The sequence below is a fragment of the Myotis yumanensis genome, unplaced genomic scaffold, assembly GCF_028538775.1.
Source record: "Myotis yumanensis isolate MYYU_CA2020_CCGP unplaced genomic scaffold, mMyoYum1.0.hap1 SCAF_1, whole genome shotgun sequence".
NCBI lineage: Eukaryota > Metazoa > Chordata > Mammalia > Chiroptera > Vespertilionidae > Myotis > Myotis yumanensis.
The window spans coordinates 211,676,682-211,820,860 of NW_027223752.1; the positions used below are offsets into that span (position 1 = coordinate 211,676,682).

At 37.9% G+C, this 144,179-nt stretch overlaps 1 protein-coding gene across 2 annotated transcripts; it reads left to right on the forward strand.

Moving 5' to 3' along the window:
* Window positions 1-2,556: 2,556 nt before the first annotated feature.
* Window positions 2,557-119,079, forward strand: GABRA2 (gamma-aminobutyric acid type A receptor subunit alpha2). 2 transcript variants are annotated; one of them, XM_070397149.1, is made up of 11 exons: window positions 2,557-2,698; window positions 3,723-3,800; window positions 6,390-6,505; window positions 51,559-51,626; window positions 65,784-66,004; window positions 67,933-68,015; window positions 72,902-73,045; window positions 74,065-74,217; window positions 101,958-102,160; window positions 107,868-108,047; window positions 112,006-119,079. In XM_070397149.1, exons 2-11 carry the CDS (start codon window positions 3,730-3,732, stop codon window positions 112,300-112,302), a joined length of 1,536 nt encoding a protein of 511 aa, XP_070253250.1. In that variant the 5' UTR covers window positions 2,557-2,698; window positions 3,723-3,729; the 3' UTR covers window positions 112,303-119,079. The 2 variants fall into 2 exon arrangements, with proteins under 2 accessions (XP_070253250.1, XP_070253258.1); XM_070397157.1 differs by lacking the exon at window positions 107,868-108,047 and having other exon boundaries at window positions 2,561-2,698.
* Window positions 119,080-144,179: the final 25,100 nt, after the last annotated feature.

Genomic DNA, 144,179 nt, shown 5'->3' on the forward strand with positions numbered 1-144,179 from the left:
AATCTGCCTGGACTAGTGACACAGTAAAGTATCAGCATGGACGCAGACATAAGGACTAGTAGATGTCCAACTGCCTGCAATCCGCTTTTCTGATTTCCATTCCCTTTAAGTCACAGCTATCCGGCATCAATAACGCTACAAAGTATTTTGTGAGAAAAAACAAGGTCACGGTGTTGTAATGCACTGTTTTGTGAGTCACTCTTAAATAAGGGCATATCCAAATGTATAGACTGTTTAAACATACAGGTCCAAAAAAAATAAAGCCAAAGGTAACAATAATTGAAAACAGCTTGTGAAGTTACATGTAAGTAGATTGTATGGCAACGGAACCGCGTATTTAATAAGGGTGCCAATTGGATAAGGCTAATTCTTTGGGTATAATTCATTCCAACAGATAAAAATTTTGAGATAAAGCAATTAAACTAAAATCCATAAATTGGCATTAGAATCCAGGGCAAAACTGTAGTGGTAAGTATGAGACTAATCTATGATGATATTGACAAAAATTGTGACATTCAGGAAAGATAAATTTTGTTGGCGCATAGCAATTAAAGTTGGGAAGGAACCATGCACTGCTTAACTTCCATTATCAAAATATAAACAACTTGGCAGTAACCTAAATGGCGAAGTGATAAAGATTTTAAGGAAGATTGACTCACAGAAATGGAAAACAGGAAATACAGTAGCAAGTGAAGTGCTCACACCCAGTAGAAGAAGCTGAGATCCCCTAGCAACTAGGGCCTAGTTGCAAGGTTTTAAATGGCATGCTTTTTATCTTTGTGAATTTCAATTAGACTCTACAATGGGCAAGCCAGGAAGGAAATATTAACCATGGAGGAAAAAGGTGGTGTTCCATTCTTCACAGAGCATGCACAGAGGAGAGTAAATGTCTGTTTAGGTTGTAGCGTATTAAATACGTATTTAGAAAGTGGTAATTAATAGGTTAAAAAAGAACAGCTTGAAATATTTACAATGTAAAGGTCTTACCCTCCTCACATAATCTTCAAAGGAAAGCTGAAATGTATGTGGAATAGCAGTGTCTGCTGTTATGAAAACTGTACCATCTAGGAAAAACATCAGAATTTTTGGTTCAAAACTAACGAAATTGAACAGTTTGATACATATCAACTTCGAATGTAATATGACAGAAACATGTCAGTATACTTATCTTTTTCTCTTTCCTTTGAAAGTGTCCAGCGTTTGTAACTACTTCTCGAAGAGATCAACAACCACTCTGCTTTGCCTCAGTAGGATGTGCATAACATTCTGTCTTAATGTGCCCTACAAAAAGGAAAAAGGAAAATTTCAGTCTCTCTCTCTCTCTCTCTCTCTCTCTCTCTCTCTCTCTCTCTCTTTCTCTCGTTCACATTGCACGTTTGGATTTTATCGCCTCAGATTATTTAGAGGAAAAAAGAGACAGAACAAACACAGGATACTGAAAGTGTACCATGGGGGCTGGAATTACAACAGGTCCCCTTTTTCCGGGGAAAAAAAAAAAAAGCCCAGAGGGGAGAACCTCGCATTCTGCTCTGTTCTGTTCCCACCCTGAGAAAAAGAATCAAAGAGCTGCAGAAGTAGTAGAAACACTGCTCCTCTAATTTTACTCGGGGTCCGGGCTGGGGGTGGCGGATGTAAACTTTTCAGAGCTGTGGATTGATTTGCTCACCAGGTCGGGAGGATGCCTGTGAAAAGAGATTGGGGAAGATAACTGCTGAGAGTGAACGGGAGGTTTCCCAAGGTGTATACTCTGCAAATGGACTTTCCTGACCAGCTTGAGGGAAGTCTCCAACCCTCAGAGCTTTGCGGTGAAAGCTCTGGCAGGAGTGTGAAGGAATGAACGATGCATCTCGAGGGCTCAGGGAAATCAGAGAAACTTCCTGCTGTCTGATTCCACGAATGTGCCTTGAACTTGGTCCTGCGTGGAAGCGCTGATGACTAAGTACAGGCGTGATGAGTCCCCTCGCCCTCCAGCGGGAGCGGTACCTCTTTCCCTCTCCTCCGCAGCCACGTCGCCCCAGAGCCAAATGTTGGGGGGCTGGCCACAGGGCGCGGCTGCGGGGACCTAGGGACCCACAGACATTGCATTAGCGACGCCTCACCCATACCCCCCGGCAGCACCCAGGAACCTCCTCGGGGAGCCCGGTGGGCCGCCGCGGGGAGCGGTCTGTGGTGGCCGTGGGCACCGCTCCGCCCGCGCGGTGTGGACGCCCGCGAGCTGCGCTCCAGGCGCCCCAAGGCTCCCGCCACCGCGGGGGGCTGTGCCGCTGCAGGTGCCGGGGGAACGGTTCCCCGGGATCGGGGCGAGGGTGGGGGTCCTCTCTTGCCCTGGATCTCGGGTAGCCCTCCTCCCGGGCCTGGCTCCTCCTCCTCCTCCAGGCTGGGGCTCGCGCCCGCCGCTGCCAGCGCGCACCGCGCCGCCTCCGCTCGCGGCCCCCCCTCGCCCCGCCCGCTCCTGCCAACGCTCCCCCTTCCTCCTCTCCCTCCTCCTCCGCCCATCAGCGCCACTACGGACGCCTTCGCCGTCTACTCCGGCGCCGCCGCCGCTGCTCCCCGCGCTCCTCGGGCTCCCACCAGCCCTCCGCTCCAGCTCGCTGGGCTGCTGCAGCCGGTCTCTCGCGCTCTCTTCTCTCTCAAGTTTCCTATCTGCTCAAGATCGGAGCCAAGGGAGGAAAAGCCCCAGGTCTGCTCGCGGTTGCAGGTAAGGTCGCACGCGTTGGTCCCAGCAGGGACCCTCTCCCTGTGCCCCTGCCTCCCGTGCATGCCCCAGCTCCCGCACTCTCTCCGGCGCCCCGGGAACCGCGGAGGTTCGGGTCGCCCGCTCCCCCCGAGCCCATCCGAGAAAGAATTCCGGAACCCATCACGAGAAGCGTGTTGGCAAGTGCAATGCGGTCCGAGACCCCCGCGCGGCTGCACGGGCGCCGGCTCTTTGACAGTCTTCAACTTTGCACGCCGCGCCGTGGAGCCTGCCAGCCCGGCTGGCTCCGGGCGCCCGGCGCTCCTGCCCTCGTGGTGGTCCCGGGCGCCCCGAGCAGCTGGCAGACGCCGCGTTTCTCAGCGGCGGAGCCTGACCCGGCTGCCTCCCAGACATGGTCTTCGGCAACTGTGGATGGGCAGGGAGGGCGATGATGGTATTTTATTTTAGAGGGAGCGAAGAAGTGAAGGTGCGAGGACTGCAGCTCACTGTAATGGAAGGAATAACAATCGGAAAAGTGGGCTGGCTGCCCCCCGCCCCCCGGCCACCCCCTCCCTGGCTTTTCTCGCCTGGATCGCGGGGGTGGCCTTGGTTAAGGGGATGGTGGCTTGAAGTGCCCATCTCTCTCCTCTCCCGCCCCCCTTTCATTCTCCCCTCCAACCCATACTCTTCTCTAGCTCCTATGTCAATTCAGGGTCCCGTGTGTTATTATTTGAATGTCTCTATGTGGGCACAAAACAGTGTTTGCTGAGGATGGGCAAAGTGTGATTACTTGATCATCTGCCAGTCAAAAAAAAAAAAATAGATAAATAAATAAAGAAAGAAAGAAAAAGGAAAGAAGTAAGAAGAAAACTCACAAAATACAACCCTCGCTCACCCCATCATCATACCATACACTCACTCTTCTGGAATAGCCTCCATAGCTTTAAATGCAATTACCGACGGAAATGGCAGTCTTTTGGGGCTATTTGGATGGTGGGGCTGAATTTAATTTTTAGTGTATTTTGGTTTCCTTTCATGGCTTCACCAGAGCTGCAATGAAGATGAAATTGAACATCGACAGCATGCAGTTACTGCTTTTTGTCTTCTTGATGTGGGACCCAATCAGGTGAGACATTTATCGTATTTGACTCTTTAATTCAGGGTAAAGGTGTGTTTCTTGAATGGCATCAGGGTAGGGGTGGCTTTTGAGAAGCTGGAGTATCTCGAAGTATTATTTCTAATGAAGAACGATTGTACCGAGAAACTGAACTATGCAGTGGCAGTGATGATAAAAAGTTCACTGCTTCATGCTTTTCGCTATAAATGCAAAAGTGAACAGAAACATTGTCTTTAAAAAAAATCACTGAAGGAAACAATACCCTTTGAATGGCATGTTCTTGCAAGGAATTGAAGAGATTAAGTTATATGCATATCATAACACCAAAATTCACCGAGGGAGTCAACAGTTTTCCTTCAAGCCACACAAACTGCACAGACTAAAATGATTTGAGTGTTAACTTAATTTTTCTCCTTTCTTTCCCTCTTTCTTTCTCCCTTTCTTTCTTTCTTTCTTTTTTTCTTTCTTTCTTTCTTTCTTCCTTCCTTTCTTCCTTTCTTCCTTTCTTCCTTTCTGCTTATCTCTCTTTTTTGTAATGGTCTTGGCTCTTTCAGTCAACACAGAAAACCTAAATGATATGTGAGCCTTAAGCCTCTAGGTGGAGGTAGTATACAACTTCACAATCACAAACAATAAGATAAAAGCTTATTAATCAACTTTTTACATTATTCATTTGGATATCTTTTGTTCTTAAAATGGTTACTACCATAAAGAGTACTGATTTTAAACATGCAACTTTTTTTTGGCCTATGTTCTACAAACATGAAATAATTTTTATTGCTTTCAGTAACTTCATCATAGCTGTAGTCTTTTCTGATTGTTTATCACCAATGGGCATCTTTTATTTATTGACTTTGGTATGCTTTTAAGATAACAGGGGACTTAAAGTATAAGAGTCATAAAAATGTTCAAGTAACCATTCCTTTTTTAAAAACAAAACAAAACAAAACAACACCCTTATTATATCTCCATTTCCCTTAAAAATTTTCATTTTCCTCTCCAAATAGTTGTCCAAGTATGAAAATATTTTCTAGAATTGAGAAAAATCTCTTTACAAAGCCTTATTTTAATTGGAGAATATCTCATTAACACCTTAATACTGACTTTAGAAAGAAACTGTAACATGTGATTAAAAAAACACTTTTGACTGAAAATTTCTATGTGGAACTTTGTGACTGCTCTCTCAGTGATTGGTTTTAAAATTAGCTTAAGGCAATATAGAAGCTTGAGGCTGGAAGGTATGAACTAATTTGCTTGCATAATTTAAATATGTTTATCTTCAATTGGTGTTTTAATATTTTTCTGCTTTCAAGACAATATTTTAAGTTGGTTACCAATTTCTGATGTATTGTGACTATTTTTAGCTACTAGCTGTATAATCATTTAAATGCAAATGGACTCTGTCAATGATACTTTACACAATACACCTGGCTCAGCATGCAGATTACATAGAATCTTATTTTAAAGGAGCTAACAAAGGAGGTCAATTAATAATCTTTGAAAATCTTCAGCTTAACCGTATTTCTCTCTATTGTTTTTCTGTTCTCTATTTAACCAGTAATGCTCATGCCAGTATTTTATTCTATTATATAAAAGATTCTCTCTATTTATTTATTTATTTATTTATTTATTTTTGACCAATAATTTAAATCTCTGATTCATTCTGGGAAAAACAGCAGTGCAAAGGGACATTCTGTTTTATATATCCTTTGCTTCTGCACCAATTTGCTGGATGTCACAAAACCAGGCCTCTGGCTTTCTGATAGACAAATAATGGAGAAAAATCACTGTTTTTAACTCTCTTTCCTGTGATATTTCGAGACCATTTGTTCTTTCCACAAATTTACCACACGCAGGCTTACAAAAGTAGCTGGGCATTTGAATCTCTGGGGGACCCCTGTCGCTCTCCTCCAAGTCCAGGCAGCAGGGGCTCCTCTAAGGCTCTCTGCTGCTCGGATTGTGCTGTGATCCTTTCAGAGCCCACCTCCACCTCCTGGCTGCACAGGAGCCTGGAACCCAGCCAGCAGAGTTCCCCTGATGTCTATATTGCACTTGGCCATTGGGTGGAGGTATACCCAAAGTAAGGAAATCATCTTGCTTTAAAAGAGAAAAAGACATAAAAGGAAAAAGGAAGACATTCATGAGGAAGATAGAGATATTTAGGGCCTTGAAGGAAGCAGTGTTTTTCTCAATTAATATTCGCATCACTGAAGAATGATTTCAGGGGATCCTTGGATTATTGTAGTTGGAATAACATTATTAATAGTGTCTGCATGTGATAATCTACCATCATAACGTATTCTAGGGAATGGATTTTAGGCGGGGGGAAAGGGATGACACACACACAATGCTGAGTAGTAGATATCTGGAAGAATTTCGACATCAAACTTTCTGATCATCTGGTATTTAGCATTCATTTCCATAGCATGTTTACCTTCCCCATAGACATACTGGCATTTATAGAAGTGAAAAGAAGAGGAAAATGGGTTGCACTAATAGGGAGCCTTGCAATTCAAATCAAGAAAGAAGAGCATGTTGGTATTTGTGGAACACATATATGTATTTATTATATATCAGTTTGTAAAATTATCTGTCTAGGTTGGTGCTGGCTAACATCCAAGAAGATGGGCCAGAAAACAACATCACCATTTTTACAAGAATTCTAGACAGACTCCTGGATGGTTATGATAATCGGCTTAGACCGGGACTCGGAGGTAAAAAGATTTTTACTTTCTTTTGAAACTCTCATGAAATAATGCCTTTAGCAGTTAGGGTCAGTATGTGTATTTTGATACATTTTATGTATAAATGCATTTCACATATTAAAAAAGATAGTTAATAGAAAATAAGTCCTGACCTTTGGCATGAATAGCTTTGAAATTAGTTCATTTACAATAGCTAAGTTTTGTAAACTTAAGTGTATGCTAAAGGGTAACATTATTGGGAAGAAATGCTTGTAACATCTTTGGTTTCCCTCACCACATTCTACAGATGCCTGTTTTAATATCAGTACAGATATGCAAAAATGAGCTGCATAAATAATAGTGTCTGAGTTGTATTTCAACACATACTCTTTTTAGGATTCTGTGATGATATTTCTTATGCAGCATGTGGCATTTCTAAAACGCAGCACAGGTTTGACATTCTTGAAACTTTCAAAGACATTTTCCATATATGTGAGCTGTAGGCCTACATTTATTGGGCTGTGGCACAGTTTGACTTGAAATGTAAACATTCCTTTTTCACCTCAGAAAAACAATCTATTTTTATTCATGAAGGTAAAGAAAATTAGGCTTGGCTAATATGTTAAATTTTAATTATCTTTTAGCATAGCTGGATGATACTAAGGAGATTAGGTGAGAGTAGGGATTCTGAGTCAAAATATTGTTACTCATCCCTTCTAACGTGAGATATTTGCTTTTTTTATTTGAATCCTGAGAAGCACCTTGCATTTTAAGAGAGAAGTGTCATAACCAAAAATATGACACATTGTATCTCCCAGAAATAATTCAGTTGACTAATCTACACTTAGTTTTCCAAAAGGAATAAAAAATGGAAAGGAACAGAATATTTCCTTAGTAATTAATATGTCTAATGCTCATGAATATAAGGTACTACTGTCCATGTTAGCATACATGACCATGTGCTATTGCCAAACATATACAATAGAAATATGCCTAGCATAAGGCTTTCACAATTCATGATAGACATTTGAAAGGTAGATTGCACTAAGGCAGATATTTTTCCTAAGCCATAGATTTTATTATTTTTAAGTAAATGATGTGCTATCAAAAATATTTGAGCTAGACCTTGGCTTTTGTCTCTGAGGCTCTAGGAGAAAGAATTACACTGTGGTTGTATGGTGGGTAGTAGAAACGACTTGTTGCAGGACATGGGTGTTGCCATTTATCTCTTTATATTTATTTTGTAATATTCTTTATGTTCATTTTTACTGCCATTGTCAGGACTCAAATATAGATCCCTGTCACCATATTATTTGGGTTAATACAATAGATTAAATGGATCTCCTTGCCTAGTGTTTTTGTTCCCTAAATTTTATCTGCTATTATACATATTGTAATATTATTTGTATTCTTTTATTCTTATAGTGCTTTTATATGTCACTCTATTCTCTTGATTAGATATCTTCCTTGGCTCCCCATTGCCTTCAGTCAATGGCCATGAGGAGTAGTGGAAAGAATATGGGCCTTGGAGGCCGATAGATCTAGATTGAAGTTTTTGCTCCACCCACACCCAAAGCTAAGCTGTGGCCAGATAGTCTCTGCTTCCTTTTATTTAAAGTAGCCATGCTGTATCTCCCTTTTTACTTCACAGGTCTGATGATAGGATCACATAAACAAAAAATATACATAAAGCTGGTGCCACACACTAGCAGCTCAACAAGATCTATTCCATCTCTCCTCCCTTAGATATCTAAGTTGCCAAACAAGGTTTTCTACCATCTACTTCTCTGGTCTCATTTTTTGTTTCCCCTCTCATGTCTTCTGCACTTCAAATGCATCAATTCATTTTCCCTTGATAATTCAGTCGAGTCTTCTCCCATGGCCTTTGGTCATATTATCTGCCTCTCACTGAAATTATTTTTCCTCATCCTCTCTGATGATCTAAACTTTACCTTTCCTATAAGTACCATCTCAACACTAGTCCTCTTTAGTAAAGATTTTTCATAACTAAATTGAAGTACCCAGATTCAATTTTCTCTCTCTTGAAATTCTTTAGCAGTTGTTGGCTCTATATCTCATTTGGTACTTATTATGTGCTATCTTGGATTATTTATTACCTCTTTATGTGTCTCTTGTTACTTTAACAAGATTGCAAGCTCATTGAGGCAAGATATGGTATCATAAATCCTGTGTGCCTCAGCAACTAAATATTGATTTGCATATTGTGGCCGTAAAATAAATGTTGATGGCTTGATTAACTTTTCTGTGACCAGTTAATCATCTGTAAAATGGAGCTACTCATATCTGGCTGACCATGTTGAAGTGATATGTTGAGCATCATGCTGCAGAATTACTGTAGTGTTGCTTAGTGAAGAGAACTTAACTTTAGACTGCGGAGATTCAGGAAAAATCCTGGTTCTGGTACTGAACAGTCCTATGACCTTTGAACACTGAGCCTCTCTGGTTCACATTTGTCCTGTATAGAAAGAGATTACTGATAGTAATATTCTTAGAGTTTTGATGAATGACATATGCAAAGAATTTAGCACAGTAACTAGTATATAGTAGAGAGTTAATAAATAGTAACTAAAAAAATTTGAAAAACTTTCCAAATGTACTGTTGTAAATTTAAATTATTATTATGGTTACTTCTGCATCCAAAATTCTTAGCCTGAATGTTTATATGTCATTCCAGATAGAAAGTTCAGGGAAATTACTGTGTCATTATGTCTCAGAAATTAATAAGGGAAAAATGGGCTTGATCCTATTTTAATATATCAAGCTGAGCATCTCTATTGATGAATAATTTGGGTAATTAATCTCAATTATTATTTTCTTTCCTTTGTGAGTTTCATGTAAATGAATACACAAGAAAGAGCAATCAGTTTTGGACCAGGAGTTAGAAAAATTATTCTTTTCACCTGGCTGTGTCACTTACTAGATCTTATCTCGACAAGATACTTAGACATTCTGAGCGCTGGTATTTTCTGTGGGAATGTGGAAATAATTGTATTTTATTCTGAGAGAAGGAAGGGAAATTGGGATTCATATATGTAACAAAGGTTATGCAATATATTGAGTGATAAAATTTTAAGATATTTAATGATTAATAATAGGTCTTCTTTAAAAATTAAGTCAGATCCTGCCACTCAACTGCTCAAAACCCTGCAATGGTTTCCACTTCATTCATAATTAAGCCGGGATTTCTTGTGCTGGCCTCCAAGGGCCTGCAGGATCTGCCTCTCTGTTCTCCTTCTGACCTCACCTCACCCAGCTCTCCTTGCGGCTGCTGCTGCAGTCACACTGGCTTCCTTTCTGCTCTTGAGCGCACCAGGACACTCCTGGGAGCCTTTTCCCTGGATCTCCATTGATCTCACCTTCTCAATGAGACCTATCCTGACCAACCACATAAATACAAGATAATTTCTATCTTTGTTAATTTATGTCAATTGCTTATATTTGTCTATTTTGCTAGAATATAGGCTATTTGAGGTCAGGGATTTTGGTCCATCTGTTGTTTGGTTCACAAGCATCGGTAAGCACTCCATTGAACATATCTTAAATAAATATTAATTGTATTTATTTATTTAATTTTATTTTAATATGCTACCGGGAAAAGAATCAACTATAGGACTTATTCTTTTTTTTTTTTTGAACTTATTCTTAAAATAAATGGAGCGATTGTCATTTAATTACCACATTAGACTTTCACTCTTAATATCAGCATATTTAAGGCCAAATTCTTGGTGAATTGGAATCTTTGTTACACCTATTACTCAGACTCATGATTTAATGTTAGATGTAATTCTGCCATGAACAAGCTGTGATTTGGGATGATTCATTTATCTGAACTGTGACTTAATTTTCTCATCTGTAAAATGGAAGAAGTTCTTACTCTGTTTATATCTCACAGGAATATTGTGGGGCTCAAGTAGTAAATTAAAATTCTTAAGAAAGCATAATGTGACATACACTTGATAAGTATTATATTGTTAGGAATAGCAGAGTTCTTTAAGGAGAATATCATCTATCCTTTAAAATCATGACCAGAAAATACTGCTATGTCTTGTGCATTTTTTGGTTCACTTCCTTGTGAGCCTGGAAACTTGAGATGGGGTTGCCTTTACATCTTATCTACCAAGACCACACATTCAGATTAGTTAGAATGAATAACTGAATCAATGTTTTTCCTTTTGTCTTCATTTTAGTCATTTGAACTAACAATTCATCGTATGGCTCATCTATTTTTATATTCCATAAAAGGCTTTCCCATTGTTAGCTGAATGAAAGGAGGAACATTTGTTTTTTGGATGAATTTTATGGGGTCATTGGAAAAATGAATGTGTAGACAGGCCTTGTATATTTTGACAGCTAACATCCACAATGCTAAAACAGTGACAACTATTAGAAATGACAAGGCTTGCTATCTAAATTATAGATTCAGTCTGGAAAATCTGGATTGAGTACCATGCTTAATTGCATTTCAAAAGCTGTTTTGAGAAACCGTTTTCTCCCCTCACCCCACTCTCTCATTTTATACTCTGAAACCTTGAAGAATCTTTCAGCTGAAAACCATGAAAAACATGCTGTACAATCATAGACTTAGTGGCTGAGGGTGAATTTTCAACTTCACTCTTGAATACTTATCCTCAGGCTATAGGGAGATGTGTGATAACATGTTCTATGCATTTTACTACTCTCAAATTTATAAAAATAAACTATAGGCTATTCAGTGGCAAAAATAATATAGAAAAATCTGATCTCTTCCAGAACCTAAAAGGAGTCTGACCTCAAAATAACACCTTATTACTCTATAAATAATGGTTAAGATCAATGCTTCTGGATACCAACATCTTTGGATTTCAATTCTGTTGCCACAATATATTAACTACAAGAATTTTAGCATGTTACTCAACCTCTCGTTGCTTTTGCTTCTTTATTTGTACAATGAGAGTAAATTATGTGACATTGGTTTTCTTGGATTTAATTTTTTTTAACATTTTTATTGATTTCAGAGAGGAAGGGACAGGGAGAGAGAGATAGAAACATCAATGATTTGAGAGAATCATTGATTGGCTGCCTCCTGCACACCCCCAATTGGGGATCAAGCCCGTAACCCAGCATATGCCCTTGACCGGAACCAAACCCGGGACCCTTCATTCCACAGGCTGACACTTTATCCACTGAGCCAAATTGGCTAGGGCTGGATTTAATTTTTTAAAATCTAAATCCTTCAGACAGTTTCTGACATGCAGACTAAAACCTCAACACATATTGATATTATCGCTGTTATTGTTGGTCCCATTCCATTACTCCTTCTATGAATGCAATAGAGGGCATCACCCAATCTTTCACTTAATTTATAATAGCTGTGACAACTAAAAAATGATAAAATTGTAGCTCATCTAACCCACTTTTAAAGAAAGATGTTTGTCTTTCTTATACAATTAGTTGCATTGGGCAGACACACCTTTGTATATGTATGGAATCTCTATAAACAAAACCTATCACAAAAGAGGTATGACATATTTAGTGCTTTTTATAATTATCATGACATGTAACAATTTGGCATCATCAAGTCATGATAATGAATTTCCCTATAGGAGCAAAGTTATATTTACAGGAAAAAAGCTCATGATAAGACATCAGTGGTGATTTTAGAGACGTAAAACTGGAAGAAGTGTATCAACCAACCTAACCTGGGATGTGCCAGGTACTTTAACGCCAAAAGCTTTGGGACTTGCAACTCGAGGGTGTATGCCTGATGCTTGCCAGCATCATATGAGGTGAGGGGTGGTGGAGGCATCTGGAGGGGTCTGCAATCTCTCTAATTAAGGAGGGAGAAGGGGAAAAGTGGGCTGCAGGATGAGCACAAAGGAGGAGATGGAACTGTCAAGAAGTTCTAATCTCAGATGGAGGGAACGTAAAGTCCAGGTATTGGGGACTCAGTTTCTTTGAAAAGCTGTGAGATTTGGGGTTCACCTCATTCAGCAGCTGTGATTGGGGCTGATGCTCTCCAAGCGGCATGAGAAAGCTAGATTCTGGTCTATCTTCCATCTGACTTAGATTTCTGGGATTCCTAGAAGTGTTCATGGGATGATAATTTTCAGAATAAGCCTCGGCATCAGAAAATTTCAGAGACTTTTTTCACTCTCTACCACCAGATCTTCTCTACTCTCTTGAGTTTGCCTAAAGGTCATGGGAATGCCGCATTTGATTATTTCATGAGTAAGAAAATGGAAATGAGTTAGGGTGATTTCACACAAGGGTGTAAATAGCTTTCAGGAAATGTGTGAGTGACTAATATCAAGTCATTTGTCATTTCCTATTTATTTAAAGTTACTTTGTGGAAAGCATGAAACATGGAAAGCAGAAAGGTACTCACTGCCTGAAGTGGGATTCTACTGGGGAGGCTGAAACTCTGGGCATGCCTTCCAAAGTCAGTTCCTTCAATGTTGTCTCCTGGGCTTCGGCTCTCCCTCTGGCACTGAAATCATATGGGCTTCATCACAGTGCATGTTAGGTTTTACACACACACACACACACACACACACACATACACACACAACATGGGAAGTTATGCACATATATTTGGATCCTTTCTAATATTTCAAGGCAAGACTAAGGAACATGTTAGTGTTTCTGCACACCCTCACTACCGCTGTGTGTTGCTTGCCCACTCCTCATCAGAGAATCTTACGAAGACAGACTTCTTCTGAAATGTTTAGAGTGAGCTAATTTTGCAGAACATTTTCTCAGTTTGTTGTTTTAACTAGATATGTAGCTTGCAATTATTTCACAGGAAAGGCAAAATGAGTACATGGAAGCAATAATATGCCTTAGATTGCATGGTGGAATTTATATTCCCAAATAGCGTCTCTCCAGCAAAATCCAAGTAACCTCATCGAAGTATGTGACCCAGAGAATATCACCTATGTTTTAATTATCTAACACTAAAGCTTTGTTTTTCCCTTAAAACATTTTTGGTTAATAGTAGTTTGTTCTCTCAACCATTGCCTCTAGAAAGGTGTTGCCTTCAGCCATAATTTTGAGAGATTGTTGTTTTTTCTTTTTCAGGCACAAAATGCCTCACCCACTGTATCGTTGCCCTCTAGCATTTAAACTCAAGTGCAACCAAAGTGTTTCTGTTTTTCCTCCTCTTTAAACATACAGTGGATGAACTGGACCATACACATGACTGATCCATTTGTGTTAGTAGTATTTTTTTGTTGCTATAGCTCAATCATATTGTAGAAATCTATGTTACTAGTGGCGATGGCCAAGTAAACAGCTTGGCCAGTCAGTAATTCATTACTCTTCAATGTATCAACATAGAAGGAGTCAAATGAAATTATTCTAGCTTGCTGTTCCCTAACACATGTCTATTGAAGACTTCCTATGTTCCAGACATTTGTAAGATATGACAATGTAAATGTGTAGTGATGGTCTCCAGGGGATGACCTTCCTTGGAGGACTGATAAGTTAGATCCACTATAATTGTTAATATAACTTGAAACACTAGAACACATTGTCCCATTATAAGAACATACTATTGAAGTTTAGAAAAGTAAGAAATCACTTTTACTTGTGCCATATATAGTTCTGTTCCTATATGCAGAGTTCATTTATTCAACTGGTTTTTACTAAGGGCCAAGGATTTGCTGGGTCCTACTTTAAATACGATGATGAACAAGAACCAATCATTGCGGAAATTTATACCACATCAGATTTTGGCTCTTTCTACCTTTTGAGTGTCCTTGACATTAGTTTCTTTTTTTTTCCCTTCTTAATTAAGAATACTGTATAATAATGCTATATTTCTTTTATTGAACTATAAGTTTTATCTCAGAAAGGTGGGAGTGATTTCTGGTATATTTACTGCCAGGCTGAGAGTCATGCTATCTAGGGAACTAAATAGCAATCAGAGAGCATGTCTGCTGTAGGGGTGATGAGAGTGTTTGAGTTGTGTGGCATTCCCAGATGTAAGAAAGTAAGTGTTAATCCCAATGGAAACTTCTGGATACTACTCAGTTCTCTTTTTAAGGACAACTTATTTTCTGCCCTTCTTTATTTGTTTTCAGCTGCAGATGAGTTAAATAATAACTAGATATGTCTTATGCAATAAAAAAATAAATGACATGAGGTGTAATATAATAAGTATTTGGATTTTTAATATTCCTGATAAAACAGAATTCTAAAAACTTATTTTTAACTTGATATACTCCCATTCCTTGAGGTACATATTTTATCATTTAAGAGTAAGGAATGAAGAGAATAAAATTAATGTTTAAATTCAAAAAGATTTCATGTAGAAGCTCATCAAATTAGGGAAATCAATTTATCATAAGACATTGGTCCCTTAGAATTCCCCATTGGGTTTTCTAATTTTAAGTAACTTACCATAGGTAGTAGTTTTCAAATCTTTGTAAGTTTTTATTATGTTTTCAAAAAATTTAAAAAACTAATATGTAGGAAAGGGTGAGTCCATATTTACCTTAATTTGACATAAGTTAAGTAATGTAAATTTTTATCTTTTTACATTTCTACTTGATTTTTAATATTTAAAACATATTAAAATTGATTTCAGATAAAATTTAAAAATATAGTATTCTGTTATGAGAACATCCTTTTAATAAACATCTTTAATAACATTCAGGGTGTTAGCTCCCTGTTAGGGGAACAAATGCAAAATGTAGCACAAAGATTGTTCCAGTCATGTGTATGGGGCCATTCTATCTGTATCAGAAGATATTATCAGTTAGCATATTATGATTTTGATTTAAAGCATAATAAAAAGGTAAGGTTTTTCTTCTTCTGATTTAGTATTCACAGAAAAATATATATCCAAATTAAGATACTGCTCTTTTCAACTATTTGATAGAGATGGTTAGTAAAGTCTACTAGATTTTAGAAATATTTCAGAAATATGATCTAATGAGTGGTACAATGAATTTCTCCTATGAGTAGAGGAGTAGAGATATGTCCTGAGGTTAAGAAGGTTGAAGAAAGAATAAGAACTATAAATGTCTCCTAATAGCATTCCCAAGTCCATTATCTATAGTATGTTTTATAGTGGTATCTAAAGTATTTTAGTCAGTATTGGGGAAGCCTTTGGCTTTCATTAAGAAGGTGAAAGGACAGGTGCTTTTAGAATGGTGTGTATTAAAAGCTTTCCAGGGCAAAGAGATCTCCAGGCCTGAATTGGAGGAGTGGTCAGAGGAAGGGAACAAATGTCATGGGAGACATTTAGAAAGAGATGAAAGGTTTTACTTGACTCCTAGGTACTCACAAGAAGGTTTTAGATTTGAAGCAAAAGATGCTGAATTACTGTTCAGATATTTGGCTTGGGGAATCCAAAATTTTTCAATTATATGAATTTTTTAAAAGCTCTTACAATAGAATTAAGCAAATCTGCCATAGTCAGAAAATTGTGGTAAATGGAACTAATTAATTTTTGTTACCATGATTGCATGGAGCAGTTCTCCAATTTCTTAAGATAGAAAATAGTGAACTAAAATGCCAGGCAGATTTACAAGGAAGATTAAGATTTGGATACCAAGAGGGAAGAAGTCTTAATTAAAACAAAATGGAATTGCGAGGCTGGTGTTCAGGTCAGGTAGAGGGGAATATAGGAGGGTAGATTTAATTAGTTATCTAGGGCATGTGAGAGAATAATCATTGAAGCAAAAAATGTGAGGCTGATGACTGTGCTTTGTAGAATAGCAAAAGAATGGGCCCAACAGATACTAGAGGAGTTGGAGCTTTAGGATCTTAAGAGAGGAAATGGGGTAGCTTAGGTGGTGAAATGTTATAAAAGGTGAATGTAGAGCCATTTTAAAGGATGTTGTATTAGAACTTTACAGTAAATTCCTAGATCACTGAAAATTAAAACTGAATATTCATTTAGCATTGTAAGTAGCTTTTGCCTTAATAACCATGACAGTTATAAGATCAAAGATAACTAACAGGAAATAGTAAATAGAACCATAGTGTTTATAGTAAAGTATGTCACCATTTAAAAGAGATTAAATGACAAACATGACTTGTTATTCTTAAAACGTATAAACCAGAATGACAGTGTCAGAAGTCTTAAAATCAGAGTATCAGGAAGATGAAGTAGTAAGAATACTGCTGTAGAAGAATCCATTTCAACTTACATTCTTTCAAGCTTCTCAGATAATCTGAAGGGCTCTTGAAGGTGTTTTTGGCTGCCACCAAACTGGTCTTATGACTCATAGCTTTAGCAAGGAGGGTCATGTAGGCTTCCTTTTTTTTCTAATATTTTTAAAAATTGATTTCAGAGAGGATGGTAGAGGGAGAGAGAGAGATAGAAACACCAATGAGAGAGAATGCGTGTCCCCCACTGCGGATCGAGCTGGCAACCCAGGCATGTTCCCTGACCAGGAATCGAACCATGACCTCCTGGTCCATAGGTCAATGCTCAACCATTGAGCCACGCTGGCTGGACAAGAGTCATGTAGGCTTTCCCATGGGACCCAGTCATTAACTCAGGATGGAGATATTTACATTTTGATGCAGTTCTGCTTATTACACGGATGCTGCCAGCCTTTGTCACTCTCCTTTAGCTGCTGCTACACCCAATCTGCTCTTTGTCATTTTTGGTGACATCTTCTCAAACAGGCATGTCACACTCAGACATCTGACTGCCACCAGTCGCGGGGGGCAGCTGCAGTTCCCGCCACTGTCCCTGCTGCCTCAGAACGGCTGGGAGGTTAAGCAGAATCTATCAGCAGATGAGGAAAGTGGGCAGGTGCATGTTTAAGTGAATAGGTATGAGAGTTAGTCAGGAGGAAAGCACATGTCTCTTCAGCAGAGCCTTTCCCTCTAGGGAACCGTTTTGTGACCTGTCATTTTCGTAATTTCCCCCACCACTCAGAGAGGGCGGTGTGACACTTGGCATATTCCTATCCGAAGACATTAGAAGAAGGCACAAGAATCCCACTGACGGTTTATAGTGCACAGGGAAGCCACTGGGAAACAAAGGAAGCCTTGCTCTTTAACATTGGGATAGAATAATAAATATAAGTGATAGGAGAATATCATTGTAGCCTTTATCAGTTAAGGATGTGTTTGAAAGAAACAGAAAAAAGTATCCATCTACAGTGATTTCAGTGAGAAATCAATTTTTCTCACAAACAAGAAGTCTAGAGGTAGGTGCTGTTAGTACTAGCTGAATTCTTAAAAGACAGCATCAAGAACTCAGACTCTTTATTTTTCTATGCTTTTTTCCCGAGTGTCCAATTCTGGCTGCTGCAGCTCTAGGTATCATCTCCATGACCCAGCCTGGAGTAAAAGGAAGAGAAGGCACCAGCTCCATTAGTTCATTTCATCAGAAAAATATACCTTCCCAGAACTTGCAGCTGGTTTTCACCTCTATCTCATAGCTATTTCCTGCCAGGAGAGCATCTGAGAAAATAAGTGTTTTTTTCCTGGGCGTGGGCACATTTCTGCCCTCAACAAAATTAGAGATTTCTTACAAGGAAGATTGCTTGGATATTCAGTCAGTTACTTGCAAGCAATACCTACCAGGTCTACTAATGCTAATAAAAAAGTTACTTAACTTCTCTGTGCCTTAATTTCCTGCTTTGAAGAACGAAAAATATCAGTGACAATGATAAGATGATACATCTAGTGTACTTAAAAGTTGAATTGCATATGAATTACCAAGGTGGTGATTGTTAAAATGCAGATTTTGATTTGGTTTGTCCCTTTGGACCTTAAGAGTCCGCATGTCTAATAGGCCCCCAGATGCTGCTGATGCTGCTAGTCCTTGGGCCATACTGATAGCAAGGCAGTACTCAGCTACGGCTGCCAAGTTGTACAAGCCCATGGTGCATTATAGAGAATGGAATGGAATGAAGAGAAGGGACCCTGGAAGTGCTCTGTTTGATGTCATAGATCTAGCTCCTCTTGAAACTCACTCCCCTTCTCCTGATTCTGTGTCCCTTTACCATTCTTCATCTGTTTCATTCTTTGGTTCCTGTGTATCTTCTCTCTTCTTATTGTGCTTCCTAAGATTCTGTAGTTTTAACTCATTGCTTTTCACTTTAAGGATTTCCCTAGCAAATGAATAGAAAATAAGGTTCTTACTCATCCCTTAACCTCAAACATTAACCCATATGTGCATGATCTCTCATCCTGATGCTGTTTTCTGATGCAAAGTTGCTCCTTATTGCCCAGATGGACACGCTTATATGACCACCCATCACTTTCAGGATCAGCTCCGGAGAATTTAATGTAGTGGATATAGGCTCTGGCCTCTGTTCACTTTTCTGACCTCATCTTTCACTATATATCACTATCTTGCACAAAGGGGACTGAATTCACTGACCTTCTTTCAGTGTTTATCTTTTAATGCATCTGGCTTTTGCTAGCCTGTGGGCCTTTAGGCAGGCTATTGCTTCTGTTGGGAACACATTTTTCTTTCTTCTGGTTCTAGCTTAGATGTTTTTACTTTCTAGCGGCCTTATATGACTAACATATGCACCCCCCCCCCCCACACACACACACACCACATTTCTATGGAACAAATCACCCGTTACTACATTTGGCATCAAATCATTGTGCTCTTTTGTAACTCTGTGTTCCACTGATTGGACTCTAAGATCTCTAAAGGCAGACATTTATTACTCCTTGTGTGTTGCTCTAGCCTAGGAATGTTTAATGCTTCTAGGAGGTAGATAGTAATCATGATATTTGTTGAACAGATGAATAGACAAATGATAAACTCTGTTTTTTTTCCATACATGAAATTTCTCAAACTTCTAGAAAGTAAATTTTGCCACCTAAAACTGCTTTTCATCCTGTGGTTCCCTTGCATGGTTAGTGGCATCCCTATTTGTCAAGTTGCAAGAGCTGAAAATCCATCTGAGAATAACTTTCCAAATTATCTTTACTCCTTTCTCGTCTCCTGATTCTAGTTGTGCTATGCTCTTGTACACAGACATCTAACTGATTGGCCAGATTGTTTTTAAATAAATAATTAACTTTAAAAATTTAGAAATGAGGATTTCTGTCTTCTAATAATGGCAGATCTGGTGACCCCAGGCTGAAATTCCTGATAGAAATAGAACATGAAATTAAATTGATGACAGCATTTGAAACTAAGCAACAGTTTTCCTATTAAAGGGGTGTGCCCTCTACATTTAGCTAGAAATCTCATTTAGTCCATGTCAAGTTATCTATCTGGCCATTAAATAATAGCAAAGACCTCCATACCCCTTAAAAAAACCCATAAAACACTTGAGTACATAAATTTCACTCTATCCTACTTTCTATGTGACCAGATTTTTATTTTTTAATTACATTTGAGTAGGTAATTCTTTTCCTCAACATTCTTCAATGACTTTCATTTTTCCAGAACACAATCTCCAGTATGTGTAACAATGTCCTGAAACCAGGATAAGGGGAACCAAACCTTTATGCTCCTTTTGGGCAGGACAGATAAAGGGATGAATTGAGTTGACATTATAGAGACTGAAGAACTGGAAAGTGTGCCTTCCTTGTGTGAAGGGAGCTGGGTTTTACCTGATGATTGGCATGTAAGTGTTTGAGATTAGAGTTGCCAGATATTCCAATAATTTTTCAAAAGTCATTGGACGTATTGATTTTTATGGGAAGTTTCTTAATTTTTAAAGGCTAAATAATCCTAACCCAAATGAAAACAAACAAAATCATGTGCTTCTCAAACAAGACACACTTGAGCCTTATTACTTTGCTGCCTCTGGCCCTAAACCAATATTTCTCATGAAAGCCATGAAAGAATCATTTGCATAACTTGTTAAATATAAGTTTAACAAATCCTCAAGTATTCCATCAGTTTGGATTTGGGTTTAGGAATCTACATTTCATCAAATATTCTTGATTTTGATTCTGGTTGTTCAAACACTGGACTAAATCATCTGTCTCCAATTTTCTGGATTGAAATGATGATGCTCTCATTTCCTTCATTCTCTCATAATGCTTTACTTGTATCCATTTAATTCAACATGAAAACTAAAATGTATAATAAGATCAGTCTGTTACCAAGTGAACCTCACTAGCAATTTCCTGGATAACCTCAAAAAGGGCTTTTGCATCACTGTTCTGAGCTGGGTTTCATTTTTATAGTGTTGGAGACCTACATTTGTTTACCAGGTATATTAACCTGAGTGAACTGGCTTATGTGGCAGTAACAGCTCTTGGCTTACAGCAATCAAGTTTATTGCTCTCTCATTTATCCGATTCATGACCCAACACTGTCCACTGAGGTTGAATGTGTGGGGTTTGGGCTCTTCTATACATCGTCTTCACGTAAGGTCTCAGGCTGATGGACATCCACTGTCTAAAACATTGCTGGTGACTGTGGCAGGGAAAAGAGGAGGCCATCTTACCACTTGAAGCTTTTTCCCAGATGTGACCTAACATCATTTCTGCTCACACTCTGTTGCTCAAAGGAAGCCATATAAACATGCTTAGCTTCAAGGGGCAGGCAAGTCAACTCTACCGTTTACTCAGAACTAGAAGGACTGGAGATATCTGGCAACTTAATGGTCACTGTACTTAGCAAACAGCACCTGTTTCTCAGGGTGTAACTTAACTTCAATAATGACAGATAATATACTAGAATGTTGGTTGACCTGGGTCAAATCTGGTTTCAAGATATATATAATTCAGCAACAATGTTTTGTGTTTAACATACATAGCGTGTTTCATGAAGTTAATTGTTATGCTATTTTGACACAACTGATTTGATGTACCTTTAAAAGCTGCTTTCCCAGTTCCCAGGAATAAAGAGCTTTGGCATGTGGGCTGGGAAGCCATAGCCCGAACTGCAGATATTTAAGAGGAGGTAGTCTTTGAAGTGTTATTCTGAAATCTCTGACCTCTGTGACAGTAATTGGCGGGGAGAGGGAAATTAAATGGCTGAGGCTCAGAACCATGTCTCTCTAGTTTGTTACTGAGTCCTCGGGGCCTGGCACAGTACCTAGAATTCACTATTTATCAATTGATTATGTATGTGAATCCAACAATCATACACTTAGAAATACATAGACACATCTGTACTTTGCATGCCTACTTATTTGGGGCGCTCAGTTTAAGCATTTAACAATCAGTTTTATCTTTCAATTTTAGTGACTTGTACTTCTGGCCTTCCTTACAATGAGTCATCCCTCTCAGAAACTGTGTTGATTGATATATGGCTTCAGCTGTCATGCTGAGCCTTAAAATCAGTACCACATAAAATTGGAACCATTAGGATGAGTTTGTAATTCATATAGTGAAATGGACTAATTCAGTAGCCCTCGCTGTTACTGAACTGGGGACTCTGTGAGTCATGGTTGTTGAACAAAAGAATGTTGTCTGTAGGGTGTACGCCACTGCATTTAATGTCAAAATGAAAGCTTTACATGCACATGATAGAAACCAGTACAAAAAAACTACAAAAATATATTGTAAAAGCCTGAGTAGCATAAGACTAAAGTGTTTTTCAATGTTGAGATAATGCAGAACTATTATTAGTTTTATATGGACCCTAAATTTTTCAGTTGTCTTTCAGAGATTATCTAATTGAATATTATAACAAATTATAATAGTCATAATGAATTAACAATAATATCTAACATGGTTTGAGTGCCAGGTATTACACTAAGCATGCTACCTATGATTTAATATTTATTAAAGTAGGTAATTCAATGATCCTCACTTTACTAGTAAGAAAATAAGAGCCTGAGACCAATGATTTGCCCATTGTTTTGTGATAGAGTGGGCATTCCAAGTGATGCATCTTTCTCCAGGGGTTTTGTCTGGTCAATCAGGAATTAAGGACCCCCCAATCCAACAAAAGTGGTGAATAGTAATGAGAATATCTCTACTCTAGGAGTTAGGAAGTTACTGTCTATTATAATTGTGTAATCATTAGTCTTTGGATAAGTACCTCTGGAAGGTAAAGAATGGGTTGCAACCCCACTCTTTCATTTGCTTAGGGGTTCTTATTGTCACATTTCTTGATCAGCCGTGACTATGACAAATATCCTAGCTTTGGATCTGGGTTTAGATTTGAAGGGACAGAAAGGACATTGATTAAAGCCAGAATCTTTGACTCTCACACTGCTGGATGTACCCTTACTTGATATAAATCAGAGTTTTTGATCTTATTATGCTCAAAAACAGCTAATGAGAAGGATACAAGAAGACCATGTGGTTTAGGTAGATAATTCCAATATTGCTTGGTAAATAATAAATTGATACTTAGATTATTTGTAGAATTAATAATGCTGATGCATTCAGTCATATAAATTGTAGCTTTGATTGGCTTATTATAAGTCACATTGAAAGAATATGACACATGGAAGAGGGATGTCTATAAAAGCCAAAGCAATGAAGGCATATTAAATCAAGAACCCTTCTCTAAAATGCACTGGGTGAAAACTTCTTTATTTTCCTTGGTCTCCTTTTGACCCATGTTAATCTTATGAGGCAGTACTGTGTATTTGGAAAAAGATAAGGTTTTATAATCCAACAAACCTATGTTTGTATTCTGGGTCTAGCATGTTCTGATTACGTGTTTTTTGTATACATTAGTTATCTTCTCCAATCCTCATTCTTCATAAGTGAAACAGGTCTAAAAAGAACTAACATTCATATGAATGCTAACAAGGTTAAATTAAATTATGTGTATAATGTTCCCATCAAAGCTCCTGGCATGTGGTAGGTGCTCATTAATGGTGAACTTTCTTTCTTTGTTTTCTTTTTTTTTTTTTTAATGGTGAACTTCCCACTTTCCCTTTGATACTTGCTAATATGGCCTAATGTGGAATTTTATTATAATTTAGGAAATAATGAGTTAAAATGAAAGATTCTTTAAAAATGGGGCATAACTAGTTATTTATTTTCCAAGAGAATCCGTGGAATTGGATGAACTTTAACTGCTTACCCTAGGGCTACTTGAGATTATACTTCTCATTTTGGGGAAGCCCTTCTAAGTGGGAGGATCAAACTCCAGAAGTTCATCAAGATCTGTGAATTGCTTGCTATTTCTTGTCACACAATGAATTAAATGAAAGAGAATTGCTGGCTTACAAGATTATATCTATGGAAGTGCAGAACAAAACAAGAGAATAAGGTGTTTCTGAGAAAACATAAACAGGCAAGTAAATGATAGTTTAGCTCAGTGGTTCCCAAACTTATTTAGCCTACCGCCCCCTTTCCAGAAAAAATATTACTCAGCCCCTGGAAATTAATTTTTTTAAAAAATTTTAATAGCAGTTACTCGTCGCCCCCAAATGCACCTGTGGCCATCACTGCCCCCCTGGATCGCTGCAGCGCCCACCGGGGGGTGGTAGCGCCCACTTTGGGAATCACTGGTTTAGCTTCTGGCTTTTCTTTAGAAATTCAAACTTCCCTAGATATGTTGTATCTCCTGTGTTTAAATACAGTTAAACATTAATGGTCTAATAACATGAGGGGCTTTATTAGGTTTCTCATCATAATTAATTTTTTCTTCAAACCTTAGTAAAGGGAGCTTTATAAAGTGATTGAAAATGTTGTACAATAGACTATTAAAACAGTTAGAACAACTACCGTGGTAGGTAGAATACTGAGATGCCTCTGACAATTCCTGCCATGTTCCACAGGTCCTGTGAATTTATCAGTGCCATGGTAAGATTTTGTTACATGACACTGTGCCTTTAAGAAAGAGAGGTCATCCAGGCTGGGCTGACTTAATCATATGTGATCTTTAACTCTGGTTGTTGAGGTCAGAAATGAAGTCCTGGAGATTTGACACAGAAAAGGATTTTGACATGAAGGAGAGCCTGCATGGCTGGAGGGGGCCATGTGGGAGAGACTGTGGACATCAGACATGAGCCTTGAGAGGCGGCAAGGAAAAGGGGGACCTGAGTTTTGCAAGGAACTCTGCAAGCCACTGAATTCAGCCAACAACCTGAATGAGGCTGGAAGCTGATTCTTCCCCAGAACCTCCAGAAATGAACACAGCCCAGTGACTCCTTGATTTCAGCCTCAGATTCTGAGCAGAGAACCCAGCCAGGGCACGCTGGGCTTCTGACCAACAGAACTACGCGTTAAGAAGTGGGTATTGTTTCTAGCTGCTAAGTTTATAATAATTTGTTACGCAATATAAAACTAGCACAATTCCTATTGCTGGTAAAACATATACCTGTTTTCTAGGGTTTAACCTGTGCCAGGCACAGTATACTTTACAGAGACCATTTCATTTATTTCTTTTAAAAGCACTGTAACGAATGGACATTATGAAGCCCATCTGTGAACAAATGGCAGCACATGCAATTTGAGTAATTTGCACAGCATCACAGAATTATTAGTGTAAAACTCAGATGCAAACTTAGATTTCTCTGATTCCAAGTTATGGGATCTTACAAACCCTTAATTGTATAGGAATGGACATTATGTTGAGGTGATAATATGCCATTTGTAGGATAAGATATGACAGGAAGTGACATGTGAGCTACAAGATATCTTATTTATGAGCCTTTAGCAAGATATAAAGAAATTTCAATTTATTTTTATATGACAAGATTACCAGCTAGGGGTAATAGTTTATATGCATTATATGTGAATTTATTTTCCTTTAAAGTTTTTATGGAAGAGTTTAAATGTATTCAACAATTTTTTACTTATCAGTTATGGCTCCAAATTGTCATTAATCTGAATTAAATTATATATTCAACTATGACTGACTTTTAAAGTGCATTACTGATGCATTTATAATGTTTAATTTTATTTTTATCACCTTTGCCTACATTGAATAAATGGCTTTTAAAACCATTACAAGATTGTTAATGTTCTTGTATTTTTATTAAATACTTTAAAAATAAGTCTCAGAATATTAACTTTGTAGCTGAAAGTCTAAATTATTACACATTAGAAATGCTAGATGATAAAGTTTATTTTTTTCTTTAAGCCTTTTCTTACTAAATTAGTTATAAGTTATTACATAGTCTCAAATAGGCCATTATCTTGTCATATTTTTTAGTTAGTAATCGAGTGTTTCTGAATTTTTTTCTCTCTAATGACCTCTTTCTTCTTCAATTCATGTATTTCTTGCTCCCATTTTCATTCTTGATAGTGGTCTCATTCTTCTATTCCCCAGGATTCAGATGACTTCCTGTGTGCATGTTTTCAAAGTATTTTCTCGGCTTTAATACCTCCTGCCTATTCTACTTCTGCAGTTGTAAATATCTCCTGGTTCTATCCATTGATGCCCACCTATTAGCTGTTTCCACTAATTCTTAACACTTCTTCTGGCACTTATGTCCTTGTGGGACTATGGAAATAATTTATTCTTTCATTCCCACATTCACTCACTGTCCATCCCTTCTCATCTATCTTGTTAGGTTAGATGAGATGAGAGAAGAAGAAAAATCAAGGATGGCTTTGAGGTTTTTGACTTTGGTAAATGGGTGGAAACTGCTGACATTTACCTAAATAGAAAAGACTCGTATTATTGTTACTTTTGTAAATGCCTTAGCTTCCTGAGTAGGTTAAGAATTTCTTGACTCTAGGAATTATCTTCTTGATTGTCTTTTCCCCACAACACTTAGCACAACATCCTGCAGTGAGTATCACTGAATAAATGTTTAATAACTGAATAAACCAGTTTATCTTGATCATCATTTGTCCTTTTGCCAACCATTGCTTTATTGAATATAAGTCTGCTAAGACTTGAACTTCTCTCTTATTAATAAGGACCAGCAACCATATAGCATATGCTTACAACCAGTGATTAAAAGTTTAGAGATAATCCCAAACCTTTTACTCAGTAGGTTTTTATGGTTCTGTTATCATGACTTCACCTAGATATTTTTAGAGTGAGTTCAATTACCAAATTGTTCTTTCCTTATTATATGGAATGTTATTTAATTTCTACCATGCAATTTTTTTTTTTAGAACAAAGTTTGTTTTTCAAGCTTTGGGGAATTTTGTCTTTATTATTTTTAGATTTCCTGAACAAATCACATTCCCAAAGAGCCAGAATGCATTTTACCTCGTTCCATTGCTCCCAGAACTAGTAGGACCGCTTTAGTTGTTTTTTTTTTTCTCTCCACCTCCCCCTCTTTTCAGGGATGTGAGTGGAGCTTCCCCTTCTCTTATAGTTCTCTTATGCTCTCGTTTCATTGTAACGGAAAAATAAATGTCACTATATGAGTACTCCCAGGTTGAAAATAATTATTTTGAAAAAAATGGAGATCTGAAAAATGGAGAGCTCACCAAAAGTTGTTCAAATATTAGTTGCTTTATTAAGAAAATAGAAGCAGGCATTTGTAGATAGGTTATTTTAGCAACACATTACCGAGAAAAGAAAGATAGGACACTTGTCAATCATCTTATATTTGACTGGTTTAGAAAGATTGACAGTGCCCTTTTCCTGGGTCACACAGAGTTAACTATAATGAATATCATGAGTATCTGCAACTGAAGGTGGGCTGTGCAGTGTCCGAGAATGCTAGGCCCATAGGGTTTTGCTTCAGAATAGCTCCTTAAAATCCAGTGAGTGATATTTATTAGATTTGACAACATAAATGGACAGTTTTTAGTAAATGTCTGCAGATCATGTCTGTAGTTTGATAGACTTTGGGTCAGGAGGAAAATGTTTTGGTTAATGATCTACTAATTATTTTTAAGACCTCATGCACATTATGATGTTTAAGGTCACCCAGTTTTGATTTCCCATTTCAAAATGAAGATAAAATTGCAGATCCCAGTGTTTGATTAAAGTGCAGATGTGTTTTGGTGATTGAAAGAATAGATGGAGAAATGAGCTGTGTTTGATAGTTACCCATTACCTGTGAAAACAATTAATAATTTCTTATGTATAGAAGGGGTCCTGACTGGGGGTGGTGACCAAACCATGCAGTGTACAGATGATGTGTTGTGGAACTGTGTACCTGAAACCTGTAGAATTTTGTTAACCAGTGTCACCCCAATAAATTCAATAAAAAAAGAAAAAGAAAGAACATCAATGTGCCTGAGATAAATGGATCCATCACAGATGGTTAGACAGGAATTCAATAGGACAGATTCTAACAAGTGACCAAGCTAGTACATCGGATCCTCATAGCTGGTGTTGCATGTAGATAAAATAAATCTGATAGAAGAATGTGCAGAGAGTTTGGTCTGAGATGAAATCTAGATGAGTTGCATTGTAAACATTGGCTATGTGTGGACCTGGAGTGTGCTAGTGTAACCATTTCTATACTAGTACCAAACCAGCAAACATGTGAGCCTGGAATCCTTAACTAGCCAATAACTATAGTGATGATTAAAATACTCTTTTTATTTTTTTATTGATTTTGGAGAGGAAGGGAGAGGGAGAGAGAGATAAAAACATCAATGATAAGAATCATTAATCAGCTGCCTCCTGCGTGCCACCCACTGGAGATCAAGCCCACAACTCTGGCAAGTGCTCTGACCAGGAATCGAACTGTGACCTCCTGTTTCATAGTTTGATGCTCAACCACTGAGCCATACTGGTTGGGTGTAAATTATTCTGAAAGAATTGTCAAATCTGTTTAGCAACATCCTTATTTGCTTCCTAGCTGTCTTCAACTGTTACAAAGTAGATTATGAGAAAATACATTTTTAAATGTTACCTATCTTCATCTAATTAAAAGGACTATATGCAGAGCATGTTTTACCTAAATGTTGCAAAACCAAGCATACATACATATTGAAAGCTCTGTACTTTCAAAGTCAAAGACTAATTCCTCCTGAAACAGCATAACATATTAAATAACATTATCCCCTAAGGAGCTGAGTGTAGGGTTTGATAGTGGAGTTGAGAAATCAGAAGCTATAAAATATTTCACCAGAGAATCATCCTTGCATCATGGGACATCCTAAAGCTCAGAGACAATCACACAGAAAGAAGAACTGCTTTAATAGCAGGAATCACTCAGTTAGAGTTGCTATTGCTTCTCTAAATGAAGCCAAGATCATTATCATCATCAGTTATTGAGAGCTTACTGTGCTCCAGGCACCATTTTAACTGCACCTCATATACTAACCCATTTACTCCTCATGCTGATCTTATGTTGTAGAACTATTTCAATTTTACAGAATGAATGGTCCCCGAAGGCAGCCATTTTGGTCTGTTTCTTCATGGTGTGTTCTCAGACCCTAGAACAGTGCCTGGCACATAGTATGTGCTCATTAATAGTAGTTCAATGCACAGTTGAGGAAACTTGAGGCTCTAAGAGGTTAAATAACTTGCCTAATGTTATGCAGATAGTAAGTGACAGAATTCAGATTCAAACTGAGATCTTTAAACTCTGCACATCCCAATCAAGTGCGAACTCACCATTTTGGGTGAAAAGCATGCATAATTATTTCTTTTTAGCTGCTGAGCATCTATGAAGCCAGTAATAAAACTCCTTTATTCCTCTCTTAAATCCCTCCTCAAAACTAGACATAGAAAGTTCACATGTGGAGATCAGAATATCCGTTTCATTACTGACAAGGCTAGGTGAGATAATGTGGCTTCGATGTGTGCTTATCATCAGGCTCCAGAATTCTCCACCCCAGTGTGTATTTGGGCTTGCAGATGGACACACATACCCTTGGTTACTCTTTATGTGTGTAGAACCCCAATAGTGTAGCCAGAAAGAGACACTCTCAGGTTTGTCTCTAGGTGCCAGGCCCATGCTCCATTGTGTGATCACAGGGAGCAAGAAGAGAAGACACAGCTCTGCTGGGGACAGGCAGGCCCTGCACCAAAGAGCAGCAGAGCTGAGCATGTTCAGTTCCTTCTCCCAGTTTTGTCACATAAGTTACTTCTTTATCAGGGAGGTATGAATAGGTAAAGAATGGGCTGGAAGTGTTTCAGTGCTGTTCCCTCCAGAGAGGGAAATCTGCATGACAATGTGAGGGCTTGGAATCAGGGCTCCTCCAACTTTATATCACACCTCCACAGGGAGGAACAAGCAATTATGTCTTGTTCCTTTTCCCTTCCTAGGAAAATAGAAGATGCTCAGTCTGAAACCCGTTTGTTCCTCATTGTCCTGTGACAACCTCTGCAGACCCAGGGTTCATGTGAATCTCAGAAGTGATTTTGATATGCAGACTCTTGGTTCCTCACAGGCATACTTATTCTAATACTGCTGCCAGAGACCCTGTAATTGCTTGATAAACATCAGCGAGAGGAGCTGTTAGATCCTATAAATTCCCAAAGCTGAAAAAGAGTGGTGCTTTCTGCTCAGTGAGTCTCCTGATAATTGCAGAGACGTTTTCTGCCTGGACACGGGTGTGAAGAGGCTGCAGCAAACAGGTTCTTGAATGGGAAATGTCAAGAAAGTCAGAAATCGAGAAGCAGATTGGCTTTGGCAAACCTGTAATGAGGGACTGGACAGGAGGACAAAATCAGAAGTCTTGGGCAAAGAGATTACAAGCAGGGCCAGAGAAAGCTGATTTTGATTTCCAGAAAACTCCAGCATTATTAAAGTTTTCTGAGGAGCACAGTAGAGCAGTGGCTGGAAAAAAAATCGATTCCAGGAGTGTAAAGGGTGACTTTGGGAGGAAGTGGTATTCTTTCATGAGGATTGCTGTGGGTGGGAGCACTGAGCACCATGATCCAAACAGCGGTTTACAGGGATAGGAAATTGGCACCTTATGCGAAGAGAGAGATGTCACATTTCAGCAGGTTCAATGGAGATGGAGATGAGTGCTCATGACTCTTGAAATAGGCAGTGCATCGGTGCCATTATGAAAATAATGGAAAGAAATGTAAACAAAACTTCTGTAAACCACATTTAGTTCTAAATGGTCAAATAAGCTGATGGAGCATGCATTTAGAGCCTTAAAAGGTTTTACTATTGAGCTGTCATCCTAATTGGCCTAGTCATATTTTAAAGTAATGCAGAAAATCATAAATAAATGAAAACAAGGCATAAAATGCACAGCGTATTAGACTGTAATGTATTTTCTTGCAGTCGTACTCTGGGAGTGCTGTGCCTGGCATAGACCTGATTATTTGAGGGTTCTTATGCCCCGGGGGGAATCTTTGGCAATGGGAGAATCAGGAGTCCTACATGTAAAATGAGCTACTCTGCAGGAATTGCTTAAGTAAATGCTTTGTGCATTTAAAAACTCTTCCTTTGTTTTCTTTAATTTAATCATAATTTTGTTTTAAAAAGAAATTTGAGAATACATTTAAGAGAAGTTATTTGCAGTGAAGGGACCTACTGAGGGTGAAATTGGGCATAGCCTGACCCCAAAGGATATATTATCTCTTCACTGTGCTTACAAAGGAAGGGACAACTGCTGTTTAAGGCACCATTTGGAAAGACAATCTGTTGGAGTACTTTTAAAACATGATAGATGTTTAATCCTAAAAAAATATTGTTTAGTGCATTGGAATGCCAGGAGTATATTGACTGCTTTATACATTCTTCCACATTTAGACCTCAAGAAGTGAACAATTGCAGTTACAAGGATTATGTAGGTTAAGAAGATAGTGGCAAAAATAGCGAGAAATTGGCATTGAAGCATTTAATATAAATTGCCAGTGCTGATATGACTCACCGGACAAACGAGAAAGTGAAGTGTTGGTGTGGGTGGGTGGAGGGTGTCTTGGAAGAGAGTAGACAGAGATATTTTTATCACAATGTACATGTTAAGAGTCTATTCAGTTCAAGGCTGCCTGTAAGGTATCTATAAAGTGAGTTAGTGTGTATAATTATATCCAGGCCTCTCTTCATCCTAAAGAATTTTGGAATCTAAGTTCTAACATAGATGGGGCAAAGTGGATGACAAATTTACATTTGAAATAAGATAATAGGCACACAGGGATACACTGGCCCCATGAGTGAGGGAAGTTAAAAGGTTCCCATGCTTCTTCAAGGTAGGACGGAGTGATGTCATTCGTGTGACCATAGCTGAATCCAAAATGAACCACTGAGAGCAGCTGAGGATCAGTTGGTGGGTTGGTTTACATTAAGTCCAAACTAGTAGCTTGAATGTGTGTTGTGTTTTTTTTTTTTAATCACTTAGCTGAATTTAAAGTGCTGAAGTAACCAAATGGTTTGGGTCTTACATTAATCAAAGATTCAAGAACAGATGTTGAACATTAGAGAAATTTAGGAGTAATTCCCAGGAGATAATTGAGAACAGAATATGATGAGATAAATTAAAAGGATAACAAATTAAAATTCACCCATGTTCCCTGTGGTGTGTTTTTTTTCTTTTTCTACAGAAATCATGAGCCAATTTCTTGTTTTAAAAATGTTTCTAAATTATGTATATCTTGAGACTTGCATTTTGCTTCCCAGTCCACAAAGGTTAAATTCTTTCCTACACACTGTAGACTTTATGATTATGCAGAGCTGTGTAGTGAAACTTGCTAGAAGTCATTACTTTCAACATGTTGGGGTGGCTAACATCTCAAGTCTTAGAGTCAGACATGAGTTTCAATCTTGGCTCTGCCACTCATCTGCTGTGTAACCTTGGGCAATGAACAAACCTTTCAAAATTTCAGTTTCTGCATTTGCCAAAAGAAGGGGTGATACCTAGCTCACAGGGTTTGAAAAGTTTATATATGCAGAAAACTTAGCAAAGCACTGGCATATATTTTATGTATTCAGCAAAAGAGCTATTTTTTATTCATTCTTTCATAAGTTCACTCGTTTATTTCATAAGTATTTACTGAATGGCAAGTATGTGTCTGCAGTTGTTCTAATCCATTGGAATATATCAGTGAACAAAAGAGATATCTGCCCCTAAGTTTACATCTGAGTGATTGAAGGAGAAATAAACACAGTAAATAAGTATATTATATGGTATGGCTGTGAGTGACGAATACTGTGGGAAAAATGAAAATAAGTAAAAGTAGAGAAGGGAAACAAGTAGTGGGGAAACTGGGAGTATGATGAGTATTTTCCAGTTAAGATCGATTCATCAATATTGAGAAGTTGACATTTCCATGATTATTTAAAGAAGGTTGAAGGACTTACTTACATGGATGGCTAAGAAAAGAGCATCTAAGTTGGGGAAGGGTGCAGCCAATTCAAAGGCTCTAAGGTGAGGGTGTGCCCAGAAAAAGGAGACCAAGACCATACAAGGATAAATTAGTAGGGATGAAGTTATTTAATGGCCACAATAGCCCACATCACTTAGGGCAGGGGTGGGAAAGCCCTGGCATGCGAGCCAAACATTGCATGGCTGTAACTTTTGTTGGCATGCGAAATCCGCTCTTATAATCTTCCATTTACAATTTTTTTCTTAATATCGACTTTTTTATTTTTCAGATAAATTCAGTGTAGGTGCATCTTAGATAAATAAGTAACTTTACATAACAAGTTATCTTAAAGACCATAGACCTGGATTGACGATAGAGGGGAAGAGCAATTTCTATGCCTCTGCCTTAACTCTCCCTGCCTTCCTAGATCCGACCAGTGTTTTGGTTTCATCCACATACGCTTGTGAATCTTTGTTCTCAGTGATGAATTTTGTTAAGTCTCGTAATAGGAGTAGCCTGACGGATGAAAGTAGTAGCTCGTGCATATCTCTGAAGGTCACAAAATATAAAACTGATGTAATATCTCTGTCATCAGTGATGCAGCAGCAAAAGTCCTACTGATAATATCAAATGGAGTCATAAAGTTTTCTGTCAGACTATCAGTGTACATGTATACATTAAGAAATAAATGTATTTTTCATCATCATATACTGTGTTTTTGTCGCTCGAATGAATTTTATTATTTCTTCAAGGTTCTTCACATACGTACACCTTAAGAGATATCAAGTAGGCGTAACATGTTCTCAAAAAATTAGGGTTGGCACGCAGAAGAATTTTGAGTCAGAGATTTTGCTGGTTTTGGCATGCACTCACAAAAAGGTTGCCCACCCCTGACTTAGGGTATTATTGGCCACCCTGTGAGGTCTAGCTTTTATTCTGCCTGAAATGGGGAATTGTTTTAGAGTTCTGAGCAGAGGCATGGCATGATTCCATTTCCTTTCCCTATATAATAAAAGGGTAATATGCAAATTGACCCTAATTGCAGAACTACTGGAAATGACTGGTCACTATGACATGCTGACATGCACTGACCGCCAGAGGGAAGACGCTTATCACAGGAGCTGCCCCCTGGTGGTCAGTGTGCTCCCACAGGGGGAGCTCCACTCAGCTATAAGCCAGGCTGATGGCTGCAAGCCCAGTGGCAGTGGCGGGAGCCTCTCCTGCCTCCTCGGCAGCAATAAAGATGTCCGACTGGAGGTTTAAACCCGCTATCCCCCCTACTCCCCCAGCCTAAGTCGTCAGTTGGATATCCCCCGAGGGCTCCTGGACTGTCAGAAGGATGTCTGATCACCAGCTTAGGCCTGATCCCCTGGGAGTGGGCCTAAGCCAGCAGGTGGACATCCCCTGAGGGGTCACAGACTGTGAGAGGGCACAGGCTGGGCTGAGGGAACCCCCAAGTGCACGGATTTTCATGCACCAGGCCTCTAGTTTTATGATACTAGTCTTTTGTACTGTGATGATAGTAGACTCTCCAAGGGTAAAGATGGCACCTGGAAGACCAGTTATCCATGTGAGAGCTGGTGACAGCTTGGACCAAGGTGGTAGAGGTAGAGATATTTACAGGTGGCAGGATTTGGAGTATCTTTTGATGAAAGAGCCAACAGATTTCCTGTTGGAATGGATGAGAGTGTGAAAGAGGAAAGTCAAGGATAATTACAAGGTTTTGGCCTAAGAATGAGTAAGGATTATAATAAATGTAATGCTTATTATTATTATTTTACAATTTGTAGCTTCCTGTTTTGTGCTCTCAAAATAGAACTCACTTGTACTTCTTTGCATCCTCCACAGCAGAGAGAAAATGATAGGGTTGGAATAAATTATTATTGAATCTTTGAGGGTACAGGAATAACTCTACTGCTCAGAGAAAACAGCAAGGCATTAAAAGATAATATGGCCTTTCAGAGAAAAAAAAATATTGCTTTGCTGCTTAATCTAAGTCCAGCCCTTCTATTTATCCATCATCAAATGATCCAGGCACTTTGCTACAGCCTTTCTCTAAAATCAATGTGGATGCCTACAGCCTTCTTGATTGCAGAAAATGGTCTCCTTGTTAAAAGCCTTAGTAGTGATCTGGCTTCATTGTTCTCAGGCCACATAGAGACAAGTACTGTGCAGTCAATAAAAATGGCAATGGATGAAATTATCTGACTAAATTAGTCCTGAAAAGTCGGTCTAAAATTTCCCCTCCATGGACAAATGGGGATCAGTTCTTCTTTTTATGTGGTGAGATATCCTTAGGCAACTACGGAGAACGGCCACAGTACTTTCTGGAAATTATGTGATTCGTTTCTGTATTGGATTTGTATTCTTGTGGACATTTACAGATGGCATACGTAAAACCTTTCACACTGAGAGGAGAAACAAGTGTTATTTCTGGGAGGACCAAAGGAAAAATCAATTATGAAGCTCACTCATTATGTCTATTTTGCTTTTTTTTTTCATTATAATTTGTGAGTCACAAATATAAGCAAAATGTCAAGCCCCAACAGCTGTAAATAGAGTGCAGAAGTGTTGTGTTGGTTCCAAACAGAAGAGCCACAGATAAAGAGTATCAGGGCACAAATGAAATCCCTTGACTTAGCTATCACTGTCCCTGTGGCTATAAACTGGATGTGTTTTTATAACATGGGGTGCAGTGTCTCATTTATCAGTGATTCTATGCCCTTACAGGAAAAGGCTAAGAGTCCCATGAAAAACATGAGTGAGTGAAGACAAACATGAGTGAATGTCTTTGATCTGTTAGCGGAGGTTGAACCACAGCTGCCTTTTAAAAATGCCCGGAGAGCTAAAACTGTGCAGCAGTTTAAAAGACTACCAGCAATGTCAGGAACAAGTAAGGATGGACAAGTGGGGATCATCCTATATAATAAAAGCATAGTATGCAATTATTCTCTCCACCGGGAGTTTGTCTGGGAGTTTGACCAGGGGGCAGGGCCAGCCGGGGGAAGGGAGGGAGGCCCCGGCTGGCAGCCGGCAGCTGGCAGTCGGCAGCCACTAGCAACCCTACCAGTGCACGAATTTCGTGCAATGGGCCTCTAGTTTTCTTATAAAACCCCAAATGTATCAACTTACAGGTTTATATAACAATACATTTAGAGGAAGCACTGCTGGAAATGGAATTTAGGACAGGGGAGAGTAATCAACTGTTCATAAAAGTATATCAAAACAAAGAAGGAAAGATGGTAAAACTTAAATGCAAATCAAAAAGGAAGAAAACAACCTGAATATTTATATTAGAATATGTTCTGTAAGAGATATGATCGGAGCTGAGAAATTTAAGGTATACCATATACTAATAAGTAGCAAATCCAATTTTGTATTTCAAGTATGGTGGATAATCACTTTCCTTAAAAGGTCAGTTTTTCATGTGTAAGCCTTGAATGTTATTACTTACACATAAATTTTAAAATGTTCTGACTTTAAAATTGTGGTTGTAAAATAATTTTTTTTATCTTATTCTTTAGTAGAAAAATGTCTAAAATAAAAATTATTGTTCTGAAAAATATAAAGATATAATTAGGTTCAGAGACATATTTAGAACAAAGTTAAAAAATGCTGTTTGAGAAGTTGCATAGATTTAAAATGGACATTTCCTGACAAGATCTAAGTGTAGCTTCCAAAACAATTTGAAGGCCACCAGAGAAGTCTTCCATCATTTAAATCTCATAATTATCATTTTTTCATTCTTTTCTTTCATTCCTGTGTAGAATGAAACATTTCTTGTAGTTTCTTCTACCACCAGTTTTTGAATTAACATTGAGGTCCTAGCCTGATGCTGAAATCTACTTTCTTAGAATTTTCTTCTAAGTAATAATCTAGATCTTCTAAAATTTCTTCAAAAGGCCTATCATAAGTATTTTTATTCATTAAAGTTAATAGCTATAATTTGTTTTTAGGTTACAAACATGAGGCCTGGATTAAATTGAGTTAAAGTGATAGAAGGGAAAGGTCCTGAGGGTAGATAAAAAAAATAAATAAAAAGAAGCCATATTACAGATAGAAGGATGGCTTAGTCAGCCTTTCTCTGACTCCCCAGCTTTGAATTCCGTGCACCTCTCTCCTTACCATCACCCACCATTTACCTCCTCACACCACACCTTAGCATTTTCATTATTTTTACCATTTAAGCACATTGCACAGGCAATAATATATTTACTTCTTTTTTTTCTCTCTCTGAGAAATGATGGTGACTTATTACATGTTCTTCATCATTTATCTAAGTGTATTACTTAGTGTAACACCCTCTCAACATGTTTTTGTTTTGAAGGAGGAAAAAAGAAAGAAAATTTATTCATTCATTTTCAGTATCATCCTACATGTAGCCCTCTTCTGAAGTTCCAGATTTGTTAGAATAATATGTCTTTTGATTTAAATATAGGGCAGTGCAACAACAAAATTTTATATTGGTATGTATATATCCACACAGAGATATATATATATACTATATATATATATCTCTGTGTGTATACACACATACATATATACATATATAACATATAAAACATGTATTTATATAGTCTAACATATTTACTAAATATTGTGTGTATATGTATGTATGTATATATGTGTGTCACATTCACAAATGTAAATGTTTTATCCTAAAGTTGAAACAGCCTTATATTTTGCAAAACTAACAATGATTATTAAACTGAAATGTAAGTTTCTTTAGTATTACTCCATATTAGTATAGCTCCCCAAATATATGACTTGAGGTTGGCACATGACAGGCATGTAATCAATCTATATGGTTGGATTATACTGGCACTACTCAAGATACCAACCAGTCTTTGTGTTTTGAATGCATTTTATTATTGACATAGTTACGAGCATGGGGTTTTAAGTAAAAAATAATATTTCAGTGTGGCTATGTGTTTTATTAGCTGTTTAATTTGGATGAGGAGTACAATGAATATAATTATGCAGTTTATAGAGTGATCATGAAAATAAGTTTGGATCATATATGAACATTTAATCTAGATTATAAGCTTAATAGGTGATAAGTTCCTTGTAGTATCACAGAATGGGAATTCAGCAGATAGGCTAAGTACTTAAAGGTTGCAACATACATTTCTAAAATTTCCTAATTGCATGTTAGGTGCAGAGTAATCATAACATTTTCCAATGCGCATTCCCTCAGGAAACACCACCCGGTGATAGGTGATAAAGTTAATTACTTTAGGAGAGTTCTTTTTTCCTTTTATGTTACTTTCAGCTAAATTTATTTTTAGGAAGAAAGTGATACTATCATCACATTAGAATATCAATAAGATCCCTGTGAGAAGAGTTTCTTTTTGAGACTGTTCCAGGAGATTCGGGGAGAGATAGCAAAGTCTGTAATATTGCCAGCAAGGCTCTCCATGCCTTTAATCATGGAATGTTGTAGATGAAAAATGCCGGATTGTTGAATGTGAGAACTAAACTCTACTTGAAATAAAATCAGATGATCTTACGTTTTTAGCATCAAAATTTAAAATTTTGCTTTAAATTTTTTCCATATATGATTGTTATTCATTAATTTATCATCATCATCATAATTTGCCTAATTTAGTTCAGATTAGTCATAGATGTCAAGATAAATACTTTGATTTTTTTCATATTTAATTGTGACAGGATTGGTGTGACCTTACCCTTGTTCAGAGTCTGATACCCATTTAGAGTTGAACGAAAAGGAGCTCAAAATGAGTTCCCAACTTAAAAGCCACATTTCTAAAGAAAATATAAACTACATCATAGACAATGATTGATAAAATTATTTTTAGGATATGGCTTTGTATCATTTTATGATTATCTATGATATTCTACGTTACTCATATAGAGCAAATTGCTAGGAGCTGTCTGTTGTATGGTGAATACAGTGGGGGACACACAACCACTTAATAACTTCTCATGCATTGAAAGTTACATAGTGTTGATTATTTCATTTGAAGAAGTAAAACTTTCTGAAACCACCAGGAAGACTAATTAAATACCCCAGAGAAGAAGTGTTATTTGAGATTGTTTTTTAAGAGTGAGGCTTAAACTAGAGGAAAGGGCAACGACAAAGAAAGAAAGGGTGAAGGAGAATGGCATGGGGTTTAGTATGGGTAAGATACACAACATAGAATGGCACCAGGAAGGAAACACACAGATGATTATGAAGGGTCTTATATGCCATGCTATGAACTATGCACTTAATCTATAGGCAAAGGGGCAGCAGTGAGAACAATTTTGACCAGAGAAGAGACATCACACAATTTATAAGGAAGGAACACTTTAGCAGTATTAAGGAGGGAAGATAGGAGTTGGCGAAACTAGAAGCAGGAAGACTAAAAGAAGCTGTTCTGGAGGCTATTGCCAGCGAGGATAGGGTGGAAAGGTGTGCGAGCCATGTCCCGCGTGGTTCAGGGTTTGGGATCTGGAGAAGGGCCGAACGCAAATGACAGAGATGAGACAAGAAATAATAATTTGGAAAAATTAAGGCCCCGGTGGAAAGTCCAACGCAAGGGGAAGGATTCACCCTGGTGCCCAGGCCTTGCCAACCTTTTATTCAATTTTGGATACACATATTGCCCTTAGGCAGGCAATTCCAGTAACAGACGGACTATCTTAAAGGTCAGTAAATATTAGTAAAGATTTACTCTGAGACTATTTGGTCAGGAAATTGCTTAAGCTACCATTGTTTCGACTAAAGAATCGGTGCATAGCTCCGGCCCTTGTTAAGGCTCAAGGTTCACCAGTGTTCCAGGCTCCTTGTTTACACTTCTGTGAGAGTGAAGACAATGGGTAGCTTCCAACAGAAAGGAATATTAAAAAATGTAGGAAACAGAATCCAGTGAAAAATCAAAATGTAGAAATGAGTAAGAGGTTCAGATTGAGTGTAAAATCTTGACAAGTGACAAGATGTTGGTGCCTTTCACCAAGACTAGATATAGAGAAGGCAAGACAAGAAATGTTGAATGATTAAAAGCCATGGCCTATATGAGAGCTTTTGAAATTGTTCGGGTTGTATTTTAAAAGTTAATACTTTATTACATTTAAATAATTTTCTTCTAAAAAATAGTAATAACTAACAAAAATTATTTTGTAAAGTCAACAGAAATATTGTCGACAGCAGTATTCTGTGATGATGGTGAAAGGTCATAAAAGAAAATGTCAGTTAATGTGTTTAACTTATATACCATTTTTTAATATAGAAAATGAGTACAGTAAGATTTTTTCCATCCCTTGATATCCGTAATATATATGAACTAGAGGCCCGGTGCACAAAAATTTGTGCACTCGGGGGGCGGGGAGAGGGGGTCTCTCAGCCTGGCCTGTGCCCTCTCGCAGTCTGGGACAGCTCGGGAGATAATGACCTGCTGGCTTAGGCCTGCTCCCAGGTGGCAGAGGGCAGGCCCATTCCCTAGGTGCAGCCCCTGGTCGAGCTCAGAGCAGGGCTGATTGGGGAGTTGGGGCGCCGCCCCCTGTCATGCACAGAGCAGGGCGGATCGGGAGGTTGCGATGCCACCCCTAGTCACACTCAGGGTAGAGCCAATTGGGAGGTTGGGGCACCGCCCCCTGTCACTCACAGAGCAGGGCCAATCAGGGGGTTGGGGCGCTGCCCCCTATCATGCACAGAACAGGACCCATCAGGGGAGTTGGGGCTCCGTACCCTGTCACACACAGAGCAGGGCCGATCAGGGGGTTGAGGAGCTCCCCCCTGTCACGCACAGAGCAGGTCTCATCAAGGGGTTGGGGAGCTCCTCCCTGTCACACACAGAGCAGGGCCCATCAGGGGGCTGGGGAGCTCCCCCCTGTCACACACAGAGCAGGGCAGATCAGGGGGTTGGGGCGCCGCCACTGTGATACTCAGGGCAGGGCCGATGGGGGGGGGGTTGGGGCGCTGCACTCTGTCACACACAGAGCCACAGGGTGATCAGGGGGTTGGGGAGCTCCCCTCTGTCACGAACAGAGCAGGACGGATAGGGAGGTTGTGGACCCGCCCCCTGTCACACACAGAGCCGCAGGGCGATCAGAGGGTTTGGTCGCTGCCCCCTGTCACGCTGATCCTGGTGCTGGGAGGCATATTACCCTTTTACTATATAGGATAGAAGCCTGGTGCACGGGTGAGGGCCAGCTGGTTTGCCCTGAAGGGTGTCCTGGATCAGGGTGGGGGTCCCCACTGGGGTGCCTGGCCAGCCTGGGTGAGGGGCTGAGGGCCGTTTTCAGGCTGGCGGGTGACTGAAGCTCCCAACCTGTCCTTTTTTCCTTTTTTTTTTTTTATTCTGGGCCAGCTTTAGCTCTGAGGCTTGGCTCCAGCTATGAGGCCTCCACTGCTGAAAGCAGGTTTCTGGCCTTTGTTTACCTTCTGTATTTGAAACAATGTTGTGGTCCGGCTGGCTGAAGCCTGGCTGACTAAAGCAGGTTTCTGGGGTTTTGTTTAGCTTCTATATTTGTTACAGTGTTGCTTAGAGTGCAGCTGAGAAGCCGGCAAGGCAGGTGGGGAAGCTTGGCTTCCTCCGTCACTGAAGCAAGCAAGCCTCCCTGTTCGTATCAGCTGCCTGGCTGCCGGCCGCCATCTTGGTTGGCAGTTAATTTGCATATCTCACTGATTAGCCAATGGGAAGGGTAGGAGCCATATGGCTAATTACCATGTTTCTCTTTTATTAGATAGGATTACATATGAATTATATTTTAGTGCATTAAGAATCCTTAGTTTATATTGATCTATAACATAATTTTAAACTTAAAAGATAAAAGTTCATTTTTATTATATATTGGGTATAAGAATCTTTTCTTATTAATATGTATTTTGGGAACAAAATGTAAATTTATATCAGCATAGTTTTTAATTTTAAATTTTTATAACCTGCTAAGCTAGCTTGAAAAACAGCATAGGATTTCTAGTTGGTGGCTAGTATGCTCCAAGTTACCAACTAACCCAGAGATATTAGATCTATAATAGCTTGTGCCCATACTGAACTATGGACTCAGTGTTCCGACATCCCATGCACTCTAGATGCCATCTTTAACAACTTGAAATGGGGTTGGGTCACTAGAATCTCCTCACAAGAGAATATCATTTGTATTAGTGGAAGTGGTCTCTTTGAGAACATCTTTACTCTTTCCCTTGTCAGAGTCCCAGACTGAACATGAAGCAATTACTTGATGAAACATTAACTTGAGGGACATCAGTTGATTCTGGTACCGTTGGGGTCATTCTCTCCCTTGTCTGTCAGTCTGGGAATGTCTCGGGATTGTACTTAGTAAGCCCTTAGTAGCTATTTGTTAATTGAGCCAATGGTCCCACTAAATGGATGGGACTCAATGTGCACTCAGTCTTCTCTTCCCTTTCCCCACTGATTTCCTTTACTAGTACTTTGGGGAGAAGGTGTGTCCTCAGCTTCCTCATCAGAATAAACTGGGTCTTTAGGTATTGAAGGAACACATTCCAAAGAGAGAGAGAAGGCAGTACAGATCTTCTATTGCTGATGGTTCTAGAGGCCAGAATAGTCTCAAAGCCTGTTGGGAATAGATAGATCTTGAAGTGATTTCAAAGTCAAATTCATTTGTAACCAATAACAGTTACTGTCATGATGGGAGTGTTTAGTTTCTCCTTTAAGAGTTTTTTTGTATCCTGTTCAAAGCATGCAGGCATCTTAATTCTTGTTCAGGATCCTCAAATGGGATATATTATGAATATCAATGCATTTATATTAGTAGGAAAAAAAAACATAGTAAACAAGGAAAACTATAAGAATAAACAGGATATATAAAAAATGCAAAAATTTAAAAAAATCAAAGACCAAAATTTAAAACTATAATGAAAAATGATTGTAACAAAACATAGTGCATAATGGTTTTATTATTTTTCTGAACTCTTCCTGTATAATGGACAATTTATTGACCATCCAAATGCAGAACAAATGGAGTGTTGTTCAAGTCTTTCCTTTTTATCAAATATGTATTGAAGGGTTTACGGGAAGGAAGATACTAGGTGAGGTGCTGCAATTTCTTTGTGGTAGAATAGTGGCAAACATGTTATCAAATTCAAAGTTTTCAACTCTTAATAGGGAACACAAAGCTCCATATACACAAAAGTCACTTAATAAGTATCAATTGACTTGTATGAAATTGGCTGATGACCAGTGGCGCATGTAGGTGTATGGGAATTAACCCAGGAAGCAAAATGTCGACTGTTATTGCTGAGAGAGTAAAGCCAAGCATAGCAATGACTACCTTTTAAGAAAAATATGTGTATGGCATTGTATTTATGATACACGGTGAGCAAAATTATTAGTATCCTGATCTCCTTGAAGGGATTTCATTACTCTTAGTATGGTACATTTATATTCTTGTTAATATTCTTATTAATATTTAAATTACAGCGGTGAGGATAGTATAGTTTATTGCTATGTGGTTAGCTCTAGTGGATACATGTATTTAACTATGATAATTTTTCCTTCTTAAAGTGAATGATGCTGATAGTTGGTGTTTGGTTCCCCTCAGAAGGAGACTCTATGATATGGATTATTTGGGATTACCAGGAAGCACTAGCAAAAGGGGTGGGAAAGTGACACAGGGAAGGGATGGGAGGCAGAGCAGTGTATACTAATGAGCAGGTTACTGCCGAGGACAACTGAGGCTTAATCCCACTGAAGATCTCTCAGAAATGGTTCCTTAGAGTTGTCTCCACTGAGGGGGAGAGAAACCTGAGTTAAAATACCTTCAACTACCATAGGTTATTGGTAGATGATTTTTTTTTTCTATGAGCATAAACTTCTCTGCACTTCTGGTCCACCCTGCACAGCCAGGGAAAACCCTCAGGCAGAGAATCTCTAAGGGAAATATTACAGAAATTCTGTAAGGGACCTCATTTGTATTATATTTGTATGACTATTATTTTTATGTTTTTATTGATTTCAGAGAGAGGAAGGGAGAGGAAGAAAGAGATAGAACCACCAATGATGAAAGAGAATCATTGACCAGCTGCCTCTTGCATGCCCCCTACTGGGGATCTAGCCCACAACCTGGGCATGTGCCCTGACCGGGAATTGAACAGTGACCTCCTGGTTCATGGGTCAATGCTCAACCACTGAGCTACACTGGCTATATGACAATCATTAAATTACTTAGATGGCCATAACCGGTTTGGCTCAGTGGATAGAGCATCGGCCTGCGGACTGAAAGGTCCCAGGTTCGATTCCGGTCAAGGGCATGTACCTTGGTTGCAGGCACATCCCCAGTGGGGGGTGTGCAGGAGGCAGCTGGTCGATGTTTCTCTCTCATCGATGTTTCTGACTCTCTATCCCTCTTCCTTTCTCTCTGTAAAAAATCAATAAAATATATTTTAAAAAATTACTTAGATGAAATGGACAAATTCCTAGGATAATGAAAAATACTAAAACTAACTCAAAAAGAAATAGCAAACCTAAATAGACATATAAGGAAAGAGACTGAATTAGTAACAAAACAACTTCCCACAAAGCAAATTCCAGTTCCATATGGCTTCACTGATGAATTTTGTCTAACATTTAAAAGAAAATTAACACCAATCCTTCACAAAATATCCTAAAAATAGAAGAAGAGAGAACATGCCTCAGCTCATTCTATTTGTCCAGTATCACTCTGATACTAAACAAGACAAAGATAGTGCAAGAAAACTGTAGACCAATATCCCTTATGGATACAGACACACAAATGCTCAACAAAATGCTAACAAATCAAATCCAGCAACATAAAAAAATTACACACCAAAACCAAGTGAGATTTATCTTAGTATGCAAAGTTGCTTTAACACATGAAAATAAATTGATGTAAAGTGTCACATTAATAGAATAAAGGGCAAATGCTTTATGATTTTCTGCATACATGCAAAAAAAAGTATTTGACAAAATCCAACACCCATTTATGACTAAAAAAAAAAACCCTCTATAAAGTAGGCAAAGAAGGGACTCAATTTATATGAAATATCTAGAATAGGCAAATACATAGGAATATAACTGAATTAGTAGTTGCTAGAGCCTGGAGGGAGGGAGGACAGGGAATAACTGCTAATGGATTCAAGGTTTCTTTCTGATTATAATTTTTTTCCTGAAGTTAGAGAGTAGTGATGTTGCACCATTCTATACCAAAAACACTGAATTGACACTTATAAATTATGTATTTTATATAATGTGAATTATACCTCATGACAGCTTTTATAACAAAATAAAATAAGAGTCTATAAGGGTGAATCAGGGGAAGTAGTATTTTTATAGAGAGATAAGGTTAACTTTAAGAGTAGTAGTAACAGTTTAAAAGGAGATGAGAAGTGATAGGATTATAGATATTTTTGAGACTCAACCAGACTTACTGTTTAAAAGAAAAATGTTGTGGGTGAAACCAAGATTTGTGGCCAAGGGTTGGAATAACAACAAAAATTATAGGGAAGTCTGGAAGTACAGTTGATTTTGAAAAGAAAAATAAATTTTGTTTAGATCATGATGAGTTTGAGAAAATTACTAGATAGTCAAGTGGAGATGTCAACTAGATAGTTGGATATAGGAGTCTAGATTTTAGAAGAAAGCTCTGGACTGTAAATAAAAATTAAAGAGTCTGTGACTACATGAAAGGAACCATCGAGTACTAAATATAGAGAACCCCCCCCCCCAATGAATGTTGGTACATTCCAATATTAATAGGTTGGAGGCATAGCAATAAAGGATTCAGAAAAGTGGGATTAAAATAAAATCAAGAAATTGTGGTGTTTCAGAGACCAAGTGGAAAAAGGTGTTTCCAGGAGAATTAATATTTTCTTGTTATATTCTTTCATAGCATATATAACTCCTGCAATTGTATACTTATTTGCTGTTTGCCTGATATCTCTCTTTATTAGGCTCTGGAAAGCTGCATTATAACAGAGCCATGTCTACTTTAAGTGACTCTGTGAGAAAGAATGACGATTCACCTATTCAACAAAAATTTATTAAAAATATACATTATGTCTGGGATTGTTCAGTGTGCATAGAGCTTAACTGCTAGTGGGAGGATATTGACTAGGATTATAGAAATTTCTGTGACCATGAAAATGTTCAACTGTGCTATCCAATATGGTAGCCAAAGTCATATGTGGAGAAAATGTGGTTAGTGTGACTGAGAAACTAAATCTTTAATTTTATTTGATTTCAATTAATTAAAATTTAAATAGCAATATGTGGCTTGTGTGTCTATTATATTGGTAGCTATAGACAGCAAATAGTAAACATAATAAGTGAATGAACATATTAGAGTTAGGGGGAGGCATGGAATGGCTGCGAATCTCAGTAGGATGGTAAGGTGGACCTCACGGAAGAGATAACAGAAAGCCCACTGCTATGTTCAATTGTGTTGACATCTTTGTCCGCTCATGAAGAACCACTGAAAACAAGCATTAGTGCCCAATTTCAAATGTATGTCAATCATTCACAAAATGTTGCACAGAAAGACATGAATTAATTCCTGCTAAATGTTAGAAATTTTTGCTTGAAGGTTTGATTGCTAGTGTATTACATTACCCAGTATAGTTCAACTCTTTATGACTTCATCCAAATATTTTTTGACAAGCATTTACAGAAAATGTTTTCTGCTTGTTTTTTTTTTTTTTTTTATGTATTCACCATCCATTTACTTTCCAGTCTTCTTTCATTTGTTTTCTGCAATTGCTCATTTCTAGGATGTAAATATACTCTTAATAGTGAAACAATAGGGCCTATTTCAGCATATTCTAAAAATACCACTTTAGGGAAAAAAAATCTATTCCTTTGATTTCTATGCTTTCCTGTTCTCAATGTTATTTTTTTCTTTTGTTTTAATTATTGCAACATCTTTCAAACTGAATATATTTTCTTTGATCTCCCCTGATTCAATTTGCTCACTATTATAAATGTGACATAACATTTCTAGTACAACAGCTCTGGACATAACATTCTCTATATCCTAGTTCTTTGGTGAATGCTATGGAGAGAGAGAGAGAGAGAGAAAGAGAGAGAGAGAGAGAGAGGCAGCATTCTCATTGCAGGTCTTTTTCAGTACAACCTCCGTCTTTCTTTACAGCCAAATACCCTACACTTCTGCACACGTTCACCATGTTCATAAGCCAAACTTAACTATTTGAAAAGACTTTTGCAAAAGATTTTTTAAAGTAAGTTTGATGTTATTACCTAGTAAAGAGTAATCTCCAAGACTTAATTTAAACCTTTCTTGAAATTATTTATGGGTTCACTTTGGATATGCTTCAGGGCCATTTACTTTTTTTGAAGTATTTCAAACATTCAGAAAAGCACAGAGAATAATATGATTGATTCTGTGATCAGCTTTATCTAATCTTAAAACGTTGACAAAATTAATGTCAATTTTAAAAGGAAGATATTAGAAATATATTAGAATCTCCTTGGTACCTCTCAGCAGATTGTTCCTCTTCCCCTCTCCCCAACTCGCTGTCACCCTGAATTGGATGATTGCTCTATGGGTCACACATTCTACTATGTTTATCACACGCATTCCTTATTTATCCCTAAGTACCTATTATTAAACTCATGGTACTTGGCCTGTGAAAAACTCTCTAGATGATCTTCTTATTTTTTCCTATAATGCACTTGATATTTCTAAAGCCAAACATTTAGCTGATAAACAATTATTTTTGAGGTAACGCATGGTGGATGTTTCCATTAAAATCCTCTTACTGTTCAGCAGTTAAATTTTAGTTCCCACCGACAGTGCTTCCTTTGAATACAGTTCCCCCTTTCCCTTGACTTTGTTTCTTCACTGGGAACCTATTTCCCAGGCTTTCAACCTCCCTCTGTCAATGGGCAGTTAGTCTCTGCCTTTACAAATGACAGTGCCCTTTCTTATGAGAGTGACAGCTCTTCAGGGCCATTTTTTTAAAAACTATATATTTTTATTGTTTTTTTACAGAGAGGAAGGGAGAGGGATAGAGAGTTACAAACATCGATGAGAGAGAAACATCGATCAGCTGCCTCCTGCACACTCCCCACTGGGGATGCGCCCGCAACCAAGGTACATGCCCTTGACTGGAATCAAACCTGGGACCCTTCAGTCTGCAGGCTGACGCTCTATCCACTGAGCCAAACCAGTCAGGGCTTCAGGGCCATTTTGTATGTTGGTGAAATATTTTGGGGAGAGTTATATGTTCTCTATGAACTATAATTAGAAACAACTTGTTTATTCACATATAAAGCACCTGATATGTAGCAGGTGTGCTAGCACTGGTGACATAACAGAACAGAAAAGCCTCAGTCTCTGTCTCTAGCAAATTTAAATTCTAGTTGGGAAGACAGACAAAACACAAACAAAACAAAAAAAATATTGGCATAAAAATAAGGGCAAGTTCTAAAATACCCTGTGAAAACAACAAAGTGTCAGAGAGAGAAAAATGAAAGAAGAGAACTTCCATTATACAGGAAAAGTAGCAAAGCCCTGCTCTGAGCGAACATTTAAATTGAGACCCAAAGGCAGAGTAGCAGTTAATGAAAATGAAAGAGAAGTAAAAGCCAACGTGAAAGCCCTGAGGCAGGACAGTGCTTGTTGTGTCCACTAAAGTGATCAGGATTTGAGAGGGTCGCTCATGGTACCTAAAATGCGGAGACTAGGGTGGCTCCAGAGTATCAGTGGTATTTGTTTATGTGTGACATACATCTATCACATGGACCAGAGTATTGTAACAGGCATTAATAATGCAACCCAACCCTGTCCTACATGCACATGGGTAAACAGAATAAAACCAGAAGATACTGTGGACTTTGACAGAATCCAAAAATTACCTCTACCCTCTTCATATAATCTCACCCCACTTCCCTGGCCTCCCCTTTGCTTCCCTTCCTTTCTCTTATGGAAAGCTCAATCATCATCCAAGATTGCACTTCCAATGCAGAACCCTGGGAAGTTGGGTTAGATGTATCAGATATGTGTAGTCATCACACTAGAATATCCCACTAATGCCTATTGATTATTTACAGTTCTGGGCATCCATCTCTATGGAAATCCTCAAAGTCTTATCACCAAGAATCTTTTTTTCCAATCTCGGGTACCTATTGGGTATTTGTGGTCAGTGTGTGCTTAGCTGATTTTTTCCCCTGAACTTTCATAGCTGAAGAATATTCCTTCCAATGCATACATTCTTTAGCTATATTTATGAAGTCAGTAAACCATGAAATCATTTCTTTAAGGTAACTTTGCATACTTACCTTCTTCCTCTTTAGATTTTGTGCTTCTTAGAGCTTTCATGGTAAAATCTTATTTTTCACTCTTACTATTAGCTGGCACTTCTCTGCAGCCATTAGGTACTGATAATACTCTCCCTCACTCTTTGCTTTCCATTTGGCATGTAGTGGATATTTTTCATATCCTTAAGCATAAACATATTCACACATTTTTGCCATCTCTCTTTTTCAAGTTTACTCTTCCAGACAATTGCAAGGAAGACAATTGCATTTGCTTCTATTTGGGCGAAGACTACCTTAACATTTTAATTTCTCTCCTCTGGAGTATTTTAAATCAATATCTATAATTACTAAAATTTTATTCTATTGTTTATTGAATAAATGTGATAGTATTATTGATTTTGTGCAAATAAAGGGAAGGGGAAACAAACTTGGGTCTCATTTCCTTCCTTCCTCCCTCCCTCTCTCGCTCCCTCCTTTCTTTCCTTCGACATATATAATTTAGGTCCAGCACAGGCCCAGTCCAAGATGAAAATACAGAGCCTTTAGTCAGAAAATGATTAAGAAATTTAAAAATAGCCAGATGGTGTTGCTCAGTAGGTTGGGTATCCTCAGGTTGCAGGCTCAATCCCAATAGGGGTCATGCCAGAGGCAGCCAATCTCTGTCTCTCTCTCCCTACCTCTCTCTCTAAAAATTCCATTTAAACAAGCATATTAAAAAATAAATTTAAAAATAGTAATTTAGAACATTAAACTGAGCATGGGGCTTTTCTGAGCACAGGGTCCTGTGCAGTCGCACAAGTTGCATATCCATGAAGCTAACCCTGTGCAGGTCTTTGGAGCAGATGGCAGCTGAGAATTAACTTTATAAATATACTAGAGGTCCGGTGCACAAAATTGGTGCATGGGGTGGGGGGGGGAGGGGTAGGGGTCCCTCAGCCCAGTCTTCACCCTCTCCAATCTGGGACCCCTCGAGGGATGTCCGACTGCCTATTTAAACAGGCAGTCGGACATCCCTCTCACAATTCAGGACTGCTGGCTCCCAACAGCTCGCCTGCCTGCCTGCCTGATTGCCCCTAACTGCTTCTGCCTGCCTGCCTGCCTGATTGCCCCTAACTGCTTCTGCCTGCCTTCCTGCCTGCCTGATTTCCCCTAACTGCTTCTGCCTGCCAGCCTGATCACCCCCTAACCACCCCCCTGTCAGCATGATCAATGCCTAACTGCTCCCCTGCCGGCCCGATTGCCCCTAACTGCCCTCCTCTGCCGGCCTGGTCCCTCCTAACTGCCCTCCCCTGCTGACCTGATCGCCCACAACAGCCCTCCCCTGCTGGTCATCTTGTGGTAGCCATCTTTGACCACATGGGGGTGGCCATCTTGTGTGTTGGAGTGATGGTTAATTTGCATATCACCTCTTTATTGTATAGGATTTAGGTTTCAAATCAGTTTTATAATAAAATTTCATAAATACAGTTTTTATAATAGAATAGTATATAAATATAATAAAGTTGAATGACTATATTTATTTGGAACACTGTAACTATGTCTTTAGCACAGAGTATTGTGGTGAATACAAATATGTAGTTAATGAGAACACACTTTTATTTCAAATTTACTGTGGACTGTGTATAAGGCTTTGGTTTACCCTGAAGGCTCAAGAGCCTGATTGCTTGGATTCTAAGTGGGTCATTGGGCATAATCTCTTACTTTTCTGTACATAAGTGTACACACACATTGGGATAAGAGAACATTGATCTCATAGGTTTATTATGTTGATTAGTATGTGTAAAGCCTTTTGAAGAAGTCTACTCTGCTTTTTCATATTCTTTTTATTTCTTTGGTCTTGCCATAGTGGATTCAATATCCCAGACTTCATTTCCTCTCTCTTTCATGATTATAAATGCATGTCCCATATAATATTAAAATATTTCACAGTGTTGTTTGTCTAGAATGAAAAATTTGATAGTTACTAGATAAGACATTCATTTCATGATGATATAAATTTTTATTTTATTTTTATCCCCTGAGTGTATGATGGTAGAAATTAATGATGCATTTTTTATAAGAACATTTAAAGTGTTTTTCTCTTAAACACTCCCGCCCCCCCTCACCATTTGCCTTACTTAAAATCACCTGGCTAACAGAGCAATCCAGTTAATTGTGTTACAGTCAATAAGGGACATAACTATAGACTTTAATTCAATTAAGATGAATTAAATAAGATGAATGCTAAATAAGTCTTGGCAATTTCGCCATTCTTAAATACATTTAAAAGCAAGCTTGTTTGGAAGTAATCCAGGGTGATCAATGTATGTTATTTGCTTTTATGTTTATATCACTGAATAATAACTTTTATATTAATATGGATTATATTTATTTGTAATGATTAGCCATCTGTTTTTTGCTTTATTCAGAAGATTCATTAATTTACAACCTAAAAACTAAATCTCTACCATTATTAAGTACCATCTGAAATATTTAGTTTAAGAATCAAATATAGGACTATATCACAGAGTAATCATGCTAAATATATTTTATTTTCAGTACCTATGGAAAATTTATTGAAAACTAGCTCAATTATGATAGATTGTAAGAAACTATTAATTTTGAGAAATATGCATACAAAAGAATGCTCTAGTGTCAGTTGTAGTTTCCAAGTAAGAAGATCTTAATACTTCTAGGAATTTTGCATTTAGGGTTGCTAGAACGTATGAAATAAATGAGCAACCTAGATACTTTTGTTGGTTCTGAAAGTTGAAAAGAAAGAGCGATATTCCTAAATATCACAGTTTTCTAACCATGCCATGAACTTGGCCACTTCTGTCTCCCGTGCCTCTCATTACATAACATCGATATTCAATCTCTTTTTCTCCTATCAGACAGTATTACTGAAGTCTTCACCAACATCTACGTGACCAGTTTTGGCCCTGTCTCAGATACAGATATGGTGAGTTTTTCATTAAATACTGCTTTTACTTAATATATGCAAAGTTGGGAGGAATAATTTTTTTAGAAGAAAGGAGTATTTTTAGTTTTATAGGATTATGTGATTGACTCATTCCTATTTGTTCTAGCCAAATACATGAGAGTTAAGGATGCTAATCCTTTTGTATCTGTGGTGCACCATTGTAGCTTGGGGTTTTGATTAGTTCTTTTTAATATATATATTTTAAAAATAAATACATATATATATATATATATATATATATGTATATAACCACTGAAAAGACAAGAGTTAATAGTATTGGTGAGGATGTGGAGAAAATGGAACCCTTGTGCACTGTTTGTGGGCATGTAACATGGTACAACCACTGTGGAAAACACTATGGAGGTTCCTCAAAAATTTAAAAATAGAATCCATAGGGTCCAGCAATCCCACTTCTGAGTATCCATCCCAAGGAAATGAAAGCAGGGTCACAAAGAGGTATCTGCCCTCCCATGTTCATGATCGGCTAATTCACAATAACCAAGGTATAGAAACATGGTATATATACACAGAGGGATGTTATTTAGCCATGAGAAATAACAAAATCCTGCCATTTGCTACAAGATGGATTGATCTTGAGGGCATTATGCTAAGTGAATTAACAGAGAAAGACAAATTCCATGTGTATTACTTTTATGTCAAATGAAAAAATTAAGCTTATAGGAAGAGTAAAAATATGGTTGTCAGGGTCTGGGGGTGGGGATAGGGAGAGGTGGGTGTAAGAGTGCAAACTTTCGGCGATAAGATAAAAAAGGTCTGAGGGTCTAATGTAAACCATGGTGACTATACTTAATAACACTGTATTGTATAATTCAAATTTCTAAAAGAGTAGAACTTAAACAGATGTCACACACACAAAAGATAAATAGTTGAGCTAGATGGGAGGGAATTCTTTCACAATGTATAGGTACATTAAATTGCTACAATCCACACTTTAAATATCTTACAATTTTATTTGTCATTCGACCTCAATGAAGCTGTAATAAAACATTGAAATGAGAAAAATAAAATAGAATAAAGGTTAATGTTTATATGCAAATAAATAAATAAATAAAAATAAAAAGCTGGTAGCTAATGTTAGGCATGTAGTCATTAGCAACAACAAAAAATTTAAACTCCTTCATTTTTGAATTGAAATCAAAATTTGGTCGCTTTTAAAAAATATATAATTTATTGATTTCAGAGAGGGAGAGATATATAGAAACATCAATGATGACAGAGAATCATTGACTAGCTGCCTCCTGCATACCCCACACTGGGATCAAGCCCACAACACGGGCATGTGCCCTGACCGGGGATCGAACAGTGGCTTCTTGGTTCATAGGTCAATGCTCAACCACTGAGCCACGCCAGCCAGGCAAAATTTGGTCTCTTCAGCGAACTTCACCTAAGAACTTTAAAAAATTTTAGCACACTCATGATTTGATTTCTTATTTTGGAGGCCCCTACCACACTTTATATTAAACATTAAAATTGACTTACATTCCAAACTATATATAATTGAGTTGAGTGGAATTATTGTTGGCAACATTTAAAAAAATCACTTTGATTTTTTAATTTAATTTTTCTGTTTTGGAATGTATTTGTATTTGTGTGTGTGTGTATGTGTGCACAGGCACCTATATATTGAGATATTTTCCCAAATGAAATAAATATTTTACATCTCAGAGGCTGTTGAAAGCTTTGTGGGCCCTCAACAATTTTCTAATGTTACATTTCTCTGAATATCCCAGCCTAACACAGTCCTTTAGAATTCTCTTTGGTCATGTCCAAATTTCTACTCTATTTCTATCTTTATTCACCTGCTTACTCAGTCTTACCAGTAGTTTGCTTGGAGGAAGTCTGATTAATTGCAAGGCCACCAAGTGAGCACCTATCATCAGCATCCAGTCAGAGGAAAGAATCCACAACAGTCATTTGCACAGGGAAAATCCAATATAATTCATTATGAACTGGTAGAAGTGGTTAAATAATCAAACAGGGTAAAAGAAAACCAGTCAAGGTAGAATTAGCAAACGCAGAAGGCAACGTCTGCTTCTAGGAGTGAAGCATCATGAACAAGGAAGACAGTGAGGACTTGGCAGAGCGCCTTGCCACTGAAGGCTGAGTCAGAGCTCAGTGAAGAATAAGCTGGTGCTCCGGGAGCCTGCCGCTGTTGCTGGTGAAGAAACCTGTGAGGGTCTTTGCGGAAGCTGGTGTGTAAGAATCTCCTGCCTGGTGGCTGAAAACTCCTCGCACACCAACCTTTCGAAGCAACGCAAAGAATGACGAGGCATCTGCATCCCCAAGAGAAGCACAGAGAGAGTCCTCTTCTTTTGCTAGGACATCAAAAGATTCCTCCCATACCTTTTGTTGACAAAGCCTAACACTGTGCCAGCTGGCAAAGGACCAGTGTTTACAGAGTCCTTCTGCAGTATCACCGAGAAAGGGGAAAGAGGGTGGATTTGGAGCTGAGAGGCAATACACTGATAATTGGTATACACAATAATGTGTGGAATGGGGAGGATTTTGAATGAGAGCCAAGAGATGGTTTGATCACACAACAGGTACTGTTTGTTATTTGTCCAAATCTAGAGAAGCATGATGAAGATGGGGAATATGAAACCTGAATTATCTATATACAAATGTAACACAGACATATACAAATATACATAATTAGTGATATTGCACATCTACCAGTGAAGACAGCACTCCCTTTAAAAACATGTATGTATTTTGTGAAAAGAAATAACTTGATCTTTTTGATGATCAAACGGAGTGATTCTCAACCTTGATATTATTTTTTGCTGGAAAGCAAGATAATGAGGGAAAGTTTGAATTTATATTAAATTTATATTCCAATCAAGAAACCACGCTTGGCTGTGACACTTTAAATAGAAAGAAAGTTATTGTAATGGTAAGGGAAAATATAACCCATATCATTATCAGCCATATATAAAAATGGCTTGCAGAAGCAATTAGGCAATGGAAGAACAGTAAAGGATAAATTTAATTTTACTTTTATCAGCTTAGCAGATACACTCATTTCTATGCAATGCACACCTGAAGCAAGACCTAAACCCCCAAGTCTTCCTGTTCAGGTCAGTGATGCAGATACGCTGTGACATTAGCTTGAGAGGAAAAAGCAGCATAGCAGAAAGTACTAAAAACCAAGAGCACAAACACACACACGCACACGTAAACTGTATCTCAGAATCATTAACCAGTGTAATTGTCCAGAGAAAGGTGAAGTTCTAAATTATAATTAGTTTCTAATCACAGTGTCTGCAATTAAGTTTAATTTTTTTATTTCAGCATTTAAACAATTCGTGAGTAAGAAGGTAATTAAACTTTGGAATGCACTAGCAGTTGACAGTTGACAAAGTTTTTAGTAGGCATGTGCATTTTAGAAATTTATAACTCACTCATTGATAATTTTTCTCATTGGTTTCTATCTAGAAGGCTTTTCCCATATTAGTAAACACTTTTACTGTGTGTGCATATTTTTAAGGCATAATGGTATTGCCATCAATTACTGCACCAAGAATTAGGCTAAGAACCTCAGCTCAAGTCGTTATCTCTTGCAGTGCTAAGTATTAAGGTTAGAACTTGAACAATGGGGACTTTGAAGTCATCTCAACTTGACTGATTCAGAGTTTACCATCAGGCCATTAAGAAGTAGCCAGGCAGGGTAAGCGGTGACCTTGGCTTCTAGACCTTACTTTTTATGTTATCAAAACAGTGTTTAGTATCACTTAGATCCTCCAGAAGCTATTGGGATATTATGTTGTTTGGTAATTAACATCATAGGAAGGTTTTAGAGAGTTGTTATATGTCAATATTTGGTCAAAACTTGATACTGGACTTAGATGCAAACCTTTATCAGAAGTTGTCATTTGTAAATGACCGCTGCAAATATGGCAAATATTACATATCAAAAGTAAAGACATGATGTATACTCACTTTAAAGTTGGCACGTATAAGTTGATTATTGTAAGGTTATTGATATTGTGGAAGGATAAGATTTAGACTTGGGGAACATGCATTCCTTCAGCCAATATTTTTCAACACCCTCCTATAGTTTTTAAAAATATTCCTCAAAATGCATTGAGCACCTGCCCCGTGGTGGTCAGTGTGCATCATAGCAACCGGTCGTTCCGTTGTTAAGTTGATTTGCATATTAGCCTTTTATTAGATAGGATTAGATGCAACAATGTGCAATGATCAGTATATTTTTCACTTGCAGCCCTTAGTCAAGATAGGATATGATTTGTTCGGTAATGGGATGAACCCATAGGTGTTGCCCACAGTAAAACCTCACCTAGGGAATGCGGTAACAATTTCACAAAAGACACCAAGTAAAGGTAGTCTGACTAGTTTGACTCCGTCCTTTTCATCTTGCAGGAGGGAGAGTGTGAGGACTAAGGACATCCAGTCATAGCTCTCTTGTCTTCTTCAGAAAATAGCACTCCCTACCCCCCCCTCCCCCTCAATTCTTTTGTATAAACTAAATAACAAACAGCTATGATTTCTGAACCTGAGTGATTAAAAAAACAAAGAAAACATTGCAGAGGTTGCATGTTTTTCCCCAGGTTGCCAGGGTGGAATCTGTCTTCTTGGGAGAGCCACGCTGAACTTGCATATCTTGATTAAAAATAATATATTATCCATTGGTGTCAGTCCCATACATTTTCCAGGAGACATCATTCCAGGTAGATATTTGGAAGACACAGAAGGTATCAGATCCCAGGATGAGGATTTTCCCAAGGGTTTCCCACAACACCCGGAGAATGTGCTTTTCATGCGAATGCGGGAGGGTATTGAAAAAGTAGAGAGATGACAACAGTGTTATATATTGTAGTAAAGTCAAGAAAAGGATTCGAGTGTGTCATTAGATAAAGAACAAGGAGATATTTGCTGATTGTGGCAACAGCAACCAGATTGCAGTGGGCTGAGCGCGTGGGAGGTGAGGAAGTGGGTAAAGAGTGGTGGAGACATTTTTACGCAGCGTGGTTGAGGCGAGAAGGCGAGACAGAGGGCAGTGGCTGGAAGGCTTTTATTTTTGAAGATTGCATTGAACTTCTCACTGTTCTCCGAGCATGCCATTATCCTTAACAGCTCTCTGGCTTTGCACATGTTTTCCCCTGTTTTTGTTGTGCTTCGCTCTTCTGTTGCCAACTGGAGATCTTTCATTTACTCAAGGCCAAGCTCACATTCCATCTTCTCTGATGTTTCTCTAGGCTACTCCAAGGAGAGTCAGCCCTTCTGGTCCTTGTGCTCCACCACATGGCGTTCACACATTTCTTATGACTTTTCACGCTGGATACTAAAAACCTTCACATATCTTTCCTTTTCCTGCACGCTGAGCAACGAGAAGGCATGAGTTGTGTTTGTTCATTTCAACAAGATTTACTAAGTACATACTCTGTGTCTGTCACAGTGCCGAGAGCTGAAATACGTAGGTATAAGCAGTGCTGCCCTCAAGTTGTTCGCAGTGTGTGTGTGTGGGGGGGGGGGGGGGGGGGGGGCGGTTGCGGGACTAAGAAAAATTATCATTTTAAAACAGTGTGATCATGTTTTTTATTGCAGTGTTTATGAATTAATATGGTAGTAGAGGGGATGTGTGCTGAGGATATCTACACCTGAGAAGGCTTCTAGAAAAAGGAAAGAGCTAAGGAGGACAAAGAGGGATTGGTTGGCCAGCTATATAATGAGAAAAATGTTTTAGCAAAAATTAGAAGTGTTAGTTGAGTTTAGTGAAATGTAAAAGGTCAGTATAATAGAAGCCTAGAATACTATTAGGGATATGAAAGGAGATGAGACTAGAACATAACTCTGAGTCAGATCAAAAAGGGACTTAGAGCCAATTGCTTCCCCAAAGCCAAAGTATTCCTAAATAAAACTAAAACATAGTAGATCTCTGTTACCAGAGGACTTACTATGGCATGGCTTTTTTTGATATATGTCAAGATTCTCTAAAATATTGCTTTATATACAATAAATTCCCGCTGTGATTAGCTTACTATGGTTATTCAAACAGACACATGCCAACGTTCTCACCTGTGAATTTAAGAATTAGGGTATTGCATACTGATGACCCTTTGCTGTAAGATACCTGAGAGTTTTTCTTCTATCTGTCTCTGATGATGCCTTTCTCCTTATGTACCCTTTGTGCTGTTGTTCCCAGAATCCTTGTTGCAATATTTAATTTCCAATGAGTCCTCTCTTTCTTAATTCATAGACTAATTATTGTTTATTTCCTATGCATGCAAGAAGGTGGTTATGACCCTTGTTCTCAAAGTGAAGTAAATGTGGCCAAATGTAGGGGTCGATAGGGAAGAGATACTGCAGCAGAGGTCAATGAGTTTGGGTTCTAAGATTGAGCATGAGGCCTTAGAGGCCCTGCAATCTCAGTATTGCTGCAGGAGAGAGTACGATGGGAGAGGATTGCTGAACACCAGGCTGGAGAGGTAAGGGAGAGGAGGCTACATTTTCATTTGTCATATGAGGAACACACTCTTGTCTGTGTCCACGTGTGTGGTGATTGTGGTGGGAGGCGGGGCAGGTGGTGGTGGAGGAGCATATAGAGGGATACATGGTGATGCCAAAATCAATCAATCAATCAATCAATAAAATGAATAATAAAGAAAAAGAAACACACTGATTGGAATTTACTCAGAGGAGACTATCTTTTATTAGCCAAAAGGGTATAAAGAAATAAACGTTGGTACTTTAAAATACACTCAGTAGATCAAAGTAAATGGGAAATTACTCCAAGAACAGCCCTGCCATTTGGACATAATTCATCAAAACAGGCTACAAGCATTGACTTATAATTAATGTACCCAGGCACTAAAAATATGATGCCTTCACTAAGTCAATGTGTCCTTGAAATCATGTTTATGCAATAAACTATGCAACAGAGAGTGATTTTCTTGTTTGCAGTATTGGACTGGAAATTGTATCCCTCTCTTGATTTTGCCCCTAACAAGGTTGGAAACAGGAAAGCCACGGAATTTATCTATAACCCCATCTTTTAAAAGGTTACATTTCTGGTAAATTATTTTTGAAATATGGAACTATGTGAATTCTTTCATTTCATTTTTATCCAATAATTAGTCTCACTTCTCCAGTACATTGGCCATAGGTTAGCTGCATGCTGATATGTACTTGTGATTTTTTTGGTGTTTCCTAAATTTGCTTCTTTGTGTATTCCTAAAAGATTTTGTTTCTACTCTTGTTATTACTGATTTCTTTTAGAATCTCAGTTCATGGGTCCAACTCTTAAATTTGTATGAAGAGGATGCATTGTTCTGTATTTCTCTAACAATATTCTATAACATACAAATCAAACTATTACTCTAAAAGTGTACTAGTATACTCATGGTGAAATCTAAGTTTCGTTTAAGGAATTTTTCTATTCCTTTCAAATACTGAGAATGCGCATTTTATATGAATTTAAGGCAATCACATGTAAATAATTTGTTTGGAAATCCTGTTATTCTTAGTAGATATCCATTAAATATTATTTAGTTGTCTACTTACTCTGCCTTTTAAATATAAAAAGAAAATCCACAAAAACTAGTGGATAAACTGCACTTATTTATGTATTTCTACATCTGTATTACATATTAAAATATAAAATAAGCACCAAAGCAGAAATTGGAACAATATAAAGTTAAATCACTTATTGTTCAGGAATGACTGTTATATTTATTAATAAAATATACTTATTTTTGCTACCATTTAAGATTACTGTTCATGATAATATTTTAGCAATTAATATGTTTAAATGTGCTTTATTATAATATAGCAATCAAAAGGTCTGACTCTAATTCATATTTTAATGTTTGTTTTGATGACTGTTGTAGATGAAAAAGGTATATAAATTCAAATTGAGAAGTGCATTATTGGCGATTGGTTACTAAACCATCACACTAATTTTAAAAATACAACCACCAATTTTAGATATTTGTCTTCATGTTCTGAATGTTTAGTTTTCAAACAACTCATTATTTGCAATGGCCTTATGCTATCATTAACGAGTATTTCAAGGTACTTAAAATAAAGGTCATCATTAAAGCAGTGAGTCTAAACCCATATTTTAAAAGCTTTAGTATTCTTATAAATTTGCTTTTGCAGATTTTATTTTAGAGCCGATTTAGCTCATCATGTTTAATGTGGATAATGAAGAGCTCATAGAACAGATATCCTGTTTCTTGTTGTCCACTTGTGCTTATGCAATTATTAGTGTGTTTTTCAACCCATGGTGTAGTTTAGTAATAATCTCTTGAAGCCATTTGTCTATTTTCATTAGAGGGGGTTTAATCAGAACTAGATGTGATCACTTGCAAATTTAATTATGTATAAATCACAGTCCACTGAGAGCAAATGGATGAGGCATCACTGACAGGGCCCTGTTGGAGGCTCCTTTTCTTCCCATAAGATGTATTACATGCATGACCTTCATTGACTTGCGGACATGGTGAGAGTGCAGGTATCATTCCAGCTATTGTTGACCAGCAAAGCTTTCTTTACTCTCTATGTTTAGATAAGAATTCTATGCAGAAGTAAAGATTGTAGCATTTTCTTCCTATATCTAAATGGATGTGCACACCCTACTTTGTAAACCATTGCTTTGATAATCACGCTTCAGCTCACAGGTTTTCTTTTCATGTAGGTACAATACAGTTGGTTACAGTTATTTTTACTAAGTTATAACCAACCTGCCTCCCTTGTATTAAATCACTGAGTCTTTCATTGGAGTCACATGAGGAAGTGAAGTTTTAGATGCTCTCAAACTCTTTATTCATTCACAAAAATATTTTATTTTTCTCTCACAAAGGGCTGGGGTGATAGGTTGCAATGATTGGCAATGATGGTCCCTATTCCCTTCTTTGTATATCTGCTCTAATTCTGCTTCCTTTTGTAATGCCCTTCCACTAAGCATAGGATGACCTATTATAATACTTGTCACTCACCTCAACCACGTGACTTGTTTTGGCCAGTGGCTTGTTAAAAGACATTAAACACAAGCAATGAGTTGAAATGAGCCTGGTTGGTTCTTTTGTACTGTGCCATTGTCACGAGAAAGATAAGCTCTAGGTAGCCCAGTGGTCCCCGAAGGAGGACAGGACACCTGGAGCAGACCTGAGTTGCCCCAGTGTCCCTACAAGGATGTGAGTCCAGATCAGCCAGTGGCCAGCTCATCCTCAGATGCAGGAGTAAGAACATCTGAGATCATCTGAGCCAGGTGAGGTCCACTGATCCCTAGTCTCATACTTCTGAGCTAATAATAACTGATTGCTATTTTAAGCTCCTGCATTTTAGGTGGTTTTTTGCTTGGAAGTAGCTAAAGAATGATATTAGGTAATCTCTAGATATTACAAGTGAAACATTGATTTCCCGTAATGGCATTTACAAATTCAGGATTGGGTGAGAGTACTTTTTCCCCATTATACCCTCTGTCCACTCCTCAATCCATTGTATTCTAGCTTTTGAACTCTTTCTACAAAGCTTTCAAGATATTTCAGCATTATTTGACACTATTGATCTTTATATGCTTCTTAATTTTTTTTTTCTCTCCTTCTTTTCCTTGTGTGTGTGTGTGTGTGTTTATGGTTCCTCCTCAATTTTCTAGAGTTTGTTTCTGGTTTATTTTCATTAGTTAATCATAAAACATGCATATAAATTATTCCTTGTATCTTCACTATTTTAATTGTCCCTGATAAAAATTATATAATGTGAACATATGTTCAATATATTAGTAATCACATTAAGTGTAAATAGACAGAATTACCATTAAAGAATGGAGATGGTCAGATTCAACAAGAAATCTCAAGATACTAAAAAAACTCTGGAATGAATTGGTATCTTCAGAGCATAGTCCCTTATTACAAATGCAATACAATTAAACATCATTGATAAAAATATAAGTAAGTAAAGCAATACGTTTGAAAATATAAAAACACACTTTACAATATCTCCTACATAAAGAAAATAAAAAATCAAAATCATAATAAAAATTGATTGAACTATAATTAAAATATTATTAATTATAATTATGATATAGTGATAGTAATCATGACTTTGGAACCAATGCAGAGATAAACAAATGATAGGGGGGAAAAACAGATTCATACCTATATTGACACTAGATACATGAGATCTGTGGGGAAAGATGGATGGCTTAATAGAAAATTGTTTTTCCCATTAGAATAAAAAGGTTGGATTTTTATTTCATATGATGCAGAATAGTTCCAGGACCTAAATATTAAAAGCAGAACTTTTACATTTTTATAAGAAACATACAGGGATTTAAGTACTTGGCAAAAGTAGGTTTATAGTTATGAATACTTACAACACAGTTTATTCTTGTATTGTTATTCTATTAATTATTTGTGTTATTATTATTCTTGTTATTATTTTGTATTCTTATGATTCATCTTTTAAGTAATGATGGCAGGCAATTTAACCGACTTTTGCCCACTGCTGTAATTATGATATATTGTATAGCTTATGATCTTGATTAGTATTCTTATTGAGTCTGTGTTTAAAAAAAAATACTCCTATCTAAAAAATATAAAGAATTTCTGTAACTCAATAAGAAAAAGGCAACCTTAAGAAAACTGAGTAAATGAAATGAACAGAAAATCCATAAGAGAAAACTAGAGTATTTAATAAACATAAAAATTTGTTAAATTTCACTAGTTAACAGGGAAATCCAAATGGTAGCACTATGAAGCATTTCACACCAAGCATCATGGCTAAAATGAAGTATTCTCTTTACCCCAAGTTGTAAAGAATCAAGAAAGTTTATACATTGCTAGTGGGTATATACACGTATACACTTCTTAGGATTTAAATTTGACTATATCTTGTTATTTTGAAGATGCACATGCAATACATCCCAGTAACCCAACTTATAATTTACTCTAGAGCAGTAGTGGGCATACTCTGGCCCATGGGCCAAATCCTGTCAGCTGCCTATTCTTGCGAACAAAGATGTGTGGGAACATACCACTCTCACCCATTTACGTGTTCCCTGTGGGGACTTTCACACAAGAGCAGAATGGAATAGTTGTGAAACTGACCATATGGCTGCAAAGCCTAAAACGGTTACTCTCTGTGCCATTATTGAAAAAGTTTGCTGACCTCTGCTCTAGACTAACTGTTACACTTTTGTACTAAAATCATGGTGTAACAATTTTTATAGCAGTATCGCTTATAATAGTGACAAGCTAGAAATCGAAAAATATTTAAGAGCAAGGAGTAAAATGAATATTGTGAAATATTCTTACAATAGAATATTGTGAAATTTCCTATGTAGCAGTGAAAATGAAAGTATGATGAGATGTATTGGCATGAATAAATCTCAACTATGTAATTGAAAAAAGCGAGTGTCAGAAAAATATACACAGTATGGTCCCATTTCTGTAAACGTTAAAAATGTGACACATGATACATAGATGTGCATGGTAAATGGGTAAGTACATGTATGGGTGCGATACACCCTAAATTCAAGAAAATGATTTTCTTAGAGACTAAGGCAGTGTGATTGAGATGAAATAAACAGGAGAGGGAAGGCTTCAATAACATCTGGGATGACATTTCTGCTGCTGATGGTTAAAAGGTATTTGTAATATTCTTTATACTCTCTTGTATGTCGGAAGACAAAGTAAAATAATATACAAATGAAAGCCATGGCCCCTTTCTTGACAATTTGCATTCCAGTTGGGAAGCAGAGGAACAAATGTATAATCTTGCCATAATGAAATGCTTTATGAGTAATAAAGATAGCTAGAGACCTGTCCATGTATTTCCAGGCATTCAAGGGACCGGGAGTGTGGTTGTGAGTAAAGCTCTTGGTTTGGGAAGATAAGAAATTTGCTCTATTTGAGGAGTGGTAAAGTGTGAGGATCATTAGAATTATCTAGAGAACAGCATGAATGTGCCTGGTGAAAGTGGGAGAAAAAGGCTCAGAGCAAACTGGATATGTTGACATGCTTCAACTTCGTTCACTGTGAATGCTCAGAAACAAATGGTGTTGCCCGGCTGGCGAGTCTCAGTGGTTGAGCATCGATCTGTGAACCAGGAGGTCAAGGTTTGATTCCCAGTCAGGGCACATGCCTGGGGATGACCGGGTTATGGGCTGGATCCCCAGAGGCAGCCTATCAATGATTATCTTTCATCATTGATGTTTTTATCTCTCCCTTTCCTTTCCTCTCTGAAATCAATAAAAATATAACAACAAAACAGGAACAAAAATGATGTTCTTGAATTTTTTTAAAAAAAGATCGCCTAAAATTTACTGTTTGGAAAACTTATGTGTTTCTTATGTGGTATGTCTGTAGGAGATGATTGCTATAGTCGTGAGTTCTAAAACCGATAAAACATACCATCATTTTACAGAAGTGGAAAAATGGAATTGGAAATTTTATAAGAAGATGTTAAATACATTATTTACCTGGAAAAATAAATGTCATAGGGATTCACATTCAGTTTAACTTTAGGGAACCACAGTTGGAAAGAAACACCTGTGTAAAAACTTATCATACCCAAGGACTCATTTCTTAATCTAGTTTTTTGTTGTTATTAATTGAATTTCATCTAACGGAATTAAACCTTTAACACAATGACTAAATCATGGAGAGTGAGGGTGGTTCGATTATGAATTTTCCTCCTAAGAATTAGGAGCACAGCCCAGAGCCACTTTCATGACCTATTCATATGCCATTACCCATGGCTCATACTTATTATCTCCATCCAGTCCATTGTTGAGGGATTGCTGGGAATCATTTCCTTTCATTTGCTTGATCAAGATGTGCACAAATGATTTGATATTTTCATAAGTATTTGACCTTTTTAATCTGTCCTTTTTAAACTATGTTTTTATTGAGTCTCCTATACACACCCCAATGGGGGACTGAACCTGCAACCAGGGTATGTGCCCTGACCGGGAATCATACTTATGACCTTTCATTGCACAGCAACCAACTGAGCCACACTGGCCGTGGCTAATCTGCCTTTTTTTACACACACAGTCGTACTTGAGTGAAATTGCCAATTGCTGAAGCATTTATTTTCTTCTATGTGATAACTGTGACATTGTGGTCAAAGGACAGTTATTGAATTTCCAATCTCAAATGTGTAATTGAAAATTTTAATTATTTATCATGTGAGTATTCGCAAAAACATACATTACGTTGGTAATAATGACAGAAATGTGAACATCCAATAGATTGTCAGTATTAATCACAATTGTGAATTGTGTATCTCATCTAAAATGTGTACATTATATTATGCTGAGAAAGACAGAGATAGAAAGTGAAAGGCAAGAAGGGAAGAAGGAAGAGGGAGAGAGGCAGTGAGAGAGAGAGAGAGAGAGAGAGATTCAGCTAAAAAAAATGCTGGAGAATGATAATAAAGGAATGGATCACAAACTGATCTGTATGAATAATTAATATTACATTTCAACCTGAAGGAGTTTAATTGTAAATTATTTGTATTTACATACAAATATGTAACTTACCAAATGCAATAACTAATAACTTTCAAAGTCTTTTTATTACAACTGATTTCATAAAATAAACTTTGTTAAAATCGTTATCCCCTAATGCATTCTTGCTAACAATATGATATCTCACCATTTATTTTAGTATTTTATAAAATAAGATATTCTACCGGTTCTTTGGCAACAGAGATGATGACTCACACAGATCTGACAGTGCGTTTAATACTTGTTTCTTTTTTTTTTTTTTTTTTTTTTTTTGTTATGGAGAAGGCTCCCTGCTATTTCTTCCTTAAGATAAATGACAAAGCAATCCACCCAGACCCTGCCCCAAGCTTGCCCCCTCTCCAAGTAGTTCTAAATTACAGGGTGAAGTAAAGCAGTTTGAACTGAGACCTTGTTCAACTGAAAAGACTAGATGAAGTATATTTATTTATTATCTCCATAATAAAATGTAGTTAATTGTGTAAGTACAAATACTTTGTCCCAGAAAGGAATTATCTTTCTGATTCAAAATTTACTTCTATCAATGTATCTTTCTCTCTTTTGAAACTATATTATTGGTTGGAGTTTTGTAGTCCTTGTATCTACATTTATTGTTTCCCTAAGAATGTTATTTTATATTTCAGGAGTATACAATAGATGTATTCTTCCGACAAAAGTGGAAAGATGAAAGGTTAAAATTTAAAGGTCCTATGAATATCCTTCGACTTAACAATTTAATGGCTAGCAAAATCTGGACTCCAGACACCTTCTTTCACAATGGGAAAAAATCAGTAGCTCATAACATGACAATGCCCAATAAACTTCTTAGAATCCAGGACGATGGGACACTGCTGTACACAATGAGGTATGTTTGTAGGTTTTCTATGATGCCTTTAAATACTGAGTAATTCATGTATTAAAAAACTGGCTAACCTGGTTATCAAGGTCAACATTAGTACAAGTCGAACATTGTCATAACAGATTATTGTAGTAGTTATAATATACTTTGTAATTGCATGCACATTAAAAAATAAACATGGAATGATAGTTATGAGTTCGATTCTCATTTTAGTGTTTAAAATTTTAAGAATTGCCTTTACTATTAAGGATTAATTTTTGGCTCTTTATCTTTCACACTTCATTTTAATGAAGTACAGTTTAATAGCATGACTTCAATTTTTCTTTATACCAGCATGTAATTTTATTTTTAATATCTTATTAGATAGCCCATCAAAAAAGTTAAGTGATTTTTAAGCAAGCTTTTACTTCATTTAATATTTTGTTTCTCCTTATGAAGTTATTTTAAAGAAAACATATTTTTAACATCAGTTTTTATTTACCAAAGCTTTGAAGTAAATTGGATACCTTAAACATATGTCTTAGATGGAACCATATGAAATTGCCATTTTGTAAATCAATACGTGTCATGTAACATCAATTTCACTGATTCAACCTTTAAAAAATTAGCTAAAGAAATATACAGGTGTTGACACTATTATTCCATTTTAACTATTCCCATGAATTCATCTTTTAAAATGTTGGTATTATGTAAAAAAGAAAGTCATCACAAATCTAATAAAATGATGTATATTCTAAAATTAAATGTTTAATAAAGTCTCTGAAGCATGGATGACTTTCATCAGCATTACCCATAGACAGATGTGTCTTACAGGCATTTGGTGTATTTATTATTTCATATGAAATGTTAAGTGGTAGATTTCAATTGTGAAAAATTATTTGAGAAGGGGCATTCATTCAGTCCTAATCTTTAAAGAAAAAGCTTTCGGGCTCATTACAAAATGACCATTGCCTAAATGAAAATGTTTTCTGTTATTTCCGCCTTTTTCTCTAAAGTCTTGAAAAACAGAGGTAGTACTCCTGAGATTTTTACACACTTTGATCATTCCTATGGATCAAACAATAATTGGAAATCTGGGGTTTAAACAAAATATAGAAAGAGAACACACATAGTTTTGGAAATATTGCCTGGTGTTATTCTTAAATACTCTCTTAGAAGTATTTAATCTATAATTAAATTGTTGATCACATTTATTTTGCTCATTATAAGAGATTTTTCTGTATGTTTGATTTAGTTAATGTTTTATCTGCTTTACCTTTGTGTGCCATGGAGTACTGAATAACTTTATTATAAATATGCTGATTACTCTTTATTGTGATGAAGATACAGAAAAAAATTATATATAACATTCATAATTTAGCCAACAGTCTAGTCTCAACAAGCTATTTTTAGGAGATACATCTATATGTGCATCTGTATCTATTTCTATATTTATATTCATGAGTCTAAATATAATACTGATTCAAAGTTTATGTAATCTTGAGGGAAGTTCCTGTGAGCCAATATTAAATTCTTATATCAATTTTGTTATATGGTTGTTGATGAGATGATGGGGAAGAAAATTACATTGTTTTCATTATAGATATTTTTTCAGTTTTTCTCTAATATTTCAAATAGGAATGGTGAGGCTAATGGGAAAATAGCCCTTCAAAATGCATATATAACTTCTTTACTTTTTAACAAATCACAGACTAAAAAATGGTTAAGTATATTTGTAAGTAAATATTGTTACTTGAGCTCAGATTTTGTATTTGGCTAATGTCTTCTGCCAGATCATCTAAATGTGATAGAACAGAATCAGGTTTCAATGTTAATTAACCAAAGATGCTATAATGAAAGTCCTACCTCATCATTAATTTTGTTGACAACAGTAAGGAGTGATTTATCCTGACTTGCCAACTTATTTAAACAAAGAGTGGGATTTTGACTTTTAGGCTTACAGTTCAAGCTGAATGTCCAATGCATTTGGAGGATTTTCCAATGGATGCTCATTCATGCCCTCTGAAATTTGGCAGCTGTAAGTATGGGATTGGAGTTACATTTTTTGGGTAAAAAATAGCAAGGATGGTCAGCAACACTGCTTAATGTTATAGTTTCTTCTCATATTATGCAATGCTTAATACTTGCCAGGTAGGATGCAGAATTAAAAGGCATGCTGATTTCCATCACAGAATTGGCTAACCCTATTGTACTCCCAAATATCATTATATTTGAATCATGGTGTTTCATTATCATTTACATTATTGCTAATAAAAAATTATATGTTTGCCTAAGTGTGTAAGCTAGGTTAGGGGCTCCTTGGAGATCAGGACTATGTCATTTACCTTATTTGCCAAATATTAGCACATAAAAAATGCAGCATCATTATAAAATGCTCCTGCACAGTAAAAGAAACCATCAACAAAATGAAAAGGGAGCCTACTGCATGAGAGAACATATTTGCCAATGATACATCTGATAAGGGGTTCATTTCCAAAATGTATAAGGAACTCATACAACTTAACAAAAGGAAGACAAACAATCCAATAAAGAATGGGCAAAGGACCTAAATAGACACTTGTCCAAAATGGACATAAAGAAGGCCAAGAGACATATGAAAAAATGCTCAAAGTCCCTGTAAATGCAAACTGAATGTTTCATTTTTGTCAACTAAGAATGAATTCTAAGGGATAGATTCTATTGTTTATTAAAGTAGTTAACAGCCTGTTGCAAATGGCAGGCACAGATGTTGGATCTATGCAATTATCTTTCTGCTTTCTAACTAATGGAAAGTGTGTTTTTTTTCTTATTTTCTTAAAATAAATTTGAAGGAGATGCTGTCACTGGATTGCTACATGCAGGCTCCTTCTGTGTACATAGAATATTTCAGAAATGGCTCTGTGCATTTGACCTTCTTTAGGTCACTGAGGTGATAGCTTGTATGTCAAGCAGAAGCATTTGCTCTCCCGGAATAATTGAAAAGAGGGAAGGTCAAGTCATCTCCCTAGGCCCACGAGGCATTCAAGGCAGGTTCAAGATCAATTCATGGACACTACTAAAGAACCTCTCTCTGTGTGAATGTGTCCCATTGCATGACCTTTTCAGAAATTTTGCTCTTTCTGGCACCCCTATCTTTGCCCATCCAGGTTAGCTTTTGACTTTTCCTCCTCGTGAATAGAAATGCAGTTCTCTAACATGATTAAAAATATTTCTGACTGAGCAGTTGCCTTCTCCCCACAGACTGTACCAAGAAAAGGGAAGAATGATGGCATGTATGAATGACAAAGCTTCTAATTATTTTGATGACCATAGTTTTGTGGAATAAGTTCAATTTTGTTTTTTTTCTGTCCATTCCTACAAAAAGTGTCAGCTCTCAATTTTCTTTGAGAATCTCTTCTTTGTTTAACTACAAAGCCTTCCTTTATTGTCATGGAAACCACCACTTCAATCCTGGCATTTTTCCCAAAATTATTTAAGATAGTCAATCATGTTACACAACGTAAATATGATGTTGAAAAAACTCAGCAGATGCGGTGGAGGAAAACTCATTTGCATTGCATAAGTGGCATTAAAGAGAACATTTTCAAAAGCCTTGATACCAAAGAAAGGGTTTAGTCACGATGCAGTAATTCTGGAAGAAGGAAAGGCATTTTCAGTGGACAAGTAAGAGCTAGTAAGACACCAAATATAACTGAGGTGATGTTACCATTCTGACTATGACATAAATACACCTGAAATTATTTTAAGTGAAAATAACAAACTCTTAGCAGTGTTTCTACAGAGTAGTGGACGAGTGCGTGCTTGAGAATATGGTTGTCTGTATCTAGAAGCGATATGGGCAAAACATAGAGTTTGTTGTTAGGCATTCTCTGTTTAATTGTTCCTAGGTAGTTTTCTTCATGTTTATTTTTGACACAGTAAATAGTCTTTTATTTATCCTTGCCAATGGTAGGCACTTGATGCATAAATGTTAAAGGAATGAACACCAGAATGTGGACATAGACACACAGGCCAACCCGAACCGTAAGATGTTGGCACAACAAATATGGCAGAAACAAGTCATGCCCTTTGCCTGTCTTGTTCCAAAGCCCCTTTGTTTTCCCCCAAAATGATGGGCTTTCTGGAACGTGATCATTGTTCTGAAGTAAAAGAAGCATCTTTTCTATAAGTTTGTACTTTTGAATTCAGTTTTTCTCCCTATTGCCTCATATTGTTATAGATGCCCTCCCTGAATGGGCATCTCAGTGTATTCTGTGCATTAGCCCCAAATAAATGGAAAGTTGTCTTTTTGCACAAAAATTAACTAAAGACTATCTTGGGATTTTGTTGGTTACCAACTACTAAGAATTAGTATGCATGTGATGTTAGATATACAGTAGCACTAAAAATGAGTTATTTAACAGAATTAAATAAAATTATTTAAAGAAAATTTAGGGAAGGAATTTATAATGAAATTTGTAATATAAATTGTCTTTATCTCTTTTTCTAGTTTCCTGAGAAACGTTGCTATGGCCTCCTGGTTTAGATGTTTGTTAGTGTACCAGAGAGTGCCTCTATTCCTCACTGCACAACTTTCTGCTATGTCTTCTGTCTCCAGACTAAAATTAAAAACAACAACAAAAAAAACACCCACATAGTCCTATACCACTAATTAAATAGAAGACATGGGAAGGATCAGTCATTTTCTTTAACAGATTCTTGTGTTCCTATCCAGATTTTTATATTTAATAATAAATAACAATCAAAACATTATGAGCATATTCATTAATCTGGCAAGAATGAATTGAAAACTTTTGTGTGTGTCAGGCATGGTACCAAGTGCTGAAAGTATAAATGTGAATCAGATAGAGTCCCTGCCCACCTATGTCTCACTAGGGTTTCATTTCCTCTTATTTATATTTAAGAGTAGCATCAGACTCAAAAGCAAAGTTGCAATTACTTTAAAAAAAGTTTATAATTTATTAAGACTCACAACTATTTGAGTATTGTAAGGCTTTCTAATATAAAGTAGTACAAGTGATGTGTCTTTGAATAATTAAATTATGTGACATTTGAATTTTATTGAAAACAGGGCCATGATATATATATTCATGAGAGAACAAAACAAGCTACTTGATAATTTGCAAATGAACTGCTAGTTATCCACATTACTGATGTTACTTATCTAATCTTAGCAGTCATCAGTGGTGAAATATTTAAAATTTAAAAAAAATTGAACCTTAAAATAAGTAGAATTTATTCATATGTAAACTCTATAAATATATCTCTACTATTAAATATACTTATACATAAAGATATATATAGATATATAAAATCCTATTTTAAAAATTACGTAATATGATTTATTGTGAATGTAGATGAATACATGTACAATGAAATCAGTGTTTAACAGATATTAACATTTAGTAGCGACATTCAGAAAACTATTAAAAGACCACACAGAGATAGATTCAAACTTATATTCTTTTTACTGTTACTGAAGTTTAATTGCGAATGGATTTATGATCCCAAACTTTGGATCAATGTGAGGACCACCACATCCTGGATAGTTAGAGACAGAGATGTTGGCAGAGACAGCTGGTCCTTTCTCTCCCTTCATTGAGGATGTGAGCAGGGTGGTGAGTTTTGCTCAGGTCTAGAAGCAATTGAAACAACTGGTCCTTTCTCTCTGTTAATTGAGAATGTGACCATGGCACTGAGTTTTGCTCAAATACCAGAGGTGACTAATATTTCAAAACATTCTCATGAGCAAAAGTGCATAGAATTTCTTCACAAGGTCAGTAGAGGAGCAAGAGTTATCTGTTTATTCAATTGTGGAGAGACTGCCTGCATAGAGAGCTCAGCTGCTCCCCCACCAGGACATACAGGAGCAAAGGAAATGCCAGGGTCATAGGACAGCTAAGGTAAAGCATGCTGCCTGCCCTCCGGTTCTAGAGTCATCTCACTTGTGCTAAATTCTTTCTTGACCAAATAAAACAGGAAATTATACCTGGTCTGTATGTCTTTAGTCTTTTCTTACCAATACATAACTTACCTGGAAGGCAATGAAAGTAGAGTCCAGTGAGATCTGGGTGTATAAATTAATTTTAAAATGAAAATGTTGCCCTAAACGGTTTGGCTCAGTGGATAGAGCATCAGCCTACGGACTGAAGAGTCCCAGGTTCAATTCCAGTCAAGGACATGTACTTTGGTTCCGGGCACATCCCCAGTAGGGGTTGTGCAGGAGGCAGCTGATCAATGTTTCTCTCTCATCAATGTTTCTAACTCTCTATCCCTCTCCCTTCCTCTCTGTAAAAAAAAAAATCAATAAAATAAAATAATAAAATGAAAATGTTTTAAAAAGCATTTACAACTTGAGGAAATTATATCATTCTCATTTATTTTACATGTTTTGCAATAATCAGTCCTCATCTTTCTAATGAAATGCATTGTATCATGTATGATAGCTGTCATTTAATTTTTAATGAAATTAATTTATGTCTAGAAAGCAATATTATTTTGGATTATGATTGTCATTTCATGAGTGAGTGTTATTTCTAAACTAATTACCTGAGCCATGACATTCATAATCTGTTTACCACAGTGACTTCTACCACCTTGAGAATATGGGAGATGTTTTTATTATCTCAAGGCCCACTGATTTTTGCAGACTCTAAAGATAAATGTGGTCTTTACCTCTCAAAGTGGTTGCAAAGAAAATTGTCTCATGATCTTGTTTGTCTCTCTTTATTTGCTTCACATCCTTCATATTGAAGCTGTAAATTTCAAAGGCACGTTTTACCCTAAAAAATATGATCTGAAAATATCAACAATGATTTATTTTAGTCAACAATTATTCTATGAAGTATACAACTTTTGATGTTGCACTTTACTGATGGTTCTTACTAAAATGATAAAACAGATCTTTTTTCTGATCTCCTACAGATGCATATACAACCTCAGAGGTCACTTATATTTGGACTTACAATGCATCTGATTCAGTTCAAGTTGCTCCTGATGGCTCCAGGTTAAATCAGTATGACCTGTTGGGCCAATCAATTGGGAAGGAGACAATTAAATCCAGTACAGGTTAGTAAAATGAGTCTAAAGAAAAGTTACTGTAGTTAAGAAAATTAATGGGTTAAAGTAATTGGAAATGACCCAGTCTGATTAAAACCTTTTGTTCTTGAGGTCCAAGAGCTAGCATTATAGATTGTGCATGGGTTTTTTGGGTTTTTTTTTTAGAAATTCAGAATCTCAGGTTTGACCCCTTATAAATTTAGGATCTCTACTTTAACAAGATTCCAAGGAGATTCCCTAGGTGTGCATTAAAGTTTGAGAAACACTAGTCTAAAATATATTTCATATTAAAGAAGTATGTATCTTCTCAGTCAAGTCAATTTTACCTTCAAATAGCGTTACCGCTCCCTTAGTGTTCCAATTCCTTTCCCTTTATTTTAGATATTTCAACTCTTGATTACAGATCACTACTGTTGGCCTATGTGAGAAAGCTGATGTGCTTTCTAAAGGCCACTCTCCTCTAGGAAAAGGCAGCTGTGTGGCTTAATAAGCTTACATCCAGCAGATGTCAAGCCAGGGAGCAGGAAGGAAGGCAGTGAGGATGGGATAGAACTGACTGTAGAGAGCAGAGATACAACATTGAGAAAATCAGAATTGGTGACAGGGTCAGCAGTGGGAAATCTGGGCCAGATGATCGATCAGCCTTGGAGATGTGGCTAGTGATCCATCTTTTAAAAAACCAGAGAGACCTGAAGTTGAGGTTGGTACCAGTGGGGATGAGGGGCCTGAGAGCATTTATTAATCCTGTACTCCTTTGGTCAATAAGTATGACCTAGAGAGAGAAAAAAAAATGCCATACCATAGACATGCCGAGCAAGTTTCTTGGTAATATTAAAATCCTCTTTTAAATACTCTTGCTGAGCTAAGGAGGCATTTAAAAATTATAAACTTCTCATGTCATATATGTGATAAAGGCTTTTTTTTCAAATCAGAGACTGTTCTTTCTCTAATCTGTTCCATTTCCATTTCCAAAATGTGTGAACTATTGCCTATTCCAGTTCCTTAAACTTCTTACCTTATTTTTCTAGGTGAATATACCGTAATGACAGCTCATTTCCACTTGAAAAGAAAAATTGGGTATTTTGTGATTCAGACATATCTGCCTTGCATCATGACTGTCATTCTCTCCCAAGTGTCATTCTGGCTTAACAGAGAATCTGTGCCTGCAAGGACAGTATTTGGTGAGTGAATAACTACATGCTTCGCTGTACAGCACATTATATTTCATTGCGTACTTTCAAAAGCATTCTCTCTCTTGGTACTCACACCAATAGTTTGTAGTGTGTGGGGAAGGGGGTATTTGCTTCATGTTACAGATGAGGAAACTGAGGCTCAGAAGGTAAATTACAGAGTCCTTGGTGCTCATCTATAATAATAAAACCATAATATGCTAATTAGACCAAACATCTTTCCGTATGTCCTTCCAGACGACCTACTGGACAAAGCCAGGGCTGGGAGGGAAGCCTGGGTCCTGGGTGCCAGGGGGACGCTGGTGCTGGCAACCGGAGGAAGGAAGGCCTACTCTTGCACGAATTTTGTGCATTGGGCCTCTAGTAAGGAATATGAATAGTACTCAAATCTTCTGGAAGTACATTCAATCTACTTTCTGTTGAATCATTTTGCTTCTCAACATTTGTCTCTATGTTAGTATAAAGAGAATATTGTTAGAAGTTTTAACTTAGAGAAGAACAGTACCACATTTATAGACTTTCTATGTTTATTTTTTTGTTTGTTTTTAGATAAACAAAGATGATCTTAGGACTTTAAGTTAGAGAGTGAAAGAGAGAAAGAGACTCATCTCATATACTACTTTAGTGTGTTTACTTGCATATTTAATATTCTTTAAAAACTTTTTATGTATGTTTATATTTAGTCCACACCATATTTCCAAAAAGATGTGAGATACCTTAAAATGTATAAACAAGAGATTGTAAATACAGCTTTACATGATGCAAAGAAAACTAAAGGCCAAAAAGTAAAGTAAAAGCAGAGATAGGTTATGTTGCCTGAAAGACTAGGCATAATTAACCAATATTACAGATGAGCAAACTGTGTTGAGGAGAGCTTAAATGACCTTCCCAAGTAAGGTTATGCTGGGACCCAGATCTAAATTTCCTAACTTTTAGCCTAGCACTCCCTTCTGATGCACTAGATGCCAGGGCAGGAGAGATGCAGAGAAAGCAGGATGGTTCATTGTAAGCTTTTTTGTCTTGAGGTTCAATTTCTTCTGCTGCTTGCTGGCTCCCCAGCGCTCCTGCCAGAGCTGATGCCATCATCCACTGCCCCACCTCATCCCCACTGAGTCTCATTAAGACTCTCTTCTTAAATAGCATAGTCATTCTATGCTTTCATCACGAAAATCACCCAATTGGGTTTTTAGGTCCATCAGGGACTAATTCCTGGCCAACTAAGGACCAGCTGAGGCAAATCATGGACCGAAGAACATAATTTTAGGGAATGATGTTCTGGCCTCAATAAAATAAAGATCCTTCTAATAACAGGCCTTTCTCTACCCAGAGTGGGCTGGGTGTGTGAGGGGAGGCATGGGTGGGTAGCAGGCTGCCATCTCTGCAGCAATTCCCATACGGGTTTTTTGTTGTTTTTTTTTTTAATACATTTTTATTGATTTCAGAGAGGAAGGGAGAGGGAGATAGAAACATCAATGATGAGAGAAAATCATTGATTGGCTGCCTCCTGCAAACCCCAAACTGGGCATCAAGCCGATACCTGACCAGGAATAGAACTATAATCTCCTGGTTCATAGGTAGACGTTCAACCACTGTGCCAACACCCCTCTTCTCCCCCTCCCGTCCTCGGTCCCATACAGGTTTGGTGCCCACTTGTCAGGGACAGGCTGGCCAGGGGTCTCCTTGGCCTCTACTGGTTGGATCAGATGTCTATGATCTGCTTCCAACACCTCCAGATTTTAGGGAAACTTTTGTATTGGTGTTTTCTCACAGACTTTACTATGCATAAATATAACATAAGTAAATGCAAATTAGCTTAAAAACCAATTAGGTAAATTTACACAATGGATCACAACTCGGAGGTACAAAAGAAAGAAATCCCACCACCTACAACAGCATGGATGGGTCTGGAGAGCACCACGCCAAGAGCAATAAGCCAGCAAGAGAGAGACAAGACCCCCAGGACCCCACTCATGCATGAGATCTAATGAACAAAACAAACAATAAACTCATTAAGGCTCTTTCCATTCCAGACCATAAAGTATTTCCCCCCTTATTATTAGACTTATCGTGGAAATCGCCATGCACTAGTAGATGCCTGTGGCAGTCAGGCCCCTGTGGCTGCCTCTCCAATAATTCCCAGCTGAGTCGTTGCTTCTGGTGATAATAGCTCCTCTAGAGACAGTGCTGGGCGGGGTTGCTGCCATTCATGATAGAGGCTACCTCTCCCCACAGAAGCTGCCTGTCAAATAGTGTCTTCCTCTTGTGATGCTGGCTGCCTCGTATGATAGTGGCTGCCTCTCTCGTTGGTGCCTCTGATGATAGCTCATTGGTAGAGCCTTTGGCTGCAGATCAAGAGAGCTCCGGTTCAAATGTAATTTTCTTCATTTAAACCAAGCAGGAAAATTTGGTGACTGCTCTTCGGATATATGAGCTAGGCTGAGCACATTTTGTGATAGGATAAATTACTTTTCTGTATTTGGATCACTCAGTCATTTACAAAAGTTTCACCGAGGATCTGCTGTGCCAGATACTGCACCAGGCCCTAGAGTGAAGGGCAAGTAAATAAGCTGAAAAGATGATGGCATGGCAAGGTGAAGAAGGCACTATAAAAGAGGCATGTGCAAATTGTTACAGAAAACAGCAGCATAGATCTAGGAGAATTGAGTCAGTAGCTGAGATAACATTTGAGCTAAATCTTGAAGGAAGAGTAGGAGATTCCCAGACAGATGAGCTGGGGCAAGAATCCTAAGCCAGAAATGATAGATTGTGTAATGACATGACATCAAGGAGTGAAAGAACATAGTGTGTTTGGTGACCGTGAGTTGTTTCAGTGTCCATGGAGATACATACAGATAGAAGTGTATAAGAAAGTGTGTAAGTCATGTCAATACAAGTTATCTTTATCTTGTAGGCTATAGGAAACCACCATAGATAGTGTTTTGAGAAGATAGACATGTGTAAAACTCTTAGAATAATCTTGGTATTTAATATATTCTATATACTTGTTAGCTATTCTTATTATAAATGCAAAAAATCAGTTTGATTCTCAACAATGAATAATTCAAAAGGAAATTAAGAAAATAACCCCATTTACAATAGCATCCAAAATAATAAAATACCTAGGAATAAATTTAAGCAAGTAGCTGAAAGACCTGTTCACTTAAAACTATAAAACTTTGCTGAAAGAAATTAAAGAAGACCTAGTTAAAGGTAAGATATCCCATGGTTTTGGATTTGTAGACAATACTGTTAAGATGAGAATAGTCCTCAAAGTGATATAAAATTCAATACAATAACTATCAAAAGTCAAAAATGACTTTTTTTACACAAAGGGCAAAAGGTGATCCTCAAATTCATATCCAACTGCAAGGGGGCTCTAAATAACCAAAACAAAATGACTTTTAATTTTTATTTTTTATTGTTGACACTATTTCAGATGCCTCTATTCCTCCTCCTCCCCTGACAATATTAATAAATTAAAACAAAGTTGGTGGACTTTCCAGTTTCAAAACTTAGTATGAATCTACCTTAATCAACTGTGTGATAGTGGCATAGTCATGGGCATATAGATCAATGGGATAAAACCAAGAGTCCAGTAACAATCTCAAATATATATGGCAAATTGATTTTCAACAAGGGTGCTATGAACATTCTATGGAGATGTAGAGGTCTCTTAATCAAATATTGCTGGGACAGTTGGAAGGCCATCATATGCAAAAGAATGAAGTTGGAACCCTACCCCACTCCAGATTCAACAATACACTCCAATGGATACAAAACCTTCATGTGACATCTAAAACTATAAAACTATTAGAAGAAAACATAGGATAAATCTTTATGACTTTGAATCCAACGATGATTTCTTAGATTTGACACAAGAAGCACGAGTAACAAAGAAACATTTAATTAAATTAAAAATTTTGTACCTCAAAGAACTTTATCAACAATGTGAAGAGACAACTTACATATGGTTGAAAATGTTTTTCAAATCATGTATCTGACAAGGATTTTATATCCTGAATAAATAAAGAACTCTTACAACAACAACAACAAAAAGACCAAAAACTAGATTTCAAAAATAGACAAAGAATTTGAATGGACTTTTTACAAATGAAAGTATATGAATGGCAAACCAGCACAATAATTAAAAACAGAGAAGAAAAGAATAGGACAGAATTGATATTCCAAAAAGACCCAAATTTATATGTAAATGCATAACAAGCCAGACAAAATGAAATAATAAGGTACTGGTTTGGTCAATGTGAGGAAAATAAAATAAAATTCCATTGAGGTAAATAGAGATTTTGTAGCATGAAGCACATAGATGAATATGCTAAAAGGAGCAAGTAGAGGACTCTACCTGTCTGTAGAGGAGAGGTAAATAGAAGAATAAGTATTTAACTTTGAATCAGCAGAATGTGTTAGCATCAAGGCTGCTAGGTTTATCTATGACAAATGTGCAAATTTTTATATAAATTATTTATAGTATAAGTTTAAGGGTCAAAAAGTCACATTTTCATGCAAATTTAGGCTGTTAGATGGTAAAATTATCCTTAGTATTTTCTCTGCAAGTTATTCTGTGTAAGCTTGTAATAAACATAATTCCATGTGATGTATGTGTGTATGTGTGTGTGTTCAAATAAAAGATAAACACAAATTTTATTTTCTGTTTAGAATGGGACTTGAAAGATGCTTGACTGAGCTCCGCTTTTTCTACAACCATATTCCATTCTTTATTGTTTTCTTTCTCCTTTTGAGTTTGAATATCATCATCTGACTGATAGATAGCTGTTACCTAAGCAACATTTCTATTTTCTCCAAGATTCTCTCTCTAATTTCCCAGTCATGTTTACAAGCTCATGAGAGATCACTGAATCACCTGCCCTCCTCTTGCCTCCAAGGCTTTCTGTGATGAGTAACCCACCCCAGGAAAAAAACTATTACCGTTAAGAAATTAATATGCTCTGGGAGACAGATGTCAAATTTCTCAACCTTTGAGGTCTGGCTTCATGCTGTGAATAGAATAAGAAAGCAGAGCAAACAAGACAGTAAGCCGAGGAGCTGAAATTAGAATGTGTGCCCCTTGATATTAGAGATTTTCCTCCATTGTGTTGGGTTTTATCTTTTCCTTTTTTGTATATTGCATTCATTTTATGGTTGTAGATCCAGCTTGATATATTTCAAAAGTATTTCTTCAAAAGGGCTGCCCATGTATCTTGCGATGATGAAAGCCTACTTTGACTTTTGAGTGTTCACGCTCAATTCGTTCAGCATTAACAAATACTTATTGAATGGCTATTTTTATCAGCACTGTTCTAGCTGCTTGGGATACATCCTCAAGCAAAAACCAAAAGCCACTTCCTTCATTATAACGTAGCTCGGTGGTTCTCAACCTTCTGGCCCTTTAAATACAGTTCCTCATGTTGTGACCCCCAACCGTAAAATTATTTCCGTTGCTACTTCATAACTGTAATTTTGCTACTGTTATGAATCATAATGTAAATATCTGATATGCAGGATGGTCTTAGGCGACCCCTGTGAAAGGGTGGTTCGACCCCCAAAGGGGTTGCGCCCCACAGGTTGAGAACCGCTGATCGTAGCTGCTCTCTGTTGCCAGTAACATAAGAAAGCACTTGGGAAACTTTTAACTTAATATTTCAGGTTTTGTGCTTTCAAGGCTCCTGTGAATGAGCAGAAAGTTGACAATGAACAAACCTCCCTTCATATTTGCATAAACATATCGATTCTTTTGTGAAATTGTGGCTGCTGTGTCTTTCAGTTGTGTAACATCCTTCAGAACTTCATATAAATAAGTAATAACCATAAAGAACTTACCAATGACATGTTAAGCCAAACACTTTTCAAATTTACAGAAAAGTTAACACGTGAATAAGAGACTGTCAGCTTACATTTGAACATATGAATATAGTATGTGAATAAATTTATATATGATAAATATTTCCTGTTATTTTTGTATTAATATTATGGGACAGAGATGGAACAGAGATGTTTTTCTATTAAAAACTAAAATAAAATAACCAACATCTCTTAGGGTATAGCTTTGGTAGGCGAGTACAGGGAGGTCAAATGCTTTATATTGCCTACTAAGTTCCTGGCTGTGAAAGGGCCTAGATGCCAGTCTTATATAAATTTTGAAATAATCAAAACTCCAAAAGGGATATTTTTGGATTATTTATTTTTCTTGTTAGTTCCATGATTAAATATGACTGTTTATACCATGGATTCCAAAATATAGTGGCTTGAATATATAAGGGTTTTTTTTTTTTTTTTTTCATGTAAAAGAAGTCCACAAGTAGATAGTCCAAGACAGGTATGGCAACACCTTGGGCATGGGACACTCACTCTCTTTCTTTCTCCTTTGATAGCCTTAGCATGGAGTTTTGTTTCATGGGCCAAAAAGACTGCTGGTTTCCAACGGTCACTTTCATACCCGCAAAACAGGAAGGGATAAGCAAAAGGGCAAAAGACCTCTTCCAGCTCTCTGTTCAATGCAAAAGAGCTTTCCCAGAAGTCCCTCCCCCCAATAATTTCTATTTATATAGCATCAGCTGAACTTGATGTCATAACCAGAAATTCTGAGAAATTGCCATCCTGAATAAATTCAGTGTTCTAATATTATGGATTGACTAAATAATGGATTGCAAGCTAGTGGTTTCTATTACAATAAGAAAATGACTTGTTTGCTATAAGGTCTTTAATGATTAAAAGCACATATGTCGGAACCAGAGTATTTGGCTTTACTACTATCAAATTATGTGATTTCTGACAAGTTTCTTAACCTCTCTGCACCATAGTTTCACCCCTCACTAGAATTATGACTATGGTATCTACTTTGTGAGGTGGTTTAAGAAATAAACACATACATGCATTCATACGCAAATGGAAAACTAAAAATATTCTGGCACATAGTTAATGCTGTGTAATTATTGGCTATTATTATTAGTGTTTATTACCTAATACTCAATTCTCTCTTTCATATCAAGAAATATGTAAAGGATGGTTAGATCTCTTTTAGTTTGAATAGCAGTAATCACTTTTCAGGAGCAATGAAGGCTATAAACTATAGGGAAGACATCACTGGGTAGAAATCTAGCTTCTTTGACATCGTATCATCGGTGTTTGGTTTGTTTGAGGGAATTTTAGAATCTTTGACATTTCTTTAAAAGTAAATTATATCATTGTGTGTTCAGTTTTTGTCAAGACTTCTTTAATTATCATGAAACGAAACCCAAGTCAAACTGGCTTCTGCCTCTGTGAACTTCATTCTTAATTAATTATATAGATATTCACAAGAAACACTGTCTTAAATGTGCATCCCATATTAAAGTTTCACAATTGAGGTTTATTGGTTGGTCAAGAGTCATTTCTCACCCCTGATACCATCCTCATAGCCAGGTAGACACTTTTTAGCAAGTCTTGGGTTACAGGCGCACTCTGAGTCAGTAGGTATTGTCACATGCATTCTGAAAGTGGAGGATGAGTAGTTCCTGAAGGAAAGGAGAATTGAAGACTTATTAAATGAGAGTAACTTCTCAGACATCCTCACCCTCTGATCTTGTATATCATTTATATTTCACTTAACTCTGTGATAACCTTGACTTCTACTTCATTGTGAAAATTGAAGCAACTAGAAAGAACTTCTCTAGAATCCCACAACCTCATCTTCCCAAGCTTCTATACCCACAAATTCTGCTTAACTGTGTTTCTATGTAATGCTGACACATTCGCTAGTGCATTAGAACATATATCTTCTCACCTGCTGAAAGACATTATTCCAGCAATCCCCCCCTCTAATGTCATTAGTGTCTGTGACCCTTACTTAATCATTCCTAACAGAAATACAAATATGGCATTATTCACCAAATTTTCAAGTCAAATTCCCTGACTCTACTAATTCCTTGGCTTCCACTTAGTTTCTTCACTCTCTTTTAAGCAGGTTTACTTGAAAGAGTTTACTGAACCCAATTTTCCCCCTCCTATGATCTTTTAAAACCATTCTAATCGGGCTTCTATTTCCCTGACTCCACCAAAACTGTTCCTGTTGAGATTCTCTGCATTGCTAAGTCTAATTGCCAATTCTCAGATCAATTTACTTGGCCTATCAGCAGCCTTTGATAGAGCACTCCCCTTCCACTAACTGAAAATTTCTTGGAAATTATATTATTTGGTTCCCATGAAAGCCACACACTTTTGATTTTTCTCTCCCTTCTCATGCTTACTCAGTCTCCTTTGTAGGTTCCTACTCTTTCCCAGACTATTTAAATGCCAGAGGGCACCAAGGCTCAATATGTGACCATTCTCTTCTCTGTACTCTCTACTTTGTTGATTTCATCATTTATCATAGTTCACTACAATTTTCATCTGCTAATTACCAAATTTATAGTTTCTGTCCAGAGCTCTTCCTTAAACTACATACACATACATCTAACTGTCCTTCCTTACATCTCCACTTGGAATCCAATAGGCATTCAAATTCAATATGCACAAACCGAACTTTAATATTCTTCTCAAAATCTAGTCCACTTATAACCTTGCTTGTACCCGAGACTGAGCCCTATCATCTCTTCATGATTACTGCATGTCTTAGTCTGTGTGGGCTGCCATAACAAAACACCACAAACTCTATGGCTTAAATAACATACTTTCCCCCCCTCCCCTCACAGTTCTGGAGGCAAATAATCCATAGTCAAATAAACCAATCCATCAGGGTCCATTTCCAATGAGAGCTCTCTTCGGTTTGCAGATGCTTTCCTTCTCATCATGTCCTCACACGGCCTTTCCTGGGTGTGTGTGCACCCTCAGTGGTGTGTATTATTACAAGGACACTAATCCTATTTAATCCTATTGAATCAGGGCCCCAACGTTAGAGCTGGATTAACTTTAATTATTTCCTTAGGGCCCCCATCTCCAAATACAACCATACTGGGTGTTAGGGCCTCAACGTGTCAATTTTGGAGGGACACAAACATTCAGTGCATAGCACTGCACTAGACTCTAAACGGTGTCTTGCTTCCATCCTTGTGCTAGTTTGTTTTCAACATGGTAGCCATAGTTGTCCTTTCGAAATGTAAGTCAGCTAATATCACAGGCATACAGCATACTCCAAACCCATTGGCTCACCAATATACCCAGAGTCAAGGCAAAGTTTCTTCAGAAGTCAGTATGTTCTATGCCATATGATCTCCCTTCCTCTCCAAGCTCAACTTCTGCCACCTTTCCTATCCCTCACCCTCCCCCTGACATCCACACTGACCTCCTCCTTATTTCACGAACATGCAAGGCATTCACCTACCAGCTTTATCTGTTTCCTCTGGTTGGACTTCTCTTTCCCCAGGAATCTGTGTGGATCATTCCGTTACTCCCTTAGGGCTCTCGATTGTCATTGTTTCAAAGGGGCCTACCTGACTATCTAACTTAAAATGCAAACTGCTACCCAGTCCCACCTCTTCTGCTCCCCCCGGTCCTACTCTGTTTTTTTCTTCATTGTCTATATGATCGTCTAATATTTTATAGGAAAATATACTTTTGTTTAATTTGTCTTCCTCATTAGAATTTAAATTTCAAAAAGGCAATTATATTTACCTTTCTTTTAAAATGAGGGACAATGAATCTAAAGACCAATTATTAGATCAATTTACTTGACCTAATACTGAGACAATAAGTAAAGAGAAAATGATTTTATATAGACAGATTCATACATGGATAGATAGATAGATAAATAGATAGATAGATAGATTAGATAGATAAATAATAGAAAGAAATGATAAACACATACATTTGTGAGTTCAACTAGATTTAGGTTAGCAAATCTAAAACTATACAGACTAAACATGTAGACAAGTTAATTTCCTCTCTTAATTGCGATATCAGAGTGCTATTTTCTTTTTTTTTTTTTTTTAATTTTTTTATTTTTTTTTTATTTTTCGCTTAAAGTATTACAAAGGGTATTACATAAGTGTCCTTTTTCCCCCCCCGCCCTTGACAAACCCCTACCCTCCCTTACCCCCCAGTGTCTTATGTCCATTAGTTATGCTTATATGCATGCATACAAGTCCTTCGGTTGATCTCTTACTCCCCTCCCTCCTGCCCCCCAACTCTCTCTGGCCTTCCCACTGCAGTTTGACAATCAGTTTGAGGCAGCTCTGCCTCTGTATCTATTATTGTTCAAAAGTTTGTAATGGTCTTTATTATCCATGAATGAGTGAGATCATGTGGTATTTTTCCTTCATTGACTGGCTTGTTTCACTTAGCATAATGCTCTCCAGTTCCATCCATGATGTTGCAAATGGTAGGAGTTCCTTCTTTTTAACAGCAGCATAGTATTCCATCGTGTAGATGTACCACCGTTTTCTAATCCATTCATCTACTGATGGGCACTTAGGCTGTTTCCAGATCTTAGCTATGGTGAATTGTGCTGCTATGAACATCTGGGTGCATATATCCTTTCTGATTGGTGTTTCTGGTTTCTTGGGATATATTCCTAGAAGTGGGATCACAGGGTCAAATGGGAGTTCCATTTCCAATTTTTTGAGGAACCTCCATACTGCCTTCCATAGTGGCTGCACCAGTCTGCATTCCCACCAGCAGTGCACAAGTGTTCCTTTTTCTCCACATCCTCTCCAGCACTTGTCATTTGTTGATGATGGCCATTCTGACAGGTGTGAGATGGTACCTCATTGTTGTTTTGATTTGCATCTCTCGGATGATTAGTGACTTTGAGCATGTTTTCATATGTCTCTTGGCTTTCTGAATGTCCTCTTTTGAAAGGTGTCTATTTAGATCCTTTGCCCATTTTTTGATTGGATTGTTTATCTTCTTTTTGTTAAGTTGTATGAGTTCCCTATAAATTTTGGAGATTAAGCCCTTATCAGATATGACGTTGGCAAATATGTTTTCCCACGAGGTGGGTTTTCTTGTTGTTTTGTTGATGGTTTCTTTTGCTGTGCAGAAGCTTTTTATTTTGATGTAGTCCCATTTGTTCATTTTCTCTTTAGTTTCAACTGCCCTAGAAGCTGTATCAGTGAAGAAATTGTTTTGGCATATGTCTGAGATTTTGTTGCCTTTGTATTCTTCTAGAATTTTTATGGTTTCCTGTCGTACATTTAAGTCCTTTATCCATTTTGAGTTTATTCTTGTGTATGGTGTAAGTTGGTGGTCTAGTTTCATTTTCTTGCATATGTCTGTCCAATTTTCCCAACACCATTTATTGAAGAGACTATCTTGGCTCCATTGTATGTTCATGCCTCCTTTGTCAAAAATTAATTGAGCATATTGGTTCGGGCTGATTTCTGGACTCTCTATTCTATTCCACTGGTCTATATGTCTGTTCTTGTGCCAGTACCAGGCAGTTTTGAGAACAGTGGCTTTGTAATACAGCTTGATATCTGGCATTGAGATCCCACCTACTTTGTTCTTTCTCAGGATCGTTGCAGCTATTCGGGGTCTTTTTTTATTCCAGATGAATTTTTGGAGAGTTCGTTCTAGATCTTTGAAGAAGGCCATTGGTATTTTAATGGGAAGTGCGTTGAATGTATAGATTGCTTTGGGTAGTATGGACATTTTAATGATGTTGATTCTACCAATCCAAGAACATGGTATGTTCTTCCATCTGTTTATGTCTTCCTCTATCTCTTCTTTCAACGTCCTGTAGTTTTCTGAGTAGAGGTCTTTAACCTCTTTAGTTAAGTTTATTCCTAGGTATCTTAATTTTTTTGGTGCGATGGTAAATGGGATTGTTTTTCTGATCTCCCTTTCTGAAAGTTCACTATTGGTGTATAGAAATGCCTCAGATTTCTTGGGGTTAATTTTGTATCCTGCTACATTGCCAAATTCATGTATTAAGTCTAGTAGCTTTTTGATGGAGTCTCTAGGGTTTTGTATGTATAATATCATGTCATCTGCAAATAAGGACAGTTTTACTTCCTCTTTTCCAATTTGGATGCCTTTTATTTCTTCTTCTTGCCTAATTGCAATGGCTAATACTTCCAGTACTATGTTGAACAGGAGTGGCGAGAGTGGGCATCCCTGTCTTGTTCCTGTTCTTAGGGGAAATGGTGTTAGTTTTTGTCCATTGAGTATGATGTTGGCTGTGGGCCTGTCATATATGGCTTTTATTATGTTGAGGTATGATCCTTCTATTCCCACCTTTCTGAGAGTTTTTATCAAAAATGGGTGTTGGATTTTGTCGAATGCTTTTTCTGCATCAATTGATATGACCATGTGGTTTTTTTCTTTCAATTTGTTTATGTGATGTATCACATTTATTGATTTACGGATGTTGTACCATCCTTGCATCTCTGGGATAAATCCTACTTGGTCATGGTGTATGATCCTTCTGATGTACTGCTGGATCCGATTTGCTAAGATTTTGTTGAGGATTTTGGCATCTATGTTCATGAGGGATATTGGCCTGTAATTCTCTTTCATTGTGATGTCTTTACCTGGTTTTGGTATTAGGGTGATGCTGGCTTCATAGAATGAGCTTGGAAGCGTTCCTTCCTCTTGAATTTTTTGTAGTAGTCTGAGGAGGGTAGGTTTTAGTTCTTCCTTGAATGTTTGGTAGAACTCCCCTGTGAAGCCGTCTGGCCCTGGGCTTTTGTTTGCTGGAAGCTTTCTGATGACTGCTTCAATTTCTTCCATAGTTATTGGCCTATTGAGGTTTTTAGATTCTTCCTGATTGAGTTTTGGAATGTTGTATTTTTCTAGGAATTTGTCCATTTCCTCCAGGTTGTCTAGTTTGTTGGAGTAGAGTTGCCCGTAGTATTGTTTAACAATCATTTGTATTTCTGTGGGGTCTGTTGTTATTTCGCCTCTATCATTTCTGATTTGGTTTATTTGGGACCTCTCTCTTTGCTTCTTGGTGAGCCTGGCTAGGGGTTTGTCAATCTTGTTTATCCTTTCAAAGAACCAGCTCTTGGTTTCATTGATTTTCTGTATTGTTTTTTTGGTCTCTATGTCATTGATTTCTGCTCTAATCTTTATTATCTCCTTCCTTCTGCTCACTCTGGGGTTTTCTTGTTGCTCTCTTTCTAATTCTTTGAGTTGTAGAGTTAGATGATTGACTACCATTTTTTCTTGTTTTTTGAGATAGGCCTGTAGAGCTATAAACTTCCCTCTCAGGACTGCTTTCATTGTGTCCCATAGGTTTTGGATTGTTGTGTTTTCATTGTCATTAGTGCCCAGGATGTTTTTAACTTCTTCTTTGATCTCATTGGTAACCCAATCAATATTTAATAACATGCTATTCAGCTTCCAAGTGTTTGAGTATTTTGGGTTGTTTTTATTGTAGTTTATTTCTAACATTATACCGTCGTGGTCTGCGAAGAAGCTTTTTATGATTTCAATCTTCTTGAATTTGTGGAGACTTTGCTTGTGACCCAATATGTGGTCTATTTTTCAATATGTCCCATGAGCACCTGAGAGGAATGTATATTCCGCAGCTGTGGGGTGAAGTGTTCTGAAGATGTCAATTAAGTCCATCTGATCTAGTGAGTCATTTAGGATTGCTGTTTCTTTGCTGAGTTTTTGTCTAGCGGATTTATCCAGTGATGTCAGTGGTGTATTAAAGTCCCCTACTATGATTGTATTGTTGTCGATCTCTCCCCTGATATCTTCCAGAAGTTTTCTTATGTATGTGGGTGCTCCTGCATTGGGTGCATATATGTTTACCAGGGTTATATCTTCTTGTTGTATTGATCCCTTTAGTATTATGAAGTGGCCTTCCTTATCTCTGGTTATGGCCTTCACTTTGAGATGTATTTTGTCAGATATAAGTATTGCTACCCCAGCTTTCTTTTCCTTTCCATTTGCGTGAAAGATATTTTTCCATCCCTTCACTTTCAGTCTGTGTGAGTCCCTTCTCATGAGGTGGGTCTCTTGTAGACAGCAGATGTATGGGTCATGTTTTTTTATCCATTCAGCCACTCGATGTCTTTTGGTTGGAGCATTTAGTCCATTTACATTTAAAGTTATTATTGAAAGGTACTTGTTTGTAGCCATTTCTTTTTGTGTGTGTGTGTGTGGCTGTTTTCTTTCTGAGCTTGATATTTCTTCTTTTTACACCAGTCCCTTTAGCATTTCTTGCATGGCTGGCTTGGTGGTGATAAACTCCCTTAGCCCTTTTTTGTCTGTGAAGCTTTTTATTTCCCCTTCAATTTTGAATGATAGCCTTGCTGGATAGAGTATTCTTGGATTCAGTCCTTTGCTTTGCATCACTTTGTAGATTTCCGTCCATTCTTTTCTGGCCTGATGTGTTTCTGTTGAGAAATCATTTGATAATCTAATGGGAGATCCCTTGTATGTTACTTTCCATCTCTCTCTTGCAGCCTGTAAGATTCTCTCTTTATCCTGAACATTTGCCATGGTAATTATGATGTGTCTTGGTGTGGGTCTTTTCAGGTTCACCTTGTTTGGGACTCTCTGGGCTTGTGTGACTTTTTTCTTCCCCACCTCAGGGAAGTTTTCTGATATTATTTCTTCGAATAGGTTTTCTAATCCATGTTCATCTTTCTGTTGTTCTGGCACCCCTATTATTCGTATGTTGTTTCGTTTCATGTTGTCCCAAAGCTCCCTTAGGCTCTCCTCCTGTCTTTTAATTTTTTTCTCCATTTGCCGTACAGTTTGAGTGTGTTTTGCTTCCTTGTCTTCTAATTCACTAATTCGGTCCTCCGCTTCTCCCAGTCTACTGTTGATACTTTCAATGGAGTTTTTTATTGAAGCTATGTCACTCTTCATTTCTTCTTGGGACTTACTTAAGTTGTTGATTTTTTCATCTGTTTCTTCTAGCTTCTTGCATAAGTAGTTGAGTTTTTCATCTGTTTCTTCTTGCTTCTTGAACATCTGGTGCATGTACTCTAGGAACCTTATTCTGAATTCTTTTTCCGTCATGTTGCATATCTCTGTCTCACTTAGCTGCTTTTCTGGCGAGTCCTCCTTTTCTTTCCTTTGGGGGTTTCTTTGCCTACCCATGTTTGATCTTGCTGACATATGTAGATGTTGAGATGTTCAGTGGCTGCTCCCTGGGTGGCAGGGGCTCCTTGGGTTGTGGTTGCTGCTCAGACGGTTGCGGTAGCAGCTGCTTTCCAGTTGGCAGCAGCTCCTCTGGTGGGTGTTGTTCACAGCTGTGTTGGCTCTTCTGGCTGGTGGGGGGAGGCTTCACGTACAGCTGCTGTTCCACAGACAGAGGGTGTGGTGATCAGGAGGCTGTGGTGATCAGGAGGCTGCGGTGATCAGGGGGCTGCTGTTGCTTGGATCTGCTGCGTTGATTTAAAGGCACAAAATACAACAGAGCAAGGCACCACGTACCAGGCACTGAACACAAGTATATTCACAATATTAATAACCCCAAATAAAGGTGACCACCCGAATTAAGAGAATTAGGGGATAAGGGAGAAAGAAGAGAAGAAGATAAAAGAGAGAACAGAAAAGAAAAATAAGAAAAAAACAAACAAAAAAGGAGTGCAAAAATAGAATTGGGAAAAAAGAGGGGGGGGAAAAAGAGAGCGAAAAAAGAGAATGAAGTAGAAGCGGGGAAGAGACTATTGGTATGAGGAGCAAACTCCAATAGAACTGCCACTAATCTCAACAAATTCCAGCAACAGATCCCTGGAGATGAATGCAAACTACAAACCACCAATAATATCCAGAGGGGTAAGGGAAAACAGAAGCACAAAAATAACCGGGGTGGGGTGGGGGAGGGAAGGGAAAAACCAGCAGAAAAAAAAAAAAAGAAAAAGAAAAAGAAAAAGAAAAACAACCTCACAACCAGTCCTAAAAAAGAAGAAAAAACACAAAACAAAACAAACAAACAAATAAAAAAAAAAAAAAAGCCCAATATTCAACAATCAAGAAAACAATAGAAAGATAAGAGAGAAAAAAATGTTTGGAAAGTGAAGAAGGATAAAGAATAGGTGTATAAGGATTTAGAGCAGTAGATTGGAAATAGGATATATAAGTAGGGTGGAATTAGACAGGGGGTAAAAAGAGGGAATTGGGAAAGTCTGGAGCAGGAATAGGGTAAGAGAAACAGGACACCAAAAGGGGAAAAGTAAGGAAGAGGGTTTTAGCAAAGAGGTGAAATTGAGATAGGGAAAATTAATGCTAAAGGAACGATGAAAATAGAATGGAGAACACTAATCCCAAAAGAAAATAAAGAGAAAATGGCACTTTAAAAAATGGTAAAATGGTAGCAGTAATAATACTGGTTAAAAATAAAAATGTGGTAATTGAAAGGGTAAAATCAGGTGATGGAAAAAGAAGAAAAAGAGAAAAAAAATTGGTTTCTTAGTAAAAAGGTGAAAAAATTAAAAAGAAAAAGAAAAAGAAAAAATTTGCAGTAGTGATGGTCTTTCGGTTCTTCTACTCTTCAGCCTGGTTCGCCTTAGTCCTGCCAGGTATTTAGGAGAGTGTTGAATTTGCCTGCATTACACTGTTCCTCCGTGTTGTAAATCACAGTCCTGATTTTAAAGCAGGCCGTATTTGTGATCCAGTCTGCCTTAATTTGTATTCCCCTAAGAGTCAGTTTGTGGCTCAGCCTCTGGGTGGCAGTGTTTTTGGGTTGGCCTCTGAGGCTATACAGCTTCTCTATCCTTTTTTAATCCTTACCCTGCTCTGTGTTGTTGGTGGGACTGAAAATCCCTCTATAGGCCAGACCCTGGTAACTCCCAGGGACTAATCAGCTTGTTTTAATCCTTTATCTCATACAGGGTGGAATCTGGGTGTGGCTGTGCTCCTTGCCTGGGGGGCTGGGGGGAGGAATTCCACCCTCTGGAGGAATGGCTGCCCCAGTCCTGGGCCCAGGGGGGTCTCAGCACTCAATTCGCTGCCACCTCCTCTGGCTCCCCCTCTTTCCTCAGCCTCTCCCCAGATTCCCCTCGTCTGCACCTTCACCCTCTCTTCAGCACAGGTGAGTGTCTGTATCCGAACTGTCCTATGAGCAGGGTTCAGTGAAAACAAAGAAACAGACAAACGCCGGCCGGCCGCGGAAACGCTCCTCTCTTACCGGTCTGGGAAATGCTCCTCTCTTACCAGCACTGCATGGTCTGGGAAACGCTCCTCTCTTATGGGCACTGTATGGTCTGATCAGTTCCTCAGGATGCCCCCTTTAGTCTCAGTTCTCCGCAATCACAAAATCCAAATCTCAAATCTCCTGGCGCCAGCAAACCCGCGGAACTCCTTACCCTGGTCAGGGTCTGTGTCTGTCCCAAGAGACGCGGCTGTCTGCCATGCGGTCTCCCTCCGACCCTCTGGGCTCAGGTCTGGCAAACTTTCCTGCCCAGATCCCTGGTTTTTAACCTTTCCAGGGGAGGTCTGCCCTTCCCGGCTGCAAACCGTCTCACCAGCTGAGTAAATTTGCCAATTCGGGGTGGGTGTTATTAGTTTCAGCTGCTTACTCCGTTTGCTCCGGGACAAGACCTGGGACGCGTCTGCCTATATCGCCGCCATCTTGCTTCAAAGATCCAGAGTGCTATTTTCAAAAGAAAGTTTAATAGATATTAGACAAAAAATAAGCAAAAATTATCCATTGCAATAGGTTAGCCAACTTTGAAGTTTAGAGGGAACATAATGCAGAGGGCTAAAGTGGTATTGACACCAGCTATAAATTCAGGGGGTTCCCAGAACTATCCTCAAGGTTGATAACATACTATAAGGACCACAGAACACACGGAAATCTGTTACAGGCACAGTTATAGTTTATTTCAAAGAAAAGAAAGAGATTAAAATCAGCCAAGGGAAGCAGCATATAGAGTGCATTCCAGGCAAAGATCCAAATGCAGAGCTTCCATTGTCTTCTCCCTATGGAGGCAGGGTCAGCATTACTTTCCTGGCATTGCTGCATGACAACACATACAGAATATGCCCACCAGGAAAGCTCATCTGCACCTTGCTGTCCAAAGTTTGTCTTGGGCTCTGTCGTTTTGGCACTGTTGACTCGTCTTATAGATGACCTCAGCCCCTCAGGGGGTCAAGCTGATATGTCATGATCTAAAAACTCCACACTAAATCCAGTTGCTGCTACCTAGCTGTCCCAAAACCCCCAGGCCAACACAATTGTAATATAATTAATGTGTATAAAGTGATGAATTCATATACATTGGGAAAGGATTCCCACCATAGAGTTGATTAGCACACCCATCACCTCACATATTTACCTTGTTTTCTTCTTTTTCATGAAAACGCTTAAGTTCTGTTCTCTTCGAAAATGTCAATTACACAGTATTATCAACTATAGTCACCATGTTATATATAGGTCTTCAGATATTACTCATCTTATAATTGAAAGTTTGTACCCTTTTCCCAGCCTCTTCCTGTTTCTCCCATCCCATTGTACTCTCTGTTTTTATAAACTTTCCAATTATACCTCAACAAAGCTGAAATAATTGAGAGAATCAGAAAGTAACCTGAGCGCAGGTTTAGCCTGCCCCGGCTGAAGAGTTGGGGCAGCCTTAGAAGGAGACACACATGGTTTTAACTGGAAAGTAGAGAGAAGGTGGCAGTGGGAGCAGGATGCCTGGCTGGTACCAGGATATGAAACCAATGAACAGAAAGCCAGTGCAGGGCAGACACAGTCTCTGCAAAACTCATCCAAATGCCTATCAGGAGACCTGGGCTGCGGAGTGCTAACAGGCGGCACACCTGGCATCCCAGAATTGACTTTGGCACTCGGCAGCACATGCTGATTGGCAAGCTGCCAGCCTACCAGCTTGCCCCCCTCTCCCCCTGCTGTCAGACTCTCATCCTAGTCAGCCCCTGGCAATTAGGAAAGTGACTGAAGCAAAATGTATAAAAAGCCATGGCAAGGAACATTAGTAAGGCTTGGGAGTTCTAGTCTAGAGGCAGGCTTAAAAGTTGTTTCAGGAAGATAGGTAGCCTGGTGGAGCTTGATTGATGAGAATGAATTATGAGTAACAGTATGGCTAGAGAATTAAAAATATATGCTATGGGTCTGTCCTTGAGTTTTCTGTTTTTAGATTTTTCTAGGACGTGCAAATATTACTTCAATACAGTAATGACCGCTCAAGTCATGGGGACAGTTTAACCAATCTCATTTCCCACACTGACATCCACATAGTCATAGTGATGAGAAAGACCTATTCAAATAGTCTTTGTTTAAGCGCTTTCTATGCATCATATACTGCGTAGGCAACTCAGATTTACTCATTGTTAAATTCCAAGAAAAGAAATCTCCAGTTAGTACAGTAAGTACCTCCCCTTTTCAGACAAGAACATGAACACCCAGAACTGTTGAGAGGCTATTCCATTATCACAGAGCAGGTCAGTAAAAAGAAAGAACTTGACCTTACAACTCTCCAACTCTAATTGTTTCACTTTTTATACTGCACCATTATGCCATCAAATGACTGTTTCCTTTTTTTTTCGAGACTGAAATCAGAAATATTCTGGGTAATTTCTGTTTGAGAGTCAGGCTGACCAAACATAGACCAGTACCAGAACTTGAGGGAAACATTCAGTTTGAATTCTAGTTAACTATTCATTTCAGCAAGTACTGATTAAAGTATTTCAGATTCCTTGCTCAATTCCTTGTCCAAAAGTTGGTACTATCAGATTATGGTATAGCAACTAATCCATTAACTGGCTTTTCAAAGTTCAGTCCTGCCAGGGTGTCATATGTCACGTTTTTAAGTGGAATTAACCTAGATAATCCAGGTCATTAAAAAGGCATAACAACTTATACTAAGATGACCTTAGTCATTAAAAACTTCAGTTTAATCTGAGATGAAGAACTTGATTACTAGCATTGCTGTATAATATACTTGGTCCTGATACTCATCTGTGAAATCTTGATAACCCTATAGAATATATGAGGTAAATTTCATTTTAACAGGAAGGGTTTTTATTTTAAATATATTTTTTTGATTTATTAACCTTTGTATATAGTGAAAATAATGACTCCTCAACTATAATTACATTACTATCTGTACCAGTCTGAGCCATTAAATATTTAGTGTCACTATAACCAAATTTTTAGTGCATACATATTCTTAGTTTCTAACTTTCAAAAAAAGAATAAAAGCCTTAACCAGTTTGGCTCAGTGGATAGAGCGTCGGCCTGTGGACTGAAGGGTCCCAGGTTTGATTCTGGTCAAGGGCATGTACCTTGGTTGCAGGCACATCCCCAGGTGGGGGGTGTGCAGGAGGCAGCTGATTGATGTTTCTCTCTCATCGATGTTTCTAACTCTCTATCCCTCTCCCTTCCTCTCTGTAAAAAAAATCAATAAAATATAAAAAAAGAATAAAAGCTATTATTTATTTTCAAATATGTACTAGTCTTTCAAGAAAATGTTCTCTATTCGGGTGACTTTTTGTGAATAAGAATATTTAATAATGCCTTATTCATCATAAATAACATAATATCTCCCCACTTAAATAACTCAGGGAGCTATAAGAAGTCACCAATACTATTAGCATTTGAATAGTCACCCTGAAATTTATGGCAATGCAATTATAAGATTGAAATATAAAAGGGTTTGGAAACAATGAGGAGTTTACACAGCGCATGTTTTCTATGGTCTCCTGTTCATTTATAGTCTTACTGTCATCAGACTGAATATATTATTTTCCTTTAAACTCATGAAATCAGAATATTACTGTTTTAACAGAGTACCATAGACTGGTCCATTACAGACAACAGAGTTTATTTCTCACGGTTGTGGAGGCTGGAAGTCCGAGATCAGGCTGCCAGCCTGCTGGGGTCGGTGGGGTTCTGGTGAGAGCCCTCTTTCAGATTGTAGCCTGCTGACTTCCCATCATTTCATCACACGGAGGAAAAACAGTGAACTCGCTCTCTGGCTTCTTATTATAAGGGCACTAATCCCACCTGTGAGGGCTTCACCCTCATGACCAAGTTGTCTCTCCAAGGTCCCACTCCCAAATACCATCACATCAGGAATGAGATTTCAAAAGATGAATTTTTGGGAAAGGCAGATATGCAATCCATAACAACTACTGCAACATTTAGCAGTTACATCAGGTTGTACGTTTTTGGGTAATGGAGCATTGGTGCAGGGGTCCCCTAGTGATGGCCCTGGCAGACCGTATTTAACCATGTTTAGATCCAACATTACCTTAATGGAGAACTTCTACTCATTTCTGATTTCACTTAGGATTAGATGTGAATCAGACAAGATTTCTTGGAAGTCACTTCTCAGGTGTAATAAATGATGACATGGGTATTTCTTAACATCAGATTGGTCTTAAGAAATAATGACATTTCTTAATAATCCATTTTATAGCACCAGGCTCTCAAATTATGCCTACTTTATAGAATTGAATTGTATCCTTTTAAAATTCCAGGAACAGAGTAGTTCAGACTGGGCGAAATGAAATGAAAATGGTGGGTTTAATAAGACCAGAAATGCAAGTGCCCACTCTGAAAAGATGCCAGGCTTTCTTGGAACAATGGAAGAATACAGGGAATCTGGCTCAAAGCTTTCTCTTTCCTTGTGAGGCAAGTCAATTATTTCTGAAGGGGGAAATGAATAACTAAAATAAAATAGCCCAAGTCTTTCTAGGTAGCCATTTAAGCAGTACAATCCCTGTGTCCTTTGATTTTTCTTAAACCACCACTAGATGGGACACTTGCATCCTTGGTTTGGATTCTTAGTTTTTTTATTCTCACGTTGGGGACCTAATGTGCTTAGAAATAACAGGGGAGCCAGTGATCTTTATTTGACAGGTTCTAAATAGTCATTTGCAGATGTTATTTAGTGTTCCCATTTTAGAGATGAAGTTGCCGAGGCTCAGTGAGAGAGAGTGGGAGAGAAGGGAAAATTTAACATTTGTTGGGCGGTGCTATATATGAAGCCTATATACTCCTACTTTATCCTCCCAACAGCCTGAAGAAATGTTATTTCCATTTTGTAGATGAGGAACTCAGCAAGGTCAGGAAGCTGCTGTGTCAGAAGCAGAATCCAAATCCTTACCTGACTTTAGTGCACATTCGTCACTGTGCACAGCCACTTCTCAAGCAGTTTAAACACTTTAATGCATGATATAAACCTGAAATTACAAAGGTAGTAGGGGCCCCAGCAGGAAAAGGCAAAGGTTAGATGCAGGGCACTGAAAAATGCATGATGTGGACATACAATTGGCGTTGATAGGGAATACCGTTTGTAGATTAGGCAGTATATTAGTAATTTGGGGGAGAATGAGGACTTTTGAGGCAGACTGAGTGGGTGTCTGTCCCACCTCTATTGTTTGAGAACAGTGTGATCTTTAGTGGGTACTCAAAATCACTTAGCCTCAGCTTCCTTGTTGTAAAGGAGGATGGTAACAATACCTAACTCACAGGGTTGTTATGCGGGATAAGCACTTTAATATGTAAAGAGTTCTTATAATAGATGCACGAAGTTCTTGCAAGAGTAGGCCTTACTTCCCCCGGCTGCCAACACCGGCTTCCCTCTGGCACCTGGGACCTGGGCTTCCCTCCCAGCCCCTGCTTTATCCGGAGGTTGTCCAGAAGGACATCCGGAAGGATGTCACGTCTAATTAGCATATTACGCTTTTATTATCCTAGATATGGCATATAGTAGATGCTCCTTAGTGGTATTTTCTATTATTACATCTGGAGTAATGTAAGAATATGAGATTAATGTATAGTAGGCATCAATTTATACTCTTTTTACATCACATTTACATTGTGATGTGATTAAACCTCTGTTTCATTCTAAAGCTCACTAGATTCTTAATTTGTACATTCCTTTTTATAGAATCCATAAATATGATCCATCCGTGTTCCTTTTCAGTTTTTTTTTTTTAATTAATCCCTTCACTTGGTGAACCAACAGGTAATGAGTGTTTGCTGTTGCCAGAATATGAGTTAGGTGGCAGCATTTTAAAAAGGTCTGATGAGCCATTGTGCCCACCAGCTGCTCAGTGTGGAGGAGTGAGACAGGCGTGTAAATAAATAAACGAAGTGAAGGATCATAGGTTCCCTGGTGAGAAATATTCCAAAATAAGCTAAGGGCAACAGAAGGAAGCAGTTATATCTGAGGAAGTCAGAGAAGCCCAAAGGTAAGAAGCATCAAGTCAAGCCTAGCAAATTAGCATAATGTTCTAAGCAGAAGACTTACAAAATGATCAAAAGCAACGTGGAGCATATGGAGAACAGCAAATCACTGCGTGGTGGATCTCAGGCACGGGGGTCATTTGTGTGTAAGGGTGGCCAGACAGACAGGGGCCAAGCCACGCACAGGCTCACATCCTATGCCAAAACCATGGAAACTGCTTGCAAGGTGTTTTAGCAAGAGGGTAAATGGATGCATGGAGTTTAGGGAAAACCGTTATGGAGAATGTTGTGAAAATAAATTGAAATGGGATGAGTGATGCAGAGTAACTAGTTAAGAGGTAGTTGGTATCATCCAGGTAAGAAATTATGAAGGCCTCAAATAAGTCAATGAATATCATATTCAAAATGCAGTAACGCAAAAGCAAAAAGACAATGTTAGAAAAACAAGAGAAGAAAAACAACAAATCACCTTAACAACAGAGGAACAACAGCCAAAGTAATCTTTTAAACAGAAAACTCTGATTATGTCACTACCCTGTTTGAAATGAACTCTGTATGTAATGGTTTCCCACTGCTCTTGTCACCTCCATACAATGTAACAGGCTCTGAGAGTCTGGTTCCTGCCTGGCCTTTGGCCTCTTCTTCCATGAAACCCTTATCTGCTACCTTCCTACCTTGCAAGCCTCTTTCTACTCCTCTGAAATGCCACATTCCCCTTGTCCCTGGGCTTCCATGCATGTTCTTTTCTTTCTTTTTTTAAAAAATATATTTTATTGATTTTTTACAGAGAGGAAGGGAGAGGGATAGAGAGTTAGAAACATCAATGAGAGAAAAACATCGATCAGCTGCCTCCTGCACACCCCCTACTGGGGATGTACCCGCAACCAAGGTACATGCCCTTGACCGGAATCGAATCTGGGACCCTTCAGTCCGCAGGCCGACGCTCTATCCACTGAGCCAAACCGGTCAGGGCGCATGTTCTTTTCTAAGTCTAGTGATTTCCTCTTGTCTGGTAACCCCTCGAACAAACTTTCCCCTTATTTCCTGAGGGAAGCCTAACCCAACATCGAAGTCTAGGTAGATCACCTGCTTGCAGTTCATCATCAACACTACCCAGTTGTGATGTTAGTTTCCATTGTGTTTTTTTTGTTTTGTTTTTTAAGCATATGTCTTAGTTTATTTGGTTTTGCTCACATTTTCACTCATAGTTCTACAGAGTCCAGCACAGAATGCGGACGGAATAATGCACGCTCGCTTTATAAATGAAGGAGAATTCTTGCAATTATCCTACTAGGTCAGTGGTTATCAATTACAGATCACTGGGGGAGTAATTTCAATACATATTTCGTAATTGATTTAAAACCTCTTCAGTGACCTTTAACCTGCTACTATGGTTCTTTTGTAATTTGGGGAGAAGGCACGGAGGCTATAAACCATATACTTGATGGGAGTATACAGTCATGCAAACCAACAGAAAATTCAGAATGGACATTATTTCCCCTGGCCGGTGTAGTTCAGTGGTTAGAGCGTTAGCCCCACACACCAAAGAGTCTCGGGTTCAATTCCTTGTCAAGGACACGTGCTGGGTTGCAAGTCCATCCCTGGCCCCAGCCAGGGCACATGTGGGAGGAAACCAATGGATGTGTCTCTCTCACATCCGTGTTTCTCTCCCTTCCACCCCCTCTAAAAATCAATGGGAAAAATATCCTTGGGTGAGGATTAACAACAACAACAGCAAAATGGACATGCTCTGATAGTGGTATGCATTAGACCAGGCCATAGGAGCCTTTAGTGTAGAAATCCCGCAGAAGGAGCAACTGAGCTGTGTGTACCACGACACTGATAGACTGTGCACCACTTTGGTGCAGGGATCTTAACTATTTTGTTCATTGGTGTGTTCCCAGTGCCTAGAAATGGCCCTGGCCTCTAGTAGGTACCCAATAATTTATTAAGAGAGGGAATTGAAGTTAGCTAAATAAAAATGGGAATGAGTAACAAGGAAAAGATTCTAGGTAGAGGAAACAGACAGATAGGTAATACATGTCACACAGCTTCAGCCTGGAGTATGAAAACGGCCTCATTTAGATTGCAGGGGCCTTTCTCTGGGAAAAGGATTTCAGGAAGAACATAATTTGGGGAAAGGGGTATGAGTTTTGGATTTATTAAAATTCATGACATATTCAGGTAAACAAAGAGAAAAAAAATGTGTAATTCCTCATAGTCTTATCCACACTATAATTATCCTTTCAAACATTTTCTTCTAGATCATATAGACTGTTTCTAAAGTCTCACACATTTTAAATTAGTGAAGTTTGAGTTCAGTAGGTCTTATGACAAAGATATGTTATCCAAGTTCTAGTTTCTGTCTCTAACACATAGAAGTTTCACCATTTTTACCATTCATATGTAGTACAGTTATGAATTAGAACCACACCCTTAAAAATAAAGTAAAATAAAATGCAACGTTTCATACTGCATCTATACTGTATTTGTAAATGTTATTTTATCGTTGTTGTTGTTGTTATTTGGAAGGAGGTATTATTTCTTTGTTCATTAGGCTGAAGGGAGAAAACCCCACATGTTATTAGAATGCCTGTTGTTTCTGCCATTTCTGGCAGTAACCAGCAGGTGGTATCCAACAATTTTACATTTCTGTTCTATTGCAGTTTTTGTGCCTAAGACTTCTCCTTCCTACCTTGCACGCCCCCCCGACCCCCACTCCAGTCACAAATACTCCCACACAAGCATTTCATGGGGATAAAGGACTACAGGAGGATTTTATTTTAATTTTTGACTTAAATCTGTTTTGACATTGCTTTCAGGGTGATTTTTATTTTGACACAAGCACTGAGGTTTTTTTTTAAAATAGAGACGCTGCTTTATATGCAGTAGCCCATCGTTGCTCTAACAACACCATATGAAAACAATGTTTGTAATCCCCACTTTACAAAGAGGCTAGCAGTGGTTCTCAAGCTTCCTAATGCTGTGACCCTTTAATACAGTTCCTCATGTTGTGGTGACCCCCAATTTCACTGTTACAAATTGAACATAATTAAAGCATAGTGGTTGATCACAAAAACAATATGTAATTATATATGTTTCTTCCGATGGTCTTAGGCGACCCCTGTGAAAAGGTTGTTCGACCCCCAAAGGGGTCGCGACCCACAGGTTGAGAACCACTGGGTTAGGCAATCTCCCCAAGGTCACAAAATGAGAACTCGGGTATTGGCTGTGTCATCCACAGTGTCTGTCTCTATGCTGAAATCATGGACCTTGATTTGATTTTCTCCTTTAAGTGCACGTCTTCACCCAATACCTGTCACTCCTTTACTTTGACACTATTTGCTCAGCTACCATGAGTTGCGGTTTTTGACACCTAAACCTTGAAATAGAAACACTACACAGAATAACAATGGAATATTTATTAAAAAGCTTGATGTTAGGCATTGCCTGTGTACAGGGAATGGTCATATACTGTTCACATATAGACATCGAATTTTAGTGCTGAAAGCACTTTAAGATACTTGCCTATTTTTTTATGAAAAAGAGACATAAACGTCTCCAAAAGCTTTTCCTTATAGCAGTCACACAGAAGTGATAAGGGAAGAAGCAGTCTGTTAAAGAAATGTTTGGGGAACATACATTTATGAAGGCCCTCCCAGGTATAGGAAAATGTCCATTGTTGGGAGACAGACAGGCATGTGGAAGGTTTGTGCACGTCCCGGGTAAGTGCGCCCCTTTATTTAACGCCCAGCTCTGTCTGCAGTGCAGTGGGGCCAGGCTGAGCTGAACTAGCAGTCAGAGACGCTGGCCTATGAGAACCTTATCATTCCAGTGGAAAGAGAAAAAGGAAGGGAGGGAGGGAGGAAAGAACTTATAATCAGTGTTAGCAATTCCATGATCAAGTTTCCAACATCAGGTAAATACAAATACATATACAGTTCAGAGATGGGGAAGATTTGAATATGGTGAAACATTGCACATTCATCTTGAAATTCCTATGATGTGTTATTGGCTTAAAATGACCACAACAGTGCACAAGGGGAACAAGATTATTATCTAAACAAAAAGAAATGTAAAATATTCTTTAAAAGGAGTAGTTTACATTTTACAAGGTTTTGGTTTAGTTGCTTGTTTTATTGTCTATAGGTCTTACACTCCATTATGAAAGAAATTATGTCCTTATGATGCTATGCAATCTACAATTAACTTCATACTGAGGCAGCCATACTTAGAATGAAGAACTTCATCATAGTTCCATTGTAATCATCAGTGAGGGGGATTAGTCCATTGCCTCACATAGTTCAAATAAAGGATGAACAAATCAATGTGAGACTTAATGTGGGATTTTAAAAAATTAACATTAATGGATAGTAGGTCAATATAAAGTGCTGACTTTTCCTCATAGGAAATTGTACTGCGGACTCACCAGTCTTTTTATCCCCAACTGTACTGAAGAAGGGAACAAAGGGATGCAGACAAGCAAAAATGAAAACAAAGCATTTCAGGGTCATCTCTCCCAGTAGTTTTTTGTTGTCCTTGTTTGTTAGTTTTATTTTATTTTTACAGTGAAAAAAATGTGGACCTGAAAGTTGCTTTGGAAAACAAAGACAAAAAAACTAATTATAATGCTTCCCAGCTAGGATCTGTTGATGATTCTGGTTTCTATTTTTTTCCTCTGCAGGTGTAACAACTGTCCTAACAATGACAACTTTAAGCATCAGTGCTCGGAATTCTCTCCCCAAAGTGGCTTATGCTACTGCCATGGACTGGTTTATTGCTGTTTGTTATGCATTTGTGTTCTCGGCCCTAATTGAATTTGCAACTGTTAATTACTTCACCAAAAGAGGATGGGCTTGGGATGGGAAGAGTGTAGTAAATGACAAGGTAAGTGAGAACTTCCTTCTCACCATGATTAAGAGAATACCTGGCAGATATAGATTATAAATACATATATACATATGTCATACAGATTTATTTTGAAGTGTGCTCTTGCCTGAAATCCTTTAGGAGTGCTTATAGTAGTAATACTTCCCATGGAACCTCACCCTAGCATTTGGTTAGCTCTGACTCTGTATCAGGAACTGTGCTGCTTTTCTACATAAGCTCTATCGTATAATCTTCACACCAACTTTATAACTAGAGTCTCTTTTTAATTATATTTTTTTCTCTGACAACAAAGCCGGGGTTTAATGAAGTTACTTACTTTCCAGAGCTCACACAGGTAGTGAAAAAGAATACTTGAACCCAAATCTGTCTGGTCGTTAAGTTGACTGTCTTGACATCACAGTAATTCATAATGAAGTGATTTGGGAAGAAAAATGGGCATCACCTTGACCTACTATGGAATTTCAGGCCCTATCAGTGGATTGAGTTACTACTGTGCACCTACCCCCATTTCTGTTGCTTGCGTCATTGTTCCCTCTCCCATGTTGCCTGAAATATGTGGGTAGTTGCTGGAATGTCTAGAAAGTTTAAGTTGCTCATGGAGTCTATAAGAGAAAGTTACTTATTTTAAAGATTAACTTCTTTGGGGATTGTTGGTTTCCAGTATGGAAGCTAGTAGGGAGGCTGTACATTGATATACCAGCTGTTCGTTTGTTTTTCTTATTCTATGGATTATTACTCATCTTCCTTAATAGCAGGCTTTGGATATACCACAATGAGATACAAAGTTTTCTTAATAAGAGTAAAAAGTTCTAGTTGGAGGATTTTTTTTTTAGTAATATATCTACTTAAATGCTCTTCCATTACATTTGAAATAACATACTTGCTGATTTCTTTTTTTCATTTATTTCAATATAAATAATTTTCCTAATTTCTATGACCATATTGCAGTTTAAGCATACACACATGTAATAGTTTAAAAGCCCTGCTTTTTAACCTGATTTTGTAAACTGTTGAAGTTTTAATTAGTTCTGGTTTATTTCATTTTATAAACTGTGTTTTGCATACTAACAGCCAATGAGTAAATATTAAAGGAAACCTGATTAATTTTCTCTTTTTAACCTCCATGTTATTTCAGCATTTCCATTACATTTTATTGTTGATTTATGTTTTCATTCCCCATGTAGTATACTGCTTTTTCATTGTTATCTGTGAAATTACATCTTTTTAGTTATATTAGTTATATATGCACTTTCATACTAGCATAATTTTGAAGATAAAATGTTAGTTATTTGGGAGTGTGTCACAAATGGTAAACAGTGGTTTGTGGTATAAATGTCCCATACAGAAATTTATTGATATATTATATTTCAATACTATGAGGGTGCCAATCAAGTTGGCATTGTGACAAATCAAATAACATGCCTTCTAAACCCCTGAACTTGGAAAATAGAAGTACTTATTTATGCAAAAAACCACATTCTTAATAATGCATTTTAAATGCAATAACCTACGAGTTATGAATACTGGATTTAAGTATACCCACATATCAGATCACACATAATGAAAACAAGTCTAGGTCCAAATAATTGCAGGAAAACAACTAATAAGGTTTCTATTATTTCAGTTCCTAGAGGTTAAGTTTAGGGGTTAATTCAGTGGGAACAGTACACCAGGCACATTGCTTGTTTGTATTTACTCATTCAGAGCCAGAGTGCCAAGCACAGTGCAGGCACTTCAGAAATTTCTCTTGAATAAAAAATCCATGAGTTTCTTATTTTAAATCTGGCAATGCAATATTAATGAGAAGAATGCTTTTTCTTCATGGAAAAATTTCAAAACTTTACATTGGTGAATTTACCAATGGGTACTCAATCCAATTTCATGATCCAAATGAATTTTGGGAAGTGTTTCCTAAACTTGCCTTGGAAATAACCATGTCCTTAGACCTGGAGGAAAATGAAGTAGAGTAGCCTACCATCTTCCTTAAAAAAAATCAGTGCAGTCTACCTCTGCTTTAGTTTTCTTTAGATTACTTTTTAAGTGAAAAAGAATAATTTTCTGAAAATAGTATTAAGCCACAGACCATATCGGTGTCCTTTCATTCTAATCAGACTGGTGGTTCTCTGCTTTCATAATCAATCATGAACAAATGCAGCTAAAGTACGGTATCTGCCAAAGTATCTGAAAAGTATATGAAAACTTCTTGAAAATTTGTTAGCTGGCAAGTATTAATTTGCCTCATAAAAAATAATCACTGAGGCATATATATCAATGTTATGTGTTTAAAAATAAGAAATGTGTATTTAATATAGTGTACTTGTAGATTGTGCTCTGGTGATCTTTAAAGTTAAATAAATAAATCTCAATTCATATTCAAGTTACATTTGAGCACTCTTAGAAGACAAAACATACCTTGTTTTGTGATCTTGGTCAAAATTTTACATCACGTTTAGCCTCAGGTGTGAAATTAGACAACAAAGCCTTGTCATCTAAATGTAGTGCTGGATCAAATGATCCAACTCCAAATTTTTATATCCTTCCATATATAAAAGTACCTATTATGCAACTGTCTCAGTTCTTCTGGAACCTTCCCTTATGCCCTATGCTCTTCCACTGGCATGAGGCTAATTATTGCACTCCAGTGCTTATCCCCTTTACTTGATGCTCCTTTCTCAACATTGGTCCATGGTTATTATTATTATTTTTTGTTATTTATTCAAAGCCATATTTTCTTTTTAAATGCCTCTTTCCTCTCACTTTATGAACATGCTTACTATGCTTAATTTACTGTAAATACAGAAATAAAACTCCAGAACCTAGGTCACCCATTCCCCTATCCTCAGATTCTTCCCTCTTTTTCTCCATTTGAGCTTTTTGAAAGCATTGCTTACAGTGCCATGTTCTCACTTTCAATTTAATTTTCAACCTACTGTAATCTGATTCCCTTCCTATTTATTGTTCTGTAACTGAAGGGGACCAATAACCTTCACATTTTCAGACCAGATAATAATTTTCATTTTTCTCAATGGATCCCCATTGGGGAACCCATTGAATACTGTTATACTCCAGAACTCCATTCCTGGCTCACGTCAGCAACATTTCATCTTTTTTTCCTCTTTAAAACGAATCTTGGAGCCCTAGCCAGTTTGGCTTAGTGAATAGAGCATCGGCCTGTGGACTGAAGGGTCTCGGGTTCAATTCCCATCAAGGGCACATGCCCAGGTTGCTGGCTCGATCCCCAGTAGATGGTGTGCAGGAGGCAGCCGATCAATAATTCTCTCATCATTGATGTTTCTATCTCTCTCTCCCTCTCCCTTCCTCTCTGAAATCAATAAGAATATACATATATTTTAAAAAGAGTCTTGGAATATAAACTTCCTTCCCTCAAAATCTGGCTGCCGCCACTATTCATTCTAGTCTTTGAGATTCTGTGCGTGAGTTCAGCAGGGATCCAGGCTCCCTAGCATCTGCTCTTGTATATCCCCAGACATCATTTGGCTTTATGTTTTGTTGTTTTAGTTTTTACTATTCACTATGTGTTCTCACTTCAAGGGTTTTCCTGACAATATTTGTAGGAACATGTACCACACGAAGCAAACTGTCCAGCTCTTTGTTGTCCCGAAATAGACAACCCCTATTCCTCCTCAGAACAAATGCCAGTCCTCAGGAAGTTCCTGATTTCTTGCCCCCCCTTCCAATAATTAGATCCCTTTGTAAGTGTGTCTAGTATCCTCTTCTTTTGCATTAGAGTATCACAGTCTGTAATTGCATATTCATGTCTCAACTCCTTCATGATAACAATGATCATGCTTATTTTAGTAAATCATTTATTCCTGTCTCTTTGCACAGGGCTTTGTATATATTTGTTGCTCAATAAATACGGTATGGATTAACAAAGTAGAACAAGTCAAATTGACAACCACACCTTCATCTTACCTTCTACAGTAATTATCTATAAGTGTAGTCCACGCCTCTCCTTTAACTTCAAGGATCACATACCTAACCTGTCCCCTAGGCAACTTATACTTGAATATAACATCTCAATCTTTACATGTCTTTTATAAATGAAAGAAACAACAAACAAAAATAAAACTCCTAAATTGATTTGTATATCTTCCCCCTGCCCATGTCTATTTTGCATGTATACCTCATTTCATGGCAAAACCTAGTATCACATACCAACAACTTGGAAGTTTCCCTTAACATCTAACCAATGATTAAATGGTGTCCATTCTCCAAACTACATGTCATAGACTATGCTCTTGCCATCTCTCTTTTGTTTAAGTCTCTTTATTTCTTATTATCTTTAATCATATCTCCCTCAAATCCACCCTCTAAATTAGTTCCAGAGTTATCTTTCTCAACCAGAAATCTACTTGTTTACTTTTTCATTTCTTTAATGAATTATTGAAGGCAATCCTTCAAACATCCAAGCTAATATGGTCCAAGTATATAGCTTGCTCATCTATTTAAATGCATGATCAATAATAAGAAAATTAATGTTTGTTCTTTATTGGGCACTTACTACTATGTGCCTGGGAATATCTTCATTTTGGAAATGAGAACATATAGGATTAGCCAAATAAAGTTACTTGCTTAGGATCACATATCTAACAAATGGTGGGCTCAATAGTAAACAAAAATCTAAAGTCCATGCTCATATTCGTCCTCCAACCATGACACACATCTCAGGCATCATGCTTCCACACGCCTCCAGGACATTAGATATGCTGGTCTCCTTGGCTGAAATGCCCTTGCCTCCCTTCCCTAACCAATGAACTCTAACTTATTTCATAAGATCCATCTGATTTTACTTAAATCTTGAAACTGTCCAAACAAATCTAATTGCCATAATGTTTCTGCAGACCCGTACAAATTCTTTTATGTAACCTCATCAAATTGTAGATTTATTGTAAAGAAATCTGTTTCTGACAGCAGGTTACATGCTCTAAGAGTTTTGTTTTATTCATCATTTTCTTTGCCATTTCCTTGCATACTGTTTAGCACATAATTTATTTGAGATAAAATTTTAAAATAATTAACTTTAACCTGTTGAGATGGTTTCCATTTCTAAACCTTAATCACTGGTTCTATGCTGTCCAAAACAAAGCATATTCTCTGGAAATAAACTAGATATTAAATTATTAAAGCAGAGACATAGCAATATAATACCCAAACTAATATGAGGCATGTCATTATTTTGTGATTCACTTCATAAAACTCATGAAAAACATCACTTTTCAAGTCTTTTTGTTGTTTTATTTCTTTTCTTTTTTTTAAACATCCTGCCTTGTTCCAAAAGCATTTCAGGCAGATTACCAGAAAAATGCATGTACTTAAATTACTATAAAATCATATATAAATAGAAGAAGGACATCACAATGAAGGAAAATAGGCTATCAATTTGTCCACCATTGGGCCAAAACATTACCTGTAGTTCATAGATAGAATAACTAAGTTTCAAATTGAGTTTCTTGGCTACCACAGTAACCATGAGGTGGGGAGGTAGTTATATTTCTTTCATCAAAACATGGAAGCATCAATTCCCTCAGAAAAATAAAGATTTTCTTACACTGAATTCTCTTTTTAAAACAACATCATATGGGTTTTATATCAGGGAAAACTGGGTACTGTTGCAAGTAGTAATGTCAACATTTTTTTCCAATAAACACAGTAATTAATTTCATATTGATGTTTCTTGTAGTCCCCTTCAATAAAAACTGAAGGCATTACATTAACATACAACTCAGAGAAGGCAATTCTTCAAGGATCTAAGCTAATATGGTCTAAATATATAGCTTTCTCATGGCCCAATTTAATCCAAGGAAAGACTTTAGAGTACTTAGAGAAGTGGATGGACTGTAAAACCTTCAAAGGATTTTCTGTAAGTATCACTTTTCTTAGTCAGGAGGGTTAGCAGATAGTTAATACCATTGTCTGGCCAGGGAGCATGTTGTTGTTTTACAAGTAATGGGCTCTCTAGTCGCCACAATGACTGTAAAAAAGCAACATGGGATGTGGAACGAGTGTAGAGTTACCACTATGGAGACGTGGTGTTTTCTCCAAAGTTTATTATATGTAGTGTTGTATTTACAAAAGCTCCTTGTTCTACGGGACAAGTTTGAGATCCTTTCCAACTCTAAAACTATGTGGTTGTTTTTTTTATTTATGTGTCAGGTCAGTAGGTGTCTATATTTTAGCTAGAGCAATTGCTGAAGCTATTAGCACATTATTTTACCAATACTAGAAGGAAGCCAAGATTGGTTAGCCACTATGGTGTAAGACATTTAGATTTCTGTAATCAGAAAATTTCTAGACTTGAGTTTTTAAATATATATTCAGAACTCCAATAAAGTAATAAGCTCAGAATATTCTGAATTCTATAAAATATCATTTTAAAAATGGAAATTAATTAATGTTGGTTATATTTCCTTTTCATTCCACTTTGATAGCAACATCAACAACTTTTATAGTGGCATAATTTACACTTTCCCCAACTAGAGTAAAAAATACATCATTTACTGATTTTGTTCATAAGCCACATTATCCCCCTTCTCCCTTATATGAGTTTCAATTGCCAGTAAAACAACTTCCACAAACATTGTTTTTACAGTTGAGCTTATTTCTTGATTTCCCAGTCTCCTACATCTATAGATGGTAAAATTGAGAATTTCAGGAGAATTACATAATAGAATTGTAGAATAAACTATTGAAATCTGTTTCTATTAACCTAATGAAAATGATTATATTCTACAAAAACCTAATGTTTGTACATATTATAATTATATATGTATATGTATGTACATAAAATCAGAGTCATCATCCTAGTACCTGCCATTCACTTACCATTAAGCAAGCATTTTTAGAGCCTGCTAGGAGCTCCGCATTGCATAGTCTGTGCCTCCAAGGAGCTTGCAATCAAGTGGAAGGGGAAAAAGAAGATGTAACAAAGATATGCCACAGAGAGACAAGCACGAGGGTGTTGTGGAAGCACATTTACAGGGGACTAACTTATGTCTTAACAGATGTGATTCTGAGCTGAGTCTGGGTAAAATGTACTTGACACAGGGGACCCCTGTGGGTTGATTACTGTTCCTAGCTTTCTGGAGGTGTTATCCACAGGTTAGGGAATACAGAAGGGTATATAGATTTAGGTTGGCAGTGAAAGTAACCTTAATTCATTTCTGGATATTTCATGTTTTAAAAACTTGTGGGCTTATGTAGGTGAAGTCTAGTGAAACAATGAGTGAGAATTCTGGTGTTCTGATTTGTTAGTGCCTCTGCTCTAGAGTTTGTTACGTATTTTTGGTATCACCTGTGCAGTTACTTACAATTGAAGGGGGGCAGAAAGGGTGCTGGTAAGAGTTAGCATAGAGTTCTATCTGTAGCTGCCCTTGTAGCAGGCAACATTAATATGTTATGTTTCTTTGTCTAAAGTCTAAACCGTATACCATAATTCCTAACCCAACTTAAATGTCTCTCTTCCACCAAACCTTCCTTGAGCTCCTCTGTACAGTGCTTATGTTTTCTTCCAAAAATTAAAGCACATTTTTAAATATCTTATATACCAGTAATTATTATCTAGCTTGTAATTGAATTCTGACTCTCACTACTCTCCACTGAATACTATGTATTTCACTGTGGCTCAAATACTTACATTAGTTCATTTGATTCTCACAAAAGTTTGATATGGATTTGGTATAATTACTTCCATTTTAATCAAACTAGAAGCTGAAGAAGGGAGATGTTAAGAAATATTCTCAAGGCCTCAATTCTCTAGAAATAAAATGTGATGCCATTTTAAATGATGCTTAGGTGTAGTTGAAATAATACAAACACCATATGTTACATACTTTGTGGGTTAAGAGTCCTTATCGAAAATTGACCCAGTAACATAAATTGGACTATTTTAGTAACGAGTACTTCCAAGTTTCAAATAGCTTCCTCAGAGTGAAACTCACATTGCATGGTGTTTAAAGCAGAGGTTAGAAGTCACACCCATCTAAGTTTGTGTGTTTTTTCATCCATTTAATAAACGAGAGGCCTGGTCATGTCACGAAACCTCTCTAGCCCCCCTTTCTGAATTTGTAACATGGGGTTAATAGTAGAACTTACTTCTTACCCAGTAGTGAAGTTTGTCACAGATGACACCTAGGCTTATAATTCAATCTGACACATACTAGTGCTGGGAAGGTGTTAGCTATCAACTCACCATCACTGTCCATTTGTAACACAGTAACTACAAGTGTCACTACTGAAGAAAGGCTATGTTTTCACTGCGTATGAAGATACAGAACGTACTCCCTTGCCCCATTTCCTCTTCTACTCCAGCCCGGCCTGGAAGAAAGTCTCATCAGGGGAAAAGGAGAGGGAAAAGCCAGATGCCAGTGAAGGACAGAGGATCCAATCCTGTTTGCAGAACCTCCTGGCCTTTCAGGGGCCCTTTCTGATCTTAGTTTACTCAAATATTTTGAGAATTTTTAATTCAAAATAACTGATCCTGTTCTAGGCAGATTGGTCCTCTAAGTCTGTTGATTTACACTATTCACTGTTTTGTGTATTTCATTGCTGGCTCCATTTTATTTGCATTTTAGTAACTAACAATACATTTATATTAATATAAAAATGCTGGTAAACACTGTTGATATTTTCTGGCTTCATTAATTCAGCTACATAGTATGTGCCAATAAAATAATCACACAACTAAAGAAGGAATTTACACATTGTGAAAAATACCATGATGAGGATAAAATAAGCTGAGTGTGATGAAAGAGCTTACTTGGGAACAAGGACTCTGGTAGAGTAATTAAGGAATACCTTTCTGAGGAAATGACATCTCAACCAAGATCCACATTGGAGAGAGAATGGATAATGTGAAATCAGGACGGATGGGAGGAACTCCAGGCTGTGGAAGTAGCAGGGCCAGAGGCACCAAACAAGGAAATATTCTGAAAACGGAAGCTATTTCGGTGGGCTGGTATATCATAAGCAAAAGAAAAAAGGCTTTGGTAAGAAATGTTGATTTTACTGCAAGTTCCAAGATATAATATTAAAGAGATTTAGGCAGAAGAGTGACATGATCCCATTTATGTCTTTTAAAAAAATCCCAGTGGCCAGAGTATGTCTAATGGTTGGACAAGGTCACGCTGGGCTGGGAGAGCACACAGGAATGTCCATTCATCCAGGCAGGAGTTAACAGTGACCCCGACTAGAGTCATGAGAGCTGAACTGGGGATTATGAGGAGAAACAGGTTGTGGACAAGCTAGCAAAAATAAAATAAAAAGTTTGTATTTCATCTTCCTCCTTATGTTTTTAGTGTTCATTACACTGCCACCTGCATATGGTTACAATTTTTTACCATCTGAGTGAAGCACTGCTGTTTGAGTGTGACATGAAGGGAGGGAATCCTGCTATCAAGTTAAAGAAATTAAATTTCTTTATTCAGAATCTGAAATCATTCATTATAGATGATCATTCCCCTTGTTGAGATATTTTTGCATTTCACTTAGTCACTCACTCAGTCACTCATTCAACAAATATGTGAGTTACTTATAGTAGTTAAAATTGTTGTGTCATGTATTACAGTTGTATGTTATTCTTTCAATGGGAACAAAAAATGGCTCTCCAGGAAAATGGTATCATTGATCTTATTCGGAGGGTATCCTCACCCTCATGGTTTTAGGACTTTATAAATTTCTTTTAATTATTTCCCTACATTCTTTATTTCTGGTGGATAATGATGTTTATCAAAATACTCTTCTTCACAATTTGAACTGAAGTTTGGAAAGTGTTGAGAAGCAGACTCAACCCACGTTCTGTTAATTCTTGTGTTTTTCAATAGAAAAAAGAGAAAGCCTCTGTCATGATCCAGAACAACGCCTATGCAGTAGCTGTTGCCAATTATGCCCCGAATCTCTCAAAAGACCCAGTTCTCTCCACCATCTCCAAGAGCGCAGCCACGCCAGAACCCAACAAGAAGCCGGAGAACAAGCCAGCCGAAGCCAAGAAAACCTTCAACAGTGTTAGCAAAATTGACAGAATGTCTAGAATAGTTTTCCCAGTTTTGTTTGGTACCTTTAATCTGGTTTACTGGGCTACATATTTAAACAGGGAACCTGTTTTAGGGGTCAGTCCTTGAGTGTAGGCGCAGGTTAAGTTTGGGATGATAGCACCATGAAGCTCGGTTTGTTTTGCTCTGTACAGTCTGACTAATAACTGCTAATTGGTGAACCAACATGTACAGTATGTATATAGCGATATAGCTTACCCGTACACCTTTCAAGGAGACATGAATTTGCTACTGCGTGGAACTGTAGGCAGAAAGTACCTCGGGCCCAAATCATGACTTACCCTAGGAACTGGCTTAAGATGGATTTCAGCCGACCTGATTTATTTCCTCTTGTAACAGCGATGAAACTGGAGACCCTCGACCACACTTTATGAACTTTTTTTTTGACTTGGGTCTTATATAGAAGTGTTTTTCTACTGTTGCGTAACTGTAATGTAAGATAACATTGTAATTCCAGGATCAGTTCTTCTAAATAACAGAACCTCATATCAGCAACTTCAGTCCCTTCTTGGGTGGTCAAAATCCCTCCTAGCATAATTGGACGCTTGGCACACATTAGAAGGAACACTTAGAGATTTGACATCAGCTTTTAATTCCTCTCTATAGTATCTATAGCCATGTACATATTATAGCATGACAAGCCCAAATAATCACAAGTAACACTGATCTGGATGCCTAGAATTTAGTGACTATCAGAACGCCATAGTCATTACATTTTTAGCATCAGAGTTTATTTGGAAGTAATAATGGAAATCCTTATGGTCATTTTAATCATTGGAAACTATCTTACATTGTTTGAAAAAGTAAAATAAAAATGTGTCTTACTCTTTCCAGGTATGTGTTGTTTTGAAATTGATCAGCTCAATTTTCTCGGTGCTGGAGACTGGAAAAAGCACCCGGTTTGGCTGCTGTGGAGCAGCTTTCATATTGGAGTAGAAAATTGTGCCAGGAACTCCCACCACTGAGAACTCACAGGTGTCACAGAATATAGATATGTAGGTGAATACTTACACGATTCTCTTCTTTCCTGTTTACTGCAAATTCTGCCTTAAGGCTTCTTCTCTTCAGGACTCAGAAGCCACCAATTACAATGGAAAGGGCAGTGAGTTGGTACATTTTTTTCTGTCTCGAAAGCAGCACTTTCAGATAAGAATTCAACGTAAATCTGCTTTTGTAAATTGCAACTTTAAATTTCACTGACTCAAATTTACAACAGCTTTGTATACTGGGAGAGGTTTTGGTAAGAGTTGAACATTTTTAAACTGCAACTTCAAAGCATCACCAAGATCGCAAATCAGTTCATATGCACACACATAACACACACACACACACAATTAGCTACCTTAGAACACATACACAAACAAGTGGCTAAATTAAAAACTAAATTTTTCTACTTTATATAATTATTTATGGATGAATTTTATTTTTCTTCTAATATTTAAAAAAAATGCTCTTTATGCCCCTCAAAAATGTTAATAGAAGGTAACAATTGTGTCTTATGCCTGGATTCAATGTTTTTGGCAAACTTAAAATCCTTTTGATTCACATACACATTAGCAGTTATTAGTTGACTTTTACTAGTAGATATGATGGTGTTTTTGTAGCAACATCAGTAGTCAAATAGTGGCATTTCTTGCAATTTTGTACAGTATTTCAGAATAGTGCATAAATAGATACATTCATAAAATCAGTAAAATGGTTATCTTATTGAAGTAAGCAAAGGCACAAAAACTGCTATCCCTTTGCCTAGTCTAAAATGGTTTTTTTTTTTTTTGTTCGTTTTAGTGTGGTTTTTATTATGTGCTTTGCATGGTTATCTTATTACCAAGGTCACAAATGCATCTGTTTAACAGAATTCACCCTGAAGACAGCCTTGACAGTAAACATTCCCTCACAAAATGTAATCTATCATCTATAATAACAAAAGCGTAATATGCTAATTAGACTGGACGTCCTTCCAGAAGACCTTCTGGATGAAGCCAAGGCTGCAAGGGAAGCCCGGGTCCTGGGTGCCAGAGGAGGGAAGCTGGTGCTGGCAGCCGGGGAAGGAAGGCCTACTCTTGCATGAATTTCGTGCATTGGGCTGCTAGTCCTTAATAAAAGAAAAGTATTATATGAGCCAATAAATGTATTTCTTTAATCCCATTTCAGAAACACCTTATTTTTTATCTAAATAGTTTTAAAATGTGCACTTTATGTATACATTGAAATGGGAGATATCCTATTTTCTTCCACATTTAAATATAGCATAACTCTTTTATGTAGTTTAGGGAAGTGTGCAATAGTCCCAGAATGTCCACAGTGTTGAAAGCAAGCAATAAAAATGCTTTGTATGATATGCCATTATTAGACACCTTAAAAATATTGTCCTCATAAGTTCTGCACTGGCCCTTAATGTCTGACTATAAATCATACATTTAAAAATATGTAGATATGTAGATGGTTGTTTCTGCAGGACAAAAGAAAAGACTCGTCTACAACTTCAGCAAAGGATTGAGCCTACATTTGATGGCATCCATTTTATTAAATTAATTGTAGATTGACCAGAAAAGTTATAATTATTGTTATTTGATTTTTAGTTTCCATTGTTAAAGTCTTACTTGAGCCTGATGACATCCTGGCAGTTTAAATTTTATGGTCAGGATTTGCTATTATTTCTCTAACTTCAGTAAATTTTTCACCAATTGTTTAATCTTTTAAAGTTTAGATAAACCAAAGAGAGCCTTTGATCTTGCTGGAGAGTAGGCGGTGGCTCCACAGAAAAAGGACTTTAAATTATAAAACCATCGTCTTCACAGTTATTCTCTCTTCCATAGACCACTTTAAAATACAAATTAGAAGTGGCATATTAAAATGACTATTCTGGGGGAAAACATTTTAAATATCGTATGTGTTCTCTTTGGTTCATAACATTATGCTTATTTTATGTAGTTGTACGTTAATGTAATGGGTTATAGAATATACAAAATGTAGACAAATACATGTACATGTATGGAAATAAAATCTCATTTTTGTATAGCTACTGCTCTGATTCAGCTAATTGCTCAACAAATATTTTTTACCTCCTACTATGTGTTATGCAATGGGAAGGCTGTTACTACCACTCACATCACATCCACAGAACTGAGTTAAAAAGTAAAGTACATCTCATTCTTATAAAGACTTAAAATAAACGACTAAATGGAACACAGAAATCAATTTAGCACTGAGAGTTGCTTAATAGCCTATGAGATCGCTAGTGTGCTAAGACGGTAACTGTTTCTTTTCTCCCTTCCATGCTCCTATGTTTTTTAAATATAAAAATGGAATTAATATAACCATTTAATGTTTTTTTAACCTTCAGTGATTTTTAAGTGTAAATCAACATTTAGTAGTCTTTTCAGGGAATCTCTGTATTTTGAATTTATCTCAGGTTTGGATAACTGATCCCCTTGAGCCACATTTGCTTAAATGGTTCATACTTTATTTAAAAAGAACACAGAAGTCTTTATTTCACTCATATTTTTCACATGTTTATGATGTGGCTCTCTTTATATTCCTGGCCAAGGGCACAGAATTCTGCTATGATATCATAGATTCCAATGGACACCCAAGCTCTATGCATTCGGTGGATAGTGGACTCTGGCCTGGCCTCTCATCATTCTAGTGGGAGGACAAGCGAAGTAGCTTAGGTCACCTCCTGCAAAGTCATGGTTCTTCAGGCATCTATTAAGAATTTTTTTCAACTAGTGCCCGTGAAACACTAAAATGTTTATTGCTTAATTTGAAATCTGGGGTCATATTCGTAGGTTTGTTACACAGGTTGCTTCTGGTATTAGCCTTCTGGCATTTCTACATTTATCAGCATATTTTGGAACAATTGCCTGATTTTTTTCATATAAAAATATTCAGAATTTCAAAGGAATCATGAGCTGACCCATTGCTACCCTGTATTGCATTTATTTTCCTTTTAATTGGGGTTGCATAGGCACCTTGAGCTTCCCTTTTATTAATCCAAAATATACATAATCATAAAAATTAAATTGCAAACGATGCAGTTTTGACTATCTGCTTGGGAACCAAAGATATTGAATCCAAATCACTAAGAACGACATGGAAGAGACAAATTATGATATCTGCTTCTTCTATGCATGCTTTAAAAATTAAACTCACTATTTAATAAATATGTTTAATATTTATAATCTTGTTTTGTCAACATTATATAAAAGTAATAATATTTTCCATTTGTGTTAAGCACTCATAGTTTTATCAAAGACAAATTTAGGGTCTCTAAAACAAGAAGAGAAGAGAGAACGCCACCAGAATAATGAGTTGTTACTAATTAAACTATGTGAAGCATTTTCTCTTTTTAACTTCCTAATAAAGAGGAGAAATTATACATACATAAGTATATATTGAAATTCCTAACAGTCATGATTCTATCAAGGTATGTACCAGGATTAAAACACTGAAATAGATCAAGTTCATGTAAAAGGCATTTGGAGAAGGTGACATTCAATAAATTATTCAATATCTACTTCTTATAAGAATTTTATATCATGTTATTTCCTTAAAATTCTTAACTTTCAACTTATTTAGACCACTGTTCTCAATTTTATTTAATTGAAATATTCTATTTTTGTTTTTTACATAGACAGCATTTTTTATATATATATGTAATTATATACCCCACTTCAGATCATTCCCTCTGTGTTGTATTTAATGCATTACATCAATTAATATTGCCAGTAGATGTGAACAACATATTTATGTTTCAGTTTAGAGCAATAGCCCCAAAGAACTTTTAGGTCTTAACTTTGATTTAAGTATGTGTTTGCGTGTACATGTGTGTGTATGTGTGTGCATGTATTTCCCAGTTATGAAATAATATTTTGAGAAGTTTAGACAAACCTATGAAATATAAACAATTTATTTTATTAATGGATCCAATCACAAGTGTAGCTCTAATTAAACTATCAATTCACTTAGTCAATAGATTAGCTTTTTAAGTGGATTTGTAATAAACTTATTAATTGGAATTTAGTCGAGCTATAGAAATGGCTAGAAATAGCCTTCTTATAAAGGAATAACCATTTTTTTTCTGATACACTTCTATTTGGTTCTTTTGAGCCATTAAATTAACCATGATATCACAATTCTGCTTGTAAATTATAATAGAAAAAATATTTTAACTCCAAGGTCTCAGTGGAGGTTTGTGAAAGCTTTCATTTAGTTAAACATCTGGTTGTTCATTTGCAAGTAGCAAGTCATCTACATTCACTACTGGTTAGTTGCACACCTTTTTAAATTGAAACAGTTCTAAGCATATTATTACAGAGAGTTCATCAAAAAGCACATGCTATCATTGCATGCTAGTCGAAGTTATTACTCATTCAGTCCTCACAACTACCGTAATCACTGTGTGATTCTTAACGATGTGGAAGCTTAAATTTTCTTTATAGTACACCAACATGCCACTCTCACACATATTTCAGGCAAAGTAAAAAAAGCTATATATATTTTTTTGCTTTAACTCAACTTTATATTTATATATTTTGGGGAGCATCAATCCAATAAGAAGGCCACTATCTGCTTTCTACACAGTAAAATCAAGCAAAACTAAAAGTGAACTGCACAGCAACCAAGAATCTACTTTTGTGAAAATAGCTGTTTACTAACATCGGTTACAGCTTAGAGTTTGGGAATACATTATATTTTTCTGTTTTGACCCATATGTACTTATAATGTATAACAAGCATTTTGTGCAGTTCACTTGAGTTTTTCATGCTTTGTTTCAGAAGACCAACTTTACCACAACATGCTGCCAGAGGCAAGCCTGGATAAATGAGTACCTCCAACAAAGTGTATTTGTATTTTTGTTTGTGTGTTGTTTTTTTTAATTAAATCTTTATTGTTTAGATTATTACAGTTGTTCCTCTTTTTTCCCCCATAGCTCCCCTCCACCAGGTTCCCACCCCACCCTCTGCCCTTACCCCTCCCCGCCACTGTCCTCATCCATAGGTGTACGATTTTTGAAAAAAGAAAAGTGTATTTGTGCAAACGATTGGTCCTAGGAAAGCAAAACAAAGTAGTTAAATAGAATTACGTTAGGAATGATGCCTCATGGATTCATTCACAATTAATTTATATTTACAATATTCAACACAGTAGTGGAAGCACTTGTGTTTTATACCCAGCATAATGTGTAAAGAAGTTTAATGTGTAATTAGAAAGGCCTAAGGGAAATTGAACTTTGAGCTACAATATTCATCGATTAAACTTTACCATCTCTGAGTAAGTCTTTGATTGTTTGTTGTTGATCTTGGGTGCCTGCTCCATAGTTGATTTCAAGTTTCTTGGTATCCAATTTTTTTTCAAGATTTTTCTGAACAAATGTAATCTGGTTTGGTGTGCTCCACACTGAGGAATGTGACTATGATGAAATATTTTTCGTAGAGGTGGCATACATGGAAACTATAAAAAGCTTCGTATTTGTTGCTAAATTAGAAAAACAAGGCAAAACAAAAAAAGACCAAAATATTTTCCCTTGGTACAAGTTGATAAAAAAAAAGTATATGCATAAAGAATGCATGATAAAGTTCTAATTATAAACATTAAATAGTCACATTAGGTGAAACTTGAAAATTTTGGGGTGACAGTATCCTTGTATGGTAGGTTTTCCAGTTTTAGGAAATCATTCAGGAGCTAATAATATTTGTAATTTGTGACCTTATTGTAATTGGGAAAAGTCGCTATTTTTTATGTATGTAAGATAATTTGACCTTTATTGAATGTGTCATTATGCTTGCTATTTAAAAAATTCCTGATTAATCACATGCAAATTAATGCTAAACATTATCTTTTTGTACTTATTAAAATTAATTTAAATATATTTGATCTGAAAATTGTGTTTTTTGTACTTTAATCATTGCTTGTTTGCTTACAAGACTTGAATTTACTATAAATGTGACTTTTGATTTGAAATGTTGTTTCTTAACTTCTTTTTTAAAAATATATTTTTATTGATTTCAGAGAGGAAGGGAGAGGGAGGGCAAGATAGATACAACTATGATGAGAGAGAATTATTGATTGGCTGCCTTGATCCCACACTGGGGATTGAGCACCTCCTGGTTCACAGGTCGACGCTCAACCACTGAGCCATATCAGCTGGGAAAACTTCTTTTTTAAATAAAAAATTATGAAGTGATGGGAGAAACATAAACCTACCCTGAAATTTTAGAGAGAAACATGAATTGTTAATGTTAATCTCTTTAACACTTTAAAAAAATGGTGCTATGGAAAAATAAAAGTTTATACAGAAATTGATTCTATTCTATCATGAAAGTGTCACACTTACATGAAAATATTAAAATACATAAGGTTTTCTTTATTTTAGGTGGACTCGGTTCATCATTCTATTTGTAAAGTAGAGATATTACAGTTTTCTAGTTGGATGCATTCCCTTAATAAGCTTTATTTAAATGAGCTCCTCTTGATTATTGCTATTATTACTAAGTATCACTGAAATTGCTTTTTTTTAATTGAGAGGGGAAAGGAGAGAGAGAGAAACATCGATATGAGAGAGAAACATAGACTAGTTGCCTCCTGTATGTACCCTGACCAAAGATCAAACCCCCAACCCAGGTAAGTGCCCTGACCAGGAATTGAACCCGCACCCTTTAGGTGTACAGGACGATTCGCCAACTAAGTGAGGGGCACCCACCAGGGCAAAATGAATTACTTTTACATGTTAAAATGGTATAATACCAGAGCAATTTTTATCAATGTGGTAAATTATCACATTTATCAACAATAGGCACACTTAAAATCACCTGAGGAGTTTTAAGAAGACATTTGTCCTACCCTAGACCAAATATATCAGAATTTTGAGAGAAATTATGAGCAAATTTTAAAACTCCCAAAGTAATTCTACTCCAAAGCTACGTGCATAAATGTTTTTATTTTATAAACCTAATTATGATTTTTCTTCTAATTTCTGGTTCTTTTTTGGTGACCTCTACTTGCTTTTCTATTACTTTTAGTTTAGTCTATATTAGTAAAGAAAAATAAATAACAATCACAAAATTACATGAACATTACTAACTAATTTTTCACATAATATAGTGAATTTAAGTGACAATATCAAATCTTGTGAAATAAGGTATTCATTCTTGAAGTTTTACTATCTAATCAGTTAATTAAAATTACTATTATTTTTAATTTATACCCTCTAGGCCAGCGGTTCTCAACCTGTGGGTTGCAACCCATTTGGGGATCGAATGACCCTTTCACAGGGGTCGCCTAAGACCATCGGAAAACACATATATAATTACATATTGTTTTTGTGATTAATCACTATGCTTTAATTATGTTCAATTTGTAACAATGAAAATACATCCTGCATATCAGATATTTACATTATGATTCATAACAGTAACAAAGTTACAGTTAAGAAGTAGCAACGAAAATAATTTTATGGTTGGGGGTCACCACAACATGAGGAACTGTATTAAAGGGTCGCGGCATTAGGAAGGTTGAGAACTACTGCTCTAGGCCTATAGTTAATTATTAAAAACTAGAAGCCCGGTGCACAAAAATTTGTGCACTCAGAGGGGAGAGGGGGTCCCTCAGCCTGGCCTGTGCCCTCTCACAGTCTGGGACCCCTTGGGAGATAATGACCTGCTGGCTTAGGCCTGCTCCCGGGTGGCAGAGGGCAGGCCCAATCCCTAGGTGCAGCCCCTGGTCGGGCTCAGAACAGGGCCAATTGGGGAGTTGGGGCACCGCCCCCTGTCATGCACAGAGCAGGGTGGATCGGGAGGTTGCGATGCCACCCTCAGTCATGCTCAGGGTAGGGCCAATTGGGGGGTTGGGGCACTGCCCCCTGTCACACTCAAGGCAGGGTTGATAGGGAGGTTGCAGCGCCACCCCCTGTCACGCACAGAGCAGGGCCCATCAGAGGGTTGGGGCACTCCCCCCTGTCACACACAGAGCAGGGCCGATCAGGGGTTTGGGGAGCTCCCCCCTGTCACACACAGAGCAGGGCTGAAAAGAGGGGTGAGGAGCTTCCCCCTGTCACTCACAGAGTAGGGCCAATAGGGGAGTTGGGGAACCGCCCCCTGTCACACACAGAGCAGGGTGGATCAGGGGGTTGGGGTGCCGCCCTCTATCACCCACAGAGCAGGGCTGATCAGGGGGTTGGGGCACTGCCACTGTCACAGTCAGGGCAGGGCCGATGGGGAGGTTATGGCTCTACCCTGTCACACACAGAGCAGGGCCTGTGGCGGGGGGGGGGGGGTTGGGGCACCGCACCCTGTCATACACAGAGCCACAGGGCGATCAGGGGATTGGGGAGCTCCCCCCTATCAGGCACAGAGCAGGGCTGATCAGGGGGTTGGGGCGCCTTCCCCTGTCATGAACAGAGCAGGGCAGATAGGGAGGTTGTGGCCCCGCCCCCTGTCACACACAGAGCCGCAGGCCAATCAGGGGGTTTGGGCGCTGCTCCCTGTCATGCTGATCCCAGTGCCAGGAGGCCTCGTGGCTCCGCTGATTCCAGTGCTGGGAGGCATATTACCCTTTTATTATATAGGATAGAGTCCTGGTTCATGGGTCGGGGCCGGCTGGTTTGCCCTGAAGAGTGTCCTGGATCAGGGTAGGGGTCCCCACTGGGGTGCCTGGCCAGTCTGGGTGAGGGGCTGAGGGCCGTTTTCAGGCTGCCAGGTGACTGAAGCTCCCAACCTGTCCTTTTTTTCTTTTTTTAAAATTCTGGGCCAGCTTTAGCTCTGAGGCTTGGCTCCAGCTCTGAGGCCTCGGCTGCTGAAAGCAGGTATCTGGTTTGTTTGGGTTCTATAATTGTAACACTGTTTCGGTCCTGCTCACTCCAGCTCTGAGATCTCAGCTGGCTGAAAGCAGGGATCTGCGTTTGTTCTATAGTTGAAACAATGTTGCGGTCCTGCTGGCTGAGGCCCGGCTGGCTGAAAGCAGGTATCTGGGGTTTGTTTAGCTTCTATACTTACAACATTGTTGCATCTGGAGCTCAGAGCTTGGCCGCGGCAGGCGGGGAACGTTGGCTTCCACCGTCACTGAAGCAAGCAAGCCTCCTGTTCGCTTCAAGCTGCCTGGCTGCCAGCCGCCATCTTGGTTGGCAGTTAATTTGCATATCGCCCTGATTAGCCAATGGGAAGGGTAGCGGAGGTATGGCTAATTACCATGTTTCTCTATTATTAGATAGGACTAGAGGCCCGGTGCACAAAAATGTGTGTGCTTGGGGGGGGGGGGCGGGGAGGACGGGGGTTGGCACGTCCCTCAGCCCAGCCTGTGCCCTCTCACAGTCTGGGACCCCTCGGGGGATGACCACCTGCTGGCTTAGGCCTGCTCCTCAGGGGATTGGGCCTAAGCTGGCAATCAGACATCCCTCTGGCAGCTGGGCAGCCCTTGGGGGATGTCCACTTGCCAGCGGGGAGCAGGCCTAAGCTGCAGTCAGACATCCTTAGCGCTGCTGAGGAGGCAGGAGAGGCTCCCACCACCACCGCTGTACTGGTAGCCATCAGCCTGGCTTGTGGCTGAGCAGAGCTCCCCCATGTGGGAGTGCACTGACCACCAGGGGCAGCTCCTGCATTGAGCGTCCACCCCCTGGTGGTCAGTGTGTGTCATAGTGACCAGTCATTCCCAGCCTTTCTGCTGTTAGGGTCAGTTTGCATATTACCCTTTTACGATATAGGATAGAGGCCTTGTGCAGAGGTGAGGGCCGGCTGGTTTGCCCTGAAGGGTGTCCTGGATCAGGGTGGGGGTCCTGCTGGAGTGCCTGGCCAGCCTGGGTGAGTGGCTGATGACTGTTTGCAGCTGGTCACACTCCCTTCAGGGTGGGGGTCCCCACTGAGGTGCCTGGCCAGCCTGGATGAAGGGCTGATGGCTATTTTCAGGCTGCCTGCACCCTCTTTAGGGTGGGGGTCCCCACTGGGGTGCTTGGCCAGTCTGGATGAGGGGCTGAGGGCTGTTTTCAGGCTGGCCAAGCTGGCGACTGAAGCTCCCAGCCTCTCCTTTTTTTCTTTCTTTTTTATTCTGGGATTTATTTACCTTCTATAATTGAAACTTTGCTGCCGCTCCAGCTCTGAGGCCACAGCCTGTTGAAAGTAGGTATCTGGGGTTTGTTTAGCTTCTACAATTGCAACTTTGTTGCTTAGAGTGGAGCTCAGAGCCCGGCCACAGCAGGGAGAAAGCTTGGCTTCCTCCATCACTGGAGCAAGCAAGCCTCCTGCTCACTTCAGCTGCGTGGCTGCCTGCCGCCATCTTGGTTGAGTTAATTTGCATATCCTGCTGATTAGCCAATGGGAAGCATAGCGGAGATATGGTCAATTACCATGTTTGTCTATTACTAGATTAGACTAGAGGCCTGGTGCATGAAATGCTTGCACAGGAGAAGGGGGGGAAGGCAGTTTCTCAGCCCAGCCTGCACCCTTTCGCAATCTGGGACCCCTCAGACATCCCTCTCACAATCTGGGACTGCTGGCTCCTAACTGCTCACCTGCCTGCTTTCCTGATCGCCCCTAACCCCTCCACCCACCTGCCTGATCACCCCTATCCACTCTGCATGCCTGCCTGATCTCCTCTAACTGCTCCCCTGCCTGCCTGATCGCCCCTAACCACTAGCCTGCCTGTTTGATCACCCCTAACTGTCTCTGCCTCAGCCCCCACTGTCGTGGCTTCGTCCGGAAGGATGTCCGGAATGATGTCCAGAAGGTCATTTGGCAGTCCGGTCTAATTAGCATATTATGCTTTTATTATTATATATTTGAGTATATACAGTATTTTCATTTTCAGCCTATCCTTTTTAATCACATATTTAAAAAACTATATTAAGACATTATTTGCCTGGGGGAAATTCTGCTCAATTCAAATAGTAAGTAAGTATTTACAGTTCCAAATTCAAATCTCAGTAAAATTATAGCCAGGAAAAACTGCATTTTTCAATAGCATTTAGCTAGTTTCTCCAATATCAATTTATAGTGCAGGCTTTGTCAAATTCAGTAAATGAAAATATGCTATAAATAGAGAAAGAGGGAGGGACCAGGTGGGTTTGGGGCTTTGAAGCTCATATTCTGCAAAAAGAGTGACCAATTAGAAGAGATAGGATCATAAAGTGGGGAAGGGGTCCAATTAGAAGGGAGCATGAAGAGAGCATTAAAGAACTACAGCCTTTATAAACCTTAGAAAAAGGGGCTTTGTGGGTAACCCCTTTGGGATCCCCTACCTACATGGGAGACTGTACTTGCTTCCAATAAATTTCCACCCTTATCACCTACCACCTTTTGTCCCTGGCTTCATTCCTTAAATCTATCTGGACAAGGACACAGGAAAGAAATCACCCTTGCATCCTGTTCAGGAAAAGAATACAAAACATTAAAGCACCAGAACTCAGGGAAGGTAGAATGGGTTACAGACTTTAGCGATGTTAGAATAACAAGACTTACTTTGGTTTTCAGTTAAATAAAAATTGGAGCAATTTGGTCTGATCAGCTGTATTATCTACAGTACAAATGATAAGCACAGTTGCTGGCCCACCCCTCTGCATGGAGAGAGTCAGTGCTCATTGAACGATGTCTAAGGTTCAGCCTATACATCAAAACATTGACTACTATAGTCAAAGAAGATTTTTTTTTACTTTGGAAAACTCCAAAACTGAAAATAAAATTTAAAAATATTTTTAAAAGGGGAAAATAAAAAGACTTGCTCTCAATGTTCATATTAATCATTGCATTTTCCAGTTGATACATCTCAACTACTTAAGGATGAGATAATTTATAATTGAACTGTTAACATTTCTGTCTGTATAATGTATAAAATATAAAAATACAACTAGCCCTAACCAGTTTGGCTCAGTGGATAGAGCGTTGGCCTGCGGATTCAGGGGTCCCAGGTTCGATTCTGGTCAAGGGCATGTACCTTGGTTGCAGGCACATACCCAGTGGGGGGTGTGCAGGAGGCAGCTGATCGATGTTTCTCTCTCATCGATGTTTCTAACTCTCTATCCTTCTACCTTCCTCTCTGTAAAGAATCAATAAAATATATTAAAAAAATAAATAAATAAAAATACAACTAATTAACATGTAGGAGAGGAAAGAACACAGGTATTTTATAGATTTTGCTATATACATCTCTTATTAAAGTTACTCATGCTTTGTTTACATTGGGATGACAGGCCATCTACTTTACTATGCTAATAATTGCCCCTGTCAGCACAGTCCCTCAATAAGTGGAGGTGATTGGTGGCTCAGGTAACTGAGTCATGATTAAGATGTGGGGTTCTCTTAGAAGACAATTTTTTTTATCTCTAAAGAAATGTATCAGAAATTATATTCTATTAGATAAAAGCATACTTTATTGAAAGAACATAAATGGATGATGTTTCCATCGCAACATATGGGAAATAAATATTCTATTGGTGTCCTTTTTTTAATTTTTAAAAACTGGCAAAATATATATAACATAAAATTTATTGTCTTAACCATTTTTAAGGGAACAATTCAGTGGTATTAAGTACATTCACATTGTTGTGCAACCCTCACCAACATCCATCCCAGAACTGAACTAATCCTATATAATAAAAGCCTAATAAGAAAATTGTCCCCTTAACCAGGAGTTCGACCGTTCACTATGACATGCACTGACCACCAGGGGGTGGCGCAAAACATGGTGGGCATCGGTGACACAGCGCTGGCAGAAGGCAGCAGTGGAGGTGCTGCTGGCCCCAATGGGCCCTGATGAGAGCAGGACCACAGTGGGGTGGTGGAGCAGGTGAGCCAGTGGTGCCAGACCAAGGCAAGTGCTAGAGGGGGCCCAATCGCCCAGCTGATTGCCCTGCAGACAGCAACCAGTGGCAGCAGCAGAGGGTGGGGCTACCGCTCGGCTCCCAAGCACGGAGGGAGCCAGGAGGGGGCCTTGGCCCCTCTCAATCACCACGCAGGAGGGATGGTGGAGCAGGTGAAGGGGCGGCACCAGTCCAAGGCAGGGTGCCAGGTGGGGCTGTGGGGCTGCGAGCCTGGGGGTGCAAGCTAGGGTCCGATTCCCGCAGGCCACACCGAGGGACCCCACCCGTGCACGAATTCGTGCACCAGGCCTCTAGTAAACAATAATTCCCCATGACCTCTCAGCCTCTCCCACCAGCCTCTGGCAACCACCACTCTCTTTTTTCATCTTCCTTTTCTTATCATAGCCTAGCTCCGTGGTCGGCAAACCGCGGCTCGTGAGCCACATGCAGCTCTTTGGCCCCTTGAGTGTGGCTCTTCCACAAAATACCACGTGCAGGCGCGCACGTACAGTGCGATTGAAAACTTTGTGGCCCATGTGCAGAAGTCGGTATTTTGAGGAAGAGCCGGTATTTTGTGGAAGAGCCACACTCAAGGTGCCAAATAGCTGCATGTGGCTCGCTAGCTGCGGTTTGCCGAGCCGCAGTTTGCCGACCACTGGCCTAGCTTCTAGTAACTCCAGTTTTACTCTCTGTTACTGGAAAGAGATTAAAGTTTAATGTCAAACATAAATTATTCTGGCAAGAAATATATTCTAGGGCAAGGACAATCAACACATTCAAACTGTAAGAACAAGGCCAGAACAAGAGGGTGAAGAGATGAGGAGAACTGGAATGGAATTGAATCACATGTAAATGGAGGAGGTAGAGTCCCTATTGATGACCAACAATGCAACTACAGCTTCCTCACCTTCATTACCTGTTGTGCTCACAGTACATGCTGGGACACACTAATGTGAGATAAAATAAATAAAATGAAATAAAGTAATGAGAAGTGAATAGAATATTATTTTAGTCACAGAGTTGCAGCAGACAATAACAGAAGACTAAAATAATCAGTCTTCGAATTTGAGTATCACGAACCTGAAATCAAGATTGAAACTTGCCCTGGCTGGTGTGGCTCAGTTGGGTGGATGCCTTGCACTGAAAAGGATGCCATTTTGATTCCTATTTAGGGCACATGCCCAGGTTGTGGCCTTCGTCACCAGTAGGGGGCATGCTGGAGATTGCTGATAGATGCTTTGCTCTCACATCCAAGTTTATCTCTCTCTTCCTTTCTCTTAAAAATCAATAAAATGTTTTTAAAAAAGATTTGAACACCTGTTCTTCCATATTTTCAAAAACTATAATTTGTTATTTCCCTTAATATTAATTTAAATAGCTAAATGTGCATTTATTATATTGCTGCTTTTTATTCATAGGTTATACTTAGGGTACTTTTTATATCATAGGAATAGTAGTCACATCTAACATATTTAATATAAACTTTACTTATTTGATTAGCATATTTTAAGGTAGTACAGTACAGTACTAAATTCTGAAAGCAGTATTTTATAATTTATCTAGTTGCTCAGAAGAATGAAGTTCTATTTATACAAGATGTCACCATGAATGACTCATTTTAAGCATATATTATTATAATTTCTGTAATATTGAACATCAATTAGTACTTTAAATTTTATGTAGCTATAGCTTATATTTTTATAACAATAGAACTGAAACACTAGATAATAACTTATAGTTTATTATTTGTTTTGAGTATACCATAGATGAACTCTCATAAAACTTTGTAAACTTATATAGGGCAAAATTGGGTTCCATATAGTTTCTTGTTTGTCCTTCTCAACTAGCCCACTAACAGGCATTATATTATAGGGGAGAAGTCCTGTTGCATCTCTGTTTATCCAGTGAAGCTAGTGCCCTTTCCATAGCCCTCCCCTAACCTAGGCTGTGTATGAAGTTCCAAGTCACCCTTGTGGAAACTTAATTGCATGTTTCTGTGTTGATCATCGGGCTCCTATACTGCCCACACTTACTCAATATTTGTTTACCCCATTAGTCTATAATATTTCAATAGCAGGCATTATGCCCATCTTTTACAAAGCTTTTGATTGAAATTCAGTGAGAATATTTTAATTTGTGGATTGTTTTTGTAATCAGGTATGGAAAATTCTCAGTCATCACATCTATATACTAGAGGCCCAGTGCACGAAATTCGTCCAAGAGTAGGCCTTCCTTCCTCCGGCTGCCACACTGGCTTCCCTCTGGCACCTGGACCCAGGCTTCCTTCTAGCACCTGGAACCTGTGCTTCCCTCCAGCTGCCTGCAGGCACCTGGGACCTGGGCTTCCCTTGCAGCCCTGGCTTCGTCTGGAAGGTTGTCCAGAAGAATGTCCAGTCTAATTAGCATATTACACTTTTATTATTATAGATATAAAAGCCTAAGCGACTAGCCAACTGGCCAACCAGCCCACCGATCGGTAGCTTTGATGCACACTGACCAGGGGGCAGATGCTCAATGCAGGAGCAGAAACCACAGGCATGGAAACATGGAACAGACTGATGAATCTCAGAGGGAGCGGGGAGGAGAGAGGGTGGGAAGAGATTAATCAAAGATCTTATATGCATACTAGAGGCCTGGTGCACAGATTCACACACCAGTGAGGTCCCTTGGCCTGACCTGTGGGGATAGGGCCAAAACTGGCTCTCCAACATCCCTCAAAGGGTCCCAGATTGTGAGGGGTCACAGGCCAGGCTGAGGGACCCCACTGGTGCACGAATCCGTGCACCAGGCTTCTAGTTTTTCAATAACATTCTTTCTGCTCTATCCTGTCTCTTCTCTTGTTCCTGAATGCCCATTAAATGTATTTTAGATCTTCTTAGTCTATTCCCCATGTTCCTTAATGTTTCTTTCTTGTTTTCGACATGTAACTGTATCTCCTTCTGGAAAATTTCTTTTGAACTAAGGCTAATTAACTTGCCTGATATCACAGTTTTATTATTTTGAATTTCAAATTCCATGGTATTTCCATTATATTACACAGTGATTCTACAATTCTCTTGCCCTGAATTTATATTAATATAAATTGCTTTCATGTTTAAAATTCAAGGTGAAACTATGATCTGTGGCAGAGCACTAGGGAAGGTACCCAGGGAAACTGAGTCAAGTGGTTGCCCTCAGATCCCATCTCTTAGGGTGATTGTTTGATTAATTTTATTGATGTAACTTCAGTCATATAAAACATCTTGGGCAAATAAGTGTCACCATTTCACAAAATGTTGCATTAATTGATTTTCCTATGCTCTATTGCAGACTTCAGTTCTCTGCTTATACTAAACTAGAGGCCTGATGCACAAAAATTTGTGCAAGATTAGACCTTCCTTCCCCCAGTTGCTGGCACCAGCTTCCCTCCAGCACCCGGGCCCCGGGCTTCCCTCCTCCGGCTATCGCAGGCACCCGGGACATGACTGGCTTCCCCCCACCCTTCATCAGGAAGGATGTCCAGAATGATGTCTGGAAGACATCTGGGCTAATTAGCATATTACCCTTTTATTATTATAGATGCTCAATAAATGGTAACAGATTTCCTGAGTGAATAAGTCCCTCAAAAGTAATCTTGGCAATGACTTCAGCCAGATTGTACTTGAAAGCTCAAAAGCTTGATGATACCAAAACATTCAATCTATCATCATTGTCTATAAGAGTTGTACCTTCTATTACTCAATTGAATAACAAAACAAAATCTTCTCACTAAGAGATGAGTGCCTAGAAAATGTTTTCAGATTGCATATAGTAGTATGCAGCTGTGGCCATCATGTTAGTATTTGGTATTAAACACACATGCACTTCATTTGTAATTAACTATTCATGGAAAACCTGCAAATATCTCTATAAACATTGTGCTCATTTCTAAAATATGAAACTACTTAAAAAGTCAATGCCTGAAGAAGACAATTACTCAAAGCAGTAAAGTTTACATAAATTGAGTTTGATTTTTAACTTCGAAAGAATTAGAATTGTTGCAGACAATTTTAGAAGAAAATATACAGAAATGTGAAGGGTATTCATCTTATATGAGCTGTGCCAATAGTTTAAAGGGCATTCAAATTTCCTATGTCATAAATAAAATTATAAATAATTATTTTTATAGAGCAAACCTTTGGTACTATGTTAATCAGAATTAAGTTGAAGAAAACAGTCCATTATATTTGTTTTAAGCACAAAATGATTTTTTAAAAGAGTTTTTAAAAGAATGTACAGATTGTTAGGAAGTTTACTAAATTAGAATATTGAATAACTTTTTAAGGAAATTTTAATATCTCCACTATAGGACCAGGGCAAAAAAGGATGTTATCACTTCTATGATTAAAAAATCACTGGTATCCTGGCTGTGTGGCTCAGTTGGTTAGGGCATCATTTCATATACCCAAGGGTTGCAGGTTTGATTCCCAATTAGGGCACATATCTAGGTTATGGTTTTGGTCCCCAGTCAGGGCACGTACGGGAGTCATCTGATCAATGTTTTTTTCATCTCTCATCTTTTTCTTTCTCTCTCTCTCTCGCTCTCTCTCCCACCCCTCCCTTCCTCACTCTCTAAAATTAATAAAAACATATCCTTGGGTGAATATTGAAAAAATCACTGGCCCAAAATCTATACCATCACTGCTGTAATCAGAAAGACCCATAATTAGGGTTCCAGTATGATGTTGCTTGGTCCAAAACCATATTGTGTTTTCAAACTTCCAAAATATAAGAAGTCTCCTTATTGACAGTTAACTACATTTACCACAGTTTACTCATTTGGCTACTCTGTTTTCACAAATACCCTTCTTATGATACCTAAATTTGAACACACACACACACACACACACACACAGAACAAAAAGGTCATATCAATCACAATAGAGCCAGCACTGAACAACAAATACACATTCAATAACTCTTAAAAAAGAAAAAGGAAATAAATTTAGGCAGTCATTGCATATTTTTGGGGAGGTGCTCAGTCTCAATCCATTAGTACAATCACAATTATGTGTTGACATTTAATAATTATATAAAGTCTATCTCCACAACCATGGGCTAAATAAAAATGTAAAATATGGGCAAAAGAAAGAGAGAGAGAAAAGAAAAATATATATGCAAATACATACAGTGCAAGAGAGAAATTATGAGTGAATACTTCTGTCCATTGTTTTACAATGATAATAGGACTATGTTTCATAATTATAACTTTTCTCTTCCTATGACCATTTTATGTTTATTTTATTCTCAGCTTCACTGAAAGTACTGCCAACCTGTGCCCCTGAACTTATATAAGACCCAGTTGGAGGGCCTAGACAATTGCAAATAACACCTTTTCCTCAAGGGAACTGTGTGTGCTTCAAAACTATAATTCTTGTGTAGAAACCAGGCACTAACTTGCATTCCTCAATAAAACATGGTGAATTGGACTTTAGAGACCTTCAAGTATTTAAGGAAACATTGCCAGTAGATCATTTAGTCCTCGGACTACAGAGCTCTTTTCAAAACAAGGTTATCCTTGATGGTTCAGGAGGGCTTCTTGGCGAGATCACTGTCTCATTATTTATACGCATCCTGAGGGCAGTTTATCCCTGCCATGGGAGTCATCCCGTTAGAAAAGGTGGTAGGAAATTTGTTTCCTGTCTTTACCTGAAACAATCAATGACACCACCTTGACACATAAAGATATTCAGGTCATCCTCAATTCACTGGCCAGGGTTGTTAGGGATGACAGAATAGTCCTAGACTTCCTCCTTGAGGGCCAGGGCTGAGTCTGTGCAATTGTTAATACATTCTGTTTTGCATGGATTAATGCTTCAATATAAGTAGAAAGGGTAATACAAAAACTTTCAGGAAAAATGTCCCGATCTCTAAGCTAAACCCTGATGATTTATGGGATTTGGGTTTGAGAATATGGAAGACCACTGTTGTGGTCAGTATGGCAGGTTTGCTTCATCCTTCTTCTTGGAGTAGAGTTCATAGTAGCCATGGTTAAATGCTGTATGACATACAATGAATAGATATAATCCAAGCCTCTGTCAGCTAGATTGATCAGAGGAATCAATAAAGTGGCATATACTCATGAAAAAATTCACCAGAAGCGAAGACAGTGTGGAAACAAGGGGCAGATCTTTTTGAAACAATTCTCCATGAGCCTCTATATTTGTACACATATTGTCAAGAAAGACACTGCCTGCCTTTGTCCCAGACTATCTTTTCAAGTATGTTTGTTTAGCAAACAGCCTTGGAAGATAAGATAGTAGAAAAATCAAGTTGTCTACAGTCCATTATGATACAAATAATGTCTCTGTCTGGGGCAAAAGTCAGACAAGTTTACTGCTCATTACAAAAGATTCAAGTTCCCTAGCTTGAAATTCCTTTTTATAATGTAACCTATTCTAGGATGTAACCCATCACTTTTTGTTGTTCTGCAGGAACTGCGGCTCAGGAAATGGATGCCAATATGATGTGCTGCTTATTGCTATTGCTTTGAGTAAAAAACTGTCCTTTGTCTCTGACCCAAGAATCTCGTGTCTTTCTACCAGTATTCAGAAAAGTTCGGCTGGCTAACTTGTTAGCGTGGATGTAGGATAGAATCTTGGCAAATAACAACAACCACAATAGTAGTAACAAATATAATGTTGATACAAATAAAAAAAAACTACTCCCTGTTAGACATCTTTCTAGGTACTTTACATATATTATTTTTATTATTTTCATAACAGAGCTATAAGTTAGTACTATTACTATATAGATAAGGAGATTGAAACAGATAAAGTAAATAACTTGCCAAAGATCACACAGTGAGTGTATGGTAGAACCTGATTGAAACACAATCACAAATCTCTAAATCTACTACTTCAATCAATATCATATACTACCTCCCATAATTTAAGTAACACTTTTAACATTGCATGCCATGGACTATCCATGTCCTATGTCATGTTAGTAGGAAAACTGCCAACTTAAAACTCATCTGGTTAACTTAATCAACTCAAAATTATCATTTTGTTAAGAATGACACTCCTGTCATCAGTTATTTTATCAATAATTGTTAATATGCAGACAAAAAAAACAAGAATGCATTTAAATACAGGATATGAACCATATAGAGCGTATTGGAAGATTATGAAAAGAAGTTCTGGGTTAGGATTCTTTCAGATGTACTACAGACTAAGCTACCTAGTCTGATACCTCTTCTCTAACCAGGAAACCACACGTGGCAGAACTAATACCATTGTCACAATCAAGCATCATGACCAAGTAACTGCCATTATGTCGAGATGTAGGACAATACTGTGATCTGAAATCGAAATCAGGAAAATGCCTGTGCCTGTTATCAAGTCTTTTGGAGCTAAAAGAGTAAAATTACTGCTGATGTTATTGTAGAAAAAACACACACACAAATCTCTTAGTATATGCTAGAAAAATAGCAGAAGCAAGATATGTCCTTCATTCTTTGGGCTTTCATTTGTCATATATTGTGTGAGTTTACTTATTTAGTGGAATCTAAATAAAATCTGGAGCTTAAGCTGGGCAGGAATCTGAAAAATGAAGATACTAACCTGACTCCTTCAGAGTATGGTACAGTAGATGTTGAGAATCATGCCACCAAATTCTTCATAAGGCATTGATTTTTAACGTATTATAAATAAAATCTACTCTAAATAAACTACATATTAAAAATGATAATTATATGCAAACTCATCTTTGAAAGTTAATTAGCAAGTAAAGCAGAAAATACTTTCACTCAGATCTCTAATCATTTTCTGATGCCTTCTTGCCTCTCCTAATGCAGGCAAGAGGGTTTGGAGCTACTTTTTAATATCATGTATATATACTTGTATGAAAAAGACAGTGATTTGAGATAATTAATTCAAATTCTTTAAAGAAGGAATAAAATATAGCTGCCATATATTTGCCATATATTCCATATATTCCATGTTGTGGAAAGACTAGGGAAGAAAGGATAATTACGGGGAATGGTATATACTTGGTAAGAAAAATAGGTATGGGATATTGAAATATAATGTCAGGAATCAATAGTATTTCTTTTTTTAAAAATATGTTTTTATTGATTTCAGAGAGGATGGGAGAGGAAGAGAGAGATAGAAACATCAGTGATGACAGTGAAACATTGATCTGTTGCCTCCTTCATGCCCCACACTATGGATGGAGCCTACAACCCAGGCAGGTGCCCTGATCAGGAATCGAACTGTGACATCCTGGTTCATAGATCAATGCTCAACTACTGAGCCACACTGGCTGGGAAGGAATCAATAGTGTTTCAAATTGGTTTGGTTCATGAGAAGTTATATAGATCTAGAATAAAGAGGGAATTGAGAAGTCTGGCCAGAGTTTTTTTTTTTAAACAACGTAAATTATCTATATACAAAGAACAATTTAATCCCTATAATGGTCTTGAAATCATAAAAAATTGCATAGTACCATATGATAAAAATGATTTAGAAAGGAAACGGGGCAAATGTGGCAGAAAAAGCCCCCAGAATTAATAGTATTCCTTAAGCTAAAAAAGACATCAGCAATAAAATGCTGTATTCAATAAAATCCAGCACTATTATGTAATGATGTTGTGGGTTGTGAAGAGGGAGATTAAGGACCTGGTACAATCTGTCCAGAAGATGCATTGTGAAGTGCTTTCATGAGAATGAAAAGGGAATAATTGAATGCATGAGAAGAAAGCGACATGTGGGCCAAAATATCGATGAATAAAGAAGGGACAACTCTTGGTGAAGAGACAAAGCCATGGAAGACAGGTGCTAATTAAACCTCAAGTTCAGTGTCTTATTGACATTTAGGAGAGAATGACTATGCGGCAACTCTGAAACTATCATTAGAGGGGAATCTGTAGTAATCACTTTTGCAAACACTTCTGAATGTGACAGTGGGGAAGATTTTTAAACAAATAATTTTCAGGCTTATTGGAAAGATCATGGAGTGTGTGGTTCTCTTTTGGCATAGACAACAGCTCACTCTGTCCATAAAATTATAGGGCAAGCAATACGGGGCACACGGGCTTCATTAGGAAGAGTGCAGCGCTCTGCCAACTGGGAAACAGCAGCTAATGGGTGAGAAAGCCAGGAAAGGCCTCTACATCTTTCCTGGTTGCCACTTCATTCAAATATTGTTGTAAATGTTTTAAAGTTTCCTCTCATTTCATTCTCTGTCAAAGAAAAAGAGAGTTTTGTTTTTGTTTTTTTAAATAAATCCAGCTGTTCACGGAGGTTAAGAATAATGGGATGAGTGGGCATGCATATTTAAAGCTAATGTACAAAGAGAAGCTATTTATGGTATAACAACTGCAGATTGAAAGTCAAGAAAAATGAAATTTGTCTTGCTGAGCATCTGAACAAGAGGATCACAGCTGGAAGTGTTTTCACTTTTTATGCGATTCCAATTATTATTCTTCTGCTAGTCTTAAGAATTACATAGTGAACGCACATATGGCATGCTGGATTTCTCTGGTGAAAAGCATTTTACTAACCAGATAATTGACAATATTATATTGTAGGTCCAGAATATTTTATCTCACGTCAAAAATTTAGGCTCAATTAGGTATTTACCCTTATTTCTCAAAATACTATAAATCAAAGAACTAAATGTGTTCTCTGAGACTTAAACCCTAAAGTCAGAAAGAGAAGCTTCAAATTCATATTTAAGTGACAAAATATCTTCCAGGATGTGTGGGCTAAAAATATAACCTGATTATAAGTTTTAACATTTCAAAATAGAAAATTTGAATTGGAATTGTTGTTGGTCAGCCTCAGAAACAAAACAAAAGTAGATTCTTAGAAGCAAGCATTTTCAGTGCCCATCCACGCTCTACCCCAAAAGAGGAAGATTTAGCAATCACATCAGATACCCTGTTCCTTTCCCATGGGTAAGATATTGCCAGATGAGGGCATGAGGCAAAGTGAGTCTATTTTATTTTAATATTCAATTTCATATTCCTTTGTTCTGATTGCTTCCACACTGAGCTAAGTCTTCATCAGTATTTGTACTCTCATTTAGGAATGCCTACAGTGAAATAATGTGCCAGATATATGGGCTAGAAATGTTTTTGCCTTAATAATAAGTCTTTGTTATTACAGATTAGCACTGTGGTAGTTCTGATTGTATACATCACTTTCACATTTTAATTACTCTGAGTCTGTCACCAAGAGAGGAACTGCCAGTGATCTGTTGACACTATCTTATTTCTGAATCAGATATTGGATATAGGTTAATTATAAAAGATGCAGGTGGAATTTTGAGAGTCCTTTATAGAGGAAAAACTGCTGGATTAGGAAGAGAGATGTAATACATTTATTTTTCCCAGATCATATCTTATTGCTTCGATTAACCACAATAGTTACTTACCCTTTATATTTCTTCATTGCATTTAATGCAATTTATATTCATTATCATATACTCCCTGAATTAAATAACATACAGTGTCCATTACGTATTGATTGCTCAACAAATGTTACAAATCATTGTCATTCTTGTGGTTATCATCGTTATTATTATTTTAAATCCAATCACCAGAAGGCACTGTTTCTCTCTTCATCCATAGCACTTACGTTCTAAAACCTAAACTGTTTACAGAATGCAATGGCAAGTATCATTGCCATTTCCCAGTTCCCAATCAACTTTCTGGTGAGTTGTTATACAGAAGTGATAATATTAGTATAAACTTTCTTTTTATAATTTAGAAAAAAATATCAGGTGGTACAAGAAAGAATGGTCTTGCTACTATTTTTTTTTTTGGTGGTAGACTTCTATAAATGGTCCATATTTTATTTTTATAATTAAAATAATGGTCCATCATTCTTGTAATTACAAGAGTGCCTTATAGGACAAGCAATAAGTTAACTGCTAAACCTTTTCTGCTAAACCTTTGTGATAGTTTGAAGTGTCTTCCTTTTTAAATGTGTATAAATGTGTTGGCATTTAAATTAAAAAGCAGAGAAGTGTGTCTGACCCTGCCATCAGAACCGTGTATAACAGAGGTAATGTGTTTACTGCTGACCTTGCTCAGAGGAAAATCCCTATCTACTCATTTCCAGTCCCACCATGATCACAGGGTGCAGCTGACCTAATGTGCCATGGTCCTCTACCAGGTGTCCGCATCACCGTGTTCAGGCGTGTTTGGGAAAATGTTTCATCATTGATTAGCAAACATTAGTTCCTGTCCAAAAAAATCCATGGAAACACTTGGTCCACATCGAAAGGTCCTTGAAGTGTGGTTCTGTCCAAAACACTCATGAGCTTACTTGACCCATACCAAAGGACCCTTGATATTTGGTCCTGTCAAAACAGTCACACCTAGAAAATATCACTGGGTTCACATAGCCCACAAAGTTTATGTCTATTTTTTGTTTACAGGATTAACACATAAAAGTACTATCATGTTTTACTGGCACAATAATCATGCTGAGGCTGTATTGCCAATAGTAAACCTTTGTGGTTCAGAGAGCCGAATATCAGGAGCCTTCTGTCATGGACCAAATGTGTCTGTGAACATTTTGACCGGGACCAAATGTCAGTAAGGCCATTAACAAATGGTGAACTATCAACAGGCTGTGACCTCCAGAGTCTGGTTTCGGAATGAATTCATCAAGCAACTTGGCCCTCACTCAGTTTCCCATTCTGCTCTCAGGTCCCCTTAATGGGGAGGTCTTCACTCTCATCCCCCCTATTCCATCTACAAGAATCCAGACTTACCCATTTCTTTGTTTTTTAAGATATTCAATTTTCTCTTCCTTTCTCTACAGTTCAGTTCTTACCAATAAAAGCTAACATTTATTAAGCTAGGTTAATTTTGCATGCACTGCACAAATAATTGCTTAATGAACCCACTCATTTAATTACCATAGAAAATATGAGGAAGGTACTAATATTATGCCCATTGTAGCAGTGGAAAGTCTGTGGCACAATGGAGTTAAGTACCTTCCCCAGTGACACAGAACCAAGAAGAGGTACAGAAAGGGACATGAGCACCAATTTACCATTATGCAGCCCTGACATTTCTTGAAGGCGAAAAATGTTGCTTCTTTGCATGTATGCTAATATGTCTGTCATGTATAGTTTTTGTGATTGCTTATGAAGTGAATATCTAAAGCCCAGTAATACGTAAATGAAATAAGGTAAAAGTGCCTGAGAGGAGGGATATGCAGAAAACCCCTAGATAAATACTATAAGTTAAAATTCAACCACACTTATACTAGATTCTTACAACCACAAATTGTACTAGATTATTTATTAAATAGTTTTGACATATAAAATATTCTCAATTTATTGATTTGTTCAAGTCCTTAGTAAAATAGAGTCTTTGCAGCATCTTCAGATTTGATAAAAGTTGGAAAAATTGCCATGTTCCAAAGGGCTAACTGATTTAGCTGCCCAGTGGAGGCTGTTTTTAAATATAGTGATAATATTAAAATGTTTTTCCTCTTAAAACTATCTTCTTAGTAGACTCAAGTTTTAATTGCATAGATATATAGCGGTCAAGGAGACGTGGGAGCAAATGCAAATTGATGATCTAATTTTGTGTTTTATATTGATTAGTGTCATCTTACAGTATAAAGAGGGGGAAATTTACAGTCCCCTATAAAAATAATTCTTAAACTACAGAGACCAATTACTTACAAATATATGACTTCCGTAATAAGACAAGGACGTTTGTCGTTCACCCATTAAACATTTCCTTCCCAAAGGCTATTGGAGCAATTCTGTAACACTCTCCTTTCGGTGATTCCCAGAGTTCCTGCGATGGATGAAAATCATAACATGATGACCTGATGTGTGGTTTTGTGAAGATGGTGGCAATAATTGTTCTGTTACCTCTATTTCAGATTAATAAACTTCGATGTGGATTACACGAGGCTCCTTATTTATAAATCCGTCAAAATATGCCCATTTCTAAGGCAGTCATGAGTAAAGTCCAGTTAAAAATGTGGGGCTCAGCGAGGAGAAGTGTTTCAGAGGGCTGTTGGTTCTTTCACAGGGCTTTGTACTGTGGTGGCGTCTAAAAGCTGTGCTCTGTGTAACTTACGTGACCTATCCCCAGCATTTTATATCCAGCGAGTGGGTGCCTTAGGTATATTTTACTTTAATAAATACTAATGGTGGATTTTAGGGGAAAATCATATTGAAGAGCTTTATATGTATAGTCAATGTCTTCATTTCACAAAATGAATTGTCCTTGCAGCAGAGGATTGGCTGTCAGGGATCTTCAGTAAATGTGAAGTGATTTCGTATTCACCTTCTCCGCCCATTTAATTTTATTGTTCTGTTTTGCTTTGTTCACTGTTAAGGGGCCATTTCCAAGAGGATGACACCTGAAAGCTGATGTGGAAACATATGTTAACACCTTCACATGCATGAAGATTCTCATACTCACCACCATACAAATTCCCGAGTGGCAGAACCACCACTCAGAAAGGTATCTGAGGCGCTGGCCATCTAGGTGGCCACACCCTTGCAATTAGGCAGAAGAGAATGTCTACAGTCACCGTTGTCTCTATTATTTTTCCACTCTTATTTTCACTCCTGCATCAATTTTATAAAGAACAAAAACCCTGTGCCCAGCTGGAAAAAAACTTGTTGCTCCTTTCTTTGAAGTGTCCCTTGGAACCTTCCCTTTTCTTCACTCCTACTGCCACTGCTTTCACATAGCATCTGTCTCTTTCCCTTAGCATCTCGCAAGACCTCCTCACCTTGTCTCTTTCCATTCTTATCACCCTTCATTCTCCCAAGCAGTGGTTTCTTTCTAAAAGCAAAGTCTGATCATGTCAGTGTACTGTTTAATAGCTAACCATCTCAAAAAAGATAAAATTCAAACTACACATAGGAGCCCTTCGCAATATGACCATATTCTATATGATAGACCCTATTACATTGCTATTTGTCTTTGCCCTTTCCTTCAAGCACTTACTTCATCCTCTCTGGGCAGTGGGGTATTTCTGGTCTCTACAGGGCTTGTATGTATTCCTTCTGTGTGGCTTTGTGTGTTTCCCATTTCCCTGGCATGCACCCTACGTTCTTGCCACTTTTGCTTGCTGAAAACCCTTTCAGTCTTCAAGACACAGCTTCACCTGTAACTTCTTCAGTGAATTATTTTTCATATTTTCTCAGAGTTCATTTTTGTCTTTCTGCCTCATTAGCACTTTAACTTAAATAAGTGTTTATGTTCAAAGAACATAGAATGATTCTGCTGAAGTGGAGTATATTCATTTTCTGTCTGACTACAGCCTATCTTTGAGGCTCTGTCCAATGTGTCTGAAGCTAATGGCCTATGGATGGCTGTGATTTCTGCAGCACCTTTTAAATCGTGCCTTTAATAAATTCTCAAAGCCCATAATTCTTCAGGATCTATACATTATACTGATGTGGCATTTTTTCAACTCCTCTCTTTAATGGAAATAACAAGAAGGTTAAAGTGTACGTCTGTTGCAAGAATCCTAATCCCCCTGGGAATGAAATTAACTTCCACAATCATATATTACAATTTATGATCATCCTTTGTCTGCCGACTTTCAACCATGTGAAATTATGCTCATAACCTATCCAATTTAAATCACTTGGCAATGCTAATGAACACCACCTGTGAAATACAAAAGAGATGTAGACACCCATTAATAGTAGCAATCTCAGCCCAGCCTGGCCACCTCTGCACATTAAACTTCACTCTTTGAAAATGACTTCTGACATACGCAGCTGTTTGAAATCTTATAAGCCATTTTACATGAAAAAATGTCAGGAACATAGATTTTCTATGTATTTTTTTGTGTGTTTTTGGCAAGATTTCCTTTTTAAAAATAGTCACATGAAGAATCAAAGTAAAATGGCTTAAAAACTTCTGAGGAGGCAGAAAAATCTTAAGACCAAATCTAAGCAGGATATCACTGAATAAGAGAGACCGATTCAATGGCATGGGAATAAAAACTGTGAATAGTGCTAAGGTATTTTACTAAGCTTTATTAATAATACTAGAGGCCAGATGCATGAAATTCTGCAAGGGGTTCAGCCCTCGCAGCCGCAGCAGCTTGCCTTGGGCCTCACAGCTGCTGTGGCTTGCTAGGCCCTTGCAGCCCTGGTTTCATCCGGAAGATCATCTGGTCTAATTAGCATATTATACTTTTATTATTATAGATAGTTCAAAATGTTTGAAATAAAACACTATTTAAATTGAAGATTGAAAGAAAAATATAATATATTCCCTTACTATATAGATTTATTGAACTTCCTATTTCAAATATAAAAAAGGAGTCCTGGGAGTAAGAATTTATATAGTAAGGAATGCAGTTTCCTTCACAAGAATCTAAGAAAATATATTCTATTCTATTGGGTTTGCAAGTGCACATAATGACAGTTTGGATAATATTTGTATTATGCCTATATTTGTATCAGCATTGTATATGTTTATAATAATTACCAGGATGATTCTTTGTGCAATAGTGATTCTATACCACAAGAAGACCTTATGTATAGCCACTGAGAACATGTTTTTAAAGACCATTTGATTTATTTATTTTTTGAAAGGTTTAAAATGTTCTCATTATACAGTATTGGTTTTATTTGTATACTACAGGCCTGGTGCATGAAAATTCGTGCACTCAGGGGGCTCCCTCAGCCCAGCCTGTGCCCTCTCGCAGTCCAGGATCCCTCGGGGGATGTCCACCTACCGGATTAGGCCTGCTCCCCAGGGTATTGGGCCTAAGCTGGCAGTCAGATATCCCTCTCGCAGTTCAGGAGCCCTTGGGGGATATCCAACTAACAGTTTAGGCCCTCTCCCCACGGAGCTGTTAGTCGAACATACTTAGCACTGCCATGGAGACAAGAGAGGATCCCACCACTGCTGCTGTGCTGGCCAGCCATGAGCCAGCTTCTGGCTGAGTGGCACCATTCCCCCCCACCCCCCCGACCCCCCCGGTGGAAGCCCACTGACCACCAGGGGGCAGCTCCTGAATTGAGCATCTGCCCCCTGGTGATCAATGTGCATCATAGCAACTGTTCATTCCCGGTCATTCTGCCGTTAGGGTTAATTTGCATATTACCCTTTTATTATATAGGATGCATAAGGCAGTTGTGTCAACATTTTGTCCAATCCTGTTTTTACCAAAGGCAGGAAGGAAAACAAAAGTCTTGGAGAGAAGTTAGAAAATCTTGAATTTGATAGTTCCAATTTCAGCAAAAATTTTTAATTCATGTCCCTTCCTGAGTTTCTGTAAAATTTAAAAGTTCATTAAAACCTACAGCTACTGACCTCATCATTTATCTTTCCTTTTGGACTAATCTAGGTCCTCTGCTCCATTTATTATAATAAATCTCTGGCGAACACCCTCAATTTCTGCTATACTTTGTCTCCTTCATATTCTCTTGGTAAAACCCATATCTCATTGTTTCTAACTTATTTTCCTTTTCTGCACTTCAATCCAGACATCTGAACCATGATGGAGAAAAGTTATACTACTTGTTAAACTATAGGGTGTCCCAAAATTCACGCAAGGAGTAATTTTGATAGGAAACACAGGTTTATAAAAATTGTAAATTTTTTATTGATTCTTAAAGTATACAGTATAGGGTTATGTATGGAATAGCAAATCCAGTAAAAGGCCTCCACGGCTTTGCTGGCACATACGCAAAATCGTGGTATTCATTGATCTTCATTGTCCCTGCTCCTGGGCCATAATTGGTACTTGGTAATGCTTATCAAATTGAAGGGATTGAAATCAAAGGGCAACAGATATTAGAATCTGATTCAATAAACCAAGTAAAATTAGGCTATTATTTTGTTGTTGTTGTTAATGCTCACGCAAAGTTCAAATCTTGCGTGAATTTTGGGACACCCTATAATACAATCTTAAATCACTGTCACTACTGCCAGAGTGGATTAGAATTATCTATCAAGACTATCTTGTTCCCTAATCTTCTTACTTTCTGAAAAGATCATTTTATTTCTTATCTCTATTCAAAACTTCAACTTCATCTCACCCCTATAATTAATTCTCAATTGATGCTTCACCTTATTTTTAATTAAATAAATAGAAGGTATCTCTGTGAGAGTCTTTTCCTCCCACAAATATCTATCTCTATCAATTAGAAGTAATTTTGGATTTAAGTTAGCAGTGACTAAAAATAACAGTGGACAGTGACAGAAATACATGGATTTACTTTTGTTTATGTCTGAAGGCAGGCAGTCATGGCTTTGCTCCAGGTTTACTGGAATTCATCTTGTTCCAGCCTGTTGTTCACTCTTTCATTGCCTCCACTCCCTAAAGCACTTCGTGGATTAAAATGGTTCTTTTATCCTCAGCCATCATATTTCTATTCAGCCAAAAGAAAGGCTTTAAGGACAAAGAAAAAGGGACATGTGGCATGTGCCAGCTGTCTTATAAGGAAGAGTCTGCTTTCATCTTATTGCTCAGAACTTAATCAAAGTTGAATAAAACTAGCTGCCAGAGAGGCTGAAAAATGTAGCAATTACTCCAGCAACCTAGTGCCTAGCCAATAAGAGGGATTCTATTGAGACAGAATTCTAACTGAAAGTTTACTAATTTTATTAACATACTAGAGCCCAGTGCACAAAAATTTGTGCACTTGGGGGGGGGTCCCTCAGCCTGGCCTGTGCCCTCTTGCAGTCTGGGATGCCTCGGGGGATGACCACCTGCTGGCTTAGGCCTGCTCCCCAGGGGATTGGGCCTAAGCTGGCAGTCAGACATCCCTCTGGCAGCCCAGGAGCCCTCGGGGGATGTCCACGTGCCAGTGGGGAGCAGACCTAAGCTGCAGTCAGACATCCTTAGCACTGCTGAGGAGGCAGGAGAGGCTTCCACCACCACCATTGTACTGGCAGCCATCAGCCTGGCTTGTGGCTGAGCAGAGGTCCTCCATGTGGGAGCTCACTGACCACCAGGGGGCAGCTCCTGCATTGAGCATCTGCCCCCTGGTAGTCAGTGTGTGTCATAGTGACCAGTCATTCCCAGTTGTTCTGCTGTTAGGGTCAGTTTGCATATTACCCTTTTATTATATAGGATAGAGGTCTGGTGCATGGGTGGGGGCCGTCTGGTGTTCCCTGAAGGGTGTCCTGGATCAGGGTGGGGGTCCCGCTTGGGTGCCTGGCCAGCCTGGGTGAGGGGATGAG

Bases quoted from the DNA above. Each gene is read 5' to 3' on its own strand.
- GABRA2 (XM_070397149.1), top strand. From the start codon at position 3,730: ATGAAGATGAAATTGAACATCGACAGCATGCAGTTACTGCTTTTTGTC. The intron at 66,005-67,932 runs GTATGTTTGTAG...TTTGACTTTTAG, and splicing joins ACACTGCTGTACACAATGAG to GCTTACAGTTCAAGCTGAAT. The intron at 73,046-74,064 runs GTTAGTAAAATG...TTATTTTTCTAG, and splicing joins GACAATTAAATCCAGTACAG to GTGAATATACCGTAATGACA.